General features: G+C 45.6%; 1 protein-coding gene across 2 annotated transcripts; it reads right to left on the minus strand.

Moving 5' to 3' along the window:
* Nucleotides 1-44,022: 44,022 nt before the first annotated feature.
* Nucleotides 44,023-120,785, minus strand: FAXDC2 (fatty acid hydroxylase domain containing 2). Of its 2 annotated transcripts, none has more exons than XM_063928366.1 (9): nt 120,648-120,785; nt 75,656-75,700; nt 75,294-75,385; nt 70,281-70,384; nt 67,787-67,908; nt 49,493-49,698; nt 46,357-46,462; nt 45,722-45,888; nt 44,023-44,412 (listed from the first exon to the last, which is right to left on the minus strand). In XM_063928366.1, the coding sequence occupies exons 2-9, from the start codon at nt 75,698-75,700 to the stop codon at nt 44,256-44,258; spliced, it is 999 nt and encodes a 332-aa protein (XP_063784436.1). In that variant the 5' UTR covers nt 120,648-120,785; the 3' UTR covers nt 44,023-44,255. The 2 variants fall into 2 exon arrangements, with proteins under 2 accessions (XP_063784436.1, XP_063784435.1); XM_063928365.1 differs by having other exon boundaries at nt 120,609-120,785.
* Nucleotides 120,786-144,179: the final 23,394 nt, after the last annotated feature.

Genomic DNA, 144,179 nt, shown 5'->3' on the forward strand with positions numbered 1-144,179 from the left:
ATACATACACAGCACACATGTACACACAGAGCATACATACATGCATGCATACACCAAGAGAGCATAAATACACACAGCATATACACACACACACTATACATATATAGTATACATACACACAACATATACACACACAGCATACATATACACACAGCATATATACATACAAACATAGTGGATATATACACACAGCATATACAGACACATAGGATACCTACATACAGCATATACAGACATAGGATACATATACTGTGCACAGCATACACAGACACATAGGATACATACACATAAGATATATACACATACATATAATACGCACATACAGCATATAAACACATTGCATACTCCTCTCCCTCCCCCTCAAACACCAGGACAGTGGGTGCCTCACATGTGCAGCATAACTAATCCCACCTTGCACTTGCACACGAAATACACAGCTGCCGTGCACTGCACACTCACAGATTTACTGCCTCACCCGGCCAGCCAGACTGGTCACATGGGAGAACTTCCTGGGAGGAGCTGCTGCTTCCTCTGCAGCTAGCTCCCCCTACACTCAGCCAGCCTGCCTCCGAGTCCGTCCCTTTTCAGTCAGTGAAGGCAGCTCAGCTGCCGGCAGCCGTACAGTCTCTCTGCGGCTCTAAAATAAGAAGAAAAAAACGTACTCGGAAACCTCCCCTGCGTTGCCGTATGGGCAGGGGGCCCTTTTGGAAAGGGGGGCCCGGGGGTACGTATCCCCGGGACCCCCCCCTTAATCCAGCTCTGGCTGCAAATATCTGTGCTCGGTGTGCTGCAAATAATCTGTGCTCAGTGTGCTGAAAATATCTATGTTCTCTGCCTGAAAACGCTCCATATCTGTGCTCAGTGTGCTGCAAATATCTGATCAGTGTGCTGCATTGTGGGGACTGGGGACCACCAGTATAAATATATACATGATGTGGCCATTCACTGGTACCTGGTGACAGAATGTATACTGGATTCCCCCACAATGTAACTTTTATATCTGTCACCTATATACATGATGTGGTCATTCACTGGTACCTGGTGACAGAACGTATACTGGATTCCCCCACAATGTAACTTTATATCTGTCACCTATATACATGATGTGGTCATTCACCGGTACCTGGTGATAGAACGTATACTGGATTCCCCCACAATGTAACGTTACATCTGTCACCTATATACATGATGTGGTCATTCACTGGTACCTGGTGACAGAACGTATACTGGATTCCCCCACAATGTAACATTATATCTGTCACCTATATACATGGGGGGTCATTCCGAGTTGTTCGCTCGCAAGTGAATTTTAGCAGATTTGCTCATGCTAAGCCGCCGCCTACTGGGAGTGAATCTTAGCATCTTAAAATTGCGAACGATGTATTCGCAATATTGCGATTACACACCTCGTAGCAGTTTCTGAGTAGCTTCAGACTTACTCGGCATCTGCGATCATTTCACTGCTTGTCGTTCCTGGTTTGACGTCACAAACACACCCAGCGTTCGCCCAGACACTCCCCCGTTTCTCCAGCCACTCCTGCGTTTTTTCCGGAAACTGTAGCGTTTTTCCCACACGCCCATAAAACGTCCTGTTTCCGCCCAGTAACACCCATTTCCTGTCAATCACATTACGATCGCCAGAACGATGAAAATGGCGTGAGTAAAATTCCTAAGTGCATAGCAAATTTACTTGGCGCAGTCGCAGTGCGGACATTGCGCATGCGCATTAAGCGGAAAATCGCTGCGATGCGAAGATTTTTTCCGAGCGAACAACTCGGAATGACCCCCATGATGTGGTCATTCACTGGTACCTGGTGACAGAATGTATACTGGATTCCCCCACAATGTAACTTTACAGTACAGTAGGCCATTGCTGTATCTTGCAGCTCTGTGTCAAGTATCCATTCCATATCTGTGCGGCATTTTTGTGAGCAGTATATATATAGTATTACAGTGCAGCATTTTGATGACTAACAGTATATAGTTGTACAGTAGGCCATTGCTGTATCTTGCAGCTCTGTGTCAATGCAAGTATCCATTCCATATCTGTGCGGCATTTTTGTGAGCAGTATATATATAGTATTACAGTGCAGCATTTTGGTGACTAACAGTATATAGTTGTGTACAGTAGGCCATTGCTGTATATTGCAGCTCTGTGTCACTGCAAGTATCCATCCATTCCATTTTCTTCCAGTGATTTGGACCAATAATACCATTGATTAGAACGAATAATTCCAGTGATTTTGTCATTTTCTTCCAGTGATTTGGACCAATAACACCATTGATTAGAACAAATAATTCCAGTAATTTTGTCATTTTATTCCAGTGATTTGGACCAATAATACCATTGATTAGAACCAGAGCCGGCCATAGGCATAGGCAAACTAGGCAATTGCCTAGGGCATTTGATATGCCTAGGGGCATCAGCAGCTTCTGCTGATTAAAATGATATGTGGCATGCCTATATTCTGTGTGTAGCATTTCATATGCAGATACAGCCACAGTCACACAGTATATAGGCATGCTGCATATCATTGTAATCAGCAGAAGCTGCTTGTGCATCCTAGCCACATACCAATGCATCTAAGATGCATTTTCATAAAAAAGGTGCCCAACGTTAGCATTGAGGCAAGATTTATGAGGACACATCTGTTTCCAAGCAGAGGCAGAGGTCACAGTGTTAGTGGCAGTGTGAGTGATGTGTGCATGTGAGTGGGTTGGTTGTGCAATAGTGTTCGGAATATGGGTAAGGAGCATTATGTGTATCATGTAAAAATGCATTAATAATGTGCAACACATGTGTAAGAGGCACTGTGTGTCATTATGTGTATAAGGGCATTAATAATGTGCAACATATGTGTAACAGGGTACTACTGTATGTGTGTCATTATGTCTATAGGGGCACTAATAAAGTGCAGCAAATGTGTAGGGGGCACTATGCATGTCATGTGTATAAGGGCATTAATAATGTGCGGCATATGTGTAAGGGATATTATGTGTAAAAGGGCATTAATAAAGGCTGTCATAATGTGTAAGGCGCATTATGTTTATAAGGACATTAATAATGTATCTCATATGTGTAAGGGGCAATACTGTGTGGAATTATGTGTATAAATGCATTACTAAAGTGTGGCATTATGTGTATAAGGTGCTCTACTATGTGGCGTTGCGTATAGAAAGGGCACTACTGTGTCGTCTAATGAGAATAAAGAGCAATAGGGTGTGGTGTAATGTGAATAAGGAGCAATTCAGCATGATATAACGTAAATAAGGGGCTCTACTGTGAGGAGTACCGTTTATAAGGTAATGTGATACTACTGTGGGATGTAATATGAATTATGGACACTATTGCATGATCAAATGTGAATAAAGTTGCAGTATTGTGTGGCGTAACTGGAATTGGGGTTACTATTGTGTGGCCATGCCCCTTGCCAGCAAAATCACACTCCTTTTTGGGCTGTGCGCCAAATGTGCGAACTGTTCCTATTTAAAATATAGGGGGTAAAAAGAAACCCCAAAATAAGGACTGCTATGGGTGAGGGGTGATGGTGCTGGGAAAGAGGTGCAAGGTCAGAGGCGGAACCAGCGGTGGTGCTAGGGGGCACCAGCCAAAATCTTGCCTAGGGCATCATATTGGTTAGGGCCGGCTCTGATTAGAACGAATAATTCCAGTGATTTTGTCATTTTCTTCCAGTGATTTGGACCAATAATACCATTGATTAGAACGAATAATTCCAGTGATTTGGACCAATAATACCATTGATTAGAACGAATAATTCCAGTGATTTTGTCATTTTCTTCCAGTGATTTGGACCAATAATACCATTGATTAGAAAGAATAATTCCAGTGATTTTGTCATTTTCTTCCAGTGATTTGGACCAATAATACCATTGATTAGAACGAATAATTCCAGTGATTTTGTCATTTTCTTCCAGTGATTTGGACCAATAATACCATTGATTAGAACGAATAATTCCAGTGATTTGGACCAATAATACCATTGATTAGAACGAATAATTCCAGTGATTTTGTCATTTTCTTCCAGTGATTTGGACCAATAATACCATTGATTAGAAAGAATAATTCCAGTGATTTTGTCATTTTCTTCCAGTGATTTGGACCAATAATACCATTGATTAGAACGAATAATTCCTGTGATATTGAGGTGTTTGTGTCGCTTAGCTTAGCCGTCCAGCGACCACAGTGCACCTCTTTTTCTCTTTTCTTTGCATCATGTGCTGTTTGGGGCCAATTTTTTTAAGTGCCATCCTGTCTGACACTGCAGTGCCACTCCTAGATGGGCCAGGTGTTTGTGCCGCCCTCTTGGGTCCTTTGCTTAGTCATCCAGCGACCTCTGTGCAAATTTTAGGACTAAAAATAGTATTGTGAGGTGTGAGGTGTTCAGAATAGACTGGAAATTAGTGGAAATTGTGGTTATTGAGGTTAATAATACTATAGGATCAAAATTACCCCCAAATTCTATGATTTAAGCTGTGTTTGAGGGGTTTTTGGAAAAAAAAAACACCCGAATCCAAAACACACCTGAATCCGACAAAAAATTTTCAGGGAGGTTTTGCCAAAACGCATCCGAATCCAAAACACGGCCGCGGAACTGAATCCAAAACCAAAACACAAAACCCAATAAATGTCCGGTGCACATCTCTAGTTTGAACCTTTACAGGAAATGGACCTTAAGTTTCTTACATTGAAGACTGTTACACTGTTGGCCTTGGCTTCCGCAAGGCGTGTGTCCGAACTTGGGGCGTTGTCTCACAAAAGCCCGTATTAGATTTTTCACGAAGATAGAGCTGAACTCAGAACTCATCAGCAATTTCTTCCTAAGGTGGTGTCAGCGTTTCATATCAACCAACCTATTGTGGTTCCGAGGTTTCCCGACACCTCTGTTACCTCTAAATCCCTGGATGTGGTGAGGGCGTTGAGGATCTATGTGAAGAGGACAGCTCGTCACAGAAAATCTGACTTGCTGTTTGTTCTCAATGATCCCAAGAAAATTGGGTGTCCTGCTTCAGAGAAGTCTATTGCTCGCTGGATCAGACTTACTATCCAGCAGGCTAATTAATCGGCAGGATTGCTGGTTCCGAAAGTACAGGCCCACACTACTAGGTCAGTGGGTTCTTCCTGGGTGGCTGCCCGGGGTGTCTCGACTTTACAGCTCTGCCGAGCAGCTGCTTGGTCAGGATCGAACACATTTGCTAGGTTCTACAAGTTCGATACTTTGGCCTCTGAGGACCTTCAGTTTGGTCAATCAGTTCTGCAGGAACCTCAGCACTCTCCCACCTGATTTGGGAGCTTTGGTACATCCCCATGGTACTAATGTGGACCCCAGTATCCTCTAGGACGTAAGAGAAAATGGCATTTTAATTACCTACCGGTAAATCCTTTTCTCATAGTCCGTAGAGGATACTGGTGGGCGCCCGCCCGGTGCTTCGTTTTTTCTGCACTGTTACTTGGTTAAGTATTTTTGTTTGTTCAGCCGTTGCTGTTCCTGTTCAAGTTGGTTAGCATGGCTTTCCTCTTATTTGTGTGTGCTGGTTCGAATCTCACCACTGTTCTGTTTAATCCTTCTCTCAAAGTATGTCCGTCTCGGGCACAGTTTCTAGACTGAGTCTGGTAGGAAGAGCATAGAGGGAGGAGCCAGCCTATACTATTGATTTCTTAAAGTACCCATGGCTCCTAGTGTACCCGTCTATACCCCACGGTACTAATGTGACACCAGTATCCTCTACGGACTATGAGAAAAGGTTTTACCAGTAGGTAATTAAAATCCTATTTTCTCTGCATCGACAGGGAGGAACAAACAGAAGGGTCTGCATGTGGGAAGTATCCAAGATTCTCCTTTGGGTCGAATGGAATGCAAGGCGGACTTCCTAAACCCCCACGAACTCCACCCAGGAGAGTGGGGTCTGCATCCACAGGTGTTCCGGATGATAACAGAGCTGTGGGGACGTCCACAGATCAATCTGATGGCCTCTCGGCTCAACAAGAAGCTTCCGTGCTATTGTTCCAGGACAAGGGACCCTCTAGCAGCGGCGGTGGACGCGCTGACTCCACCGTGGGATTACCAGCTAGTATACCTGTTCCCTCTGATTCCCTTACTACCCCGGATCCTAAAAAGAATCCAAAGAGAGGGGGTACAGGCAATTCTCATTGCCCCGGCTGGCCTCGAAGAGTCTGGTACGCGGATCTTCTGGCCATGGCAGTAGAAGAACCCTGGGTCCTCCCACTACGGGGGGATCTTCTTCAACAAGGGCCGTTTTTCAACCCGGACTTAGGTGGCTTCGTTTAACAGCATGGCGGTTGAGCGGAACATTCTAGAGCTAAGAAGGATATTCCATATAAGGTCATTACCACCATGGTTCGGGCCAGGAAGCCTATCATGTCGAAGCATTACCACCATATCTGGAAACGATACGTCTCCTGGTGTGAAGGCCGACGGTGTTCAGCTGCAGAATTCAATCTGGGGTGCTATAGGCACTTCCTACAAGCTGGCATGGATATGGGCCTACAGTTGGGCTCCATAAAGGTTCAGATCTCGTCTTTGTCTATTTTTTTTCCAGAATAAATTGGCTGCTCTGCCTGAGGTACAGACGTTCCTGCAGGGTGTACTGCATATTCAACCTCCCTTTGTGCCGCCCACGGCTTCTTGGGATCTCAACGTGGTTCTGACATTTCTACAGTCTTCTTGGTTTGAGCCTCTGATGTCGGTTGAAGGCAAAATCCTCACTTGGAAGACGGTGATACTCTTGGCCTTGGCTTCCGCTAGGCAGGTTTCAGAACTGCGGGCTTTGTCTTGGTGTTGCAGGTGTCTCATCACATTCCCACCCGTTCTGGGAGCTTTGGGACGTCCCCATCATAATCAGTGTTCCCAGTATCCCTTATGGATGATAGAGAAAAAAGGATTTTAATTACCTACCGGTAAATCCTTTTCTCGTAGTCCCTAAGGGATACTGGGCACCCGCCTCTGTGCTTCACCTTTCCTGCAAGTTATTGTTCTTGTATGAAGTTGTTAATTTCAGCTGTTGCTGTTTTCTGGTTTCACTAGCGGTTGCTAGTTTTGTTGTTGCTGTGTGCTGGTTTGTTACTCTCACCACTCGTGTCTTGTCATGTTTCCTCCTCTCAAGTATGTCCTTCTCCTTCGGGCACAGTTTTCCTAGACTGAGCTGTGAGGGAGGGCATAGAGGGGAGGAGCCAGCAGACCCTGTTGAAGAAATTTAAAGTGCATCGGCTCCTTTGGATTCCATCTATACCCCATTGTAATCAGTGTTCCCAGTATCCCATGTGGACTACGAGAAAAGGATTTACCGGTAGGTAATTAAAATCCTCTTTTAACCACTTCCTAGACATTATCGTGCTCGCAATTACTAACGCATTGCTTGCCACCTTGTGGACAACAGGGACATTATAGTGAATTTTGCCATTTACGGTACAGTGTTACCAGGGACATGCAGTGAGGTAAATGGCTCAAGAGGCACTGGCTGGTACCAGAGCCAGATTATCACACAATTTATGAATCAAGGGGTACATGTGGGTATTGTATACAGGTGCAGCAGTATATACATGTGGGGATTATAGACAGGTGCAGCAGTATATACTGCTGGAAATTTGTTGAGATTTGATCAGAGAAGTGCGGACAAGGTAGGCAGGGAAGATACTGCCTCACCTGCCATAGACTTTTTACTCCAGAGAGTTAACTATCAAAATCATTAGAATAATAATAAAAAGATATTTAGAGTATATTCTTTGCATTTATCATGTACTTTATATAGTCAAAACTCTGGTTTAAACGTTAGTATGACAGGAAAGGCTCTGGCTCACCCCACTGCACGCCACTGGGTGTTACTGCAAATGCTTCATTTGTGCTATTGCAATATCAATTACTAATATTCTTGCATGTTATGCATATGTGATTCCTGGGTTGGGTACGGGTGATCGGCGGTAGGGATCCCAGTGGTCACCATCAGGCCCGGCGACAGGGGGGGGGTCAAAGGGGACAATCGTCCCGGGCCCCAACGTTGTGAGGGGCCCCGAGGTCCGGCTGCGGCAGTGTGGCGGCTGCAAGCTCATCATGGATGGAAGTAATTATATACATCGCAGCAACGAGCCGCCGCACCGGCCGCCCACTGTGTAGTTAATAGCAGCATGATGCTGCTATTAACTATACAGCGGGCGGCTGGCGCGGCATCGCATTGCCGCAATGTATATAATTAGCCAGCACTACAAGAACAGCGGCACCCCTGTGGTAACACCCCCCTGCCCCAAGGTCAGCTGTGCAATGACGTCACTCTCCTCCCGACCCGCCCTGTCTCTGCTGTGGCAACTACCTGAGAGGAGCGGCCGTGCAGTCTGCAGAAGCAGGACTGCAATTAAAATGACTGCCAGGCTGGCGAATTATATACAGAATAAAACAGCCTGAGGCAGGCAGGCTAGCAGCTTGTGGGGAGACTGGTCTGAATAGCGGCGGCTGTGTGCTGGTAAGTGTGCGCTCTTCTGGATTTTGGGGCTTTGGGTTTGGGCACATGTCATAGATGCATGAATGCAGGCCTGGCGAAAGGGGGGTGGTCAAAGGGGACACCCTTACCGTGCCCCGAGGGTCAGAGTACTTTTAGTACTTTTACAACTAACTGCCTGTCTGTCACCAATTTAGTTAACTAAAGCCTAGTACACACTAGGCGATCCCCGCCGACATTGGCGGCGGCGGGGACCCGGCCGGGTGCCGGCATTGGCAAGTGCATACACACTTGCCGATGCCAGTGAGGAAGGGAGCGATGGCGGGGGGAACAATGGAAGCATGGCTGTCGTTAACGAGGACCTTCCTCGTCTGTACAAGTTCAGACGAGGGAGGGGGGGCGTTAACGATGTGCGCATCGATAGCGACATTGAGTGTACACACTAGGCGATATTGTGAAAGATCTTGCTCAAATCAGCCCTTCTGAGCGAGATCTCTCACTTTCTCGTCTAGTGTGTATGGGGCTAAAGTGTCTGGCCGCAGAGTCCTCCCTTCCCCCCTCACTTGGTCCCGTCCCAGTGGTGCATGCAGCCGTCACAACATCATGACTATGACGCTGCATCGCCTTCCATGTCTCTTGCCATTGAGGAGCATGCCTGAACCAGCCAAGCCTCCTGCCAGTGTTGGGCACAGGTGTGTGACAGTGCATTTACAGACTGAGGGGGTGGGGGGCCCCAGAGATATCAGTGTATGGGGCCCCAAGATTGCTGTTGCCAGCCCTGGTCACCATACTGACGCTGGGATCCCGGGCACCAGAATGCCAACAGGGGGCGAATGCAGCGAAGCCCTTGCAGGGTCCCTGCGCTTGCCATGCTGCGGGCTCAGTGGCTTGCTGCATTTACCACAGGTTCTGTTCCCACTCTGAGTATCTCGTGGACACTCATGAGTGGTGATAGTCCTGGGCCCCCTGTCGGTATGCATGATATTCTGCTGCCCTTTTCTTAAACTTAACTGTTTAAAATCTATCAGTAACTCATCATTTCAGAACAATAAATATTTAGTCACTTTCCTCACGTGTGGTGACCTGTTTGGGTGTTCTCTGGGGGTTTCCATCTCTCTGCCTAGCCACAGGGGAGGTCCAGAAGAAGCCTGGCCAGAAAGCTGTTGGAAGGCCAGAACGTATGACGGGTGGTATTCATGTGATGCCAGGATCCCGCCGTCGGTACGCTGACCGGCGGTCAGCCATACCACACCCTGTATGACAGCTGCTGGGAAACAGGTACGACGTACCACCCACCGACACTCGACCACCAGTGGCGTATTACAATAGCTGCTTTTCCCCTGATGTGGCCGGTTTGGTGAACACTTACTGCCCATACCTGTTTTGCATTGAATGTTACGGTATGCATAATTGTATATTACTTTCCTACATAGCCCCACTTACAGAGAGATGTCCTTGTATATCTTTGCTGAAGTCACACTGAACAACCACTCTTGCCCCCCAATAATCATGTGAGAATCTTCTAGCGCCGGGTGTCTTTTTTTTGTTAATTGAAATTGCATCTAATTTGCAACTCAATGCGACCTGGATTCACAAGGAGACTGCAGATTAATTTGCTATATGACATTTGCATATCTTTGTGTGACTAAGGGGTCTATTTACTAAGCCTTGGACGGAGATGAAGTGGATGGAGATAAAGCAGTAGATCATTTCTGCCATGTTACAAGCTGGGTTTGAAAAATGACATTTAGGAGCTGATTTGCTGGTACTATATTTCCGTCCACTTTATCTCTGTTCAAGGCTTAGTAAATAGACCCCTAAGTCTCTGAATCTGTGTACGAAGTGCTACAATGTAGCAGCTACAGCTCTGCAGTTCTTTTCTGCTCCGTATACAGACTCAGTCACACACAATATACAAGTGTACTCAGGGCTGTCTTTTCATATGGACTCAATGGGCTCTTGCCCAATGGCCCCAGGAGTATAAGGGCCCTAGGCTGATAGCTGAGGGTCCCCTCTTTCCAAGGGTACCAGATTTTTGAAAATCGTCCCTGGGGAACCAGAGATATCCGACTTGAAAGCAGTGGTCCCCATCCAAGCCTGTTAATTGCTCTTCCCAGCCAGATATCTTGGGTTCTGTCTGACTTAGAGTTTTTCTGAGGCTATACCCCAAAAGCTGTGACTCTCCCCTTTTGGTGGACACTGGCAGCTTGTCTCTACTATGCTCAGAACCAGAGATATCAGCCTTCAAGCAGCTGGTCCCTGCTCCAGCTCCACACGCCTAATATGCAGTTTTAGATTTTCGTTGGTGAATTGAACTCTGGTCCCCAAGTCCCCAGAACTCTCTGAAAGATGGGACGCTCTAGTTTTTTATCCCATTCAAAGCTAAGAAATATATTTTCAGGAACTTGAGATACTGTATCTGCAGTCTAGCAAGCTGCCCACCCACTGGAAAATGATACATTTTAAGCCCACTCCACTATCCACCCCTCCCCTACGTATTAAACACTCCCTACCACCCTGGAAGTCATGTACCAGGGCTTCTTCATTCAGCCCAATGCCACCTTCTACAGTTTAGCCCCATCTGTGTAGTAAAGGAGTAATTAGCAGAAATTACTGCTCCAGGTCTTACATGCTGAGCGGAAGATAGAACACCCCCTACCGCCCGCGGGACTTCAAAGCTGCCACTGATAGCACCCCTCACCCATACCGCTGGAGGATGGGTAGGGGGCCCAGTGCATTGCTGTGCCCAGGGGCCTACACTGCTGTTAAGAGGGCCCTGAGTGTCCTATACTGTATATCATTAATCATCACAGTCTCATCCCATCTCCTATGCACAGGTCCTGGTGGCTCACTCACGCCAGTCATCTTGTGCTGCATTGACACATCTGTATTAATTTGTGACATTTTTACATTCATTGCACTACCCCTTATTAGCATATCTCTGTTTGTGCGTGAGGACTTCCTTAGATTTCACATCATGTCTTCCAAGGGCAAATCAATGAGGTGGGTGCTCCTGTATTGCGTAACTGTAGGATTTGTACTGCTGTAATTTCTATTCTTGCTCCGGACCAGGATCGTCTCTGTGTCTGGTATTTTGGAGCTACACAGTGGGGGTTCCCTTTTGCCACAGCTTCCATGTGGCAAAAGTCTTTGGCTTCCATGCTTTCACAGGTAATGCAGTTAATCAGCTTTCATCTCCCAGGCCCACTCCCCCTTCTAGTCTACATACAAGTGCGCCTCAGCTTACCAGTGCATTACCGTCTCAGGACGCAGTCTTTTATGCAGTCGGGGCAGGGTTGGCGTGGGTCACAGTATCTTTCCAGCAGCTCCTAGAAAGAGACCGCACATGCAAATGCAGACCTTCCAGGGTCAGATCTATGGCCGGTCTGGTTATGACTCTGAGGTTTCCACACCCATGAGAAAAACGTTTGTCACCTCGGATGTTCAGATCTCATTATCCTTGAGTACTGTTTACCACAATGTAGAGACCCTGATCAGGTGTGTCAAATCAGCTCTTTTGATCAAGGATTCAGAACAGACCACTAAGTCCAACGTCAGTCACAGGTATTAAGTGTCAGAAGAGGGTAATACAGAATTCCCTCTTTCTCCGGCTGGGTCCACAGGTTATCCACAGGATAACAATGGGATATGATGGAGCAATAGCGGATTGGTACCAAACGATCACAAGCTTTCAGTCCTCCCAGGATGCAACGGTCCCGTCCATTTATCCCCGCCCACTGGCTCAGACAAATCAGTTTTTTGTTTGGTGCGGCAGGAGCCGGACGATGGTCACAGGGCTGCTGTTTTTGGCAGCCCTAAGCTTTCTTATTTTATTACTATGTTTTTGAGTGATCTTTCCTAACAGCATCTTATACTCATATTGGAAAGAGTCGCTCCAACAACTCTCCGCTCGGTCGCAACAAAGCTTACCCACGGTACAGTGCTGTCTCGGCGGCGTCTGTGTCGGATATACTAGCAGGTCCAGTAGACGTTACCAGGCTGTGGCCGGAGCACGGGGAGAAGGTAAGGCACCGGTTCCACTTAGAAGGGGAATACGGACACAGCCGCACTGTTTTGGGGGGAGACTACCAAACAGTAGCTGGCGCGCCGCCACCACGGGTGCTCCAGCGCTAGGCCTTAGGGATCATAAGGCACCAGGAATAGTATGAGGCTGTGATCCCTAGGGTTGATGTCAGCGGTGGGGAGTCAGAAGCTCTCCTGGTCGCCCCTCCCCCCAGTTCATTGCCAGTTTCCGTCGGTCTCCCGCCATGAACTGTTGCCTCACTTCCGTCTCAGACACTACCACGAGGGTTCTCGGTCGCAGCATAGGCCGCTGCGTCTGTGTTCACTAAAAAGCTACCGCGAGGAGACCCGGTCGCAGTACAGGCGTCTGTGTGACCAGAGTGTCTGTGTTCACTAATAGTTCCCGGAGCGTCAGTGTACGCTAGTAGCGTCTGGATCCACTCAGCGTTCGCTAACGTATTGATCGATCTTGGAAGTGAGGTGAGTCTCACTGTATCCCACTCTACTGAGTACGGGTTATACAGCACTACATTTCTATCTACTTTTGTTAGTATGAATAGTTAAGTTTAGTGCCCATTGCATATGAGTCTGTGTACATTACTGTGGTTTTCTTCACATTTGCGTCTGAATACGTTAAGATCTGTATAGAACAGAATTCAGTAATATGTACTCCTACATACTTTGAAATGTGTTTGTAGTTGATAATATGCTCATATGACTAATATATAACATGTGACTGACTGCTAGTGTAATTGCTGACTTTATATATGTTTGTCAGTGGTTTCTTCTGAGCCTCAATGCTGGTGCATGGGTGGGGTCAGATTGATATCACTTTGAAAAAGTAAAGTGATTACAGTCACAAATTGTGTAGTACACTGTGGAAGTGCTGATTATTTATCATGTCTAAGAGCGGCAAAAGTGACGAGGTTACACTGACAGTAGCACCAACACTCATATCATCATGTTTGTCCTGCAAAACAGTATTATCCTCTCAGGATCTGGTACAGGATGGTTTATGTGCAAATTGTTTTGCTTTTCAGCAGATTACAAGGCAGATCCATGTTCAACGTCAGGTAGATCCACCTTGTGCAACGTTTGCCCAGACCTTGTCCAGTATAGCTGAACGGGTAATTCCTACTGCTTCAATACCAGGAGTAGGGTACACTATTAACCCATACATGCAGCTCCCTTCCTATGGTATATCCCCAACAGCTTCTCCAATGAAACAAGCTGATAAACCGAGTGTAATAAATCATCAAATTCACACGCTACACAGGATGATACATCAGATGATGATAGCTCTATATACTCTGCTTCAGCATACGAAGAACAGGTAGCTCAGTGGATGTAGCTGAATTAATTAGAGCAATGAAGGCTATTCTGTCCTTAGAGGATTCAGCAGAGCTGGTGTTAAAAACTAAGTCACCTGTGTTTAAACGTCCCAAAACAGTTAGGATAGAGTTTCCAGGATCAGATCAGCTGACGGAAATCATGGTATAAGCAGGGTATAAGAATTTTTCCATACCTCGACGACCTTTTAATCCTGGGACAATCCCAGGAATTGCTCTTGGGCCATCTCCAACAGACAATAACTTGTCTACAGGAGCATGGATGGCTCATAAATTGGGCAAAGTCATCTCTGATTCCGTCACAACAGATGATTCACTTGGGGGCTGTATTGGATTCAAGTCTGCAGAAAATATTTTAATCTCGGAAAAAAATATCCAAGGTACAGTTAAGGATTCAGGAGTTGTTACACAGTCAAACAATATCAATTCATGCAGCAATGCTAATGATGGGTTTGATGGTGTCAACATTCGACATGGTAGAGTATGCACAAATCCACTCAAGACCTCTGCAGCGTCTGATTCTGGCCAGATGGAATGGAGTCCATCAGACAATAAATAAACAGACCATAGTACTTTCAGTAAAGGTAAGAAAGTCATTAGTCTGGTGGCTGCAGATATCCCATCTAGACTGTTAGGAATATCTGTGTGTTTGTCTTGCCTTGCATTGTCTCATTCCTGCCTCTAGGGGTCTCACTTGCTGCCTTAGGTCTGAATGGCAGTTGCACACTCTGTCCCTTCAGGTTGATTACCTGATTGTGAGCAGCTGTGGCCAACACCTTGTGCTGCTATTTAGCTCCAGCTCACCAGCATTCATGTGCAGATCATTGTGGTTCCGTCTGGAGTGTGACTAGGCTCTCTCCAGTTATCCTGTCCTGCTTCTGCCATACCTACATCTTGGAGACATTTCCTGCAGTTTGCCGTTACACATTCCTTGCTACAAGACTTCTAACCCTGCTGGATCAACATCTGCATTCCTGTATTATTATTTGCAGTCTGTTTCCACCCCTGCCTGATTACTACGTTTTGGTATGTTATTTTCCCCCTGCTTGGTTTAAACCCGGATTTCTTCATGTTTATTTCACCTCTGTAATTAACCTGGACTATACCTATATTCAAGCATAATCATCCTCCCTGTTTCTATAACAAGCCATTACAATTATCTGGGAATATTGTGTTCTGTTCCATGTTAATCAAGGATCCAGTTTCTGTATGCTGATATTTTACTGGTTCTTTTCTACAATAAACCTTGTTTTAATTTTCACCTGGCTTTCGCTGACCTCATTTCAGGTATGCACACACAGAGAAACCTAGTAATCCTAACACTAGACAAAGGGAGACCCTCTTAGATATCAGATTGGGAGATCCTGACAACAGATGCCAGTCTTCAGGGCTGGAGAGCAGTGTCCGGAAAATGATGGTTCCAGGGACAATGGACCAAAGAAGAAAGTTGCCTGCCAATAAACCTGTTGGAACTTCGGGCCATATACATGGCACTGATTCAGGCAAAGGACACACTGCAAGGAAAACCAGTCCAGATCCGCTCGGACAATGCAACGACAGTAGCATACCTCAACCATCAGGGAGGAACTCGCAGCCAAAAAGCAATGAAGGAGGTAAGTCACATACTAAAGTGGGCAGAACTCCATCTTCCAGCCTTGTCCGCAGTGTTCATTCCAGGAGTCCTAAACTGGGAAGCGGACTTTCTCAGTCAACACACCGTTCAAGCAAGCAAATGGGCTCTACACCCGGAAGTAATTCAGACTCTGGTAGACAAGTGGGGTTTGCCAGAGATAGATCTCATGGCGTCCCGTCTGAACAACAAAGTGCCAGTATACGGGTCAAGAACAAAGGATCCCGGAACAATCTTTGTGGATGTCTTGTCGGTGAGATGGGACTTTCATCTGGCATATCTGTTTCCTACGATCATCCTGCTACCCAGGGTGGTGAGGAAAATAAGACAAGCAAAGGGTGCCGTGATTCTAATAGCTCCGGCTTGGCCCAGAAGGCATTGGTACATAGATCTGCAGAGGATGTCGATGGATGCTCCAATTCTGCTCCCTCAGCATCCAGATCTACTGGTGCAGGGTCCTTGTTATCACAGGCATCTGGATCGACTGTCTTTGACAGCATGGCTCTTGAAACCTCTATCCTGAAGTCAAGAGGATTCTCATAACAGGTAATTCAATCTATGCTCAGAGCAAGGAAACCCTCCTCAGCTCGCATTTATCACCGAATATGGCAGGCCTATATTCATTGGTGCAGTGAAAGAAATATAGACCCAAAATCTTTTCAAGTTTCCAGGGTCTTAGATTTCCTTCAAGCAGGAATGGATAAGGGTTTGAAGGTGGCTTCCTTGAGAGTGCAAGTATCAGCATTAACTGTATGGTTCCACAAGAAAATTGCCAATTTACAGGATGTGCGTACTTTTTTCCAGGGAATGCTGCGCATTCAATCGCCTTTTGTTCCTCCTACAGTGCCTTGGGACTTAAGTCTAGTTCTCAAAGCCCTTCAAGTTGCTCCGTTTGAACCACTTAATAAAGTGGATCTTTAATGGTTGACAGCTAAAGTTCTCTTTCTACTGACTATGGCATCAGCTAGAAGAGTGTCAGATTTAGGAGCGCTGTCATGTAAATCTCCTTTTCTGATTTTTTTATCCAGATAAATCAGTTCTCAGAACCAGGTCTGGGTATCTTCCTAAGGTGGTATCTAAATTCCACCTTAATGAAGAAATTGTAGTCATGGCTTTTCAGGTATCGGGACTTTCTGCGGGAGAAGCGTCGCTGGACGTAGTCCGGGCATTAAGGATCTACGTAGATCGTACCAGTGCCATCAGAAAGACAGATTCTCTCTTCATTCTCTACGGATTTCACAAGAGAGGATGGCCTGCTACTAAACAGACGCTGGCAAGATGGCTTCAAATGACGATTTCAGAAGCATATTCTCAAGCTGATCTCCCTGTTCCGGCTAATGTCTCTGCTCACTCTACACGTAAGGTAGGTCATTCATGGGCAGCACAACATGGTGCTTCAGCAGAACAGATATGTTAGGCAGCCACATGGTCTTCCATTAACACATTCATTAGACATTATGCCTTGGATACTTTTGCCTCTCATGACGCTGAATTCGGGCGTAAGGTTCTCCTGTCCAATCAGAAGCGTCCCAACCACTAAAAATTGCTTTGGGAAATCCCATTGTTATCCTGTGGATAACCTGTGGACCCAGCCGGAGAAATATATACGTTATGGTAAGAACTTAACGTTGATAAAGGTATTTCTCCTATGTCCACAGGTTACACAGGGTTCCCACCCTGACGCACCTGATTTGAGGATCTTTCTACTCACTAAACATCTTCCTTCTTGTACGGAAGGGCGTGCATGTGTGTTTTTCTCGCCTGAATAGGGCTCTACATGATGCTCCTGCCTAAATGCTTTGGAATCCAACTGATTTGTCTGAGCCAGTGGGCAGGGATATATGGACGGGCTTGTTGAATCCTGGGAGGACTGACAGCTTGTGATCGTTTGGTGCCAATCCGCTATCGCTCCATCATATCCCATTGTTATCCTGTGGAACCTGTGAACATAGGAGAAATACCGTTATCAATGGTAAGTTCTTACCATAACATATTTCTGCAGCAGGGTACATTGGTTTCCACAGGGATACATTGGGGTGTAGAGTGGATCTTGATTCAGAGGCACCAACAGGCTAAAGCTTTAGGCTGTCCTAGGATGCATTGGGGCCTTCTCTATAACCCCGCCTCCAGGCAGTGAGAGCTCAGTTTCGAGTTGGTGCCTGCAGCAACAGGTCACTTAGCAGGAAGGCTGCACTGGGCAGCCCTGAAAAAAAAGCTTCTAAAAGAATTTCCTATTTCTGGCTGGGCTGTCAGCGCTGTATGTCAGGGTGACACTTCAGCGCTGCAGCTCCATCACCTCACAAGCGGCGTTGCATATTCCTGTGGCTCTGTTCCTGGGTACTTGTGGTGGAGACGTCCTGGCTTAGGCACAGAGTCACAGACTGCTCTCCTAGTTCGCGTGGCTGCTACGGGAAGGAGGTAAGACAGTCCCCAAGGCGGGACCCGCCATTAAATCGCATTCCGTCCGCGGCCTGGTGGGATGGGTCGCGGCATTGGTGTGGACACTGTCAATGGGCAGGGACCCCACTAGACCACCGGGGCATCTTGAGTACAGGTCGGGTGTACTAACACCCCATTTAATAAGGCTCACAGTACCCGGAGTGGAAGCCAAGCATAGGGGAGGTGGCGCTTGACCTGTAGCACCTCCCCCGGCCCAGGGCGCCATCTGCTCGCAGATTTCCCGCCCCATGGCTGCATCACACTCTCCCTCATGCTCTGTTGTAGCATGCAGAGTATGCTCCAGGGATTTACCAGAGGGGGGAGTTTTGTATGATGGTCTGTGTACTATGTGTCATACACCTCCTAGTCAGTCCGCAGCTCCTGTGTCTACTCAGGAGCTACACTGGGCTGCGTTCACCAACCTATGGGTACTCTGGTAGAATGCCTTACGCCCCATATGAGACCACCTGTGCCACTACCGACGCAATTTGTCCCTATCCAGCAGCAGCAATTAAATCAGTCCTTGGTTACACAAAAATCCACCCCGAGTCACTCCCGTGTCTCTGGGTCATCTAAGTGGGCTGCTTCCTCCTTACAATCCCCGTGGCTCAGTTCCCGGGTACTTGTGGTGGAGACGTCCTGGCTTAGGCACAGAGTCACAGACTGCTCTCCTGGTTCGAGTGGCTGCTAAGGGAAGGAGGTAAGAGAGTCCCCAAGGCCAATGCCATTACATCGCATTCCGTCCGCGGCCTGGGAAGATGGGTCGCGGCACTGGTGTGGATACTGTCAATAGGCAGGGACCCCACTAGACCACCAGGGCATCTTGAGTACAGGTCAGGTGTACTAACACCCCATTTAATAAGGCTCACAGTACCCGGAGTGGAAGTCAAGCATAGGGGAGGTGGCGCTTGACCCGTAGCCCCTCCCCCGGCCCAGGGCGCCATCTGCTCGCAGATTTCCCGCCCCGGAGCTGCATCACACTCTCCCTCATTCCCTGACTGAGACGCTGGGCGCCATCTTCTGAGATTAGCTGCGGCTGGTCTCCGGGACTGCAGGGCAAGGTCTCCCTTGTAAAGCCGCCTGTATACAGTGCTGAGACCTGAGACTTTACAAACACTAAAGTATCCTACATGTCTTTCTACAGACAGTGTTAGTTGAGAAAGGGTGTACTGTTTCCAGAATATATTGTACGAGTATTCTGATACATTCTCCGGTCACTGACTGCACTGTGATACATATCTATATACTAGTTCAGTGCAGTTTTATTGTGATAATAATTTCTGCATTGACTGTGACTGTGTGCCTGTATCTGCTGTGTGGTTTCACTCTCAGTGTTTCACAGTCATGACAGTCATGTAATACCGGATTTATTTGCAGGTATTGTACTTTGTCTGGCTTTATCGTACTAAGTCGCTCTGTTGTAGCATGTAGAGTATGCTCCAGGGATTTACCAGAGGGGGAAGTTTTGTATGATGGTCTGTGTACTATGGCCCTCATTCCGAGTTGTTCGCTCGGTATTTTTCATCGCATCGCAGTGAAAATCCGCTTAGTACGCATGCGCAATGTTCGCACTGCGACTGCGCCAAGTAACTTTACTATGAAGAAAGTATTTTTACTCACGGCTTTTTCTTCGCTCCGGCGATCGTAATGTGATTGACAGGAAATGGGTGTTACTGGGCGGAAACACGGCGTTTCAGGGGCGTGTGGCTGAAAACGCTACCGTTTCCGGAAAAAACGCAGGAGTGGCCGGAGAAACGGTGGGAGTGCCTGGGCGAACGCTGGGTGTGTTTGTGACGTCAACCAGGAACGACAAGCACTGAAATGATCGCACAGGCAGAGTAAGTCTGGAGCTACTCTGAAACTGCTAAGTAGTTAGTAATCGCAATATTGCGAATACATCGGTCGCAATTTTAAGAAGCTAAGATTCACTCCCAGTAGGCGGCGGCTTAGCGTGTGTAACTCTGCTAAATTCGCCTTGCGACCGATCAACTCGGAATGAGGGCCTATGTGTCATACACCTCCTAGTCAGTCCGCAGCTCCTGTGCCTACTCAGGAGCTACACTGGGCTGCGTTCACCAACCTACTTGGTACTCTGGTAGAATGCCTTATGCCCCCTATGAGACCACCTGTGCCACTACCGACACAATTTGTCCCTATCCAGCAGCAGCAATTAAATCAGTCCTTGGTTACACAAAAATCCACCCTGAGTCTCTCCCGTGTCTCTGGGTCATCTAAGTGGGTTGCTACCACCTTACAATCCACATACCTCTCTGTTTCATCTGAAGAGGAGGGGGAGCATGCGGTCCTGTCAGACACTGAATCAGGTGTTACTGATGAGGATTCTCCCTTGCAGATTGATGTCTCTTCCTTAGTAGTTGCTATTAAGCAAATCCTACAAATCTCTGATGATAAGGATTCCACTACTGTGGCAAAGAAAACTGATAAGTTTAAATGGCAGAAGGTGGTTAAAACTCTGTTACCCCATTCTGACCATTTAGTGGACATCAGGCGGGAACCCTCGTCTACTCCGGGGAAGAAATTCCCTCTGCCTAAATGGGCCTTGGCTCACTAGCCTCTCCCTGCAGAGTTATGTAACAAGTGGGAAAATTCACCACTGTTGGATTCTCATGTCACCTGCCTAGTGGTGTCATCCACTCTGCCTGTCACCACTGTAACTTTACTGAAGGAACCAACAGATAAGTGTGTGGAAGGATGCCTGAAATCTATTTACTCCCTTACAGGAGCTGTGCATAGGCCCACTATTGCTGCCTCTTGGGCTGCAAAAGGTATTGAAGGATGGGTTCAGGCATTAGAGGAAGAGCTGCCCGAGGATATCTCTGACAATGCCAGACATGACCTGTCTCACATTGCCACCGCCGCCTATTACATTTAGCAGGCGTCCCCTGAGGCGGGTGTGTTGGCAGCCAAGGGGCCGAGTACATCTGTCCTGGCTCACCATATTCTGTGGTTGAGGTCATGGAAGGTGGACCTGGACTCCAAAAAGACCTTGGAGGTACTCCCCTTCACTGGGGACATTTTGTTTGGGGAAGACCTGAATAAAATTGTGTCTGAATTAGCAGCTGCTAAGACTGCCTTTCTCCCAAATACTAATCCTTCTGCACAGAAGGCAAAAGGTACCACCATTCGTTTCTTTCGGTATCAAGGGAAAGCAAAAGGTCAGGCATACCCAAGACAATCTCGTGCTCCAAAACCACTAAGCCCAAGGTAAAAACAATCCTGGGTGGCCCGTCAGCCTGCTTCTAAACAAGACAAGCCTGTTGCATGACAGCCGCCCTGGGACCCCAAAGTGGAAGGCCGACTTCTACAGTTTGCCCAGGTCTGGTTAAAGACCACTTCAGAAGCATGGGTGCTGGAAGTTGGTTCTGACAGGTACGCTGTCTCTTTCAAGAGATGTCTCCCTCTCCAGTTTTGCACCACGGTACTCCCTTCGGACCCGTTAAAGGCGCAAGCTTTGCAAACGGTTGTCAGTTCTCTTCTGAGTACAGGAGTGGTTGTGCCAGTACCTCAGTCCCAGAAAGGCAGAGGTTATTACTCAACCCTGTTTCTAGTCCCGAAACCCAGTGGGTCCTTCCAGCATATATACTCAACCTCAAATCTCTGAACAAGTTTCCAGTGTCCAGATTTCGTATGGAAACACTGCGCTCTATTGTACTGGCTATTGAACCCAGAGACTATATGGTATCCATGGATATACAGGATGCATACCTGCATATATCTATTGCCATGTTGCATCGGCTGTTTCTGCGGTTTGCTATTGGCAACCTCCACTATCAAATCCAGGCTCTGCCATTTAGACTGGCTACGGCTCCTCGGATCTTCACCAAGAACATGGCCATGATGACGGCCCATCTCCGTCGTCAGGGTGTCAGAATCCTGCCGTATCTGGACAACCTGCTGATTCTGTCAAATTCCCATGATGTCCTCCTCAGTCAACTGCAACTGATGGTAACCTTCCTGCAAGCCCACGGGTGCCTTATCAATTGGAAGAAGTCCTCGCTGGTTTCCAGCTCAGAGCATGGTGCACTTCGGGGCACTCCTGGACACACGCAGTCAGTGGCTGTTTCTGTCTCCAGAAAAAGTCCTGAAGCTTCAGGACAGGATAAGATGCTTCCTTTGTGTCGATACACTCGGCGATGCAAGTACTTGGCCTGATGATGTTGGCATTCGACATGGTAGAGTATGCTCAATTTCATTCCTGCACTCTACAGAGGTTAATCCTTTCCAAGTGGGACGGCCTACCTCAGCGGATCAGATCTCACATGATCACTTTGACTCCAGAGGTTCGTCTATCACTGACCTGGTGGCTACAGGACCAGCAATTAAGCAAGGGCCATCCCTTCTGGATCCCTGACTGGATCCTGCTGACAATGGATGCCAGTCTGAGGGGATGGGATGTGGTATTGGAGCAACACTCTTTTCGGGGTCGCTGGACCAAGGAGGAATCACTCCTCCCAATAAACATTTTGGAGCTGAGGGCGGTGTTCAATGCGCTATCTCTTACCCTTTCTCTGGTACAGAACAGACCTGTTCAAGTACGGTCAGCCAACGCCACCATGGTGGCATACATAAACCATCAAGGCAGCACTCGAAGCCGCATGGCAATGTTGGTAGTGTCAAAAATACTTCGTTGGGCAGAATGCCATCTGCCAGCAATATCGGCAGTGTTCATTCCGGGTATCCCGAACTGGGAAGCGGTCTACCTCAGTCGCCAGGGCGTGCACGCCGGAGAGTGGAGTCTTCATCGAGAAGTCTTTCAATCCTTGTGGACAGGTGGGGTCTACCAGATGTAGACCTGATGGCGTCTCGACACAATCACAAGGTTCTGGTCTTCGGATCTCTGACCAGGGATCCTCAGGCAGCGTTCGTGGACACATTGGCAATTCCATGGAACTTTCAGCTGCCCTACGTGTTCCCTCCAGTGTCACTTCTGCCCAAGGTCCTACGGAAGTTCAAACATGAAGGAGGATTGCTACTTCTAATCACTCCAATGTAGCCCAGACGGCATTGGTTATCAGACCTGCAGGGTCTGTCGACGGAGTGTCCCCTTCTACTTCCTCAGAGGTTAACCTCCTCGTACAGGGCCCTTGTGTCTATCCAGACCTGGCCAGATTGGCCTTGATTGCGCGGCTCTTGAAGCATCACTCCTGAGGGCTAAAGGTTTTTCTTAGATGGATATCCAGACTATGTTGAAAGCCCACAAACCGGCCTCTGCCCGGATTTATTACAGGGTTTGGAATTCTTACTTCATCTGGTGTGCCGATAAGAATTATGGTACTACAAAAAGAAATAGGGTAGCAGTATGGTGCACTTAGTCGACATTTTATAGACCTTTAAAATATAACCTTTAATCAATATAACTAAAAAAGAAATAAGAAATAAATCCCCCACCTGAGGAGTTAAAAAGTGTAATATTAAAAAGATAGGAAATTGATTAGAAATGAAGAATATTAAAATATCATGCCAGGGTGCCAATTTATACTCATACTAACATATTAAATTGTCTGACTCAAATGTCACTAAAAAGTGCAAATGGATATACTGTGACTAGTACTGTTCTCGTTGATACCAAGTGACTGTCTCACCAATGTGAGTTTCCCATATCTGATCAAGCATATTACAGGTAACTGTTCCAAACATCCCTCATTAGTGGCGAAAGTATGTCGCAGTCGCCCGGTGGCAAGATAAATGTAGGTGCCCCCAACCCCCCCCCCCGCGCGCGCGCGCGCGCGCACACACACACACACACACACACACACACACACACACACACACACACACACACATTATTTAGCAATAAATAGAAAGAAATGAGCCCTAGATTTACATTTTGACAATAGTTTCACAAATATCACATACAGATGGAGCCAAGATCATCTTGGCTTTTCTGCCGCGCCTAGGCACACCATGGTATATTAGCATAAGACCTTTATCTGTTGTTCTCAGCTGCAATAAAATACAGAGAGAACAATACAGCAGGGGATTAAGTCTGACTGCCCTGGCTCAGTTAATCCTATTAAAGGCCAAGATGAAGATGGCTCCATCTGTACTTTTGACTAGCAGGCCCAGTGGTAAGGCTCCTCAGTTCTGCAATCCTCACACACTCAGTGCAACTCATGGCATGGAGCCTCCAGTCACTCCTCACAGACAGTGCAACTCATGGCATGGAGCCTCCAGTCACTCCTCACAGACAGTGCAACTCATGGCATGGAGCCTCTAGTCACTCCTCACAGACAGTGCAACTCATGGCATGGAGCCTCCAGTCACTCCTCACAGACAGTGCAACTCATGGCATGGAGCCTCCAGTCACTCCTCACAGACAGTGCAACTCATGGCATGGAGCCTCCAGTCACTCCTCACAGACAGGTCAACTCATGGCATGGAGCCTCCAGTCACTCCTCACAGACAGTGCAACTCATGGCATGGAGCCTCCAGTCACTCCTCACAGACAGTGCAACTCATGGCATGGAGCCTCCAGTCACTCCTCACAGACAGTGCAACTCATGGCATGGAGCCTCTAGTCACTCCTCACAGACAGTGCAACTCATGGCATGGAGCCTCTAGTCACTCCTCACAGACAGTGCAACTCATGGCATGGAGCCTCCAGTCACTCCTCACAGACAGTGCAACTCATGGCATGGAGCCTCCAGTCACTCCTCACAGACAGTGCAACTCACAGCATGGAGCCTCCAGTCACTCCTCACAGACAGCTCTATGTCCTCCACCTCCAGTCCCTCCTCCCACTTTCCAATCCCGCCATTCAGGGCACAACAAACCAGAGTCTCGTCAGGCAGCTGCTGGCCTCAGCGGCACCGACTTGAAGGGTCATTAGTGATGTCATCCTCACCCTTCTTTGTCCTGATGACGCCGCAGAAGCTCTCCTGCTTGCACAGATCTTAGTTCACTGCCGCTAGTTCCACCCCTGCCGGCAGCTCTAGCACTCCATCTCTGCAGCTGCCTGCAGGGACTCTAGTCCCCAATGGCATTCATGAAGAGTAGTGCCCCTTTCAGGGCAGGAGCCCGGCGGCAGCTGACTCCATTGCCTCCCAGAGTTCCGCCTCTGTCGCTCATCATGGGAGATAATTCATAAACCTGTATATGCAAATATTACATATATCCAGGATGTTATGATACGTGTAAGAAACGTCCGTTATCACTGGGGGATTATTCGCAGGGTGATTATCAGTAGTCACCCGTGGGGATGTAAAGTCAGATTGATTTACTTTGACACAAAAGTTGTTATATATATTTCTGTTAAATCAGAACAATCCCAATTGTCTCCATATACAATCTTAGATGATAACACCCCCTTCTCCCAGGATGTAGGGATATTAATTGGATTGTCACAATTTATTAGATCACCATGTACATGCACTTAATAAAACCATTAGTGTTCTGTTGTCTCAATTGATGGAAATATTACTGTCTGTATATTAGAATGTTATTATATATAGGTATTAATCCTGTGTTCATTATTTGCTACAATGTATTCCAAAGTATTCAAGATAAAATTAGAGACAAAATAACAGTTGTTCTTGTCACAGACACCACATATGCTGCCAGTATAGGCAGTTCACGTGCTGTTTACTCAAAGACATGCATGATCTCTTATACACTTATCGTATGTCCTTACAGAGTAGAGGCTGTATCTGCCAACTACTTGTCTCTAGCACAGTGTGTAAACAATCTAGTCACTCGTTATATGTAAACACACCAGAGGGTAAATACAGTGTGACCGGGCATGCTCCCAGCCCTTATGCAGTTAGGATGGACAGGTCTCTCTATTACACTGTGTGGCGGGGCAACATGCCTATCACAGCCCCCAGATAGCTGATTCACTCTGTCTCAATATACCATAGAGCATCTCACTACTGAAAGCCCTCACACGATCATATGATTGTCTGCTGCCGCTGCCGGCTAAGCTTTATTGTACATATATAATAATAATAATAATAATAATAACAACTGTCACAGATGTTTGCACAATATAGGAGCACACAATAGGCCCCTTGTGCATCACCCCAATGCACATTTCGCCCATAGCTTAATTATGATGTCTCTAGGTTCAGAACTTCCAGAATTTGGGCTTTTCTGCAATGAGGCCTTGACTTAGGTCTTCATCTGGCCTTGCTCAAGGTTCACATATCTGCCTTGTCGGTATGGTTTGGAGTAAGATTGCATCTACAGTATACCTGACGTTCATACTTTCACTCAGGGTGTCCTTCGGATTCAGCCTCCCTATGTCCCACCTGTGGCTCCATGTGATCTGTCTGTTGTACTGAATGCCCTGCAAGAGTCTCCATTTGAACCTCTTGAGTCGGTGGACCTTAAATGGCTCACGGCCAAGGTCCTGTTCTTGCGGGCTATTGCCTCTGCAAGACGGGTGTCGGACTTAGGCGCCTTCTCTTGTCGTCCACCCTTTCTGGTATTTCACCGTGACCAGGCAGTTCTATGAACTCAACTGGGTTACTTACCTAAGGTGGTGTAATCTTTTCACCTTAACCAAGAGATTGTGATTCTGGTCTTTATCTCTTCGGACTTATCTCCCATAAAACGTTCTTTGGATGTGGTTAGGGCTCTCCTTATCTATGTGGAGAGAACTGCCTTTTTTGTCCTGTTTCATTTCCACAAACATGGCTGGCCTGCGAATAAGCAAACTTTGGCCAGGTGGATTAGTATGGTGATTGCACAAGCTTATGCGCAGGCTGGTCTCCCAGCTCTTGCTGCTATTAAAGCCCATTCTACTCGGTCTGTTCGACCTTCTTGGGTGGCCTGCCCTGGCGCGTCCCCAGAACAATTGTGCAAGGCACAAATCACATTTGACAGCACCATCGACTCCCCTTTTCCCAACTCTGCTGCTTGGATGTCACTCTTGACTCCACCCTCTCCTTCGCCCCCCACATTCAATCTCTTGCTCAATCCTGTCCGTTCTAGCTAAGCAACATCGCTCACATTACACCGTTACTCTCCCAGAATGCTACCAAAATGATTATCCATTCACTAATGATTTCTGTGCTCGACTATTGCCACCTTCTCCTCACTGGCCTCCCATGTTCCCATCTCGCTCCCCTCCAACAGTGCAGCTAGACTGATCTTTCTTTCCCGCTGCTCCACACCTGCCACTCCACCAAAACCTGCTCTGACTCCCATTCCCCTACGGAATCCTCTTCAAACTCCTAACCCTCACATACAAGGCCCTCTCTTCTCACCACACCTCCAACCTCATCTTCTTACATACTTCCTCGCACCTTCTCTGGTTGGCCAATGACCATCACCTCTCCTCTACACTGGTTGCTGCATCTCACGCTCAAATACAATATTTTGCCTGTGCGGCCCTCCTTCACTGTAACAAGCTCCCTCACTCTATCAGGATCTCTCTGACCTTGCATAATTTCAAACGTGCACTGAAAGCCTGTCTGTTCATCACAACGTACCCTTCCACCACATAACCTTGGCACAAGGTCACTCACCCCACCCACCTACCCCGGCCATCTTAACATTGCTTAATTCCTGCCCTCAGGTCCCAATCCACATGCTCATGCCTTATGTCCTCTGACTGTTTTCCTTATCCTTAGATTGTAAGCTCCTAGGAGCATGGTCCTCCTCCCTCCTGCCTTCTTCTCTAGCACTTCAATGACAGTCTTCACCTATTCAGTTGCCATTTAGCCTGAAATTCCTCTTGCTCATAGCCCTTTGTCTCTTCCAGCGGCTCCACTCCTGCTAGTCGCGCCGTCAGTATTGGAGACAGGTTCCATAATTTGCTGATTGCTGACTCACTCACCTTGCTTCCCAGCTGTATTGTGTACTGAGAATTGTGGTGCTAACGGTTACTTGTGTTCTGTTTATGTTTTGATTACTGTATTGTTATGTTCTGTGTACCCTATACTGCCCTACTGTTGCGGCGATGCAAATAATTGTAATAATATTTAAAAAAAAACTTACAGATAGAGATGAGCGGGTTCGGTTTCTCTGAATCCGAACCCGCCCGAACTTCATGTTTTTTTACACGGGTCCGAGCGACTCGGATCTTCCCGCCTTGCTCGGTTAACCCGAGCGCGCCCGAACGTCATCATCACGCTGTCGGATTCTCGCGAGGCTCGGATTCTATCGCGAGACTCGGATTCTATATAAGGAGCCGCGCGTCGCGGCCATTTTCACACGTGCATTGAGATTGATAGGGAGAGGACGTGGCTGGCGTCCTCTCCGTTTAGAAATTAAAATAGATAGGAGAGTGAGAGTGAGACACTTCATTTACTTACTGGAGCTTAGGAGGAGTTATACTAGTGACTGATGACCAGTGACCTGACCACCAGTGCAGTTTTATAATTTATTATTATTTAATAATCCGTTCTGTTCTTGTTCTCTGCCTGAAAAAAACGATACACAGTGACTCAGTCACACTCACATACCATATCTGTGCTCAGCCCAGTGTGCTGCATCATCTATGTATAATATCTGACTGTGCTCACACAGCTTAATTGTGGGGGAGACTGGGGAGCAGTTATAGGTTATAGCAGGAGCCAGGAGTACATATTAAACAGTGCACACTTTTGCTGCCAGAGTGCCACTGCCAGTGTGACTGACCACTGACCACTGTGACCAGTGACCTGACCACACTGACCACCAGTATAGTATATTGTGATTGAATGTCTGCCTGAAAAAGTACACTCGTCGTGTGACTTGTGTGGTGTTTTTTTATTCTATAAAAATTAAAAAACTCATCCTGCTGACAGACAGTGTCCACTCCAGCAGGTCCGTCATTATATAATATATACCTGTCCGGCTGCAGTAGTGATATATATATATTTTTATATCATTGTTTATCATCCAGTCTACTAGCAGCAGACACAGTACGGTAGTTCATGGCTGTAGCTACCTCTGTGTCGGCACTCGGCAGTCCATCCATAATTGTATACCACCTACCCGTGGTTTTTTTTTTCTTTCTTCTTTATACATACTACATCTCATTATCATCCAGTCTATATTAGCAGCAGACACAGTACAGTACGGTAGTCCACGGCTGTAGCTACCTCTGTGTCGGCACTCGGCAGTCCATCCATAATTGTATACCACCTACCCGTGTTTTTTTTCTCTTTCTTCTTTATACATACTACATCTCATTATCAACCAGTCTATATTAGCAGCAGACACAGTACGGTAGTTCACGGCTGTAGCTACCTCTGTGTCGGCACTCGGCAGTCCATCCATAATTGTATACCACCTACCCGTGGTTTTTTTTTCTTTCTTCTTTATACATACATACTACATCTCATTATCATCCAGTCTATATTAGCAGCAGACACAGTACAGTACGGTAGTCCACGGCTGTAGCTACCTCTGTGTCGGCACTCGGCAGTCCATCCATAATTGTATACCACCTACCCGTGGTTTTTTTTTTCTTTCTTCTTTATACATACTACATCTCATTATCATCCAGTCTATATTAGCAGCAGACACAGTACAGTACGGTAGTCCACGGCTGTAGCTACCTCTGTGTCGGCACTCGGCAGTCCATCCATAATTGTATACCACCTACCCGTGGTTTTTTTTTTCTTTCTTCTTTATACATACTACATCTCATTATCAACCAGTCTATATTAGCAGCAGACACAGTACAGTACGGTAGTCCACGGCTGTAGCTACCTCTGTGTCGGCACTCGGCAGTCCATCCATAATTGTATACCACCTACCCGTGTTTTTTTTTTTCTTTCTTCTTTATACATACTACATCTCATTATCATCCAGTCTATATTAGCAGCAGACACAGTACAGTACGGTAGTCCATGGCTGTAGCTACCTCTGTGTCGGCACTCGGCAGTCCATCCATAATTGTATACCACCTACCCGTGGTTTTTTTTTTCTTTCTTCTTTATACATACTACATCTCATTATCATCCAGTCTATATTAGCAGCAGACACAGTACAGTACGGTAGTCCACGGCTGTAGCTACCTCTGTGTCGGCACTCGGCAGTCCATCCATAATTGTATACCACCTACCCGTGGTTTTTTTTTTCTTTCTTCTTTATACATACTACATCTCATTATCATCCAGTCTATATTAGCAGCAGACACAGTACAGTACGGTAGTCCATGGCTGTAGCTACCTCTGTGTCGGCACTCGGCAGTCCATCCATAATTGTATACCACCTACCCGTGGTTTTTTTTTTTTTCTTCTTTATACATACTACATCTCATTATCAACCAGTCTATATTAGCAGCAGACACAGTACGGTAGTTCACGGCTGTAGCTACCTCTGTGTCGGCACTCGGCAGTCCATCCATAATTGTATACCACCTACCCGTGGTTTTTTTTTTCTTTCTTCTTTATACATACATACTACATCTCATTATCATCCAGTCTATATTAGCAGCAGACACAGTACAGTACGGTAGTCCACGGCTGTAGCTACCTCTGTGTCGGCACTCGGCAGTCCATCCATAAGTATACTAGTATCCATCCATCTCCATTGTTTACCTGAGGTGCCTTTTAGTTGTGCCTATTAAAATATGGAGAACAAAAATGTTGAGGTTCCAAAATTAGGGAAAGATCAAGATCCACTTCCACCTCGTGCTGAAGCTGCTGCCACTAGTCATGGCCGAGACGATGAAATGCCAGCAACGTCGTCTGCCAAGGCCGATGCCCAATGTCATAGTACAGAGCATGTCAAATCCAAAACACCAAATATCAGTAAAAAAAGGACTCCAAAACCTAAAATAAAATTGTCGGAGGAGAAGCGTAAACTTGCCAATATGCCATTTACCACACGGAGTGGCAAGGAACGGCTGAGGCCCTGGCCTATGTTCATGGCTACTGGTTCAGCTTCACATGAGGATGGAAGCACTCAGCCTCTCGCTAGAAAACTGAAAAGACTCAAGCTGGCAAAAGCACCGCAAAGAACTGTGCGTTCTTCGAAATCCCAAATCCACAAGGAGAGTCCAATTGTGTCGGTTGCGATGCCTGACCTTCCCAACACTGGACGTGAAGAGCATGCGCCTTCCACCATTTGCACGCCCCCTGCAAGTGCTGGAAGGAGCACCCGCAGTCCAGTTCCTGATAGTCAGATTGAAGATGTCAGTGTTGAAGTACACCAGGATGAGGAGGATATGGGTGTTGCTGGCGCTGGGGAGGAAATTGACCAGGAGGATTCTGATGGTGAGGTGGTTTGTTTAAGTCAGGCACCCGGGGAGACACCTGTTGTCCGTGGGAGGAATATGGCCGTTGACATGCCTGGTGAAAATACCAAAAAAATCAGCTCTTCAGTGTGGAGGTATTTCAACAGAAAAGCGGACAACAGGTGTCAAGCCGTGTGTTGCCTTTGTCAAGCTGTAATAAGTAGGGGTAAGGACGTTAACCACCTCGGAACATCCTCCCTTATACGTCACCTGCAGCGCATTCACAATAAGTCAGTGACAAGTTCAAAAACTTTGGGCGACAGCGGAAGCAGTCCACTGACCAGTAAATCCCTTCCTCTTGTAACCAAGCTCACGCAAACCACCCCACCAACTCCCTCAGTGTCAATTTCCTCCTTCCCCAGGAATGCCAATAGTCCTGCAGGCCATGTCACTGGCAATTCTGACGAGTCCTCTCCTGCCTGGGATTCCTCTGATGCATCCTTGCGTGTAACGCCTACTGCTGCTGGCGCTGCTGTTGTTGCTGCTGGGAGTCGATGGTCATCCCAGAGGGGAAGTCGTAAGCCCACTTGTACTACTTCCAGTAAGCAATTGACTGTCCAACAGTCCTTTGCGAGGAAGATGAAATATCACAGCAGTCATCCTGCTGCAAAGCGGATAACTGAGGCCTTGACAACTATGTTGGTGTTAGACGTGCGTCCGGTATCCGCCGTTAGTTCACAGGGAACTAGACAATTTATTGAGGCAGTGTGCCCCCGTTACCAAATACCATCTAGGTTCCACTTCTCTAGGCAGGCGATACCGAGAATGTACACGGACGTCAGAAAAAGACTCACCAGTGTCGTAAAAAATGCAGTTGTACCCAATGTCCACTTAACCACGGACATGTGGACAAGTGGAGCAGGGCAGGGTCAGGACTATATGACTGTGACAGCCCACTGGGTAGATGTATGGACTCCCGCCGCAAGAACAGCAGCGGCGGCACCAGTAGCAGCATCTCGCAAACGCCAACTCTTTCCTAGGCAGGCTACGCTTTGTATCACCGCTTTCCAGAATACGCACACAGCTGAAAACCTCTTACGGCAACTGAGGAAGATCATCGCGGAATGGCTTACCCCAATTGGACTCTCCTGTGGATTTGTGGCATCGGACAACGCCAGCAATATTGTGTGTGCATTAAATATGGGCAAATTCCAGCACGTCCCATGTTTTGCACATACCTTGAATTTGGTGGTGCAGAATTTTTTAAAAAACGACAGGGGCGTGCAAGAGATGCTGTCGGTGGCCAGAAGAATTGCGGGACACTTTCGGCGTACAGGCACCACGTACAGAAGACTGGAGCACCACCAAAAACTACTGAACCTGCCCTGCCATCATCTGAAGCAAGAAGTGGTAACGAGGTGGAATTCAACCCTCTATATGCTTCAGAGGTTGGAGGAGCAGCAAAAGGCCATTCAAGCCTATACAATTGAGCACGATATAGGAGGTGGAATGCACCTGTCTCAAGTGCAGTGGAGAATGATTTCAACGTTGTGCAAGGTTCTGATGCCCTTTGAACTTGCCACACGTGAAGTCAGTTCAGACACTGCCAGCCTGAGTCAGGTCATTCCCCCTCATCAGGCTTTTGCAGAAGAAGCTGGAGACATTGAAGGAGGAGCTAACACGGAGCGATTCCGCTAGGCATGTGGGACTTGTGGATGGAGCCCTTAATTCGCTTAACAAGGATTCACGGGTGGTCAATCTGTTGAAATCAGAGCACTACATTTTGGCCACCGTGCTCGATCCTAGATTTAAAGCCTACCTTGGATCTCTCTTTCCGGCAGACACAAGTCTGCTGGGGTTGAAAGACCTGCTGGTGAGAAAATTGTCAAGTCAAGCGGAACGCGACCTGTCAACATCTCCTCCTTCACATTCTCCCGCAACTGGGGGTGCGAGGAAAAGGCTCAGAATTCCGAGCCCACCCGCTGGCGGTGATGCAGGGCAGTCTGGAGCGACTGCTGATGCTGACATCTGATCCGGACTGAAGGACCTGACAACGATTACGGACATGTCGTCTACTGTCACTGCATATGATTCTCTCAACATTGATAGAATGGTAGGGGATTATATGAGTGACCGCATCCAAGTAGGCACGTCACACAGTCCGTACTTATACTGGCAGGAAAAAGAGGCAATTTGGAGGCCCTTGCACAAACTAGCTTTATTCTACCTAAGTTGCCCTCCCACAAGTGTGTACTCCGAAAGAGTGTTTAGTGCCGCCGCTCACCTTGTCAGCAATCGGCGTACGAGGTTACATCCAGAAAATGTGGAGAAGATGATGTTAATTAAAATGAATTATAATCAATTCCTCCGTGGAGACATTGACCAGCAGCAATTGCCTCCACAAAGTACACAGGGAGCTGAGATGGTGGATTCCAGTGGGGACGAATTGATAATCTGTGAGGAGGGGGATGTACACGGTGATATATCGGAGGATGATGATGAGGTGGACATCTTGCCTCTGTAGAGCCAGTTTGTGCAAGGAGAGATTAATTGCTTCTTTTTTGGTGGGGGTCCAAACCAACCCGTCATTTCAGTCACAGTCGTGTGGCAGACCCTGTCACTGAAATGATGGGTTGGTTAAAGTGTGCATGTCCTGTTTATACAACATAAGGGTGGGTGGGAGGGCCCAAGGACAATTCCATCTTGCACCTCTTTTTTCTTTAATTTTTCTTTGCGTCATGTGCTGTTTGGGGAGGGTTTTTTGGAAGGGACATCCTGCGTGACACTGCAGTGCCACTCCTAGATGAGCCCGGTGTTTGTGTCGGCCACTAGGGTCGCTTATCTTACTCACACAGCTACCTCATTGCGCCTCTTTTTTTCTTTGCGTCATGTGCTGTTTGGGGAGGGTTTTTTGGAAGGGACATCCTGCGTGACACTGCAGTGCCACTCCTAGATGGGCCCGGTGTTTGTGTCGGCCACTAGGGTCGCTTATCTTACTCACACAGCTACCTCATTGCGCCTCTTTTTTTCTTTGCGTCATGTGCTGTTTGGGGAGGGTTTTTTGGAAGGGACATCCTGCGTGACACTGCAGTGACACTCCTAGATGGGCCCGGTGTTTGTGTCGGCCACTAGGGTCGCTTATCTTACTCACACAGCTACCTCATTGCGCCTCTTTTTTTCTTTGCGTCATGTGCTGTTTGGGGAGGGTTTTTTGGAAGGGACATCCTGCGTGACACTGCAGTGCCACTCCTAGATGGGCCCGGTGTTTGTGTCGGCCACTAGGGTCGCTTAGCTTAGTCATCCAGCGACCTAGGTGCAAATTTTAGGACTAAAAATAATATTGTGAGGTGTGAGGTATTCAGAATAGACTGAAAATGAGTGTAAATTATGGTTTTTGAGGTTAATAATACTTTGGGATCAAAATGACCCCCAAATTCTATGATTTAAGCTGTTTTTTAGTGTTTTTAAAAAAAAACACCCGAATCCAAAACACACCCGAATCCGACAAAAAAAATTCGGTGAGGTTTTGCCAAAACGCGGTCGAACCCAAAACACGGCCGCGGAACCGAACCCAAAACCAAAACACAAAACCCGAAAAATTTCCGGCGCTCATCTCTACTTACAGATTGTGGTTAGTGGGAGATATAAAAAAGCATTAAAATTAAGCATTTAAAAAGGACTGGATGACACAGGCTACATTTATTGCACTTCTTAGATCTAGTAATGAGCATATATTACTGACTTTTACAGCATGGGGTGTTTAGTGCAGTGAAGGTTAGGCTTGCCCCATCAAGGTAATATTAGATAGCCCCCAATGTCAGAGGGCACTGCCCTAAATGTGTTCTGTGCTGGGCCAGAATGAAAGGCCAGTCAAGTATATGAAGACAAGGGCAATGATTCGCTTTTCCATCTGCTGCTACTACTGGCTAGTCACGTCTCTTGCAGCCACCCATGGCTTTCTGGTGCCTGGCCATGTCCCTTTAATGCCATGCTTCTGCAAAGAATTGTAAGCAATTACAATTAGGGTTGTGTATCTATTGGTGGTGATAAATGTACAGTCTGGTGTGCCTGGTCTTCTGTGTCCTCTCTGGCTGGAAGACTTGAAGGTGAAGTCCTCTACTGGCTGAGCTGTAGCCTTTTCTGTTGGAAATCTTTAAATGTTTATTACTTAGTAAATGACATGATGACTGTAAATACAGGTTGAGTATCCCATATCCAAATATTCCGAAATACGGACTTTTTTGAGAGAGAGTAAGATAGTGAAACCTTTGTTTTTTGATGGCTCAATGTACACAAACTTTGTTTAATACACAAAGTTATTAAACATATTGTATTAAATGACCTTCAGGCTGTGTGCATAAGGTGTATATGAAACATAAATGAATTGTGTGTATGTACACACACTTTGTTTAATGCACAAAGTTATAAAAAATATTGGCTAAAATGACCTCCAGGCTGTGTGTATAAGGTGTATATGAAACATAAATGCATTCTGTGCTTAGATTTAGGTCCCATCACCATAATATCTCATTATGGTATGCAATTATTCCAAAATACGGAAAAGTCCCATATCCAAAATACCTCTGGTCCCAAGCATTTTGGATAAGGGATACTCAACCTGTAATATCTAACAGAAGGGAGGAAATAAAAAGAAGACTTGGGGAACATTTTATTAGAATCTGGTGCTTGATAACTACAACAAAATATAACCCTGTTGTGATCTATGAAGATGCCTGCTTTCATTTTCTAAGCTGTACTAGAATGACAGAATCTGGTAGCTAGACAAGCAGGGGTGTCTCTCCCACTGTTATGGGCCCTACACACATGCCGATATTACTGTACGATATGAACGATCTCGTTCATTAATGAACGAGATAACGTTCATATCGTGCAGTGTGGAGTCACCAGCGATGAACGATGCGCGGCCCCGAGCTCGTTCATCGCTGGTGACATGTCGGCTGTGCATGCAGGCCAATATTTTATTATCCTTTATTTATATGGCGCCACAAGGGTTCCGCAGCGCCCAATTACAGAGTACATAAACAAATAATCAACCAGGAAAACAGCAACTTACAGTTGACTACAATATAGGACAAGTACAGGGTAAATAAACATAGTTACATCAGCAGATGACACTGGAATAAGTATCAGGTGGCAGAAGACTGCTGGAGTTGGTGCAGCTGAAGATTATTAAAGTAAGAAAAGGGTAAGCACATGAGGGAAGAGGGCCCTGCTCGTGAGAGCTTACATTCTAAAGGGGAGGGGTAGACAGACAGGGGTGAGACAGGGGTGAGACAGATGGGGTACGATCTCGTCCATATTTGCCTGCACATCTATGGAGCCGGGTGACGGGGGGAGTGAAGAAACTTCACTCCCCCCGTCACTGCCCCCCCGTCGGGCACCTCGGCGGCACATCGCCTAATGTGTAGGGCGCATTAGTCTGGTATTGGTATATTGCCGTTCATGGCTAACATCGCTATACCTTCCTATGATACCTATAACCATCTAACTCTACAGCACTGCATTAAGGGGGACATTTACTAAGCAGTGATAAGAGCGGAGAAGTGAGCCAGTGGAGAAGTGCCCATGGCAACCAATCAGCACTGATGTAACAGCTATAATTTGCATACTATAAAATTATACAGAGCTGCTGATTGGTTGATGGAGCAACTTCTCCACTGGCTCACTTCTCCACTCTTATCACTGCTTAGTAAATGTCCCCCTAAGAGTCTTCCCGTGATTGGTAAGTGTATGACTTAATTACTGATCGCTGCATTCCTCAGCATATGAAGGGTGCAGCCATGAGGGTGGAAGTGCTGGACCTGGGAGAAGTAAGTACTACTAGCCTTAAATGCTCACTCCTGGGGGTATATTTACAAAGGTCCCGATTTTGACCGATTTGGTGTTTTTTGATCAAAGTGTCATCTCGGGAATTTACTAAACTAAAATCTCGGCAGTGATGAGGCCATTCGTATTTTTTTGGCAGTCAAAGAAAAAAAATACGAATGAATACACCATCGGTCAAACGCGGCTGTTTAGGTATACAACTCGGTAATTTACTAAAAATTGTATTTCACAAACACTGGCGGCAATAGCCAATCACTAACGTGAAAAAATACAATTCGTTAAAAAAAGCAGTTTTAAAACAGACCTGCTTTTTTTTACCGTGTTCTGATAGTCGTGCACGGATCCATGAGATCCGTCCATGTTTATCAGTGGGAAGGGGTGGGAAACTGTTAAAAAAAATTAAAAAAATGCGTGGGGTCCCCCCTCCTAAGCAAAACCAGCCTCGGGCTCTTTGAGCCGGTCCTGGTTGTAAAAATATGGGGGGGGAAATGACTGGGGTTCCCCCATATTTAAACAACCAGCACCGGGCTCTGCGTCCGGTCCTGGTGCAAAAATATGGGGGACAAAAAACGTAGGGGTCCCCCGTATTTTTTGAACCAGCACCGGGCTCCACTAGTCAGAGAGATAATGCCACAGCCGGGGGACACTTTTATATCGGTCCCTGCAGCCCTGGCATTAAATCACTAACTAGTCATCCCTGGCCGGGGTACCCTGGAGGAGTGGGGACCCCTTAAATCAAGGGGTCCCCCCCTCCAGCCACCCAAGGGCCAGGGGTGAAGCCCGAGGCTGTCACACCCATCCAAGGGCTGCGGATGGGGGGCTGATAGCCATGTGTAAAAATAAGAATATTGTTTTTTGTAGCAGTACTACAAGTCCCAGCAAGCCTCCCCCGCAAGCTGGTACTTGGAGAACCACAAGTACCAGCATGCGGTGGAAAAACGGGCCCGCTGGTACCTGTAGTACTACTACAAAAAAAATACCCAAATAAAAACAGAACTCACACACCTTGAAAGTAAAACTTTATTACATACATGCACACCTACATTCACACATACTTACCTATGTTCACACGTGGCTCGGTCTACTTCTCCAAGCAGAATCCATGGGGTACCTGAAAATAAAATTATACTCACAAAAATCCAGTGTAGATCGGTCCTCTTCTGAGCTTGTAATCCACGTACTTGGCAAAAAAACAAACCGAAAAACCCGAACCATGCACTGAAAGGGGTCCCATGTTTACACATGGGACCCCTTTCCCCGACTGCCGAGACCCCCCGTGACTCCTGTCACAGAGGGTCCCTTCAGCCAATCAGGGAGCGCCACGTCGTGGCACTCTCCTGATTGCCTGTGCGCTCCTGAGATGTCAGTCAGGCTGCGCACGGCAGAGATACAATGTAGCGCACAGGCGCTACATTGTATCCAATGGTGGGAACTTTGCGGTCAGCGGTGAGGTTACTCGCGGTCAACCGCTGACCGCATAGTTCCCACCATTGGATACAAGGTAGCGCCTATGCGCTACATTGTATCTCTGCCGTGCGCAACCTGACTGACAGCTCAGGAGCGCCCAGGCAATCAGGAGAGTGCCACGACGTGGCGCTTCCTGATTGGCTGAAGGGGCCCTCTGTGACAGGAGTCACGGGGGTCTCGGCAGTCGGGGAAAGGGGTCCCATGTGTAAACATGGGACCCCTTTCAGTGCGTGGTTCGGGTTTTTCGGTTTGTTTTTTTGCCAAGTACGTGGATTACAAGCTCAGAAGAGGACCGATCTACACTGGATTTTTGTGAGTATAATTTTATTTTCAGGTACCCCATGGATTCTACTTGGAGAAGTGGACCGAGCCACGTGTGAACATAGGTAAGTATGTGTGAATGTAGGTGTGCATGTATGTAATAAAGTTTTACTTTCAAGGTGTGTGAGTTCTGTTTTTATTTGGGTATTTTTTTTGTAGTAGTACTACAGGTACCAGCGGGCCCATTTTTCCACTGCATGCTGGTACTTGTGGTTCTCCAAGTACCAGCTTGCGGGGGAGGCTTGCTGGGACTTGTAGTACTGCTACAAAAAACAATATTCTTATTTTTACACATGGCTATCAGCCCCCCATCCGCAGCCCTTGGATGGGGGGTCAGCCTCGGGCTTCACCCCTGGCCCTTGGGTGGCTGGAGGGGGGGGACCCCTTGATTTAAGGGGTCCCCACTCCTCCAGGGTACCCCGGCCAGGGGTGACTAGTTAGTGATTTAATGCCAGGGCCGCAGGGACCGATATAAAAGTGTCCCCCGGCTGTGGCATTATCTCTCTGACTAGTGGAGCCCGGTGCTGGTTCAAAAAATACGGGGGACCCCTACGTTTTTTGTGCCCCGTATTTTTTGCACCAGGACCGGACGCAGAGCCCGGTACTGGCTGTTTAAATATGGGGGGACCCCAGTCATTTTTTTTCCATATTTTTACAACCAGGACCGGCTCAAAGAGCCCGAGGCTGGTTTTGCTTAGGAGGGTGGATCCCACGCATTTTTTTTTTTTTTTTAACTCTTTAAACACTTTTTTAAGGTACACAATGAAGCCCTGCACGGATCTCACAGATCCGTCCGAGATTCATTGTGTTAATGTCGGCAGTGTTTTACTAATCACTCACGTAAAACACTGCCCGACATTACGAAAAAACGAAAATGCAGAATACGACAGCATAGTAAATGAGGCATAAAAAAAACAAAAATATGCAAATTCACACATTCGATGTCATTCGTGTTTGAACTTTAACCTCATTCTGAAAAATACGAATTTTAGTAAATATACCCCCTGGTCTGCTTGTAGGAAGAGGAATGTGGTGATTAATTACCATGCTAAATACCTCTTGTTTCACTCTAAGAGGGATATTCAATTACCCCGACTTGCTGTCGGGTGTAATGTATTGCCGTGGGTATCTAATTAGCCCCGATAACCCGGCACGTGCAGCGGCTTATCAGTGATTTTGTTTCATCTGCCTCTGGCAGGTGAAGCACAATCCCCGATAACAGCCCCATTTTCATCCAAAAACGGGGCTATTTCACCCGAAAACACACAGGTTTCACTACACCTGTGTGTTTACGGGTGTAAATGCACTTTTTACCGGCCAAGCTAATCGAATAGCCTGACCGTAACACCCGAAGAAACATCGAGGGTTTTTACTCCCAATGTGTCTTCAGGGTAAATTGAATAACCCCGTAAATGTCCCCATACACTACTGCGACTTCTCTGTGGGGACTAGTCGCATACGATCTCACTTGAACTGCCCGGCATCTTCCCGGGCGGCAGGATCGTATGCAGTCCTTTTGCATACGATGTATCGTATGTGATCCCAGCCAAGGCTGCCGCATCTATAGTGCAGCCCTTGCGATCTCCGGCTTCGATCCAATACACATGGGACCGCACATCGGATCAGAATCGGAGGTAAAACACATGCGATTTGACACTTTTCATCTGATTTCTCGACCAGATGTATCGGAATCGGATGAATAGGTCCAAAATCGCACTAGTCTATGGGCACCTTTAGGCAGTGGTTCGTAAACAAGCTTCTCGAGACATCCCAACAGAGCAGGTTTTAGGGATATCCCTGCTTGTGTGCTTGTGCACAGACACTATAATCAAACAGTATAAAGTATTAAAGGTGCATACACACTGAGCGCTTTTCCCCCCTGACCAGCGATGTCAGCGAGGGTGAACAGCTTTCCGTAGCGGGATGCTATGGAAAGCCGTTCACCCCGCCATTCATCTGCTGGTGATAACAGCAGCTGAATGGCTGCCGCCGGCGATGAAGCGGGAGCGCGCATCAGCGCTTATCGCCGGGCCATACACACTGGGCGGCTTTGAGCTGGAAGCAGCTCAAAACACCAAAAGTGACCTGCTTGCAGCTCAAAATCGCTCAGTTTGTATGGCCCTTAAGTCATCTGTGCCTAAGCATGGATATCCTTAAGATCTGGACTGCTGGGGTGCCTTGAGGACCCTGTTTGGGAACCAGTGCCCTAAGGAGTAAGTTTGAACCCCATACTTGGCTGAGGCTAGCATGTGTAAAGTTTGTTGTGACAGGATGGTTGTGTACAATGAGGGTTATTCAGAGTTTGTTGCAGATCTTGCCTTTTTAACATCCCGTATTCTAATATATGCTCTCCAGTGTTATCTACATTCACCAGGAATATTTAATTGTGCGGACAATGCCAGAAGGTAGGGAGAATGATTTGGGTGGGGTGACCGTACAGTTTGTTCCTTCTGCCCCCTCTTGTTACTGGCGTACACTATTGCATCCCTCGCTGGGCCCGTCGTACCCCAGTCAGACACAGATTTCAGAGCAATAAGTTTGTACTGCTTAATTCTCCTCATTTAAGGGCTTGTTATACACCAACACCCCTTTCACATTGAACAAATAACCCAGTATCGACCTGGCATATTGCTGGGTCGACACGGGTCAGTGTGCATTGTGAAAGCGCCATGTCTGGCTGCGTAAACGGATTCCCGGGTCGATACGACCCAGGACCCGTCTACTTGATAGGGAGAGGCGGAGCTGAGCTCATCTCCCAGCGCCGCCTCCTCCCCCGCCTCTATTGCAAAGCCAGCACATAGTCTCCAATGCCGGATCCCACACGGGAAGGACCCGTTTCCAATTCCCGGGTGGGATCCGGCATTGGAGATGTGAAAGCGATACAAATTAGCTCAAAAGACAAGGGCCCTCATTCGAGTTGTTCGCTCGCTAGCTACTTTTAGCAGCCGTGCAAGCGCTATGCCGCCACCCTCTGGGAGTGTATCTTAGCTTAGCAGAAGTGCGACTGAAAGGATCGCAGCGCTGCTACAAAAAAAAGAATGTGCATTTTCTGAGCAGCTCGAGACTTACTCCTACCTTGCGATCACTTCAGACTGTTTAGTTCCTGTTTTGACGTCACGAACACGCCCTGCGTCCGGCCAGCCACGCCTGCGTTACCCCAGGCACGCCTGCGTTTGTATCTGACACGCCTGCGTTTTTCCACACACTCCCCGAAAACGGTCAGTTACCTCCCTGGGACACCCACTTCCTGTCAATCACTCTGCGGCCAGCAGTGCGATTGAAAAGCGTGGCTAGACCTTGTGTGAAACCGCATCGGCTTTTGTGAAAGAACGTCGCGCGTGCGCATTGTGCCCCATACGCATGCGCAGAAGTGCCATTTTTTTTGCCTGATCGCTGCACTGCGAACGAAAGCAGCTAGCGATCAACTCGGAATGACCACCTAGGTCTTTACAAAACAATAACCTACATCTTCTTCCAGGAGGCATTGTTGCTATTTGTGTTCATGATAAGGTCTCAGTACAATGAAACACATAGAAAAGCAGAACTGTAGCATCATTGAAAATATACAAAGTTATCTTATTCTAAGGGGTCTATTCACGAAGCAGAGAAAAGCCCTGTTTTGCGGTAAACAGGGCTTTTCTCTGCTTACCGCAATTCACAGAGCTGGTTACCGTGGAGAAGTCTCTGACTTCTCCAGCGGTACCCCCGCTCTGTGCCTGAATCGCATCACCATACCTTTGTATGGTGAGTGCGATTCATGAAGGTGCGGAAAGCTCTGCTTTCCGCTTCTCCATGGAGTTCAGGTTCGCCATCTGAGGACGGCGTAACCTGAACTGCGGTGCGAAGACATCAGGGAAGCTCAATGCTTCCCTGATCGCTGCTCGGCACCTCGTGCTGGCTCCGCCCCCCGACCTCCCAGCAACCACTGCGGCCTGCCGGGAGGTCACTGAGCTGCGCATGCGCAAAGGGATCGTCGCTGGACTCCGCGCATCGCAGGGAGGGACCGCCGGAGAAGACGTCACCGCGGGAGCCCCAGACACCGCAGCGCATCGACGGAAGGGTAAGTATACATGAATTGCTACTTATCACGGCTATACATCGCATCGAAGCGATGCGATGTATAGTGATAAGTAGCAATTCTGATTTCATTTTCTACATGAATAGACCCCTAAGAGAGTAAAGTGCAGCATTTATTTATATTTAATATTACACGAGGAATTAAAAATGTTATGAAAGATTGTATAACACTGGTTATAAAATTATTAACAAACATAATTAAAATATAAACCATGAGGTCAAAGAATGGAACTAGGATGTTATGTTAATATGCAAGGAAAACAAAAAATGATGTTTAACTACAGATTCCCAATCTGATGATTTAATCAAAGTTATTTCTTCATAAGTGTATCTTACTGTTAGGACATAATCTGCCTGGAGAGACAAAGAGACGGACATGCCAGGACCCTTATTTTACAAAGAATTGCCAGCTCTCTGCCCCAAAGCTTCCTTTGAACATTTTTTACTGGTCTCTGTAATGTGCCTTATCAGGCACTAAGGGGGTCTATTCATGTAGCAGAGAAATGCCCTGTTTTGCATTAAACAGGGCTTTTCTCTGCCTAGCGCAATTCACAGAGCGGGTTACCCGGTGGAGAAGTCACTGACTTACCCATCGACACCCCCACTCTGTGCCTGAATCGCATCAACATACTTTTGTATGGTGAGTGCGATTCATGAAGGAGCAGAAAGCTCTGCTTTCCGCTTCTCCACCGAGTTCAGGTTTGCCATCTCAAGATGGCGTAACCTAAACTGCGGTGCGGAGATGGCAGGTAAGCTCATTGCTTCTCTGCTCGGCACCCGGTGCTGGCTCCGCCCCCCGACCTCACAGCAGCCACTGCAGTCTGCTGGGAGATCAACAGACGGCGCATACACAAAGGGACCCGCCATCTGATTCCGCGCATCGCAGAGGGGGACCGCCAGAGAAGATATCACTGCTGGTGGCCCGGATACCTCAGTGCATCGTCGGAAGGATGAGTATATATGAATTAATACTTATTACAGCTATACATCGCATTGAAGCGATGTGATGTATAGTGATAAGTAGCAATTCCGTTGTCATTTTCTTAATGAATAGACCCCTAATTTCATTAGGTACATTTATTTCATATGTAAACATTTGCATTAGGTCATAAAGCAAGGGTGGAGCCATCTTTTTTTCTCAGTCTGCTTTGTATTACTAGGGCTCAGTGGAATGAGGGTACAGTGGAAAGGAACCATACAAATAGGTACTATATATTACACAAGATCACAATGTGATGATAATGACACCATTTAAAGGGACTACATCGTTAATGCCTAATATTCTTGGCGGAGCATCTGCTCTTTTATTGGTTCACACATTGACTAAAATAAAAAAAATTGTACATCTCTCATTGAGCAGCTGGTTGATTTCCCTATGTCATTCAACCCCCTCCAATTAAAATGAATTAAAAACTTTTCCATAATAAGCGGACACTGGGTCGAGTGTCTTTTGAGGGTTAATACCCTTCTCATCTTGGTGCAAGGTTCTCCACGCCGTTTGTTACTCTGATTTTTTGGTAGACTCAGGAATGCTTTGCGTCAGAGGCGTAAAATTTAGCAGCAATATATGTCGCTCAGAAGCTTTGGATTGCTTGAACACCAGATCTGTGCCATGCAGCCGATCAAATACTCCCAGTACTCCATAACACTGGTTAAACCTGAAAGAGGATGGACACATCAGTACAGCATAGTGATACTATATGGTTATCCTACATTGTGTACTTATTCCAGCTGCTGAATTAGGTATGAGAAATGGAGAAGCTCTCCCTACAGAACAATGCAGCTGATTCCTTGTTGAGGAATATCACTTAAGGCGGCTATACATTGTGCAATCATCACCCCAGTCAGCAGATAGGCTGTCTATTGCCGGGATCAATTATCCCTGTCGGCATGAGAACTCTTTCAGCATGTCTTGATGGATGCGATAAGTGCTGCTTAGATCTGACAGAAAATATACTTCCCATCAGACACATAGACCAATTATCTGACAGTGTATGTCAATGCCTGATGACGAGTTTTATCTCATGGTGTATGGCCGCCATTACTACAGGACTTTTCCTGTTGGAATTCCTCACTGTGATACATAGACTGGAAGAAGGACGTGATTTAAGGTAATGGTGGGAAGGGGAAGACGTCTCTGTGGAAGAACCCAACTGTAGCTATATGGGGGGGGGGGTGTCTATATTATACCTCTTTTACACTGCCGCAATAACCTGGGTCGACACGGGACAGTGTGCGGTGTGAAAGGGGCATAAAGCAGTGTTATTCCCAGGTTGAATACCGGGTCAATGGCAGCGTAAACGGGATCCCGGGTTGATGCGACCCGGGACCCGTTCACTACAACAGGGAGAGGCGGCACGGAGATGATCTCATCTCCCAGCGCTGCCTCCGCCTCCACCCCCGCTGCCGGCTCCGCCCCTCGGCACTATGGCAACCCACCCGCATATTGCCGGGTCAGGGAAGCCAGTGGCAGCGGCCAATGCCGGATCCCACCCGGGAACGTCCCGTTTCCAATTCCCAGATGGGATCCGGCATTGGCAGTGTGAAAGGGGTATTAGTGGAAAACGGTCCTTGAAAAATAACCCAGGTCGAGTGACCTGGGAATCTGATCCTGGTAGCTACCAGGGTAGGACCCAGGGTAACAGTGCAGTGTATACAGCTCGACCTGGGTTATACAACCAAGGTTATGCTTAAAGGCTGCTGATTGGCTGTGTATGCAGAGGTCCGCCTCAAGTGAGTGTATGTGAGTGACATGCAGGGCAGATCCAGGTTCAGTGTAAAGAGGGGTGACCTGGGAAGAACCCTGATCCAAGGTGCAGTATAAACGATCTGACCTGGGTTGGAACCGTGTCCTGAAACCTGGGTCAGACCTGGGTTTTTGGTGTAAAAGTGGTATTAGTGAACATTCACTTTAATCAACCTTTATAAGAATCAATGATCAGCTCCTTCCGTCCCCCTTTTCCTTACTTAAGGTGATGAAAGTCATGGAACTCTGATGATGGCAGGAAGGGCAGGTGGTATCCACAGTGGGAGATGGTGGTGATGAACAGAGCTAGAGAAAACCACAACATTACGGTGGCCACATGGGAGCCCATCAGCATTGGCCCAACCATAGATGGCAACATATTGGAGAACTGAAATGAGAAACAGATTGAACAGACCATGGAACAGCAGCACACTGTTTATGTTGCAATGACAAGCCTGTATGCGGGGTGATGTGGAGTGGAATCTACGCCCATTTGCGGGGGGTCTCTTGTGTGGATTTGCGCAGTGCATATTCTGAAAAAGCAAAAGCACTGTCTGCTAGCAGCGGCCAGTTTAGGGCTAAGCAGTTTCTTTACCAGTTCATGTTAGCTTTCTTTTACGGTAGAGCAAGATGTGACGTGCATAAGCAGGTGTGTGGACTTAGGCAAACTGGCTTATTTATGGCTATTTCCATTATCATGTGGTGATACTACAGTAAATGTTAGCTCATATAGGAGGAGATCCTATGTAGGAGACATAGTAAACTTTTTTTCCCCATTGAGCATTGTTACCCACGGTATGGATACTACAGCCCTTATTCCCAGGTGTAATATGCAGGCATTGTAGCTGTTACTTACTATGTGCTCTAGTGGATGAGCGTACAGTGACACCACTCCCACAGGGGCGGTCCACTCATGGTGCTGTTTATGGATGTGCTTGTACAATGTTGGGTGATGAAACAATCTGCATGAGACAAAAATGGAGTAATTACAATGCACTGACCTGTCTGGCTTCCCCCAATAAGGAACTATCGCTATATTGTCGGCACTGGTGCAATTACATATATCCTTAGCAAAACTAGCCTGCATAATAATACTAATGCATTAGGCCTTTCATAGCCTACAATGAACAATTGGTTGCAGTCTGTGCTGACTTTTTTTTTTGTAAGTCTATTTGTACATGCCAGGTAATGCCAGGTAAGTGATGTGGCTGTAGGGGGACAGGCGTCAGCCAAGAAATGCGTATGTCCAGCCTTCTATGTATAAAAGTCCACAAATGCACATAAAAGGCCTGATTCAGGGTCGCATGCAAAGCAGATGCATTGTGTACGTGAATATAGCTGCGGATTTCTGCCTGTATTCTGTGTGACTGCCCCGCCCCATCCAGCCGCTGGTGAAAGTAGCCACCATACCTATAGCATGCATACGTGCCAGCCCTATCCTGGGTGCAAGAGATCTGTCTGAAGTCAAAGGATCTTTGCATGTACTCGCCTCTGAAAAGGCCTCAATTCTATCTACACACCTTACAGCAAACTTGTGCTGCAAGTGGAAAAGTTTTCCTCATTCAGCTTATACCTCTTTTGAATGGACTTCAAAATCCCGGGCAAAACCTGTGAATTTGGTCATTGTAAATGCAAACGACTCGAGACTAAAGGTCCATACACACTTAACGATAAAATGAGCGACGTCGCTCATTTTCCCCCTCCTTGAGCGACGTCGCTCATTTTATGGTTAAGTGTGTATGCCGCCAGCGACGACCGATGCGCGGCCCCGCGGGTCGGCAACGATCGTCGCTGTCGGTAGGGCATGCATGAAGGATCTGGACTGTCGTCCACGACCTTCATGCAGGGCTGCCGGGGGCGTGACGTCTCTGAGCGATATGAGCGGTCATATCGCTCAGTGCGTACAGGCGGCCGCCGACCGGCCGGCCCGGGAGGGGGAAACGTTAGACGATGTCGCTCACAGAGCGACATCGTCTAATGTGTATGGGCCTTAAGGGCCTAATTCAGACCTGGGGGTAAATTTACTAAGATGGGAGTTCTATTTAAGATGGGATGTTGCCCATGGCAACCAATCAGATTCTACTTCTCATTTATCTAGCACCTTCTAGAAGATAATACCTGAAATCTGATTGGTTGCTATTGGCAACATCCCATCTTAAACAGAACTCCCATTTTAGTCAATTTACCCCCTGATCGCAGCAGCAACTTCGTTAGCAGATGGGCAAAACAATGTGCACTGCAGGGGGCAGATATAACATGTGCAGAGAAAGTTAGATTTGGGTGGGATGTGTCCAAACTGAAATCTAAATTGCAGTGTAAAAATAAAGCAGCCCGTATTTACCCTGCATAGAAACAATATAACCCACCCAAATCTAACTCTCTCTGCAAATATTATATCTTCCCCCCCTGCAGTGCACATGGTTTTGCCCAACTGCTAACAAATTTGCAGCTGCGATCAACTCTGAATTACCCAGGTTCCTGACCCTACTCCCAACCAGTGTCATGGAGCAGAGACCCAGGAATATAGGGGTTGATAGTACCGGCAATTTCCCCGGTCAAAAGAAAAATCCTGACAGCTTGAAGTGCGATGCTTTCACCTTTATTTCTGAGAAGAGGCAAACTGACTTTACTGGTTTCATTTTATTCAATACAATTGCATAGCAGAACACACTCGTAACACCTGCCGCCACCTAAACACATTGAAGCAGTGTTTCCCAACTCCAGTCCTCAGGGATACACTAATAGAGCATGTTTTTAAGATCTCCTAGTTGGTGTACTCATTACTGGCTGACACATTTTAAAAGATCCACAGGAGGAGCTAATTATTTCAATTGTGATATTGAGCAGATCTGTAAAACATGCACTGTTAGTGGGCCCAGCAGGGCCGTAACTAGGGGTGCAGACCCTCCAACATGACCCGCCCCACTAGGTACAAAATGCTCTGTTTCTGGACTTCCCTCTTAATTTATGATTTCCGTCACCTGTGTTGAACTAATTAAATGATAAAAAAGCTGTTTCTTCACAGGTGATGGCAATAATAAATTAAGAGGGAAGTCCAGAAACAGAGCATTTTGTACCTAGTGGGGCGGGTCATGTTGGAGGGTATGGGGGTGTGTGAGAGGTGCTGTTGCGCATGGCCCTGGGTGTGGCACCACTGCTGTCCCGCACTACCCTGCAGCTAGTACCGCTACTGCAGAGCCACCCAGAGTGTCCATGGAACGCTACGTGCTGAACTCTACTTCCCAAAGCCATCCAGTGGTCCCATCCCTCAGTCCCGACATCCTGATGTCATTGGTTTAGAGGTCGTAGCTGGCACTGCCGCCCTGCTAGAGTGTTGGGTCCCGGAAGTCTGGAGTTGGGAAACACTGCTTAAAAGTCAAAAAGAATTCTAGACAGAAATATTAATGAAATAGCGACCTATTTCTTAAGAATGAGGAACTTCATGAGGCACACTATGGAGGCGGCCTTGTAAAAGGCCGAAACACCATTTTATTTCACCGTAACAATTTACTGGTTAATGCCCTCATTCAGCTTCAGTTGCATTTTTGCTAATTTAGCAAAACTGCAACTGCTATCAGTCACATGCTGGGGGCCGCCTGGCACAGGACAAGGCCGCCCAGAATGCTAATGGCCGCCAGCTGTGCAATCGCAATTCAATGGTTGGCTGTGAAAGCAGTCAAGCCACCACCATTTTTCCCTTTCGTAGTGGCCCTGAAAACAGCCCGCACTCGCCCATTTCCGACACCACAACCCTGCAATGCCACGACACCGCCCAGTGAATGCCTCTATCTATCAATCAGGGAGAGGCATAGCGCAGAACGGGCATGTGCGTGTGTGCTGACAGGGTAGGAAATCGGCAGTATGTGATCACGCATACTGGATGAGGCCCTATATCACTTCTTGCTAGTACATTTACATGCTGTACTATCATGAATGTTGGTGGAGCCCCCGCTGTGTGACAAATTCACCTGCTGTGCTATTCATCGTATTACCTGTGTGAATAGTAGAAAAGGATTTCTTCAATGAGCCCAAAGATGGAGAGTTCGAGGAGAACCCAGTGGAAGGTGGGCAACTCTGTGCCACAGGGATTGCCCCTCCATTGCATGAACAGGTACATGAGCAAAACCATGGGAAATGACAGGAAGAGCTGGTTAAACATCACAACTTTGACTGCATGCTTGAGCTTTCCGGGGTCCACCTGGGTACATGCAATATAAAATAGTGACAACTGTCAGGTTATACCATGGGCATGTAATTAGTCATTGGTGCTACATGGTTCATCCATAATGCACAGTTGTAATCTTAGTCTTCTGATTATTGATCTGGAAGGTCTGTGTCTTTGGCAATTTATCTTCTCTAGCTAGATCCCAGTAGTACTAGTTACCCATAGGTTACCCATAGGAAGCAGTCTGCATTGTGACTGGTTGACCGTGCACAAGGAGAAACTAATTAATCCCCTGCACTCAACACAAGACAGTTTTTATGCTATATACAGTAAGTACAGTAGAATGCACTCTGTGTTCAATGCAGGGAATGTTTATATCATAGACTGTAATCTGCCTGACTTGTGTCACATACTCTGCATCATGCCAGTCCCTACAATCAACTAAACAAAATTTCAATTACAGTTTCATCACAATTATTGTTACAGTTTGTACAAAAGGGAAAAGTCTGATCCAGACACAACTTTCATTGGGCACCTGAAATCATCTGGCAATAGCTGACAGAGATGTATAGTAATATGGAGAACTAACAGAGTAATAATTACCCTGCTGATCTTCTTGTTGGGGGTCATACTCTTCTTGCATCCTGCATTTAATGGTTGTGGTGAGAAGATTATATACTTTTGTTTGGTTACTATGACAGCAGCCATGGGTGCTAAACACAATCCGCAGTCACAGCTTTCTACTGGTTGAGTAGGCCACAGAAATAAGCCCATTGCCCATGTACCTCCAACAGGCCCAAACCTGTGCAAAGAGTACCCGCCACATAATACACTGGGAGTAGGTAATACTGTATACTGCAATGGGCCACATAATACACTGGGAGTAGGTAATACTGTATACTGCAATGGGCCACATAATACACTGGGAGTAGGTAATACTGTATACTGCAATGGGCCACATAATACACTGGGAGTAGGTAATACTGTATACTGCAATGAGACACATAATACACAGGGAGTAGATAATACTGTATACTGCAATGGGCCACATAATACACCAGTAGTAGGTAATACTGTATACTGCAATGAGACACATAATACACTGGGAGTAGATAATACTGTATACTGCAATGGGCCACATAATACACTGGGAGTAGGTAATGCTGTATACTGCAATGGGCCACATAATACACTGGGAGTAGGTAATGCTGTATACTGCAATGGGCCACATAATACACTGGGAGTAGGTAATACTGTATACTGCAATGAGACACATAATACACTGGGAGTAGATAATACTGTATACTGCAATGGGCCACATAATACACCAGTAGTAGGTAATACTGTATACTGCAATGAGACACATAATACACTGGGAGTAGATAATACTGTATACTGCAATGGGCCACATAATACACTGGGAGTAGGTAATACTGTATACTGCAATGGGCCACAATACACCAGTAGTAGGTAATACTGTATACTGCAATGAGACACATAATACACTGGGAGTAGGTATAGGTAATACTGTATACTGCAATGGGCCACATAATACACCAGTAGTAGGTAATACTGTATACTGCAATGAGACACATAATACACTGGGAGTAGATAATACTGTATACTGCAATGGGCCACATAATACACCAGTAGTAGGTAATACTGTATACTGCAATGAGACACATAATACACTGGGAGTAGATAATACTGTATACTGCAATGGGCCACATAATACACTGGGAGTAGGTAATGCTGTATACTGCAATGGGCCACATAATACACTGGGAGTAGGTAATGCTGTATACTGCAATGGGCCACATAATACACTGGGAGTAGGTAATACTGTATACTGCAATGAGACACATAATACACTGGGAGTAGATAATACTGTATACTGCAATGGGCCACATAATACACCAGTAGTAGGTAATACTGTATACTGCAATGAGACACATAATACAATGGGAGTAGATAATACTGTATACTGCAATGGGCCACATAATACACTGGGAGTAGGTAATGCTGTATACTGCAATGGGCCACATAATACACTGGGAGTAGGTAATGCTGTATACTGCAATGGGCCACATAATACACTGGGAGTAGGTAATACTGTATACTGCAATGAGACACATAATACACTGGGAGTAGATAATACTGTATACTGCAATGGGCCACATAATACACCAGTAGTAGGTAATACTGTATACTGCAATGAGACACATAATACACTGGGAGTAGATAATACTGTATACTGCAATGGGCCACATAATACAATGGGAGTAGGTAATACTGTATACTGCAGTGGGCCACATAATACACATGGAGTAGGTAATACGGTATACTGCAATGGACCACATAATGCAACGGGAGTAGGTAATACTTTATACTGCAATGAGACACATAATACACTGGGAGTAGGTAATACTGTATACTGCAATGGACCACATAATACACTGGGAGTAGGTAATGCTGTATACTGCAATGGACCACATAATACACTGGGAGTAGGTAATGCTGTATACTGCAATGGACCACATAATACACTGGGAGTAGGTAATGCTGTATACTGCAATGGACCACATAATACACTGGGAGTAGGTAATACTGTATACTGCAATGGGCCACATAATACACCAGGAGTAGGTAATAGTGTATACTGCAATGAGACACATAATACACTGGGAGTAGATAATACTGTATACTGCAATGGGCCACATAATACAATGGGAGTAGGTAATACTGTATACTGCAGTGGCCACATAATACACATGGAGTAGGTAATACTGTATATTGCAATGGACCACATAATGCACTGGGAGTAGGTAATGCTGTATACTGCAATGGGCCACATAATACACCAGTAGTAGGTAATACTGTATACTGCAATGAGACACATAATACACTGGGAGTAGATAATACTGTATACTGCAATGGGCCACATAATACAATGGGAGTAGGTAATACTGTATACTGCAGTGGGCCACATAATACACATGGAGTAGGTAATACGGTATACTGCAATGGACCACATAATGCAACGGGAGTAGATAATACTGTATACTGCAATGGGCCACATAATACAATGGGAGTAGGTAATACTGTATACTGCAGTGGACCACATAATACACTGGGAGTAGGTAATGCTGTATACTGCAATGGACCACATAATACACTGGGAGTAGGTAATGCTGTATACTGCAATGGACCACATAATACACTGGGAGTAGGTAATACTGTATACTGCAATGGACCACATAATACACTGGGAGTAGGTAATACTGTATACTGCAATGGGCCACATAATACACCAGGAGTAGGTAATACTGTATACTGCAATGAGACACATAATACACTGGGAGTAGATAATACTGTATACTGCAATGGGCCACATAATACAATGGGAGTAGGTAATACTGTATACTGCAGTGGCCACATAATACACATGGAGTAGGTAATACTGTATATTGCAATGGACCACATAATGCACTGGGAGTAGGTAATGCTGTATACTGCAATGGACCACATAATACACTGGGAGTAGGTAATACTGTATACTGCAATGGGCCACATACAGTGGCGTAACTACTGCCCCCGCAGTCCTCGCGGTGGCTTGGGGGCGAGGGGCTGCGGGGGCGCCACTGATTACAGCAGACGGACATGCGGACGAGCGCCCGCATGTCAGTCTGCTTTCTCCTTCCCGCCGCCGCTTGTTGGAGGGACACGGACGGCACAGCGTGTGCCTCTCCTGTGTCCCTCCTGCATCATCTCCGGCGGCCGCGGGTCTAATAGGGGGAAGTGCCGTCCGTGAGCTCTAATTGGCTCACGGACGGCACTTCCCCCTATTAGACCCGCGGCCGCCGGAGATGATGCAGCAGGAGGGACACAGGAGAGGCGATCTGTGCCCTCCGTGTCCCTCCAATAAGCGGCGGCGGCGGCACTGGGGGGAATATCTGGCACTGGGGGGAATATCTGGCACTGGGGGGGGGGATGTCTGGCACTGGGGCATATATGGCACTGGGGGGGAGATGTCTGGCACTAGGGGGGATATCTGGCACTGGGGCATATATGGCACTGGGGGGGGGGATGTCTGGCACTGGGGGGGATATCTGGCACTGGGGGGGGGGATGTCTGGCACTGGGGGGGATATCTGGCACTGGGGGGGGATGTCTGGCACTGGGGCATATATGGCACTGGGGGGGAGATGTCTGGCACTAGGGGGGATATCTGGCACTGGGGCATATATGGCACTGAGGGGGGGGGTATCTGGCACTGGGGGGGGGATGTCTGGCACTGGGGCATATATGGCACTGGGGGGGGATGTCTGGCACTGGGGCATATATGGCACTTGGGGGGGGATGTCTGGCACTGGGGGGGGGATGTCTGGCACTGGGGGGGGGATGTCTGGCACTGGGGCATATATGGCACTGGGGGGGGGGATGTCTGACACTGGGGGGGGGATGTCTGGCACTAGGGCGGATATCTGGCACTGGGGGAATATCTGGCACTGGGGGAATATCTGGCACTGGGGGCATATGTGGCACTGGGGGCATATGTGGCACTGGGGGGGAATATATGGCACTGGCGGCATATCTGGCACGGGGGGAATATCTGGCACTGGGGGCATATGTGGCACTGGGGGGGGGGTATATGTGTACCTGGCACATGGGGGGGGCTATATTTGGCACCGGGGGCATGTGAGTACCTGGCACCGTGGGGGAATATCTGGCACTGGGGTCATATGTGGCACTGGGAGCACAGCCCTAGCAACAAGGACTACCTCCTAGCAACGAGCATGACACCCAGTGCATGAAACACCTGACAACGAGCATGACACCCAGTGCATGAAACACCTGGCAACGAGCATGACACCCAGTGCATGAAACCCCTGACAACGAGAAGGTAATTGAAAAGTAATTAGAAGCCTTACTGTAGGACTTAATGTGTAATGGGCATTACGGTGTGTGGCATAATGTATCACGGACATTGCGGTGTGTGTCATAATGTGTCACAGGCATTACGGTGTATGGTATACTATATCGCGGGCATTGTGATATGTGGTATAATGTCTCAGGGTCATTGCAGTGTGTGGCATAATGTATCACGGACATTGCGGTGTGTGTCATAATGTGTCAGGCATTACGGTGTGTGGTATACTATATCACGGGCATTGTGGTATGTGGTATAATGTCTCAGGGTCATTGCAGTGTGGCATAATACATAACGGGCATTGCGGTGTGTGGCATAGGGTATAACGGGCAGGGCATTGCGGTATGTGTCACAGGCATTACGGTGTATGGTATACTATATCACGGGCATTGTGGTATAATGTCTCAAGGTCATTGCGGTGTGTGTCATAATGTGTCACAGGCATTGTATGTGCTATAATGTATCAGGGGCATTGCAGTGTATAGCATAATGTATAACGGGCATTGCGATTCCTGTCATAATGTGTCGGGGGCATTACGGTGTGTGGCATAATGTGTCACAGGTATTACGGTGTGTGGCATAATGTGTCACAGGCATTACGGTGTGTGGCATAATGTGTCGGGGGCATTATGGTGTGTGGCATAATGTGTCATGTGCATTATTGTGTGTGGAATAATGTCTAAGGGCCATTGCAGTATGTGGCATAATGTATACTGGGCATTACTATAAGGAGGAAAAATGACAAATAATGCAAGGGGCATGAATCAGGATTATTTTTCTTTCCTGTGGTGGCTAACGTCTGGGCGTGCAGGTTGCAAAACTGGGGTATAAGGTAGTCTTTTCCTGCAATACCACGCCCCTTTATGAGAAACCACGCCCATTCCAACAAAACCACGCCCCTTTTTTTGCAGCGCGCGCCGAAGGCGCGCGCATATTTATCCCTTTCTTGCTCCCAATTATGCGGCGGGTGGGGATGGGGGGGGGCGCCAAAGAATTTTTTGGCTTGGGGGAGAAAAATTTCTAGTTACGCCACTGGCCACATAATACACCAGGAGTAGGTAATACTGTATACTGCAATGAGACACATAATACACTGGGAGTAGATAATACTGTATACTGCAATGGGCCACATAATACAATGGGAGTAGGTAATACTGTATACTGCAGTGGGCCACATAATACACCAGTAGTAGGTAATACTGTATACTGCAATGAGACACATAATACACTGGGAGTAGATAATACTGTATACTGCAATGAGACACATAATACACTGGGAGTAGGTACTACTGTACACTGCAATGGACCACATAATACACTGGGAGTAGGTAATACTGTATACTGCAATGAGACACATAATACAATGGGAGTAGGTAATACTGTATACTGCAGTGGACCACATAATACACTGGGAGTAGGTAATACTGTATACTGCAATGGACCACATAATACACTGGGAGTAGGTAATACTGTATACTGCAATGGGCCACATAATACACCAGGAGTAGGTAATACTGTATACTGCAATGAGACACCTAATACACTGGGAGTAGATAATACTGTATACTGCAATGGGCCACATAATACAATGGGAGTAGGTAATACTGTATACTGCAGTGGGCCACATAATACACATGGAGTAGGTAATACGGTATACTGCAATGGACCACATAATGCAACGGGAGTAGATAATACTGTATACTGCAATGGGCCACATAATACACTGGGAGTAGGTAATACTGTATACTGCAGTGGGCCACATAATACACTGGGAGTAGGTAATACTGTATACTGCAATGGGCCACATAATACACTGGGAGTAGGTAATACTGTATACTGCAATGGGCCACATAATACACTGGGAGTAGGTAATACTGTGTACTGCAATGGGCCACATAATACAATGGGAGTAGGTAATACTGTATACTGCAATGGGCCACATAATACAATGGGAGTAGGTAATACTGTATACTGCAATGGGCCACATAATACAATGGGAGTAGGTAATACTGTATACTGCAATGGGCCACATAATACAATGGGAGTAGGTAATACTGTATACTGCAGTGGGCCACATAATACACTGGGAGTAGGTAATACTGTATACTGCAATGGGCCACATAATACACTGGGAGTAGGTAATACTGTATACTGCAGTGGGCCACATAATACACTGGGAGTAGGTAATGCTGTATACTGCAATGGGCCACATAATACATGGGAGTAGGTAATACTGTATACTGCAATGGGCCACATAATACAATGGGAGTAGGTAATACTGTATACTGCAATGGGCCACATAATACACTGGGAGTAGGTAATACTGTATACTGCAATGGGCCACATAATACAATGGGAGTAGGTAATACTGTATACTGCAGTGGGCCACATAATACACTGGGAGTAGGTAATGCTGTATACTGCAATGGACCACATAATACACCGGGACTAGGTAATACTGTATACTGCAATGGACCACATAATACACTGGGAGTAGGTAATACTGTATACTGCAATGAGACATAATACACTGGGAGTAGGTAATACTGTATACTGCAGTGGGTCACATAATACACTGGGAGTAGGTAATACTGTATACTGCAATGAGACATAATACACTGGGAGTAGGTAATACTGTATACTGCAGTGGGTCACATAATACACTGGGAGTAGGTAATACTGTATACTGCAATGAGGCACATAATACACTGGGAGTAGGTAAAACTGTATACTGCAGTGGGTCACATAATACACTGGGAGTAAGTAATACTGTGTACTGCAGTGGGTCACATAATACACTGGGAGCAGGTAATACTGTATACTGCAATGAGACACATAATACACTGGGAGTAGGTAATACTGTATACTGCAGTGGGTCACATAATACACTGGGAGTAGGTAATACTGTGTACTGCAGTGGGTCACATAATACACTGGGAGTAGGTAATACTGTGTACTGCAGTGGGTCACATAATACACTGGGAGTAGGTAATACTGTATACTGCAATGAGACACATAATACACTGGGAGTAGGTAATACGGTATACTGCAGTGGGTCACATAATACACCGGGAGTAGGTAATACTGTATACTGCAGTGGGCCACATAATACACTGGGAGTAGGTAATACTGTGTATTCCAGTGGGCCACATAATACACCGGGTGTAGGTAGTGCTGTATAATGCGATAGGCCACATGGGATACGGTCGTTAGGACGACACAGCCTAGGTCGACCACTGAATGTCGACATGCATTAGGTCGACCTGGTCATTAGGTTGACAGGGCAAAAGGCTGACATGAGTTTAAAAAAATAATAATAATCTTTTGGATTTTTTCATACTTAACGATCCACGTGGACTGTCTATGATTGGAACGGTAATCTGCCTGAAGCATGGCGAGAAAAGCGAGCCATGTGAGGGGACACAGTGCACTAATTGGGGTTCCCCGTCACTTTATGATGAAAACGACGCCAAAAACAGTCAAAAACCCATGTCGACCTTTTTACCTGTCGTATAATCCTATCTTATACTTTTAAGAAAAACATTAATAACAGCAAAAGCACTCCTCTCCAGCAAAATGCTTCTTTCTATATAGCAAATTTTGCACATTTATATACATCTCATTATTAATATTACTGTTATCTTTCCCTTTCTTATGTGATACTTATCTCTTATAAATGTAGAATTGTGGTAGTGAACATTATCCTCAATACTCAAATTGCGTGAAACTCTATTCAGCTGGGATAAACTAAAGATATAAATGCCTTATGTAGGTTAGAAGTAATTAAAGCTTAAGGTTGGGAGACCTTTTTTATTATATTGGTTTTTCTTTATTATATTGTTTTTATATGTATTTATTTATTATTTATGTTTTTTATTATTATTATTATTCTTATAAGTAGCATGACATTTATAAGCATCAGGAATCAGATAAATATTGACTCATATAAATACCCAGAGAATCTGTATGGCTTTAAACCAATTTGTTGCAGACAGCTACAATTAATTAACTAATTAGGGATCATTGCTGGCTATATAAAAAAGGAACACCACAACTAAATGGCAGTCTTGAGGAAGTCCCAGTGCATTGTGGGACGAAACGCGTTGATGCTTATTGGATATCCAGCAGTGTCTTGATCCACCGGGAGAAACGGAATTGGCTCCTGATTTATACAGAGCCACCACAGCCGCTTATTACCAGCAAGCACCTTCCAGATTACCCTCCGCCCTGCTTGCTAATTTGTCCGCCGAACACCTTTACGCTGCAACACACTGACAGCGGGAGACCTGTGGGCTGCATTTGCGAGCACTTTGGAGCAGCATACCCGGAGCGGTGACGGCCTCACCACCGGGAGAGGGAAGACGGCACGCAGCTTCGGCAGGAACCACCTGTGAGTACTCTCATTCTCTTATTCCTTCACGGACACCCGATACAACACGCCCGGGGCGGTGATAGCCTCACCACCGGGAAAGGAAGGACGCTCTCAGGTACAACTCTGACAGCCACAGGCGGTAATTATCTAACCTTCAGTTTATCCTGAACTAATCATTACAGCCGGGACGCCGGCATATAAAGCCATTTATTAAACCCGTGTGGATCTTGCAAAGGAATACAATCTGACACATACTGTCTTTTAAAGGACACGTGATATCTATTTTATAACACACTCGTTTGAGCTGTTATTATAGTTACAATTATTTACAGGTTTTGAATTATGCTATGACTATTAAATATCTGATGCTTGTATAGAAAAGAATCTTTTATATATATATGTTTTATCTTTATGGTGTAGTATTTGGTTTAAAATAAAAAGTATATTTTTTATTATTATCTTTATACAGTCTCCCGACCTCATTTCTGACAACTTTACAGCCCGATAACTAATATCACAAAAATTACTATTATTATATTTTATTTTATTAACAGCGCGATGTTTTCTAAATCTATATCTTTTTACCTGTCGCCCTAGCACTTGTCGACCTATTGTCCATGTCGACCTTCCATGGTCGACCTAACTTGTGTCTATCCAACAACCCATACCCGGCCACATAATACACTGATGCTTTGGCATAATATATACTCTTGTACAGTTGGGCACATAGTGGTACATAGACTGAGCTGTATACCAGCTACTGCAGATCTATAAGACCAGGCATATTGACGGTAATGCATTATCTTCTACTTTCTGTGTGGGCTGACCAGTCACCACACACATGTAGCAAGTAATAATATTGCCAAAGTGGTTGTAATGAAAGGGGACACAGCAAGGGAAGTTAATGGAGGCGTTACATTGACAAGCGCTGTGCATGAAATAAGAGTGTAAAACGAGCGGCGTTGGATCCAGCAGATGACGAAGTGAGGAGAAAATCATTTTTGTTTTCATTTCTATTCATTGTTAGTTAACAAGTAAAAATATTTTCACAAACCACAAGGGGGCACCCTCGCTTTATTCAGCAAGTGCCGCTCTACACACCATTATTGTTCTCACAATGGGGGTAATTCCAAGTTGATCGCAGCAGGAATTTTTTTAGCAGTCGGGCAAAACCATGTGCACTGCAGGGGAGGCAGATATAACATGTGCAGAGAGAGTTAGATTTGGGTGGGTTATTTTATTTCTGTGCAGGGTAAATGCTGGCTGCTTTATTTTTACACTGCAAATTAGATTGCAGATTGAACACACCACACCCAAATCTAACTCTCTCTGCACATGTTATATCTGCCTCCCCTGCAGTGCACATGGGTGGTCATTACGAGTTGTTCGCTCGTTATTTTTTTTCGCAACGGAGCAATTAGTCGCTAATGCGCATGCGCAATGTCCGCAGTGCGACTGCGCCAAGTAAATTTGCTATGCAGTTAGGTATTTTACTCACGGCATTACGAGGTTTTTTCTTCGTTCTGGTGATCGTAATGTGATTGACAGGAAGTGGGTGTTTGTGGGCGGAAACTGGCCGTTTTATGGGAGTGTGTGAAAAAACGCTACCGTTTCTGGGAAAAACGCGGGAGTGGCTGGAGAAACGGGGGAGTGTCTGGGCGAACGCTGGGTGTGTTTGTGACGTCAAACCAGGAACGAAACTGACTGAACTGATCGCAGATGCCGAGTAAGTCTGGAGCTACTCAGAAACTGCTAAGAAGTGTCTATTCGCAATTCTGCTAATCTTTCGTTCGCAATTTTGATAAGCTAAGATACACTCCCAGAGGGCGGCGGCTTAGCGTGTGCAAAGCTGCTAAAAGCAGCTTGCGAGCGAACAACTCGGAATGAGGGCCATGGTTTTGCCCAACTGCTAAAAAAATTCCTGCTGCGATCAACTTGGAATTACCCCCAATGAGTAATACTTTACTGTAATTATCCTTTTGTTAACGTAACTATACATTTACCTGTATTGGTAGGTAAAAAAACATTTTTTTAGTTTTTTTATTTAATGATGATTTCCAAATATTTTTAAAATTGGATATATAATCCACATTATTAGGAGCTGCTCACTTCAAATTAATATACTGTATACAGCGTTTTAGTGTAAATTTGAATTCATTTAAATGCAAATGTATGCTAATGAGGCAAATCGGTATGGCTTTGATAAACACAAATTGATTTACAGTATTTACTAAGCGTCGGGGATTTAAAACCTACCGTTTCCAATAGTGTTTATGCCCAAAATTTAAAAGGGCAATGTTTTTTACTAGGCGGTTTTACTGGTAAATTTCCCAAGAAAGCCAGTTTGAACCACGCATTGCCATCCTGTCAGAAGTCACCATATGTAAGAAGCGCAGAGTTCACAATCACTGAAGTCATACTCGAAAGACAAGCCAGAAAATATAGGTCTCCCTGGTAGGTGATAAAGCTACACTAGCAGCTATCTGGCCTGTACTTGGGGGGTGGAGGGCAGTTATCTGGCCTGTACATAGGGGGTAATTCAGGCCTGATCGCTCCTCTGCGTATTTGCAGAGGTTTGTGATCAGATAGTCGCCGCCAAGAGAGAGTGAAAACCCGCCTCGTGCAAGTCTGTGTACACCTTGTGAAAAATCTATGCGAACGCCGGTCAGCTGCAAATACGTTCGCAACTCACTCACTATCAAATGATTTTTCCAGTCTGTGCATAGCCCAGGACATACTCCTGATCGGGGCCGGAGCTGACGTCACACACCCTCCCTGAAAATGCTTGGGCACGTCTGTGTTTTTACTGACACTCCCAGAAAATGGGCAGTTACCACCACCAAAATGCCTGCTTCCTGTCAATCAACTTGCATACTCCTAGAGATCAAAAAAGTCGCTGTTTATTTTCGCAGTTTGGCCCCGTACGCATGCGCAGTCGATTGATAATCGTCCGCCTTGCGAATTTGCACAACAGCGATCAGGTATGAATTGGGCCCATAGTCATAGTCTGTTTTGCAGCAAGGTCCAATCCTCTAGCGACCCCTGCAAATAAAATAACGTCAATTGTTTTCCCCTAAAAAAAAAAAAAAACAATCATTGCACCCTCTTAAATAATGCAAATGTGGTCATTTTACGTGACAAATAATCAGTCTCCAAATAATATATGTTTAATGATTACCTCCTTTTAAAAAATAAATGAATATTACCACCAATTTTTTTTAAATTAATAACAATAAAAATATTATTAATAACTAGCGCTTACCCATGGCTTCGCTTACGTAGATGTCTGTTAGCAGAACTAATTTTACAAAAACAGTAGTACCATCTAATATTGTTATGTATATATTATATTGTACACATTGATCACAAAGTTCTTTGAAAACAATATTTGCAGTTTTTCCTTCAGGGATTAAAGGGGTGAGATCCGTGTTTAAAATCTAAGCAATCTGACTAGATTGCTTAGATTTTTGAGCACGGATCTGCCGTGTGTATGCCCCTCAGCGATAGCGATGCGTGGCCCCGCGCATCGCTATCGTCGGTGCTAGATTGAGCCTGCATGCAGGCTCAATCTAGCGGGTCACTCACTTCACCGTTGTGTGAAGTGAGCGGCCCCCCCGTCCATCCGTCCCCCTCGCTCAGCACATCGCGCTGTGTTGAGCGGGGGGAGAGATGTGTGCTCAGCGGTCTGTGTTAAGATCGCTCAGCACACATCTCTCCCGTCAGTACCCCCCTTAACACAAAAAGATGCTTGGGGCTACTAACTTGTGAGCAAGCCACGTAAAGCAGCCCATGGGAGAAGCAGCTGGTCCTGAGATCTACATCTGCAGTCCTGACCATTTGCCCCTGCAACTTGTTAATCACCATAGCGAAGCAGACGCTTACAGGAAACTGCAGCTGTTTTTTAATGAAAAATGGGACAGCCAATGAAAATATATAATCTATATTTATTTTTTATTATTTATTTTTTATTAACAGTATCTTATATAGCGCAGCATATTCCGTTGCGCTTTACAATTAGAACAACAGTAATAGAACAAAACTGGGTAAAAACAGACAGACATAGAGGTAGGAAGGCCCTGCTCGCAAGCTTACAATCTATAGGGAAATAGGCATAGATACACAAGGATAGATGCTACCTATTGCATAAAGGTCCACCAGATTGCTAGGTTCTTAATGGGTTGTATGATGATACCCCACAAAGTTGGGCAAGTGTCAGGAGGGTGTGAGACTAAAGAAAGACAAGATATGTGATGTTATGAATACTCTACAGAGGATGTAATTAGATAGGGAAGCACTGAAGGTTATGTGGGTGGGTCTGGAATTTGATAGGCTTGTCTGAAGAGGTGAGTTTTCAGGGAACATTTAAAGGTTTGGAGACTAGAGGCGAGTCTTACTGTGTGTGGGAGGGCATTCCACAGAGTGGGTGAAGCCCGGATAAAGTCCTGTAATTTTGAGTGTGAACAAGTAATGCGTGTGGATGAGAGACGTAGATCTTGTGCAGAGCGGAGAGGTCGGGTAGGGAGATATTTTGAGATGAGTGAAGATATGTATGTTGGTGCAGTTTGGTTAATAGCCTTGTATGTGAGTAAAAGTATTTTATATTTAATACGGTAGAATACAGGTAACCAATGGAGGGACTGACAGAGCGGATCTGCAGACGATGAACGTCTGGCAAGGAAGATTAGCCTCGCAGCTGCATTCAAAATGGATTGTAGTGGTGAGAGCCTATGTTTGGGAAGACCGGTCAGGAGACTATTACAATAATCAATGCGGGAGATAATGAGAGCATGGATTAGAGTTTTTGCTGTGTCTTGTGCAAGATATGGTCGTATTTTGGATATGTTTCTTAGATGTATGTAACATGATCTTGAGACAGATTGAATGTGGGTAACAAAGGACAGTTCAGAGTCAAGAATGACACCTAGGCAGCGAGCTTGTGGGGTAGGGGTGATTGCCGAGTTCTCAACAGTGATAGCGATATCAGGTTGGAAACTACTATTGGTCGGTGGAAATATAATTAATTCTGTTTTGGAAATATTAAGTTTGAGGTGGCGAGATGTCATCCAAGATGAAATGGCAGAAAGGCATTCAGTGACACGGCCCAATACAGATGGTGACAAATCAGGGGAGGATAGGTAGATTTGAGTATCATCCGCATACAGATCGTACTGAAATCCGAAAGAGTTGATTAGTTTGCCAAGAGATGTGGTATAGATAGAGAAAAGCAGAGGACCTAGGACTGAGCCTTGCGGTACTCCAACTGAGAGAGGTAGCGAAGGAGAGGTGGAATCAGAGAAACGAACACTGAAGGAGCGATTAGATAGGTAGGATGAGAACCAAGAAAGGGCTGTGTCCTGAATACCTAGGGATTGTAGTGTTTGTATGAGAAGAGAGTGGTCAACAGTGTCAAAAGCAGCAGAGAGATCAAGGAGAATAAGTAGAGAGTAATGTCCTTTAGATTTAGCAGTGACCAAATCATTCACTACCTTAGTCAGTGCTGTCTCTGTGGAGTGTTGGGCACGAAATCCTGACTAAAGTGGGTCCAGTAGGCTGTGTGAGTTAAGAAAGTGTGTGAGGCGAGTGTAGGCAAGTCTCTCCGGTAGTTTGGAGGGGCATGAGAGCTGAGAGTTGGGACGGAAGTTAGAGAGAGAGTTCGGGTCAGAGTTTTGTTTTTTCAGAATGGGAGTAATCACTGCATGCTTGTATAGAGAAGGAAAGATACCAGTAGACAGGGAGAGATTACAGATTTTCGTTAAGGTTGGGATGAGCACAGTAGACAGAGCTTTACTAATTTGTGAGGGTATAGAGTCAAGGGGAGAGGTATTAGAGTAGGCAGATGAAAAGAGTGCAGATACTTCATCTTCATTTGTAGGATCAAAGGAAGAGAAGGTGTTAGAGGGTTCAGGCAGGGAATTGAGCAGGTCACTTGCTGTGGAAGAGCATACCATTTCATTTCGGATCTTGTCAATCTTGTCCTTGAAATAGGAAGCAAGATCTTGCGCACTGACAGTGGCTGGTGGGTTAGGTGAGGGAGGGACAAGAAGTGATTTAAATGTATTAAAAAGTCGCTTGGGGTTAGAGGCTTGAGCAGAGATGAGAGATTGAAAATATGTTTGTTTGGCAGTGTCCAGAGCATTACGATAAGAGTGGTAGGTGGTCTTATATGTGAGAAAATCACTTGAACTACGAGATTTACGCCACTGGCGTTCAACTTTACGTGAGAGTTTTTGTAAGTGTCTAGTGTATTTAGAGTGCCACGGTTGACATCCAAGTCTACGTGGAGTGTGATGGGTAGCTGGAGCCACTTCATCAAGTGCTGTTTCTAGAGTTTGGTTAAGGTGTGACACAGCAGTCTCTGGAGAGGTGAATGTAGAAATTGGTGAGAGCAGTGGTTGCAGAGAGGTAGATAGTTGTTGAAAATTAATAGCATTAATATTTCTGCGGGTAAGAGGTGTCCTTGTAGACTTTAGGGACATTGAGTTTGAAGTAATGGAGGAGAGCATGCAGGTGATAAGGTTGTGATCTGAGAGAGGGAAAGGAGTGTTAGTGAGTTCAGAAACAGAGCATAGTCTGGTGAATACAAGATCAAGGCAGTGGCCCTCCTGATGAGTAGGGGAGTCAGTCAATTGGGAGAGGCCAAGAGAGGAGGTTAGAGAGAGTAGTTTAGAGGCACGGGGAGATTGTGGACTGTCAATAGAGAGATTGAAATCGCCCATAATGATGGTGGAGATGTCAGAGGATAGAAAGTGAGGGAGCCAAGCAGAAAAATCTTCCAGAAACTTTTTGGGTTGCCCAGGTGGGCGATAGATAGCTGCAACACGCAGAGAGAAAGGGGTGAAAATCCTAATAGAGTGTACTTCAAAGGATGTAAATGTGAGTGAGGGAACAGGTGGTAAAACGATGTGCGTGTAAGATTTGGACAGTAATATTCCAACACCACCTCCTTTAATGTTACCAGGCCTGGGGGTATGTGTGAAGTGGAGGCCACCATGTGACAGTGCTGCAGGGGAGGCAGTGTCTGATTGTGTGAGCCATGTTTCTGTTATGGCTAGCATATTGAATTTTTTTGCTATGAAAAGGTCATGAATAGCTGTTAATTTGTTGCAAACAGAGCGTGCATTCCATAAAGCACATTTTAGTGACTTGGAGGTAGATGGGAGACATGTGATGTTGATAAGGTTTGTTGGTTTTATATTCCATTGTGAATCAGCTGAATGTGAGCGTGGTATGTGGATGGGACCTGTCTATATGGTCACACTTTGATTTATATACCAACATAAGCTGTACGAGAAGGCGCCAGGTGTATGAGAGGTTGGCTCCAGGAAGGTGGGGGATGCATGGCAAACCACACCTTTAAAAAAAAATAATTTATAACTTCTTTACATTTTCTTACTACGGAACACTCGCCTTGATGCCAAATGTGTCGGTTTTAAACCTGTCATACATTACTGTAGCTTGGTTTCTCACCCTGCAAATAGCTGATACATCTGGCGATTGTGGCAAAAATCCTGAGTCTACTTAATTTTGGCCCAATTCCTTTGGGGACATATTGATATAACTGACCTGAATGAAGGCATAAATTAAATTAACTAGGATATGGTAGACTTCATATGGCACTGGTTCTCTTCTTCTGTAAATACATTTAAGTATGCATCTGGTTGCAAATATGGGAATGACACCTATGCAGAATATGGGCGGTTCATGTGTTTAAACAGCCTCGACTGAGACCTACAATAGAGTGACATGGCTGCTGTATTCAATTTCTTCTCAGCGTTTTCCCAAACAACTATCAGAAGTGTAAATCAAGAAAGAGAAATGGCAGAAAGAACTACCAGTAATAAGGAACAACACTCTGAGTGCAGAACTTCACAATTATATTTAGGATGAAGGGGCCGATCTATCACCATCCGCATCTGAGGATGTGGATGTGAGGTGATAAGATCGGCCAAACACACAATGCGATTATTGATGACTTTGCATGGATGTTTCAATAATCGAATGCAGGGACAGAGCTTGCAAGAAAGTTCTATCATTGCGATGCCTCTCCGCAGCACTATCGGGGTATTTTTGGTAAAAAAATACCTTGAGTGTGTGCTGCGCAAACACCACCGCCTGACCTCACCGACACTACCGCTGACGCCAGCACCCCCTTCCCATCGCGATGACCCCCCTCAGAGCCGTGACCCCTCCCTACCATTGATCATACTCACCAGTGGTGATCGGTGATCTGGTGCGCGCTGCCAGTCCTCGGAGCTCCCTGCTGCTGTGACCTCCAGCGCAGTAAAGTGAGCTGCCGCTTTGCAGCATGACTTGACTGAACCAGGGGTCACAGCGGCAGCAGGAAGCCCCAATAACCGGACTTGACGCCTGCACCGGAGCACCGATCACCGGACCCTGGGGAGGTGAGTATGATTTTACTTACTCTCTTACTTTTTTATTTGTTTGTTTATCGGACACACATAGCTGGTGAAACTGACGGCTCCCTGCACAGCTTTGTCTGCTATGTGCAGAGAAAGCTGTACTGAAGTACACGATCCACAGTGAGCCTTGTGATGAGCCCAGCTGAAGCTGGCGTAAATATCACAGAGCTCACTGCAGTATTTGTTTACTTTTTTTTTTTAGTAAATTCAGGCAGATCGCAGTTCACAATAAAAGCCCTTTAATACATTCAGATGAAACTAAAATAATGTTAAAAGGGTGTGAAAACACCCTTTTTCACATTATTTTAGTAAAAAAAAAAAAGGTTAATAAATATGCCCTTAAGTCTTTTTTAGCTAAGCATTAAAATCGTCAGCACGGCAATCTGCAATACATCCATACCGGGTCATTCTTTCCAAGCTGAATTCGGTACCGGGTGATACACTTTGGTTTTCCTGTAAGGTCGATGAGCATCAGGACTGCATTATACAGCCAAAAGGAAGCACTGGGGACCACCATCGCACCTGCAGAACATGGTGACATCACATATCAAACCGCAGATGAAAGTTTACGAAGCAAAAAGAGTATATATAGTAAGGGTTATAAAATTTAAGGGGATGATCTATCAAAGATCGGGGAAAGATAAAGTGGAAAGAGATAAAGTATCACTTAATCCACTCCTGTCAATTTTAAAACACAGGCTGAATAATGACAGTTATAAGCTGATTGGCTGGTACTTTATCTCACACCACTTTATCTCTCCCCAAGCATTGATAACTAATACCCCTGTATCATGATGCAGAAAAGTGCCATACCCTCTGGGTGCATCTGGCTGATTGACTGTAACTATAATGTCCAGTGGTTGTGTTTGATGATCTAATCCCTGGATTCCTTTTTGGCATCTCCTTTGGGATTGTCCTGTTATCGGTTTGCTCTGAGGAGATGTCACATGGTGGATAACCAGAATTGGGGGTAGGATTCCTCTTTTGCCTCCTAAAATGTGTATGTTTGGCTTAGGTATGAGAGATACAGGATGGTGAGCCAAACGAGTTACCATTGTTAATGTTCTGCATGTTATGTCCATTGCATCTGATTACCTGTTGTCTATATTATGTTCTATCTTCCTATAGGTGGCCATACACTTTAAGATTATCTGGCCAACCATTTAACTAGTTGGCTGGTTAGAACAAAACCTGGTCATGAACGTGAGCAACCATTTGCTCTCAAACACTAAAAAACAGACAAAACCAATCATTTAGACAAAATGGTTAAACCCATTTTTGGCTATTTTCCGGCATTTGGAAGCAAATGGTTGATTATCATTTGCTCCCATACATGACCAGATTTTCATTCCAACCAGCCAACTAGTTGCATGACTGGACTAATTATCTTATTAGCATATTCAATTAACCCCGCTGCTAATCACAGGGGCAGCGCAATTCAGTTAGCGGGGATTCTCCCACAGGTGAATCCCAGAGGGTGTATTTATATTTTGCAGCTTGAGGAGCTGCGAGGAAATGTCTGTGAGAAATAGGTGCAATCAGAGTGTTCACACACGGGGAAAATCAGTTACGCAGCTTACCCGGAATCAGTTTCCACTTGGTAATCCCCAATTTAGGCATAGGGAAAAGACAATTTAATGAAATAGCCTTTCCCTTGCACTGCGCGGTAATTAGCCAATTCTGCGGCTAAATGAATGTGCCTATTAAAGTGTATGGCCAGTTTACAGTAGAGGCTTCATCAATATTTGTAAGTGTTGGCTTAATGAGGGTTGAGTGTGGGAAATATTGATTTTCTTTTTCTGTATGTATTGTTAAAATTAATATAAATACACTTGTAATTAAATTCTCTTCCACCCCTCAGCACTGTAGTACCTCACAACTGTCCACTAGTGGGTGTGTCTGGGCATATTTTGTCCTGATTTGACATGTCTAAATGGTGGGAAGTATGATGTAGACCAGGCCCGGCGACAGGGGGGGGGTCAAAGGGGACAGCCGTCCCGGGCCCCGACGTTGTGAGGGGCCCCAAGGTCCAGCGGCGGCAGCATGTAACAGATCTAAATAATTATATATATTGCGGCATCGCGCCAGCTGCGGGCCGCCCGCTGTGCAGTTAAAAGTAATCAATAACTGACCTTTTTTTTCAGCTCCCCCACCCCCATGATCTGTGGTCACCACTTAGCATCCCCAAGCCCAGCCCCAGGTCAGCTGTCACACAACGCTACCTCCGGACCTCCCCTCCTCTCCCAGTCATCCCCGCCCACCCTGTCTCTGCTGTGAGGAGCGTGAGCAGGCAGGCAGGAGCAGGATTGCGGGACTGCTGGCAGCTTGTTGCGGCGGGGTGCATCAAGCTGGTCACTCGGAGGCTGAGCCTCGTTGATTCACGGCGCCGGCGGCTGTGTCTGTTAAGTCAAGTGTCTGCACTGCAGGTGCACTTGGCTCTCCAGCAGGAGTTTGGGGCTTTGGGTTTGGGATGGGCTGCGTGCAGGCACATATCATGGATGCATGTGCATGCATTACATCTGCCCTGTAATCCTGGTATTACTGTAGGTAAGAGCGAAGATTGCAGGGCGAGAAAAGGTAGGGATGGCCATTATGGTGGGGCATGCTGGATCGTTACAGGTGAGTATAACTCTCTCTCCCCCTCCAATAATGTGTAAAAATGGGGACTGCCTGCCATAATGTGTAAAAATGGGGGACTCTGCCTGCCTACTGTGTAAAAAAGGGGACTCTGCTGCTGTAATGTGTAAAAAGGGAGACTCTGCCTGACGTAATGTGTAAAAGGAGCTCTGTGGTCACGCCCCTATATTTGTATATCGGGGGGCCCACAGGGATATCAGTGTACCGGGCCCCAAGATTTCTGTTGCCGGCCCTGATGTAGACAGAGGGTTACTCACCTAAACAGTATAAAGCCAGTTCATTGCCACCATAGTAACTGTGTAGTTTGCCCCATTGCGTCTGCCAGAAGTCCCCTGATGCCCCCCAAAAACACTGCATATGCCTGGATCAAAGACAAGGCCAGAAGAAAAGAAAATATAATTAGCTGAGCATATTCCTGTAGTAACATACAAGAGGTTTTCCTTTCTAAGACTCCATGGCAGCCTTGGGGTTAATCCTTGACAGCTGAGATAGACGGGTCCCCAGGATCTGGTGATCCTGTGGCCGGAGACCTAGACACGAGCATTTCTGTGGCTTCCCACGGTTCAGGGAGACTGCAGCAGCATGCAGTCTGCCTGTTGAAGCCTTGACAGAAGTCAAGTAAAATGAGAATTAAAAAATAAAAAGTAAAAAGGCTGGAGACAGCCTTAAAAGCACCCGACTCCCTCTGGCACTAATCTAAATCTGAGTTCCTGTAGAGCATAGACAGGGAGGAGCCAACTAGTAAATTCTAAAGAATTAGTGCCAGCTCCACTCGTCCACCATCTATACCCCAATGTATTCACTCCAGTGTCCCCTAGTGGATGAAAGATAAAACAGTTTACACCACCTGGAATTTAGGTATGTGTGACCCGTTCCTACAGAGCCGTAACTAGACTTTGGTGCCCTGTGCACACTCTATTTTTCCAATAGGGACATAAGGCACATGCCCTCAATGTGAAAGGGGCTTGACAAAACTGATCCCAGGGAAAGCCCCTGCGATGATGCCCCTCCTTACATTTTCTAAATATAAAAATATAAATATTTTTATTATACACACACATTTATAGAACACTGCAATGGATTTGGACATAAATCCTCTTCATACCACATTCATGGACTTAACTTGAGAACTCGTTGTTATTCAGTTACAATCCTCTTTATTAAAGAACACATTTCAATATACTGCCATACCCAGGATTCAAACCTATAACTTGATTAATTCTACTCAAACACCCTACTCACTGAGCTATTTGATCCTGCATATAAATTATGAGATTTCTAACTATATGAAGCTACTGGTACTTTGTTAAAAAAATAATAATCAGCACTGTAATTGAGCAGAAGTTTGTAGTGTGCAGCCACACAGCCAATCCTTTACATAGATCTACTCAGCCGCAATGCTGATCATTTTTTCACAAAGTACAAGGTAAGCTTTACATAGTTATAATTCTCTAGATTAGAATTATCTACCTTTCTATGCAAGGGGAGATAGCTCAATGAATAGATTGTCTGACTGCAATTCCACAGAGAGTGGGTTCAATTCCCGGGTATATTAACATCTTGAAATGTAATAAAGGACAATGTGACTGAATAATATTAGCGATGGAAGGGGTGAAGGAAGGAGACAGGGGCGGTCAGGAGATGAGGGGCTTCAGAAAGGGGGAAATCTGCAAGTGAAAGTAATTAATACAGATAATTGACAAGTGTTGCCAACAGTGCCCCCTACCCTGCAGTGCTATGTGCAGTGCCCCCTCCACACACACTAAGGGGGACATGTACTAAGCAGTGATAAAAGTGGAGAAGTGAGCCAGTGGAGAAGTTGCCCATGGCAACCAATCAGCTGCTCTGTATACTTTTATAGTATGCAAATTATAAATGTTAAATAAATGCTGATTGGATGCCATGGGCAACTTCTCCACTGGCTCACTTCTCCACTTTTATCACTGCTTAGTACATGTCCCCCTTATACCCCTTTTACACTCGCAGAAAAATCCCGGGATACTGCACGTGAACGCGCATCATCCCGGGATTGTTCTCAGTGTGAATGGGTACAGGGACAATTTCCCGGGACGAGCATCCCGGGATTTCATCCCAGGTCTCGACCAGGGTTGAACCCGGGACCGTCCCGGGAAGCTGGCAGTGTAAACGGGTATACCGGGTCAAGACGACCCGGCACCCGTTCTCTTCATAGGAGGAGGCGGTGCTTGGAGAAGATTATCTCCAAGCACCGCCTCTGGGAGACTCAGCGGTGACGTCACTGACCCGGCAATATGCCGGGTCAGCCCGCTAATGTGAAAGGGTCATTCCCGGGAATGTGTCCCGGCAAATATACCTGGACACATTCCCGGGAATGAACTTTCCTGCGAGTGTAAGGGGTATAAGTTACGGCCCTGCTTTCCTGCCTTTTTTTGTTTTTCATCTTCACCCAGGCAAGACAGAGGTCAGCCAGGGAAAGCTTTGTTTCATATGGTACCTGTGGGACTGCCCAAAGGGCTAAGCAATGATATAGGTAGTACTAGCAATGGTCTCCACTGCATAGGTAGCTCTAGCAATGTTCCTCGAAGCATATGTAGTATCATCGCGGTTTTCCGCTGCCTAGGTAGTGCTAGCACTGTTGTTCGCTGCATAGGTAGTAATAACAGTGTTCTCTGCTGCATAGGTAGTACTAGCAATGTTCTCCGCTGCATAGTTAGCACTAGCACTGTTCTCAGCTGCATACATAGCACTAGCACTGTTCTCAGCTGCATACGTAGCACTAGCACTGTTCTCCGCTGCATACGTAGCACTAGCACTGTTCTCCGCTGCATACATAGCACTAGCACTGTTCTCCGTTACATATGTAGCAGCAGCACAGTTTTCCACTGCATAGGTAGTGCTAGCACTGTTCTTCACTGCAAAGGTAGTTCTAGCACTGTTCTTCGCTGCAAAGGTAGTTCTAGCACTGTTCTTCACTGCATAGGTAGTGCTAGCACTGTTTTCCACTGCATAGCTAGTGCTAGCACTGTTCTCTGCTGCATCAGTAGTATTAGCACTGTTCTTAGCTGCAAAGTCAGCACTAGCACTGTTCTCCGCTGCATACGTAGCACTAGCACTGTTCTCTGTTGCATATGTAGCAGTAGCACAGTTTTCCACTGCAATGGTAGTGCTAGCACTGTTCTCTGTTGCATATGTAGCAGTAGCACAGTTTTCCACTGCAATGGTAGTGCTAGCACTGTTCTCTGCTGCATCGGTAGTATTAGCACTGTTCTTAGCTGCAAAGTCAGCACTAGCACTGTTCTCTGCTGCATATGTAGCACTAGCACTGTTCTCTGTTGCATATGTAGCAGTAGCACAGTTTTCCACTGCATACATAGTTCTAGCACTGTTCTTTGCTGCATAGATAGTACTAGCACTGTTCTTCACTGCATTGGTAGTGCTAGCATATAGGGGGTTGTTCAGAGTTGTTAGCAAACCAAAAAAAGCACATTAATAGGCAAAACCATGTTGCACTGCAACATGGGGCAGATGTAACATGTGCAGAGAGAGTTAGTTAGGTGGAGTGTAAAAATAAAACAGCCAGTATTTACCATGTACAGAAACAATTTAACCCACCCAAATCTAAATCTCTCTGCACATGTTACATATGCCCCACCTGCAGTGTAACAGGATTTTGCTCAATTACTTACTTTTTTTGTTTGCTAACAACTCTGAATAACCCCCTTAGGTAATACTAGCAAAGTTCTTCACTTCACAGGTAGTACTAGAAATGGTCTCCACTGCATTGATAGCGCTAGCAATGTTCCCCGCATATGTGGTATCAGCACTGTTTTCCGATGCTTAGGTAGTACCAGCACTGTTGTTCTGCACTGCCTAGGTAATTCCAGCACTGTTCACCGCTGCATAGGTAGTACCAGCACTGTTCTCCGCTGCATAGGTAGCACTAGTACTGTTCTCCGCTGCCTAGGTAGCACTAGTACTGTTCTCCGCTGCCTAGGTAGCATTAGTACTGTTCTCCGCTGCCTAGGTAGCATTAGTACTGTTCTCCGCTGCCTAGGTAGCATTAGTACTGTTCTCCGCTGCCTAGGTAGCATTAGTACTATTCTCCACTGCATAGGTAGTGCTAACACTGTTATCAGCTGCATAGGTAGCACTAGCAGTGACCAGTGCTGCCACCAGGGGGTGGTATGGCACAGCTCCTTCCCTTCACCAGCCTATCCCTCTGACATTTTCATCAGGGGAAAACTGCATAATCCCCAGAAAACTATATTTATTACAGATGTTCAGCAGCAAATCAACATAGGTCATAAATTAGATAACTTAGGGGGTAATTCCAAGTTGATCGCAGCAGGATTTTTTATAGCAATTGGGCAAAACCATGTGCACTGCAGGGGAGGCAGATATAACATGTGCAGAAAGAGTTAGATTTGGGTGGGTTATTTTATTTCTGTGCAGGGTAAATACTGGCTGCTTTATTTTTACACTGCAAATTAGATTGCAGATTGAACACACCCCACCCAAATCTATCTCTCTCTGCACATGTTATATCTGCCTCCCCTGCAGTGCACATGGTTTTGCCCAATTGCTAACAAAAATCCTGCTGCGATCAACTTGGAATTACCCCCTTAGATCAGTGCTGTCTGGCACTAATCTAAGAGAAAAAGAAAAAAATCATTTGGAAATATGCTAATCAATTGAGGAATGGGAAGTTATCATCAATAATTTTAAATGTAATAATTCTCAAACTTGGGCGGTGGGGGGCGGTACAGAAAGGGGCAGAAGTACAAATACATGTGGCTCCTGCAGGCAGATAAACATAACCACAAAATATTGAATAAAAGAAAATGCTTTAAGTCCCTATATTTAGTAGTATTCAGCTTTAGTGGTGACCGGGTCATTGTTCTGTAGTAACAGATTGCAATAGGCTAGAGTCACAAGACCTGGTCACCAGACAAAAGGGAAACCAAAGACTTGTGCTGAAATGATTTGCTGCAATACTGAGAAAAACACAACACTGCCAACATGCGCACAGTATGGGTTACAGGGTGGCCTGCATTCCGTAATATCAATCAGCATATTAAATTATTATTTCTATGGAAATGCAATAATCTGGCATGTTGTGACTTGTCACACTAAGCAGGTTGGGTAATTCTAGAGGGGCAACATCTTCTCTCTGTAAATGTTAGTAGCATGATTTGTGAATGCATGCTTGCCATTTAGTGGCTGTACAATGTGCTTATTGTAGCAGAACATATTGCTACCTAGTGCCTTGCTCCAATATCACATTTCCTTACCATGTGACCGTGTTCCTGAACGCAGCGAAAGTCAGAAGCCCTGTGCCCAACACAAAGGCTGTTTTCTTCACGGAATCCCACACCTGACCGTCCTATGTAGAGAGGCAGATACACGGTGATTTGGCACAGTAGCAGGAACATTATGTAATATACAAAATTATATCATTGTCCTGACAACAGAAATAACATACTCCAATATATTTAATGCTGAGCAACACTTATATTTTTGTGATTGCTTTCAGTAGACAGTAGAATATACTGTCATTTCTAGTACTTTTGAATGTATATTTAGCAATTTATTGACCTGTTATAAAGGTAAGTTCTACGTTAGTAATCTCTGTACTATAATCATGCAATGTTACCTGATTTCTGCGTTCAGAGAGGACGGCGGTCTCACTTTTGCCCATCTGTAAAATCCAATCAAATTGCCAGAAGAGTGAGAATTTATAGAGAGACAAAGGTACAAAAAAAATGTCTGCAATTAGAATCCATTGTTCGTGTTCTTAGAAGTCAGAAAATCTCTATTTACTGGCAAAGCTTAACAGATGCTACTATATAATTATACCATTTTGTTTTATGAAAGCTTGCCTACATGGGAAGAAATAGATGAAAGCCAGGAGTACAGGGGCACTTGTCCTGGGTCTCCCACAATATACAGTAAATGACACCTTTACATAACTATCTGCAGGAACATGTAAGGCTGCCGGTCTGCAAGCTCAGTATCGCTCAGTGATGTCACTCCTCGTTGTCGCCGGCATACACGCTTGCCGAGAAAGTGAACAACGTCGCTCAGGAAGGGTGAAAATGTGCAAGTGTGTATGCACCATAGGTAAATAATAATAATAATAATAATAATAAGCTACAGTGTAAGAAACTCACAAAACTGAGACATTTATATGATAGTAGCTCTCATTCCTCCATTGCCAGATGTCTGTGGAGCAGTCACATGGTGTGTGTGCATGCTTGCCAACTGTCCTGGTTTACAATTGTACAGCGCTGTATAAATAAATGATAATAACAGTAATAACAGTTTCCTGGGACAGTCCAGAGTTCTTGTGCTGTCCTTGGCCTGGAGATGCATGTATCATCTATCAACACGTCTGATTTCTGCTGGCACAATATCACACCCGTCTTAGTTATCATTAGCTGAGAGTGCCCAGTGTCACGTCTGTCAAAGTCGAAAAATATTGCAGTACACACATCACATACAAACTACGCACAGATGGCCTCCGTGCGCGTACTTGCTCTGCTCTGCGTGCGCATATTCGCAATTTGCGTATGGTCGCTCCCGCGGACCTGCGTATTAGCGCGTGGTATTAGTATTTACGGTAGAGTTTGTGAACGCATGGAAAAGCCATCAAAACACATTAAATATTTAATCCAAATAGTGCACAATGTACACATAGTCTCCCTGCACCACATCAGAAAGTAACAGCAGTTTAAATGGTAACAGAACAAAGGGATTCACCTTTACAGGATAGGAGGGGACAGAACAAGGTTATAAGGTGGTATTTGGTATCCAGCTGAAGGGTATTTTAAGGGTACCATTCCGGTGTTAGTTTGAGAAAGATCGCATGTTCCTGCAGATAGTTATGTGCAGGAGCAGAATATAGATATAAACTGTATTTACTGTACATTATGTATGCGGCGGGAATCCAGAGGAGACCACCCACAAGAGCAGTTGGAACAGACATCGCCCACCTATTCAAACCGACCTATGACCTCTCCTGTACTGTTAATGACCATCCCTGTGTCCAATGGACAAAGAGATTACAGTATCCATTGTGTTATGTTTTGAATGAATTGTATAAAGAGAGCCTGCAGCAGGCCTGGTCAGACACAAGACTCACAAAGTTATCTAATAGATGACCGAGGACCGGACCGGGTAGTGCGGCGAATCCAATCACATATGTACCATTGAATGTAGCCATTATTCTGTTGTATTGTATTGTTTATATTGTAACTAGAGATGAGCGCCTGACATTTTTCGGGTTTTGTGTTTTGGTTTTGGGTTCGGTTCCGCGGCCGTGTTTTGGGTTCGAACGCGTTTTGGCAAAACCTCACCGAATTTTTTTTGTCGGATTCGGGTGTGTTTTGGATTCGGGTGTTTTTTTCAAAAAACACTAAAAAACAGCTTAAATCATAGAATTTGGGGGTCATTTTGATCCCAAAGTATTATTAACCTCAAAAACCATAATTTACACTCATTTTCAGTCTATTCTGAATACCTCACACCTCACAATATTATTTTTAGTCCTAAAATTTGCACCGAGGTCGCTGTGTGAGTAAGATAAGCGACCCTAGTGGCCGACACAAACACCGGGCCCATCTAGGAGTGGCACTGCAGTGTCACGCAGGATGTCCCTTCCAAAAAACCCTCCCCAAACAGCACATGACGCAAAGAAAAAAAGAGGCGCAATGAGGTAGCTGTGTGAGTAAGATTAGCGACCCTAGTGGCCGACACAAACACCGGGCCCATCTAGGAGTGGCACTGCAGTGTCACGCAGGATGTCCCTTCCAAAAAACCCTCCCCAAACAGCACATGACGCAAAGAAAAAAAGAGGCGCAATGAGGTAGCTGACTGTGTGAGTAAGATTAGCGACCCTAGTGGCCGACACAAACACCGGGCCCATCTAGGAGTGGCACTGCAGTGTCACGCAGGATGTCCCTTCCAAAAAACCCTCCCCAATCAGCACATGATGCAAAGAAAAAGAAAAGAAAAAAGAGGTGCAAGATGGAATTGTCCTTGGGCCCTCCCACCCACCCTTATGTTGTATAAACAAAACAGGACATGCACACTTTAACCAACCCATCATTTCAGTGACAGGGTCTGCCACACGACTGTGACTGATATGACGGGTTGGTTTGGACCCCCCCCAAAAAAGAAGCAATTAATCTCTCCTTGCACAAACTGGCTCTACAGAGGCAAGATGTCCACCTCATCTTCACCCTCCGATATATCACCGTGTACATCCCCCTCCTCACAGATTATCAATTCGTCCCCACTGGAATCCACCATCTCAGCTCCCTGTGTACTTTGTGGAGGCAATTGCTGCTGGTCAATGTCTCCGCGGAGGAATTGATTATAATTCATTTTAATGAACATCATCTTCTCCACATTTTCTGGATGTAACCTCGTACGCCGATTGCTGACAAGGTGAGCGGCGGCACTAAACACTCTTTCGGAGTACACACTTGTGGGAGGGCAACTTAGGTAGAATAAAGCCAGTTTGTGCAAGGGCCTCCAAATTGCCTCTTTTTCCTGCCAGTATAAGTACGGACTGTGTGACGTGCCTACTTGGATGCGGTCACTCATATAATCCTCCACCATTCTATCAATGTTGAGAGAATCATATGCAGTGACAGTAGACGACATGTCCGTAATCGTTGTCAGGTCCTTCAGTCCGGACCAGATGTCAGCATCAGCAGTCGCTCCAGACTGCCCTGCATCACCGCCAGCGGGTGGGCTCGGAATTCTGAGCCTTTTCCTCGCACCCCCAGTTGCGGGAGAATGTGAAGGAGGAGATGTTGACAGGTCGCGTTCCGCTTGACTTGACAATTTTGTCACCAGCAGGTCTTTCAACCCCAGCAGACCTGTGTCTGCCGGAAAGAGAGATCCAAGGTAGGCTTTAAATCTAGGATCGAGCACGGTGGCCAAAATGTAGTGCTCTGATTTCAACAGATTGACCACCCGTGAATCCTTGTTAAGCGAATTAAGGGCTGCATCTACAAGTCCCACATGCCTAGCGGAATCGCTCCCTTTTAGCTCCTTCTTCAATGCCTCCAGCTTCTTCTGCAAAAGCCTGATGAGGGGAATGACCTGACTCAGGCTGGCAGTGTCTGAACTGACTTCACGTGTGGCAAGTTCAAAGGGCATCAGAACCTTGCACAACGTTGAAATCATTCTCCACTGCACTTGAGACAGGTGCATTCCACCTACTATATCGTGCTCAATTGTATAGGCTTGAATGGCCTTTTGCTGCTCCTCCAACCTCTGAAGCATATAGAGGGTTGAATTCCACCTCGTTACCACTTCTTGCTTCAGATGATGGCAGGGCAGGTTCAGTAGTTTTTGGTGGTGCTCCAGTCTTCTGTACGTGGTGCCTGTACGCCGAAAGTGTCCCGCAATTTTTCTGGCCACCGACAGCATCTCTTGCACGCCCCTGTCGTTTTTTAAAAAATTCTGCACCACCAAATTCAAGGTATGTGCAAAACATGGGACGTGCTGGAATTTGCCCATATTTAATGCACACACAATATTGCTGGCGTTGTCCGATGCCACAAATCCACAGGAGAGTCCAATTGGGGTAAGCCATTCCGCGATGATCTTCCTCAGTTGCCGTAAGAGGTTTTCAGCTGTGTGCGTATTCTGGAAAGCGGTGATACAAAGCGTAGCCTGCCTAGGAAAGAGTTGGCGTTTGCGAGATGCTGCTACTGGTGCCGCCGCTGCTGTTCTTGCGGCGGGAGTCCATACATCTACCCAGTGGGCTGTCACAGTCATATAGTCCTGACCCTGCCCTGCTCCACTTGTCCACATGTCCGTGGTTAAGTGGACATTGGGTACAACTGCATTTTTTAGGACACTGGTGAGTCTTTTTCTGACGTCCGTGTACATTCTCGGTATCGCCTGCCTAGAGAAGTGGAACCTAGATGGTATTTGGTAACGGGGGCACACTGCCTCAATAAATTGTCTAGTTCCCTGTGAACTAACGGCGGATACCGGACGCACGTCTAACACCAACATAGTTGTCAAGGACTCAGTTATCCGCTTTGCAGTAGGATGACTGCTGTGATATTTCATCTTCCTCGCAAAGGACTGTTGAACAGTCAATTGCTTACTGGAAGTAGTACAAGTGGGCTTACGACTTCCCCTCTGGGATGACCATCGACTCCCAGCGGCAACAACAGCAGCGCCAGCAGCAGTAGGCGTTACACGCAAGGATGCATCGGAGGAATCCCAGGCAGGAGAGGACTCGTCAGAATTGCCAGTGACATGGCCTGCAGGACTATTGGCATTCCTGGGGAAGGAGGAAATTGACACTGAGGGAATTGGTGGGGTGGTTTGCGTGAGCTTGGTTACAAGAGGAAGGGATTTACTGGTCAGTGGACTGCTTCCGCTGTCACCCAAAGTTTTTGAACTTGTCACTGACTTATTATGAATGCGCTGCAGGTGACGTATAAGGGAGGATGTTCCGAGGTGGTTAACGTCCTTACCCCTACTTATTACAGCTTGACAAAGGGAACACACGGCTTGACACCTGTTGTCCGCATTTCTGGTGAAATACCTCCACACCGAAGAGCTGATTTTTTTGGTATTTTCACCTGGCATGTCAACGGCCATATTCCTCCCACGGACAACAGGTGTCTCCCCGGGTGCCTGACTTAAACAAACCACCTCACCATCAGAATCCTCCTGGTCAATTTCCTCCCCAGCGCCAGCAACACCCATATCCTCCTCATCCTGGTGTACTTCAACACTGACATCTTCAATCTGACTATCAGGAACTGGACTGCGGGTGCTCCTTCCAGCACTTGCAGGGGGCGTGCAAATGGTGGAAGGCGCATGCTCTTCACGTCCAGTGTTGGGAAGGTCAGGCATCGCAACCGACACAATTGGACTCTCCTTGTGGATTTGGGATTTCGAAGAATGCACAGTTCTTTGCTGTGCTGCTTTTGCCAGCTTGAGTCTTTTCATTTTTCTAGCGAGAGGCTGAGTGCTTCCATCCTCATGTGAAGCTGAACCACTAGCCATGAACATAGGCCAGGGCCTCAGCCGTTCCTTGCCACTCCGTGTGGTAAATGGCATATTGGCAAGTTTACGCTTCTCCTCCGACAATTTTATTTTAGGTTTTGGAGTCCTTTTTTTACTGATATTTGGTGTTTTGGATTTGACATGCTCTGTACTATGACATTGGGCATCGGCCTTGGCAGACGACGTTGCTGGCATTTCATCGTCTCGGCCATGACTAGTGGCAGCAGCTTCAGCACGAGGTGGAAGTGGATCTTGATCTTTCCCTAATTTTGGAACCTCAACATTTTTGTTCTCCATATTTTAATAGGCACAACTAAAAGGCACCTCAGGTAAACAATGGAGATGGATGGATTGGATACTAGTATACAATTATGGACGGGCTGCCGAGTGCCGACACAGAGGTAGCCACAGCCGTGAACTACCGCACTGTACTGTGTCTGCTGCTAATATATAGACTGGTTGATAAAGAGATAGTATACTCGTAACTAGTATGTATGTATAAAGAAAGAAAAAAAAACCACGGTTAGGTGGTATATACAATTATGGACGGGCTGCCGAGTGCCGACACAGAGGTAGCCACAGCCGTGAACTACCGCACTGTACTGTGTCTGCTGCTAATATATAGACTGGTTGATAAAGAGATAGTATACTCGTAACTAGTATGTATGTATAAAGAAAGAAAAAAAAACCACGGTTAGGTGGTATATACAATTATGGACGGGCTGCCGAGTGCCGACACAGAGGTAGCCACAGCCGTGAACTACCGCACTGTACTGTGTCTGCTGCTAATATATAGACTGGTTGATAAAGAGATAGTATACTCGTAACTAGTATGTATGTATAAAGAAAGAAAAAAAAACCACGGTTAGGTGGTATATACAATTATGGACGGGCTGCCGAGTGCCGACACAGAGGTAGCCACAGCCGTGAACTACCGCACTGTACTGTGTCTGCTGCTAATATATAGACTGGTTGATAAAGAGATAGTATACTCGTAACTAGTATGTATGTATAAAGAAAGAAAAAAAAACCACGGTTAGGTGGTATATACAATTATGGACGGGCTGCCGAGTGCCGACACAGAGGTAGCCACAGCCGTGAACTACCGCACTGTACTGTGTCTGCTGCTAATATATAGACTGGTTGATAAAGAGATAGTATACTCGTAACTAGTATGTATGTATAAAGAAAGAAAAAAAAACCACGGTTAGGTGGTATATACAATTATGGACGGGCTGCCGAGTGCCGACACAGAGGTAGCCACAGCCGTGAACTACCGCACTGTACTGTGTCTGCTGCTAATATATAGACTGGTTGATAAAGAGATAGTATACTCGTAACTAGTATGTATGTATAAAGAAAGAAAAAAAAACCACGGTTAGGTGGTATATACAATTATGGACGGGCTGCCGAGTGCCGACACAGAGGTAGCCACAGCCGTGAACTACCGCACTGTACTGTGTCTGCTGCTAATATATAGACTGGTTGATAAAGAGATAGTATACTCGTAACTAGTATGTATGTATAAAGAAAGAAAAAAAAAACACGGTTAGGTGGTATATACAATTATGGACGGGCTGCCGAGTGCCGACACAGAGGTAGCCACAGCCGTGAACTACCGCACTGTACTGTGTCTGCTGCTAATATATAGACTGGTTGATAAAGAGATAGTATACTCGTAACTAGTATGTATGTATAAAGAAAGAAAAAAAAACCACGGTTAGGTGGTATATACAATTATGGACGGGCTGCCGAGTGCCGACACAGAGGTAGCCACAGCCGTGAACTACCGCACTGTACTGTGTCTGCTGCTAATATAGACTGGTTGATAAAGAGATAGTATACTCGTAACTAGTATGTATGTATAAAGAAAGAAAAAAAAACCACGGTTAGGTGGTATATACAATTATGGACGGGCTGCCGAGTGCCGACACAGAGGTAGCCACAGCCGTGAACTACCGCACTGTACTGTGTCTGCTGCTAATATAGACTGGTTGATAAAGAGATAGTATACTACTAATATTATATATACTGGTGGTCAGGTCACTGGTCACTAGTCACACTGGCAGTGGCACTCCTGCAGCAAAAGTGTGCACTGTTTAATTTTAATATAATATTATGTACTCCTGGCTCCTGCTATAACCTATAACTGGCACTGCAGTAGTGCTCCCCAGTCTCCCCCACAATTATAAGCTGTGTGAGCTGAGCAGTCAGACAGATATATAATATATATAGATGATGCAGCACACTGGCCTGAGCCTGAGCAGTGCACACAGATATGGTATGTGACTGACTGAGTCACTGTGTGTATCGCTTTTTTCAGGCAGAGAACGGATATATTAAATAAACTGCACTGTGTGTCTGGTGGTCACTCACTATATAATATATTATGTACTCCTGGCTCCTGCTATAACCTATAACTGGCACTGCAGTAGTGCTCCCCAGTCTCCCCCACAATTATAAGCTGTGTGAGCTGAGCAGTCAGACAGATATATATAATATTATATATAGATAATAGATGATGCAGCACACTGGCCTGAGCCTGAGCAGTGCACACAGATATGGTATGTGACTGAGTCACTGTGTGCTGTGTATCGCTTTTTTCAGGCAGAGAACGGATTATAAATAAAACTGGTGGTCACTATCAGCAAAACTCTGCACTGTACTGAGTACTCCTAATGCTCCCCAAAATTAGTAAATCAAGTGTCTCTCTAATCTATTCTAAACGGAGAGGACGCCAGCCACGTCCTCTCCCTATCAATCTCAATGCACGTGTGAAAATGGCGGCGACGCGCGGCTCCTTATATAGAATCCGAGTCTCGCGATAGAATCCGAGCCTCGCGAGAATCCGACAGCGTCATGATGACGTTCGGGCGCGCTCGGGTTAACCGAGCAAGGCGGGAAGATCCGAGTCGCTCGGACCCGTGAAAAAAAACATGAAGTTCTGGCGGGTTCGGATTCAGAGAAACCGAACCCGCTCATCTCTAATTGTAACCCCCTTTCAGCAATAATACGCTGTGGTGTCGGAACCCAGTGGTTTAACTACAGACTGGTGTCGTGTCTTTCTTTCCCTGCTAAGGTTTAAAGTGTAATAGCATCGCACTGCATTGCTGCATAAGGTTTAAAGTGTATTCATTGGGTGTGTACGCGTTGTGTGTACTTTGTACCATCAGTGCGGCGTTTGTACGCAAAGTCCGTACACGGTACGGGACTCTGTACGCTAACAGCGTAAAAGGTGCGTAGAGTGTGTATTAAGTTTAGCGGCCGCAGCGGCTCCATGGAAAAGTGTATTTAAAGTGTGTATAAGGTATAGCTTTTCATTCCTGTATATAAATCAGCATTATCAACTGGGGGCTCCGTCCGGTTTTCCACATACTCACAGCCTAACAGGTCACAGCAGACTTAATCTATCAGCAAAAGGGTGGACAGAAAGTATCCTACGTATCCTTTTCCTGGTCGATGGATGCACTGAAAACCTTATTTATTTGCTGATTAGATGGCGTCTGCTCTGTATGATTTGTAGAGATGCTGGTAGAACCCGTAAGGTAAACAGAAAAAAAGCTATTTAAAAATCTGTGAAAAAATTTTTTGGTGCCAAAAGCGTACACAGCACCCATACTCTTTGTATACCCTCACATTGTTGCCATAACACAGATTGCTAGACTCATTTAGATCTGTGTGAAACCGGAGATATTTGTTGCTATATAGTTAAAACTAAAATAAATATTTAAGGAAGTAAGAGTAAAGCACAAACACAGTCTGGCCTAGTTGTAAAGGTTTATACAGAAAGAAACTGTGTTGTGTTTAGTGGGCAATAGTAGTTTTATTGCTCACATTTAGAGTTGTATGATTTGTGCTATTGCGGATGTACGGTTTTGTACACGTGTCTCGGACAAAGTACGGAACTGCACACGCGGCGTAAGAGACACGCACGGTTGCGTGTTTACGCAAATTGCGTAAGAGTACGGGCGCTAAGTAGTGATGTGCACCGGACATTTTTCGGGTTTTGTGTTTTGGTTTTGGATTCGGTTCCGCGGCCGTGTTTTGGATTCGGACGCGTTTTGGCAAAACCTCCCTGAAAATTTTTTGTCGGATTCGGGTGTGTTTTGGATTTGGTTTTTTTTTTACAAAAAAACCTCAAAAACAGCTTAAATCATAGAATTTGGGGGTCATTTTGATCCCATAGTATTATTAACCTCAATAACCATAATTTTCACTCATTTTCAGTCTATTCTGAACACCTCACACTTCACAATATTATTTTTAGTCCTAAAATTTGCACCGAGGTCGCTGGATGGCTAAGCTAAGCGACCCAAGTGGCCGACACAAACACCTGGCCCATCTAGGAGTGGCACTGCAGTGTCAGGCAGGATGGCACTTCAAAAAAATTGTCCCCAAACAGCACATGATGCAAAGAAAAAAAAGAGGCGCACCAAGGTCGCTGTGTGACTAAGCTAAGCGACACAAGTGGCCGACACAAACACCTGGCCCATCTAGAAGTGGCACTGCAGTGTCAGGCAGGATGGCACTTCCAAAAAAATTGTCCCCAAACAGCACATGATGCAAAGAAAAATGAAAGAAAAAAGAGGTGCAAGATGGAATTGTCCTTGGGCCCTCCCACCCACCCTTATGTTGTATAAACAGGACATGCACACTTTAACGAACCCATCATTTCAGCGACAGGGTCTGCCACACGACTGTGACTGAAATGACTGGTTGGTTTGGGCCCCCACCAAAAAAAAGAAGCAATCAATCTCTCCTTGCACAAACTGGCTCTACAGAGGCAAGATGTCCACCTCATCATCATCCTCCGATTCCTCACCCCTTTCACTGTGTACATCCCCCTCCATACAGATTATTAATTCGTCCCCACTGGAATCCACCATCTCAGGTCCCTGTGTACTTTCTGGAGGCAATTGCTGCTGGTGAATGTCTCCACGGAGGAATTGATTATAATTCATTTTGATGAACATCATCTTCTCCACATTTTCTGGAAGTAACCTTGTACGCCGATTGCTGACAAGGTGAGCGGCTGCACTAAACACTCTTTCGGAGTACACACTGGAGGGAGGGCAACTTAGGTAGAATAAAGCCAGTTTGTGCAAGGACCTCCAAACCTCCAGGACCTCCAAACCTCCAGACCTCCAAACCTTTCCTGCCAGTATACGTACGGACTGTCTGACGTGCCTACTTGGATGCGGTCACTCATATAATCCTCCACCATTCTTTCAATGGTGAGAGAATCATATGCAGTGACAGTAGACGACATGTCAGTAATCGTTGGCAGGTCCTTCAGTCCGGACCAGATGTCAGCACTCGCTCCAGACTGCCCTGCATCACCGCCAGCGGGTGGGCTCGGAATTCTTAGCCTTTTCCTCGCACCCCCAGTTGCGGGAGAATGTGAAGGAGGAGATGTTGACGGGTCACGTTCCGCTTGACTTGACAATTTTCTCACCAGCAGGTCTTTGAACCTCTGCAGACTTGTGTCTGCCGGAAAGAGAGATACAACGTAGGTTTTAAATCTGCTCCACTTGTCCACATGTCCGTGGTTAAGTGGACATTGGGTACAACTGCATTTTTTAGGACACTGGTGAGTCTTTTTCTGAGGTCTGTGTACATTTTCGGTATCGCCTGCCTAGAGAAATGGAACCTAGATGGTATTTGGTACCGGGGACACAGTACCTCAATCAAGTCTCTAGTTGCCTCTGAATTAACGGTGGATACCGGAACCACGTTTCTCACCGCCCAGGCTGCCAAGGCCTGAGTTATCTGCTTTGCAGCAGGATGACTGCTGTGATATTTCATCTTCCTCGCAAAGGACTGTTGGACAGTCAATTGCTTACTGGAAGTAGTACAAGTGGTCTTCCGACTTCCCCTCTGGGATGACGATCGACTCCCAGCAGCAACAACAGCAGCGCCAGCAGCAGTAGGCGTTACACTCAAGGATGCATCGGAGGAATCCCAGGCAGGAGAGGACTCGTCAGACTTGACAGCGACATGGCCTGCAGGACTATTGGCTTTCCTGGGTAAGGAGGAAATTGACACTGAGGGAGTTGGTGGTGTGGTTTGCAGGAGCTTGGTTACAAGAGGAAGGGATTTAGTGGTCAGTGGACTCCTTCCGCTGTCACCCAAAGTTTTTGAACTTGTCACTGACTTATGATGAATGCGGTCCAGGTGACGTATAAGGGAGGATGTTCCGAGGGGGTTAACGTCCTTACCCCTACTTATTACAGCTTGACAAAGGCAACACCCGGCTTGACACCTGTTGTCCGCATTTGTGTTGAAATAATTCCACACCGAAGAGCTGATTTTTTTTGTATTTTGACCAGGCATGTCAATGGCCATATTCGTCCAACGGACAACAGGTGTCTCCCCGGGTGCCTGACTTAAACAAACCACCTCACCATCAGAATCCTCCTTGTCAATTTCCTCCCCAGCGCCAGCAACACCCATATCCTCATCCTGGTGTACTTCAACAGTGACATCTTCAATTTGACTATCAGGAACTGGACTGCGGGTGCTCCTTCCAGCACTTGCAAGGGGCGTGCAAATGGTGGAAGGCGCAAGCTCTTCCCGTCCAGTGTTGGGAAGGTCAGGCATCGCAACTGACACAATTGGACTCTCCTTGGGGATTTGTGATTTAGAAGAACGCACAGTTCTTTGCTGTGCTTTTGCCAGCTTAAGTCTTTTCATTTTTCTAGCGAGAGGATGAGTGCTTCCATCCTCATGTGAATCTGAACCACTAGCCATGAACATAGGCCAGGGCCTCAGCCGTTCCTTGCCACTCTGTGTCGTAAATGGCATATTGGCAAGTTTACGCTTCTCATTAGACGCTTTCAATTTTGATTTTTGGATCATTTTACTGAATTTTTGTTTTTTGGATTTTACATGCTCTCTACTATGACATTGGGCATCGGCCTTGGCAGACGACGTTGATGGCATTTCATCGTCTCGGCCATGACTAGTGGCAGCAGCTTCAGCACGAGGTGGAAGTGGATCTTGATCTTTCCCTATTTTAACCTCCACATTTTTGTTCTCCATTTTTTAATGTGTGGAATTATATGCCAGTATCAATAGCACTGGCCTACTACTATATATACTGCGCACAACTGAAATGCACCACAGGTATGGATGGATAGTATACTTGACGACACAGAGGTAGGTAGAGCAGTGGCCTACTGTACCGTACTGCTATATATATTATATACTGGTGGTCAGCAAACTGTGCAAAACTGAAATGCACCACAGGTATGGATGGATAGTATACTTGACAACACAGAGGTAGGTACAGCAGTGGCCTACTGTACCGTACTGCTATATATATTATATACTGGTGGTCAGCAAACTGTGCAAAACTGAAATGCACCACAGGTATGGATGGATAGTATACTTGACGACACAGAGGTAGGTACAGCAGTGGCCTACTGTACCGTACTGCTATATATATTATATACTGGTGGTCAGCAAACTGTGCAAAACTGAAATGCACCACAGGTATGGATGGATAGTATACTTGACGACACAGAGGTAGGTACAGCAGTGGCCTACTGTACCGTACTGCTATATATATTATATACTGGTGGTCAGCAAACTGTGCAAAACTGAAATGCACCACAGGTATGGATGGATAGTATACTTGACGACACAGAGGTAGGTACAGCAGTGGCCTACTGTACCGTACTGCTATATATATTATATACTGGTGGTCAGCAAACTGTGCAAAACTGAAATGCACCACAGGTATGGATGGATAGTATACTTGACGACACAGAGGCAGGTACAGCAGTGGCCTTCTGTACCGTACTCCTATATATTATATACTGGTGGTCAGCAAAATTATGTACTGAGGAACCGAACCCGCTCATCACTAGCGCTAAGTACAAATTACACAATAGTTCATTTAGTTTAAAGGTGGGACAGTAGCCACGCTACAATAGCACAAAACTACCCGGTTTCTAAAACAAATTTAGTATAAAAACAAAATTTAGTATAAATAATTTTTATTTAAATTGCCTCTGGGGGTAAAGCTGCCAACCTGAATGAATCCAAATTTTCTGTACAGAAAAACAAAGTATATTTGAGTGAGCGAACGTAAGAGTGAACGTATTGAACTCCGGAAGTCGGGTCCCGTGGTACATCAAGTAAGAGGAGGCTTGGTGGCGTGAAGTGGCTGACTCACGTTAATATAGATTGAAATACGCAAATCGTGAGGTGATTTGCAGAGGAGCGTGATAGTGCATAAAAAGGTTTTTGTATTACGCTCCGGGCTGAGGGTCGCAGTTTGTACAACGACCCGTGGTTGTATGGCAAATAGGTAACAAGTACCTATATGCTGTGCGATTGGACCGCGCATTTGTGGGTGCGATATATATAGCGCAACTGGATACCCCTTTACGAGATTTTGCGTAAAATCGCGGTACCATTAGCGCTGTATAGAGCATACGCAAGTGTGATTTGTGTATAAGGTTATAGGGAGTTTTCGCTGGTCTCTCTCAGGAAAATCTCCAGCGGTGTATATTTACTGGAATAGGTAAGTCACTCCTAAACACTTCCAGTAAATAGAAACTAGATAGGGCCTTGCTGGGTACGCGGTGTTCACTATTGGAGTGAGTCGTGGTACTCAGTGGAGAAGAAGCGAGTGAAAGCGCTAGGTGTCTTTCACCGTTTATCTGCGGTGTGCATTGGGGATTGCGTTTATTGGCAAAAAGTCCGCGATGGGATCCAATTGCACAAGCAGTGGGCGTTCAGTAGCCAGGGTTCAGGCTGAAGAAGTGGGACCGAAAAGGTCAGATTTGCGACCGAGAGGGTCAGCAAGGTTTATTATGTGTGAAAAGTACTGTTCACACACGGAGGCTTTTTGCAATGAATGGGTATGTATGACTAACAAAGATAGGGAACCATTCCCTAGGGTGGGCAGCTTTCAACCAGAGGTATTACAGAACTTAAGGATAAGGATATGTCTGATAAAAATCCAAGAAACAAAGGATTAGACATACAGATTGTTTAAATTTATGGCAACAGGAGGGGGATATGCAAAGGGAATTAGCTCGCGCAGCAGGTTCCAAACCTAGCGGGAAAACAATGGCAACCGAACCACCACCACCATATATTGTGGGGGAGAAAGTGGCTACAGACAATGGTACATTGGTACAGGATAGGAGAGTAATTGATAAATGTACTAACGCTAACCCTTTCCAGTTGTATCCCATTTTAAGTTTTCCCCAGGACTGCGAGCAGGAAGATGAGCCCAGCACGATATCGGCACTCTCTCTAGCAGCCACCATACAAGACACTCAGGTGGGCATGGCCCAACCAACAAGAGCAGTAGTCAGGCCCCCTAGCGGAGGGATAAGTGAGGTCGTGTCCACAGGTAAGTACGGTACCGTACATTATGCAGAAACAATAGCACCTCACATTGTAGAATCAAACCAGAATGATGTAATTGAATTAAATCCTGTCAGGGTGATTGCAGTCCCCAATGGGAAGACTGACGCTCAGGGAGTCACTCCCATCAGGAACATTGCCATGCATTGTCCTTGGTCTCGGGCAGAGTTAAGGTCAATTATGTCAGCATTTCCCGATCCCAGAAAAGATCTAATCGCATGCCAGAGGTTCATTAAAGAGTTAGGTAATGCCAACGAACCCACGAACAAAGATTGACGAATAGTGCTACGGGTATGTTTACCCTCAAATATTGACCCCGCAAAATTCATAACCGATTGTAAGTTAGACGCAGAAGTACCTCTCACTGATGAATACAATCAGGAGAATGTACGGCAAATTAATCTGCAATTAGGAGTATATTTCCCTACTGTTGTCAAATGGAATAAAATCTTTTCCATAAGACAAAAGGAAGGTGAAACAGCATCCGAATATTTCCATCGAACACTGCAGGAAATGTCTGGATACACTGGGATCGAGGACATAAAAGATAATGTGCATCACAGGGAGGTAGCTGTTATTGTATTAATGGACGGGTTAAAGGAGGCATTAAGAACAAGGGTACAGACCTCTCTACCAAACTGGAGAGGTATCTCGGTGGCTGCATTGAGAGAGTCCGCTGTCGAGCATGATAGGAACATCATTAAGCACAGGGAGTTACAGGGGGAAAGGCTGATGACAGTAAGTATAGACGCACTTACAAAAAAGCCATATCAGCCGAAACCCCAGACCCCTGATGGTAAGTCACGTGTAGTGTAACATGCTATACTTGTCACAAGGTAGGACATTTTGCAAGGGACTGTAGGAATAAAGGTACACATAATGTATACCGACCCCCTAGACCAGGATATGAACCACACTACAATGCACATAATTGGGATCAGGGACCACCTAGGAGAAATTATGAGCCTTTGGAGTGGTGCATGATTTCGGGGCCCTATAGCGCCTCAGAAATTTCATGACGGCAGCTGGCACACCTGTAGTGCATGCGTCCCACATAAAAAGGCTTCTAACAGCGATACAGGAACCAGACAGAGTGGCTGTTATCAAGTGCAAAGCACATACTTACAACCAAGACCCAATTTCACTTGGTAACAGCCGGGCAGACGAAGCTGCTAAATCAGCAGCCAGCACCCCCATACAAACGAACATCACACCACTGATGACATTTAACACGATCAACACACAACAATTAATTGAAATGCAAGATTTGTGTTCTTTACAGGAAAGGCAGTCTGGAGGTCAAAGGGGTAAGACCAGGAGTCCTTAGGACTGTGGACAGGTGGACAGGGTAAGCCAGTAGCCCCCAGTTCATATCTTCCAAGCTTAGCTGAGGCGGCACACGGTCTGACTCATCTGGGTAAAGAGGGTATGTGTAAGCTGGTGAGAGCCTACTGGTGTGCGCCAGGATTCTCTTCTCATGCAGGTAAGAGAGCAATGACATGTTTTACTTGCTTGAGGAAGAATATTGGAAAGTCAATACCAACAGAGCCATCCCATATCCCTCTGACAGACAGACCTTTTCAGGTAATACAAATCGATTTCATACAGTTACCACCCTGTAGGAATTTAAAATATGTGTTAGTTTGTATTGATGTATTTTCCAACTGGGTAGAAGCGTTCCCTGCTGCCACAAATACTGCTACGTTCACTGCAAAGAAAATTGTGCAGGAATTTGTGTGTAGATATGGTATCCCTAGAATAAATGAAAGTGATAGGGGTACCCATTTTACAGGTGAAGTATTTCAGGTCATGTGCAAGCTGATGGGAATTAATAGCAAGCTGCATACTCCGTACCGTCCACAGGCGAGTGCAAAGGTGAGAGAGTGAATAGCACTATAAAGAACAAGCTGAGCAAAGTAATGGCTGAAACTGGATTGTCGTGGCCAGAAGCTTTGCGTAGTGTTGTACAGCATCAGAACAACTCACAGGTCTCCCCTTAACCTATCACCCTTTGAAATTCTTTTTAGTTGACAACCTCATGTAATGATAGACCCCCAGGATGATTTTAAATGTAATAATGAAGTGACTGTGAAATATTTGGTTGGGATGAGCCAGCAGCTGAGAAATCAACAAAGAAATTTAAAGCTGGTGATTCCTGACTTACCGAACAGTAATTGTCATGACATTGAACCTGGGGATTATGTGATGATTCGAAATTTCTTACGCTCAGTTTGCCTCATAGACAGGTGGGAAGGACCGTATCAAGTCTTGTTAACCAGCACAACAGCATTGAAGGTCGCCGAAAGAGAGACTTGGATCCACTCGTCCCACTGCAAGAAGGTCGCTGACCCGGAGAGAACTCGTGACAAAGAGCAGAGTGTAGAGAATCTCGTATCACTGGAGTGTCTGTTCCGGGAAAGTTGAGAGGCAGGACTGTTGAAAGGCATCTGAGCACAGAGAGTAACAAGAGCTAGAACGGTTGTCGTACCACTTTCTTTTTTTTTCACCTCCCCCTGCATTTTTCCTTTCTTTTCTCCTTCTTATTTTTCCCCCTTTCCCCTAACGAAATGGATCGATCAAAAGAGACTGCGTTTCGGGTTCTGTTAGTAATTCTGGTTTTGATAAGGACAGTTTGTTTTGGTGAGGGTCCCAGAGAGGTCGAGCAGGGATCTGGAATGGGTTCTGATGGCAAGTATGAATTTGTAGGATCTCAGGATCAGCGCATCACTTTAGTAAAGGCTGGCATCAGTAAGCGCTCTGGTAGTCAAGGAGCTCGGAGGCACTGTGAGGGGTTATTGTCTGATGAATATTGTATTTGTAGGTATTGTGAGAATATAGTTGAGGATGGGTGCATCCAGAGATGTCAGTCCAACCTTAATATCGACATGGACCGTCATCCGTTGAGTGATTACCACTCACTAGTGGGTAAGGTCTTAAACCAGACAGAATGCTGGGTGTGCTCACAGGTACCTCAAGGTCAGAGCAAGTCAGGATTAGTACCGTACCCTTTAGCAGTAGATGAGGTACTCGAATTATGGGGTGGGAGACCGGTGGACAAGAAATTCAATATTTCTAGGCCCCCTAGTTTGAAGCTCCACCAGTATCATGTAGACAGGTCCTTATTGTGTTTTAATATTTCCAATTACCGAAAACCGGGAAATTGGGAAGTGACGTGGAATAACCAGACAATTACCTTTTCACACAAAGCTGATAGGATACCCATAGACTCTGAACTTGTACGCCAAATAGCCAACAGTAGGAGGTATTTTCGGTATAGGTATACTCGTGGAAGCAAGACCATGTGGGTTGGGAAAGTATCGCCAGGGTATTGTGCTCATATCATCCAGCCCGATACTTGTACTGAGCAGATGGGAGAACTAGGGATTGGTTTCTTCACTTGGTAAGTTTGTAATATGGTGATGTTATATTTTGTCCCCTATGTTCTCCCAGATGATGCCTATTTCATATGTGGGAGGAAGGCGTACAAGTGGCTTGCCCCGAGCTCAGAGGGATTGTGTTATATTGGGAGAGTACTACCAGAGGTCATGACCATAACCCATGATAAGATGAAAGACGTTCACCGCAGTGCTCAGGCTCCTTATACTCATACTCACTATGAACACATCATCAAGAGACACCTCATAGATAGGACAGAGCACGCAGCCTCTGATTTGATCCACAAATCCACCGGGATTCAATTCCTTCTCGCATTAGACATCACCCGTACTGCCAGAGGAATTATAAATTATAGGTATATCCATGCGCTAGCGAACTTGATAGATAATATCACCGAGATGTATGACGGCACCTTCAGGTATACGGGAAGGGAGTTACAAGCTTACAAGCAGGAACTGATTCAGCACAGGATGGTCCTTGATTATATCACAGCCGTGACAGGTGGGTACTGTGTTACTCTGGCAACTCAATATGGTGTGAAGTGCTGTACGTATATTACGAACAGCACTGACGACCCCACGGAGATCATCTATCAAAAGATGGACGATATCTTGCAGTTGAAGTGGGAGTTCAGGAGGAAGCACAACCTTACCTTAGCGACTGTGAGTAATGAACTGACCGGCTGGGTCTCATGGTTGAACCCACGAAATTGGTTCTCAGGTTTAGGAGAATGGGCTCAAAATGTTATTATGTGTAGGGAAGCTTCTCCTTTGTATCCTGGGAGTCGTCATAATTATTGGTTCGATATTTAGGTGTGTTCGAATTCTGACGCGGCGCAAGCACGGCACAAAGTTGATGAGTCTAAGGAGCGAGGGCGCTGTTATAGCAGCAGATTTAATTTATGACCCATCCATAGAGACAGTGTTATGATAAGGATTGCAAATGAATTTCATGGCCTGTTTCTTTAACCCGTTTTTCTTTTGTTTCCCCCTCTGCCCAGATACATCCATACGGAAAAGACATCAGACCTACCCAAAATGTTTATGTGAATGTATTTTAGATATGTGTCTTATCTTCATCTCTGCAACCTACAGTTAACAGCACACATAGTTAGGTGATATCCACATATACTAGCACTCACATATGTTCCCCCTCCATGTATCATCAACTAAATGTGCACCCCATTTGTTTTAACAAGAAGCCGAAAAAGAGCTCGGTAGTGTTTGTTGGCCCATTTACAGACCCTTAATATGGGATGAGAAGGATTTAATGTATACTTCGGAATACCTCGAAGCTTATTTAGAACATATACGGCACGATGATACATGCCCCTCAGACATGGATTCATACATACATGCTTTTTACTATCCCACTAGGTCATACATTTCCCACCTACAACTCTCCCCCGACCATCCAAAACTTCTGTAGATATTGTATAGATATTTTTCTGTTTAGTGATTAGATAGTGGCAGTTATTGGTGACTGCCAAAGGGTGGACTGTCAAAGTCAAAAATGATTGCAGTACACACATCACGTACAAACTACGCACAGATGGCCTCCGTGCGCGTACTTGCTCTGCTCTGCGTGCGCATATTCGCAATTTGCATATGGTCGCTCCCGCGGACCTGCGTACTAGCGTGTGGTATGAGTATTTACGGAAGAGTTTGTGAACGCATGGAAAAGCCATCAAAACACATTACATATTTAATCCAAATAGTGCACAATGTACACATAGTCTCCCTGCACCACATCAGAAAGTAACAGCAGTTTAAATGGTAACAGAACAAAGGGATTCACCTTTACAGGATAGGAGGGGACAGAACAAGGTTATAAGGTGGTGTTTGGTATCCAGCTGAAGGGTATTTTAAGGGTAACATTCCGGTGTTGGTTTGAGAAAGATTGCATGTTCCTGCGGATAGTTATGTGCAGGAGCAGAATATAGATATAAACTGTATTTACTGTACATTATGTATGCGGCGGGAATCCAGAGGAGACCACCCACAAGAACAGTTGGAACAGACATCGCCCACCTATTCAAACCGACCTATGACCTCTCCTGTACTGTTAATGACCATCCCTGTGTCCAATGGACAAAGAGATTACAGTATCCATTGTGTTATGTTTTGGATGAATTGTATAAAGAGAGCCTGCAGCAGGCCTGGTCAGACACAAGACTCACAAAGTTATCTATTAGATGACCGAGGACCGGACCGGGTAGCGCGGCGAAGCCAATCACGTATGTACCATTGAATGTAGCCATTATTCTGTTGTATTGTATGGTTTATATTGTAACCCCCTTTCAGCAATAATACGCTGTGGTGTCGGAACCCAGTGGTTTAACTACAGACTGGTGTCGTGTCTTTCTTTCCCTGCTAAGGTTTAAAGTGTAATAGCATCGCACTGCATTGCTGCATAAGGTTTAAAGTGTATTCATTGGGTGTGTACGCGTTGTGTGTACTTTGTACCGTCAGCGCGGCATTTGTACGCAAAGTCCGTACACGGTACGGGACTCTGTACGCTAACAGCGTAAAAGATGCGTAGAGTGTGTATTAAGTTTAGCGGCCGCAGCGGCTCCATGGTAAAGTGTATTTAAAGTGTGTATAAGGTATAGCTTTTCATTCCTGTATATCAGGCATGTCCAAACTGCGGCCCTCCAGCTGTTGTGAAACTACACATCCCAGCATGCCCTGACACAGGCTTTAGCATTCTCTGACAGCAAAACTGTGTCAGTGCATGCTGGGATATGTAGTTTCACAACAGCTGGAGGGCCGCAGTTTGGACATGCCTGCTGTATATAAATCAGCATTATCACGTCCTACAGTAAACTCTAAGGGGGATATTCAATTGTTTGAAAAGTCAGTTGGGTGTCTGTTTTTTCCTGTCTATTAGATAGGAAAAAAAACAGACACCCAACTGACTTTTCAAACAATTGAATTTCCGCCTAAGGGTTAGATTCAATTAGCTATGAGACTTACTGCATGGCTGCAGGTCTGCCCTGCGCTATTCAACTACTGCCACTACACAGCGAGGTAAACCCCTGAGGGTCCACTTAAGGCAGATTCTTCCTCACAGCATCAGGGGCTGCAAGAGAAAAATCTGCATTAAGTGCATCCTCTAGGGCTTTCTGCGCAGGGTACTTCACATAGAAGCTATGGGTTAATACACATTGGCCGTGGGCTTACCATGTGTGGAAATTGTCAGGTTATCGAATAGCTCTGGGTAGTAACCGGAACTGAAGTTTATCCGTAGTTGCTGGCAATGGAGTTCTCACAGCCAGCTATCACTATGCGGGAGGATAGTGGCGGAAATCCCGGAGTCAATGGAGTCATTGGCCGCCGGGCTCCAGCTGTCCGGGGGGCACAGAGGAGCAAGCCCAGTAACACAGCCATGTGTGGGCTGTTCCAGGAGGCACGTGGGAATATGGCCCCAAGGCTGGCATCTGGACTGAGCAGAGCTGGACCGCAGGCTCAGTAGAGAGAGTCAGTGACAGGCTGCCAAGATCCACAATACAGCCTTTGCCGGGTACAGCCAACCAGAGGAGGAGAGCTGATTATCTGCACATTCTATCTGCCCTTCTATAGCCTTCTATCTGCCCCTCACACTGTCAGCGCCCACCTACCCAAAGAGCAGCACATTGGGTTACGTAGAGGACCACCTGGTGAGTCTGCATTATCCAACCCCCTGCTCACTAGCAGGGGCAGCGGGTGTGAGCACAGTTAAGTGCACTGTCGATTTGCTTTTGAGTTGGCAGTGCTATTTGGTTTGCTAACACCACAGCATTGGGCCTCGGCATATAGGCTTGTTTGGGAGTACTCATTTCAATTACATAAAATTGACGTGCTTTATAATAGATCCTGCCACATGCCAACTATTATTCCTATAACAGCAATCTGGTTGGTCTCTGCACCTTGCTGTGTACACACTGCATTTTGGGCGTCATTCCGAGTTGATCACTCGCTAGCAGTTTTTAGCAGCCGTGCAAACGCATAGTCGCTGCCCACTGGGGAGTGTATTTTCGCTTTGCAGAAGTGCAAATGCTTGTGCAGCAGAGCGCCTGCAAAATCTTTTTGTGCAAAACAAGACCAGCCCTGTAGCCAATCCACTGCTGCTTAGTCCTGTTCCTGAGCCACACTCCTGAGCGAAATCCAATGCTTAGACAACCATTGGAACAGACCCAAAAGCGCAGTCAGTCAATGAATTATAAAGTATTTGAGGTGAGACACGAAATGTATCAAAAGTCCACTATAGGTAAGTAGATGATCTTCCTACTAGTCTTCCAAGTGTCCACTCCCATTTCTAGGGTGAATATACAAAGGAAAGACAACCGGTGAGCATTCACAATACCATAAACATCACAGATAAACAGGTATCCCAAGGACACTGACCTTAACGGTGTGCCCTATTTGCACCATAAGGTTTCTTTATGTGTAAAAGGGGGCCTCCACTGTGTACCAGACAGCTGTCTTCAGTACAGTACACGCACAAGGCAGGGATCTATTTTGTATATTATATAACATGGTGTCAGAATTGGTCTACTATCCACCATATAGGGTTTAGACTGGCATAATGACATCAGGAAAGAGGTCTATAATGGGTTCTGCTGCGTACCACCAGCATGGGCTTTGCCTAGTGTCCGATTCAGACCTTATTGCTCTGCTGCTAATTTTGCTGTCCTGTGATCAGATAGTCGCCACCCAAGGGGAGTGTAAATTCGCCCGTGCAAGTGTGCGATCGCATGTGTACGCCGTGTGAAAATGTCCCTCAGTCAGCGGACAGCTGCAAATCCGTTTGCACCTCACTCACCATCTAATGTTTTTACCAGTGTGTGCAGTCTGTGTGCAGCCCAGGACTTAGGGGGACATGTACTAAGCAGTGGTAAAAGTGGAGAATTGAGCCAGTGGAGAAGTTCCCATGGCAACCAATCAGCTGCTCTGTACATTTTTATAGTATGCAAATTATAAATGTTACATTGATGCTGATTGGTTGCCATGAGCAACTTCTCCACTGGCTCACTTCTCCAGATTTATCACTGCTTAGTACATGTCCACCTAACTCCTACAGTGCGATGAGAACAGGCTGATCGGGGCCGACGCTGACTTCACACACCCTCCCAGGAAACGCTTGGGAACACCTGCGTTTTCCCTGACACTCCCAGAAAATGGTCAGTTACCACCCACAAACCACAAAGAAAGGAAGTACCAAGGTGTATTCGTGTGCTGGAAGTGTGGGGTGTTTTGCTAAGCTGTAGCCTGGTATGAGGGGAAGTCACTCCCACAAAAGGAAAGAAAAAACAGAAAGTGAGCTGTGCTCTGTTTGAAGTTACACAAATGCATCCATAAAACAGTCAATAGCATGAATTCATATACAATGGTAAAAAGGTATATATTATCCTGATTACATCCAAAACAGCAAGAGTCTGTTATAATAGTGTAGAGTCCGGTAGTGGATTGTTATCCCATGCACCGTTAGAGTAACAAATGGCTGAGAAGTGTCCCATATTAGTGATGGGGTCCTCATGCAATACGGTGTCTGTAATGTACCGAAATCCTCTCTGAGGCTCCTCTGATGGATGAATTGATGCCAAAGGCTGGTTCGGTTCCAAGTAAATCAAGAATCCTGACCCATGCAAGAACACCTGACACGTTTCGCTGCATGTAGCTTGCAGCTTTTTCAAAGGTAGCACCACTGTATTATAACAGACTCTTGCTGTTTTGGATGGACATTACTTCTCACAAGGGCCAATTGGAATGGATTCCTCCACCTATTTATTCACACACTTCCTGACCCAAATAATCAGGATAATATATACCTTTTTACCATTGTACATGAATTCATGCTATTGAATGTTTTATGGATGCATTTGTGTTTTTTATTTAAATTAAATTGTTCTTTTAGCTTAACCTATCTTAAATTCGCTTTCATTGTGTAACTTCAAATAGAGCGCAGCCCACTTTCTGTTTTTACCACCCACAAACGGCCTCTTCATGTCAATCAGCATGTGAATGGCTGTGCGATCGAAATTTTCGCACCAGCTTGCGCAGAAAATCGATAATCGCCCGCTGTGCGAAAACGCACACTAGTAATCAGGTCTGAATCGGGCCCCTTGTTTACTGATCAGTAAAACGGGCTTTGATTCCTATACTGATGAGCAGAACGGACCCTCTGTATACTCATCCGCAGAAAATACCCTATTTTGAAGAATGAATTCTGTGTTTTTGTATGCTGGTCACTGCAATGGGCAACGCTTGGATTGCAGGCCACCAGAATACCATGTATTGAACACTAGCCACCAGAGTGAGCTTTGCACTGCTCTTTTGATTTGGCTCAGCAATGATTTATGGTCAACAAATTTGCATATAACGCTGCATTAGGCCCAAAGTGACTAATACATAATTTTTATTTATCTTTTAGTCTAGAATAGGAATGTTGCCTAATTTAGTGACACACTAATAATATCGTTATATAATATTTAATTTGGCCGCAATGAAAGGATAAAAAAAAAGCATTTTATGGCATAAAGTTACATAGTTACTTGACAAATATATTTGATAGACTATTCAGAGAAAAAATATCTTGGATACATGTTTATATCAATATTTGCTTATTCCTGCTGACATGTAAAAAAATAAAAGATGTATCTTAAACTTGCTGTTAATGAACAGCAGGGACATTGAGAGCTATACATGGTCTGGGTACTGCGGGCGTGGCCAAATACAGGAGGCGTGGCATCACCACCTTCTATAAAAAAGGAGAAAAATACTATTTTTGTCCCCCTCAACAGCACTGCAAAGGGAGAAATTTGTCCCACTCAGCAGCTGACCGGGACCCTGACGTTCCCCACCAATAAGCCCGGGTATGAATAACCACTACCCACCCCATCTTGGCGCCCCTGATGGACAGTATATGTTTCTCAATTCATCAATTGTATCCCTATAATGCGTATATGCTGTATTTGTATCTGTCTAATACATCAATGATTCATTACTACAGTACTGCTTACTGTTATCAGTGAAAGGCCCACGCTGCTACACCTCAGTCAATACTGACACAGGTGAAAGGTGAGCAAAATCTGCTAAGTAAACAGTATGTTTACATTGGGTTACAGGTACAGGATGATCCGCCTCACATGCACGGCAACACCAGACTGCAGCTATCTCTGTAGGGTCATCACCTACTGCTTATTAATTACCTAGCATTACACCATCTGTCGCAATTTGTGTTCAGTTTGTAATTTCAGTTTTTACAGATAAAAGTCAAAGGATTTGCTCTAGTGTAGTATGGTATGCCGGCGGGCCGGGCTCCCGGCGACCAGCATACCGGCGCCGGCATACCGACAGCGTGGCGAGCGCAAATGAGCCCCTTGCGGGCTTGCTGCGCTCGCCACGCACACTATTTATTCTCCCTCCAGGGGGGTCGTGGACCCCCAAGAGGGAGAAAAAGTGTCAGTATGCCGGCTGTCCGGATTCCGGCGCCAGTATACTGTGCGCCGGGATCCCGACAGCCAGCAAACTGAAGACCACCCAGCAAAACCAGATTGATTTTGCCAAGTAAATGATTGCCACTTAAAAAAAAAAAACAGAACATTCACAAAAACTCTCACTTTTCTTAATCTCACACCCTATTACACTCCCCTCTATGGTGCATGTGAAATCTACGGGTGCAACACACATGAACGTGGGCGGGTGAGCTGCTGTGCATTGTGTCCTCTGCCGGTCTCTGGCATTTATTGTTTTTCTTGCAGACAAGAAACTCATGCAGACTCATTTACATCATATTGTACCTGCCTACTTTTGAAAAGGCATTTCAGGTTGATTGTGAAAACAACAACAACAACAACAACTATGAGGAGGCATTACCGTAGCCATACACTGCATTAGATTAGAGGAATGTCATAAAACTTATATCAAAATGTAAACGAGCCCCTAGAATACTTGCTGACTATCTGGCTGCTCCCTCCAGGAGGGAGGGTGTAGGATGGCTCACCAGGGCATGGGCTCGGAAAAGGGGGCGGTCAGGGGGCGTGGCAACATGAATGCACCATCGCAGCCCCGTCCTCCGCTATGCAATGTCCACATTATCAGCACTACAAGGGGGGAGGGGGGGGGGGGGGCTACGATGTAATTGCCCCACCCACTTCCTATCACTGTGGGTGCAGACTAGGGAGGCCAATCCCGGGCCGTTTTTTTTATAATCCCGGGATTCGGGATTGAAAAACGGTCAATCCCGGGATTCCCGGGATCCCGGGATTGCAGTAGGATTAGAGAAAGTTGTAGGGAGCAGCGCTGGAGGGAGGGTGGAGGTAGGGAGTGTGTAGGTAGCGGTGCGGGAGGTAGGGAGTGTGTAGGTAGTGGTGCGGGAGGTAGGGAGGGTGTAGGTAGCGGTGCGGGAGGTAGGGAGGGTGTAGGTAGCGGTGCGGGACTCAGGACAGAGGGTGTAGGTTGCGGCAGGGAGGGAGGAAGGCTGCACGGAGGGAGAGAGGATCATGTGTGTAAGTAATAGTACTTACTATTAGACGGGCGGCAACCATTAACACACTGAACGCGGCAGCATTTCAAATGAAGCGCCGGCCGCCAGCCAACCAGAGCTGGCGGACCGGCAGCCAATCAGGGAAGCGGCCGCAGCAGTCGCTCCTGATTGGCTGCCGCTGCAGCTTCCCTGATTGGCTGCCGGTCCGCCAGCTCTGATTGGCTGGCGGCCGGCGCTACATTTGTTCATGGCTGCTGCCCGCCTAAATGAGTAAGTACTATTACTTACACACCCACCCTCCCGCTGCCGCGCATGCGCAGTATAATCCCGTGAATCCCGGGATTGGATGCTCCAATCCCGGGATTCAAATCCCGGCATTTTTGGGCCCAAATCCCGGGATCCCGCCGATCCCGGGATTGGCCTCCCTAGTGCAGACGGTGTGGGCAGCTGCGGCAGTAAGCAGGGGGTGCTACCAAGTTGCAGGAGACTTGCCCCCTTTTGCGTGGGTGCCACCCAATTTTCGGGAGCCTCCCAGCCATTTCGGGACAGTAGGCAAGTATGGCCCCTAAGCAGTTATACTGTAGTTAGGCACTATATATAGTCTCAAGTGACCATGAGAAAACTCATTAAAACTGCATGTAACCAAAGGGATCATTGGGCAGATGTATTAACCTGGAGAAGGCATAAGGAAGTGATAAACCAGTGATATGTGCAAGGTAATAAAGGCACCAGCCAATCAGCTCCAATATGTAAATTAACAGTTAGGATCTGATTGGCTGGTGCCTTTATCACCTTGCACATATCACTGATTTATCCCTTCTCCAGGTTAATACATCTGCCCCATTGTGCCTTATAAGCAATGCAGGGAATTGATTCATACTTGCCTACTGTCCAGGAATGGCCGGGAGGCTCCCGAAAACAGGGTGAAGCGCCCGGCTCTCTACACCCCACCACCCATGACAAGTGTCCTGAAGCTGTTGGCAACCTACACGCAGCCGTTCACTTACAGAGAGAAGTTGGCAGACTGGGTGGCAGGTGGCACATTGCGCTGAATCACGTCATTAATAGCCAAGCCCCCCACTGTACAATGCTGGTAATCCACCCATAGTATTTACCGTTGCATAACCCTCCCCCCCTATACGAAACCACATCCTCTCCTGCTGCTGTGGCCCACACTCCCGGAGGGGGCAGCCAGAAAGTCTCCAAATATGAAGTGATTCCATTTTAATGTTTATCGGAGGGATGTAATGGCACAGGGCTGTCGGCTGGTCTAGGGAGGGATGTAATGGCGCAGGGTTGTCGAGCCGGTCTATGACATTTTTTTGTTTGGCAAAACCATGCCTTCTAAGTGATAGTGCCTTTAAAAGAAGATCCGAGATTGGCAGGCAACCCGCGTCTCCGATGAGTTTTTTTTTTCAAAGTGTATAACAAACATAGAAATATAGAATTTGACTACAGATAAGAACCACTGGGCCCATCTAGTCTGCCCATGTACATACACACATTTGCACACTAGGGTTAATTTTTGTTGGGAGACAATTAATCTACCAGTATATTTTTGTTGTGAGACGAAACCCCACGCAAGAACGGGGAGAATATACAAAGTCCCCAGAGTTAGGGACATGGTGGGAATCGAACCCATGACCTCAGTGCTGTGAGGCAGTAGTGCTAACCATTACACCATCCACACTACTGTACATTCGGCCTAATTCAGAGTTGATCGCAGCAACACATTTGTTAGCAGTTGGGCAAAACCATGTGCACTGCAGGGGGGGCAGATATAACGTGCAGAGAGAGTTAAGGGCCCCATACACTACTGTGGCATGTCTACCTGACATGTCGCAGGCGATCGCTGCGATCACCGCGGCAGCCTCCCGGGCGGCAGGATCGCCCAAGATACATCGTATGCTGTCCTTTTGCATACAATGTATCTTGGGTGATCCCAGCCACGCCTGCGGGGTCGGACCAGATTGAATGTGCAGCACATTCAATCTGGAGGATCGGATCCGATGCTCACGGGGCCGCGCATCGGATCGGATTGGACACACAGGCAAAATGCCCGATTTCCCCCAATATATCGGGCCGAATGCCTGAATTGGGCTGAAATCGAGCATAATCGTTTTAGTGTATGGGGCCCTTTAGATTTAGGTGGGGTGTGTTCAAACTGAAATCTAAATTGCAGTGGGGTCATTCCATGGTAACAAACGTTATGTTTTGAACTATATTTCATGTGAAATATATTTTTTGAGCTTGTGTTTTGAATATTTTGTGCAAAGTAAATGTTGTTTGTGTGTATATGATATGCTTTATTTTTGATGCAAAGCTTGTCATGAAAACTGGTAACAAACGTTACATAAAAAGACCATTTTCATGGAATGACCCAGTGTATAAATAAAGCAGCCACTATTTACCCTGCACAGAAACAAAATAACCCACCCAAATCTAACTCTCTCTGCACAAGTGCACGTTATATCTGCCCCACCTGCAGTGCACATGGGCGGTCATTCCGAGTTGATCGCTCCCTTACGATTTTCGCAGCGCAGCGATCAGGTAAAAAAATTGAATAACTGCGCATGCGTATGCGCCGCAATGCGCACGCGCATCGCACGGGCACAAAGAGCATCGCTGCTGTGCACTGGATCTGGAGAAGATTTCATTCGCACAGCCGATCGCAAGGAGATTGACAGGAAGAGGGCGCTTATGTGTGTCAACTGACCGTTTTCTGGGAGTGCTTGGGAAACGCAAGCATGTCCAGGCGTTTGCAAGGCAGGTATCTGTCGTCAATTCCGGGACCAGACAGGCTGAAGTGATCGCAAGGGCTGAATAAGTCCAGAGCTACTCAGAAACTGCAAAAAACTTTTTCGGCCTGCTCAGCTGCACAGGCGTTCACACAGTTGCAAAGCAAAAATACACTCCCCCGTGGGCAGCGACCATGCGTTTGCACGGCTGCTAAAAGTAGCTAGCGAGCGATCAACTCGGAATGACCCCCATGGTTTTGCCCAACTGCTAACAAATTTGCTGCTGCGATCAACTCTGAATTACCCCCATAATGGGGGTAAGGTGCAATCAGGGCGATTGCTACACTCTTTAGGGAGTTAGAGATTACTGCTATTTCAGGGAGAGTTGGCAAGTATGATTTATACTACTTTATTTTATTTTTTCCATTCATAGATTTTTGCGTGAAGTTGACTTGATGTATGAAAGCTACAGTACAAGGGGTAAACGACTAATGTGGAGGTAAATGTATTTCACTACATTTTACCTTGAAAATTGGACATTAAGAACTTCTATTTTCTTGTGTATATGACACATCATTACATTATTATATTGTTTACAAATAGGGTACTACGGCATTAGAATTTACTACTAACACTGTCAAGCCATATCTCTACACATTGGGGGTTATTCCGAGTTGATCGCTAGCTGGCGATTTTCGCAGCGCAGCGATCAGGTGAAAAAATGGCATTTATGCGCATGCGTATGCCCCGAAATGCGCACGCGTGGCGTACGGATACAAAGCTTTTTGTGGTTGTGCTCAGGTTCTAGCGAAGTTTTTCTTTGCACTGACGGCCGCAAGAAGATTGACAGGAAGGGGGCGTTTCTGGGTGTCACCTGACCGTTTTCAGGGAGTGTTTGCAAAAACGCAGGCGTGTCTGAAAAAACGCAGGCGTGGCTGGGCGGGTGTATGATGTCAAATCCGGACACGGATAGGTTGAAGTGATCGCAAGCGCTGAGTAGGTTCAGAGCTACTCTGAAACTGAACAAACTGTTTTTGCAGAGCTCAGCTGCACAAGCGTTCGCACTTCTGCTAAACTAAAATACACTCCCCAGTAGGCGGCGGTATAGCGTTTGCACGGCTGCTAAAACTAGCTAGCGAGCGATCAACTCGGAATGACCCCCTTTATGTACACAATACACAGGATCATCTGATTAAGGGTTCTGGTTGTCCTTAACTACACAATGCATAAAGCATTTCAGATAATAATATACAATACAGACAGCATTCCAAAGACTGCTATACAGTACTGAGAACATTCCAGAGACTGATATACAGTAGAGAGCATTCTAAAAACCACCATACAACACAGAAAGCACTCCATATACTGCCATACAATACACAGATCATTTCAGAGACCAATGTAAAATACAGGAAGCATCATATTTGCTGCTATGCAATACAGACAGCATCCTAGTGACCACCATACAACACAGAGAGCATCTCAGTTACAGCCCTAATACATAGAACATTCTAGTGACTTATATACAATATAGAGATAATTCTGGTGAACAATACATAACACATACTTCCAAACTTCCTAACATGGGGAGTCAGGACGCTTGCGTGGCTAAAATGCGCTTGACCCAAAAAATGGTTTGACCTTGGGTGGAGTGGGTGTGACCTCACCCGAGTGGGCGTGGCCTTGTTGAACTGACCTATGTTGTGGCATTTGGGGGCGTGTCCATTGCTCCCGGAGCAGCTGGGCAGCCCCCAGCTCATCTCCCAGCAGTGAATACATGCAGTACGCGTGCGCACAGCATGTATTCAGCGATCACTCGCTGCTTTGCAGAGCAGAGTAGTGGGTGATCAAAGCCTCTCCAACTCCCCCCCCCCACACACACACACCCCCACTGGAGGGACAGTGGGACATTGTATGATAACACACAGAGCATCCTAGCGACTAATGTACAATACAGAGAACATCTGTAACACAGATAGCATTCTAGTGAACAATATGCAATAAACCATATGGGGAGATGTATAAAGCAGTGAAAAGAGTGGAGAAGTGAGCCAGTGGAGAAGTTGTCCATGGCCAGGGCCGGTGCTACGGTGTACGGCGCCCCCCTGCAAACTATAAATTTGCGCCCTCCCATATTCAACAAAGGGTCAGCGCGCGCCTTTGGTGTGCGCCGGGAAAAGGGATGTGGTCTCACAAGTAAGGGGCATGGCCACACAATAGTACCCCCATTTAAAATTACGCCACACAGTAGCACAATCTTATTAATCTTATACGTAATGTCCCACCCGTAGTAGTAGCGTCCTAATATGTAATGCACCACAGTAATAGTAGCATCCTTATACATAATGCACTCACAGTAGTAGTAGCATCCTTATACGTAGTGCACCCCCAGTAGTAGAAGCGTCCTTATACTTAATGCCCCCCCCAGTAGTAGTAGCTGCAGCAGCAGCGTCCTAACACGTAGTGCACCCCCAGTAGCAGAAGCGTCCTTATAAGTAATTCCCCCCTAGTAGTAGTAGCGTCCTTATACAGAATGCCCCCAGTAGTAGTAGCGTCCTTATACATAATGCCCCAAAGTAGTAGTAGCTTCCTTATACGTAATGCCCCCCCAGTAATAGTAGCGTCCTTATACGTAATGCCCCCCCAGTAGTAGTAGCGTCCTTATACGTAATGCCCCCCCAGTAGTAGCGTCCTTATACGTAGTGCACCCCCAGTAACAGAAGCGTCCTTATAAGTAATTCCCCCCTTGTAGTAGTAGCGTCCTTATACGTAATGCCCCCCCAGTAGTAGTAGTGTCCTTATACGTAATGCCCCCAAGTAGTAGTAGCTTCCTTATACGTAATGCCCCCCCAGTAATAGTAGCGTCCTTATACGTAATGCCCACCAGTAGTAGTAGCTTCTTTATACGTAATGCCCCCTCCCAGTAGTAGTAGCATCGTTATACGTAATGCCACCCCAGCGGTAGTAGCGTCCTTAAACGTAATGCCCCCCCCCCAGTAGTAGTAGCGTACTTACATGTAATGCCCCCCCCCCCCAGTAGTAGCGTTGTTATACGTAATGTCCCCCCCCCCTGTAGTAGTAGTGTCCTTACATGTAATGGCCCTCCCCAGTAGTAGTAGCGTCCTTACATGTAATGGCCCCCCTGTAGTAGCGTCCATAATGCATGCGCACACAGACATGCCTCACACACACAATTCACACATATATACACACACATACACCCCCCACCACACACACACATACACTTCTCTCTCACCCTCCACTTTACCTAAGTCTGGCTGTCCCTCTCTCTACAGCAGCCTGATCCGTTTAGCTCCCCCCCCCCTTCCGTCCCATGTAGCTCCGCACCTTCCGTCCCGTGTAGCTCCGCCCCCTCCTCTGATCCTACACAGCCGCTGTCACAGGTGATTGGGGGTGGGGGTGGAGGGGGTGGAGGAGGCTTTTCATGCTGCCAGCGCTGCTACCTGTCATACAGTGACAGGCACAGCAGCAGGGGGGGGGGCAGGACAGCGCCGCAGGGAAGGGATGCAGAACAGGGAGAGCGCCTCTCCGTCCCAGCGCCTCCCTGCACTGCATCCCTTCACTGAGCGGGTAGCGCCGGGCCTGTCCATGGCAACTAATCAGCTGCACTTATATATACAATCAGCTGCTACTTATAATTTTATAGAATGCATTAGATAAATGTTACCTCAATGCTGATTTGTTGCCATGCGTAACGTCTCCACTCTTTTCATTGCTTCATACATCTCACCCTCAATTCCACCGAGTGCTATACAGTAGAGAGCATTCATACCATAATGAAACATATTGGGCAGAGGCGTCACTCACCTCTTTTGTACCCGGTGCGGCAGGGGGCGTGGCTTTGTAAGGTGACCCACGGGAGGGGCGTGGCTTTACAGGAGGGGGCATGGCTAAGTGGCCCGACCCGCAGGGGTCTGGGAGTTGCGGCCTGCCCCCGGAGACTGGCATGTCTGCAGTGCCAGCTCCTACATGGTGACAGGAGCAGGGTTGCAGCACGTAATGCTGCAGTGCAGCACCCAGCTCTTGTTACTGAGCAGGAGCTGGCACTTTGGGGTCACCCCTCGGCGGATGACACCCGGGTGCGGGCCGCACCCCCTGCACCCACCTTGTGATGCCACTGATCTTGGGGATATGACCCATGTCTAAACATGAAATGCATTTAGGTTTCATATACACCCTATACATATAGCCTGAAGGTAATTTTATACAATATATTTTGTGCATGAAACAACGTTTGTATACATTGAACCATCTCAGTCGGTTCCCAAAAAATCTCAGATATTGAATTTTTTCGGATTTCTGAATTTTGGTTAAGGGAGACTCAACCCGTAGTTCAAACGTAAATTCGAAAATTAGGAGTTATTGACAACTACTGCTTTTAATTCCATATTGTATCGGAAACCCCGCCCCTATATTGTACTTGAGAATTAAGGGGTCTATTTACCAAGCCTAGGATAGAGATAAAGTGGAGTGGACGGAGATAAAGTTCCAACCAATCAGCTCCTAACTACCATTTCTCAAACCCGGGCTGTGACCTGGCAGTTAAGAGATGATTGGCTGGTTCTTTTTTTCTTTCCACTTTATCTCCATTTAAGACTGATACCCCTTTTCCACTTACGATCACGGGTCGCAGCCGGGAGCCTGACACGGGAGCTGCCCCCTGCTGCGACCCGTGCTCGTCCCCTTTCCCATCAGCAGTCACAACCCGGCATATGCCGGGTTGGTGACGCTTCTAGTGACGCGGCAGGGGCGGCGCAGGGAGATCACATGATCTCCCAGCGCCGCCCTTCCATACAGTGTAAACGGGAGCCGTGTCGCATCGACACGGCTCCCGTTTACACTAGAACCCTACCCGGATCATTCCCGTGTCCTACCCAGGTAAATAGCCGGGTAGGATTCACGGGTCACTTGATCCGGGTTGACCCTTTTCCACTTGCCAAAAACACGGGTAAATGCGCGCCCCCGTGCATTTACCCGTGTTTTTTGAGCTAGTGGAAAAGGGGTATTAGTAAATAGACCCCTAAGTATCTGTGAGTTGGAGAACATTTGTCCCGGAATTCCAAACTATTGTAAATTGGATCTGTGAACTAGGAGTGGCTGTGAATTAATTAAACTGAAATTTAAACCAGTGGATGATGAATAATAGAAATTGTGACATGTCAAAAATGAAACAACATGTAAATAAACATACAGATGTAGCCACCTTTATCTTGACTGGCTGAGGCGTTTGTCCCGATCGAGCATACGCAGCGTAGGGAGGCGCGCCTAGTCACAGAGAGGCGTACCTAATCGCACGGAGGCAGACAGAGCGTTTGGCGTTACCTTTACGTGTAATACCTGCGATCATCCACCAGATGTCGCCTTTTACAATCACCACTGCGCATGCGTGTGGTCTCCCGTAAAATACAATACTGAAATATATAATAAGGACTACTTTACTAAGCGTCTCATTACGCTGCATACAGTAAATACTCATTACGCTGCATTATTTAATACAGTAAATACTCATTATGCTGCATTATTTAATACAGTATATACGGTACAGACGCAAATAGTACAGCATACAGTATATGATCCATCTACAGTACTTTATGAATATGTGAGCGTCCAAGTCCCGCAGACAAAACAACATAAAACCAGTAGTTTACACTGTCGCAAATGGACGTGTTAGAAGTTCACTATTGCCTCTTGAGATTAGGAATTTTGCACAGTATGTTAGCGTCCTAATCCCATAGCCATTACAGCATAATCAAAACCAATGGATTTATTTATCTGTCTGCGGCGAAGTGGTGAAGTGTTCCGCTTCCTATACTCAGAGTCCCGAGTTAGATTTCTAAAATACGAATGCATGTTAGTTTTTTCCAGACACTTTATTATTTTTTTATTCACATAAACCAGGGCAAAGCTGCAGGAGCGGTTCTGTTAAGGTTCTATGCACCGTACAGTACACATACAATTCTGTAGCAGGGCAGACTCAATTGAAATGGCTACCACCTATGACTCCTTGCTCCACGGAGGCCCTAGGCTACGGAGCAAGTAACAGTCCAGATTGTGCAGGCTATGGGGCAATGCTGAAGGAGCGTCACAATCCCCTAGCTAAAATACACAGGGGCGATAGGACTAAGCGAGGTATATGCACATAACGATACACTGCAAAGTTCCCCATGGTTTTAATTATGCCTTTTCTTTGAACACAGTATTTTCGACTGCCTCGCCCTACACCCATCCCACTTTCCCCTTCCCCCCTGGGAGCCTGCAATGTACATGCAGTAGACAGGGAGGGAGTTCCGATCAGGTTACAAGACGTGCAACAGTATACTACTGTATGTAGGAAAATCCCCCGCCCACTCTGATTTATGTGAAACCTGTGTGCACCCTTCCATTGAATGTATAACAAAGAAAAAAAATAATAATAAAGTGAATGTTACAGGAACACATTAAAAAAAGGTTGGCACTTCCTTCCCATTGGTGTTGGTTTATGCCTTAGGGGTCTCGGACGCAAATACTTGTATTTGAAAACACGTATTTTCCACTGCCTCTCCCTACCCCCATTGCCCTTCCCCCCTGGGAGCCTGCACAGGTCATGCAGTGGACAGGGAGGGAGTTCAGGTCAGGTACAATACACAAATGCCGACAATCTACAGTACTGTGTTGCTCAGTTAGTTGCGTCGGAATACACTAGTTTATACTCATTACCGCTGTGTATTTGTATATAGCGGAATGAATCGCTGCTGCAGATTTACCTTGATTTATGTGAAACCTGTGTGCACCCTTTCATTGAATGTATAACAAAGAAAAACAATAATAAAGTGAATGTCACGGGAACATATAAAAAAAAAAAGTTGGCACTTTGGGACTCAAAGCTGGGACTCTCAGTGTGGGATGTAAGAGCCTTCCTCGCTAGGTTGGTATGGAAGAGGAGACAATTAGCTACCAGAGGGTACCAACTCCAAGTTTCTGTGACCCCCACAAGGCTCATGGCAAGCGTCGGAACCCATGGTGGGTCTGAATTAACGGGCCCATTATAGTCTATGGGAAAATGAGTCCACTTTGCGTACTGATATCTCTGGTTCTGGGTGTCCCAGAGACTCTGGACTGGTACCATTTAAAAGAGGAGACTCTTGGCTTTCAGGGCAGACCAACGACTAGTTTATATGACACTGGAAAGGGAAACAGTAAGCAACCGTATATCGGGTCCCCTCCAGTTGTCCGCCTAGCTTGCACAGGATGCAGGGTTTCTGGCTAGCTAGGAAATACTGTACAGAAATACTAAGCATGGTAATTTGACATCCAGGAACATAGGGAGGAGTTTATCTCTCTCCATTATACTTAGAAAAATTACACTTGCCACTGTACGTTACAAGCTGTTCGTGCTAATTAGTACAATAGTAGAACATACTGTACAGAGATACTAAGTACAGTGATTTGGCATCCACAAACTTAGGGAGGAGCTTTAATCTCTCTCCATTGTAATCTTTCTAAGCATAATGGAGAGAGATAAAAGCTCCCCCCTAAATTCCTGGATGTTAAATTGCCATCCAGAGTATCGCTGCACTCTATGTTCTACTAGTGTACTAATTAGCACGAACAGCTTGTAACATACAGTGGCAAGTTTAATATTTCTATGTATAATGGAGAGAGATAAAAGCTCCCCAGTAAGTTCCTGGATGCCACATCACTGTACTTAGTATCTCTGTACAGTATTTTCTGTTAGGGTACTAATTAGCTGTCCGTGCTAATTAGTACCCTAATAGAACATACTGTACAGAGATACTAAGGACGGTGATTTGGTATCCAGGAACTTACTGAGGAGCTTTTATCTCTCTCCATTATACATAGAAAGATTAAACTTGCCGCTGTATGTTACAAGCTGTTCGTGCTAATTAGTACCCTAATAGAACATACTGTACAGAGATACTACAGACAGTGATTTGGCATCCAGGAACTTAGGGAGGAGCTTTTATCTCTCTCCAATATACTTAGAAAGATTACAGCGGAGAGAGATAAAAGCTCCTCCTAAGGTTCCTGGATGCCAAATCACTGTCTGTAGTATATCTATACAGTATGTTCTACTAGTGTACTAATTAGCACGAGCAGCTTGTAACGTACAGTGGCAGTTCTGATCTTTCTATGTATAATGTAGAGAGATAAAAGCTCCTCCCTCAGTTCCTGGTTGCCAAATCACCATCCTTAGTCTCTCTGTATAGTATTTTCTATTAGGGTACTAATTAGCACGAACAGCTATTTAGTACCCTAATAGAAAATACTGTACAGAGATACTAAGTACAGTGATGTGGCATCCAGGAACTTACTGAGGAGCTTTGATCTCTCTCCATTATACATAGAAAGATTAATCTTGCCACTGTACGTTACAAGCTGTTCGTGCTAATTAGTACACTAGTAGAACATACTGTACAGAGATACTACATACAGTGATTTGGCATCCAGGAACCTTAGGGAGGAGCTTTTATCTCTCTCCATTATGCTTAGAAAGATTACAATGGAGAGAGAATAAAGCTCCTCCCTAAGTTCGTGGATGCCAAATCACTGTACTTAGTATCTCTGTACAGTATGTTATACTAGTGTACTAATTAGCACGAACAGCTTGTAACGTACAGTGGCAAGTTTAATCTTTCTATGTATAATATAGAGAGATAAAAGCTCCTCCCTAGGTTCCTGGTTGCCAAATCACCGTCCTTAGTATCTCTGTATAGTATTTTCTATCAGGGTACTAATTAGCACGAACAGCTAATTAGTACCCTAATAGAAAATACTGTACATAGATACTAAGTATAGTGATGTGGCATCCAGGAACTTACTGAGGAGCTATTATCTCTCTCCATTATACATAGAAAGATTAATCTTGCCACTGTAGGTTACAAGCTGTTCGTGCTATTTAGTACACTAGTAGAACATAGAGTACAGCGATACTCTGGACAGCAATTTGGTATCCAGGAATTTAGGGAGGAGCTTTTATCTCTCTCCATTATACTTAGATAGATTACAATGGAGAGATTAAAGCTCCTCCCTAACTTCGTGGATGCCAAATCACTGTACTTAGTATCTCTGTACAGTATGTTCTACTAGTGTACTAATTAGCACGAACAGCTTGTAACGTACAGTGGCAAGTTTAAGCTTTCTATGTATAATATAGAGAGATAAAAGCTCCTCCCTAGGTTCCTGGTTGCCAAATCACCGTCCTTAGTATCTCTGTATAGTATTTTCTATTAGGGTACTAATTAGCACGAACAGCTAATTAGTACCATAATAGAAAATACTGTAGAGATACTAAGTATAGTGATGTGGCATCCAGGAACTTACTGAGGAGCTATTATCTCTCTCCATTATACATAGAAAGATTAATCTTGCCACTGTAGGTTACAAGCTGTTCGTGCTATTTAGTACACTAGTAGAACATAGAGTACAGCGATACTCTGGACAGCAATTTGGCATCCAGGAATTTAGGGAGGAGCTTTTATCTCTCTCCATTATACTTAGATAGATTACAATGGAGAGATTAAAGCTCCTCCCTAAGTTCATGGATGCCAAATCACTGTACTTAGTATCTCTGTACAGTATGTTCTACTAGTGTACTAATTAGCACGAACAGCTTGTAACGTACAGTGGCAGTTTTGATCTTTCTATGTATAATGTAGAGAGATAAAAGCTCCTCCCTCAGTTCCTGGTTGCCAAATCACCATCCTTAGTTTCTCTGTATAGTATTTTCTATTAGGGTACTAATTAGCACGAACAGCTAATTAGTACCCTAATAGAAAATACTTTACAGAGATACTAAGTACAGTGATGTGGCATCCAGGAACTTACTGAGGAGCTTGTATCTCTCTCCATTATACATAGAAAGATTAATCTTGCCACTGTACGTTACAAGCTGTTCGTGCTAATTAGTACACTAGTAGAACATACTGTACAGAGATACTACATACAGTGATTTGGCATCCAGGAACCTTAGGGAGGAGCTTTTATCTCTCTCCATTATGCTTAGAAAGATTACAATGGAGAGAGAATAAAGCTCCTCCCTAAGTTCGTGGATGCCAAATCACTGTACTTAGTATCTCTGTACAGTATGTTCTACTAGTGTACTAATTAGCACGAACAGCTTGTAACGTACAGTGGCAAGTTTAATCTTTCTATGTATAATATAGAGAGATAAAAGCTCCTCCCTAGGTTCCTGGTTGCCAAATCACCGTCCTTAGTATCTCTGTATAGTATTTTCTATTAGGGTACTAATTAGCACGAACAGCTAATTAGTACCCTAATAGAAAATACTGTACAGAGATACTAAGTATAGTGCTGTGGCATCCAGGAACTTACTGAGGAGCTTTTATCTCTCTCCATTATACATAGAAAGATTAATCTTGCAACTGTACGTTACAAGCTGTTCGTGCTATTTAGTACACTAGTAGAACATAGAGTACAGCGATACTCTGGACAGCAATTTGGCATCCAGGAATTTAGGGAGGAGCTTTTATCTCTCTCCATTATACTTAGAAAGATTACAATGGAGAGAGATAAAAGCTCCTCCCTAAGTTCGTGGATGCCAAATCACTGTCCTTAGTATCTCTGTACAGTATGTTCTACTAGTGTACTAATTAGCACAAACAGCTTGTAACGTACAGTGGCAAGTGTAATTTTTCTAAGTATAATGGAGTGAGATAAAAACTCCTCCCTATGTTCCTGGATGTCAAATTACCATGCTTAGCATTTCTGTACAGTATTTCCTATCTAGCCAGAAACCCTGTATCCTGTGCAAGCTAGGCGGACAACTGGAGGGGACCCGAAACACGGTTGCTTCCCGTTTCCTTTTCCAGTGTCACATAAACTAGTGGTTGGACTGCCCCGAAAGCCAAGAGTCTCCTCTTTTGTATGGTACCAGTCCTGAGTCTCTGGGACACCCAGAACCAGAGATATCAGTACGCAAAGTGGACCCATTTTCCCATAGACTATAATGGGACCGTTAATTCAGACCCACCATAGGTTCCGACGCTTGCCATGAGCCTTGTGGGGGTCACAGAAACTTGGGGTTGGTACCCTCCGGTAGCTAATTGTCTCCCCTTCCATACCAACCTAGTGATGAAGGCTCCCACCTCCCATGCTGAGAGTCACAAAGTGCCAACCTTTTTTTTTCTATGTTCCCGTGACATTCACTTTATTATTGTTTTTCTTTGTTGTACATTCAATGAAAGGGTGCACACAGGTTTCACATAAATCAAAGTAAATCTGCAGCAGCGATTCATTCCGCTATATACAAATACACAGCGGTAATGAGTATAAATTAGTGTATTCCAACGCAACTAACTGAGCAACACAGTACTGTAGATCGTCAGCATTTGTGTATTGTACCTGATCTGAACTCCCTCCCTGTCCACTGCATGACCTGTGCAGGCTCCCAGGGGGGAAGGGCGATGGGGGTAGGGAGAGGTGGTGGAAAACACTGTGCTTTTGAAATACAAGTATTAACGTCCGAGTCCCCTAAGGCATAAACCAACACCAATGGGAAGGAAGTGCCAACCTTTTTTTAATGTGTTCCTGTAACATTCACTTTATTATTATTATTTTTCTTTGTTATACATTCAATGGAAGGGTGCACACAGGTTTCACATAAATCAGAGTGGGCGGTGGATTTTCCTACATACAGTAGTATACTGTTGCACATGTCTTGTAACCTGATCGGAACTCCCTCCCTGTCTACTGCATGTACTTTGCAGGCTCCCAGGGGGGGAAGGGGAAAGTGGGATGGGGGTAGGGTGAGGCAGTGGAAAATACCGTGTTCAAAGAAAAGGCATAATCAAAACCATGGGGAACTTTGTGGTGTATCGTTATGCGCAAAGACCTCACTTATCCCTATCACCCCTGTGTATTTTAGCTAGGGGATTCTGACGCTCCTTCAGCATTGCCCCGTGACCTACCAAATCTGTGCTGTTACTTGCTCCATAGCCGAGGGCCTCCATTGGGCGAGGAGACACAGGCGGTAGCCATTTCAATTGAGTCTGCCCTGCTATAGAATTGTATGTATACCATATGGTGCATAGACCCTAAACAGTACAACTGCTCCTGCAGCTTTGCCCTAGTTTACGTGAATAACTCCCTCTCTGTCTACTGCATGACCTGTGCAGGATCCCAGGGGGGAAGGGCGATGGGCAAGCGGGAGGCGGTGGAAAATACTGTGCTTTTGAAATGCAAGTACTGTATGAGTCTGAGTCCCCAGTAGCCTCCTGCTAGCCTATTGCCCTTCCCCCCTGGGAGCCTGCACAGATCATGCAGTAGACAGGGAGGGAATTCAGGTCATGTGCAATACACAAACGCCGAATATCTACTGTATAGTACTGTTTTGCTCACTTAGTAGCGTCAGAATACACTCATTTCTACTCATTGCCGTTGTGCAGTTGCATTTAGCGTAAAGAATCGCTCCTGCAGATGTACTTTGATTTATGTGAAACCTGTGTGCATCCTTCCATTGGATGTATTAGAGAGAGAAAAATTTTTTTTAAATGAATGTCACGGGAACACATAAAAAAATGGTTGGCATTTCCTTCCCATTGGTGTTGGTTTACAGTATGCCGTAGTGGACTCGGACGCTCATGTAATTGCATTTCAAAGGCACAGTACAGTATTTCCCATCGTCTCCCCCTACCCCCATCGCCCTTCCCCCCTGGGAGCCTGCACAGGGAGGGAATTCAGGTCATGTGCAATACACAAACGCTGAAGATCTACAGTACTGTTTTGTTCAGTTAGTAGCGTCAGAATACCCTCATTTCATTCCCGCTATTTAGTTGCATTTAGCGTAAAGAATCGCTCCTGCAGATGTACTCTGATTTATATGTAACTTGTGTGCACCTTTCCATTGACTGTCTTACAATGTAGATAAAATAATACAGTGTATTATTACAATAACAAAAAAACAAAAAAAAAGAAGGCACATCACGTCTCGAACCCAGGACCCCCAGCGTGGGAGGTGGGAGCCTTCACCCCTAGCCCACGACGCCTCATGAGAGACTCCCAATTTCATGTGTGAAAGTACTGCAAACAGCGCCCGGCCCCCACCCCATTGGTGTTGGTTTATGCCTTAGAGGACTCGGACGCTCGCATTTGTAAAGCACGGTATTTTCCACCGCCTCCTGCTAGCTACTGTAGCCCTCCATTCCCAGACGCTCATGTATTTTAAAAGCACGGTGTTTATACATTGTCCTGTACATTCTTCCTTTTACACAATTACTGTAGTTGCGTCTCCATACACATACAGTACTCCATACTTTTTCCACCGCCTCCCGTTACGCCTACAGTATTGCCAGAGCTGTAGATCAATCCGCCGCTATACTGTACGATCGAAAGTACTGGATTAGTGGAGCATTAGCCACACAGTGGTGGAGATGTGTAATGCATGATGAGTATCTAGATCGCCTCAACGCGCCTACCTGTGATTAAACTCAGCTATCGCCTTAGCGTGACTAAACGCCCGTCTCGGCGGAGAAACAGTCAAGATAAAGGTGGCTACATCTGTATATGATGTTTTTGAGCCAGCAGTGTTTCACACGCTGACATTTTAACACAGCAACGTAAAGTTTGATGAAACAGGTAATTCATGAGTCAATCCATTTAGTGCAGATAATAATTTTCACTTTTTATACATTATCTATTCCAGGGGTGGGGAACCTTTTTTCTACAAAGGGCCATTTCTATATTTATAAAATCCTTCGGGGGGCCATACAAAAATGATCAACTTAAAAATTAGCGTGCCCCCTGTAGTTATGCCCCAGTAGATATGCCCCCAGTAGAAATGCCCCAGTAGATATGCCCCTCTGTAGTACTGTGTGCGCGTGTGCCAAAAAATGGGTGTGGCCACATGCCACACAGAGCGTGGCCAATTAAAATGGGACGTGATACAAATATGCCCTCAGTAGTGCAGTGCCAGATACACATATGCCCCCAGTAGTGCAGTGCCAGATACACATATGCCACCACAGTGCCAGATACACAAATGCCCCACAGTGCCAGATACACATTGCCCCACCAAGTGCCAGATACACATTGCCCCACAGTGCCAGATACACATTGCCCCACAGTGCCAGATACACATTGCCCCACAGTGCCAGATACACATTGCCCCACAGTGCCAGATACACATTGCCCCACACATGTCCCCCACCCCACTGAGCTACTCACCGCTGCTGCTGCTGCTGTGTGTGTGTGTCAGGGGAGGAGAGCGCAGCGTGCGCCTCTCCTGCCCCTTAGTGCTGAGTTCGGCGGCAGTGTGTCTCAGCTGTCAGGGGCCAGACAGTGAGGAGAGCGCAGCTATGTTGGGCGGCGGCGTGTAGGACCTCAAACCAGCCGCCGGTTCGTGAGCCAAACAGAGCTCGTGGACCGGCAGCGGCAGTTCCTGATTGGCTGCCGGTCTGCGACCTCTGATTGGCTCACGAACCAGCGGTTGGTTTGAGATCCTACTTGCCACTGCCGCTGGACATAGCTGCGCTCTCCTCCCTGCCCTGACAGCTGAGACACGCCGCCGCCGGACTGAGCACAAAGGAGCAGGAGAGGCGCACGCTGCACTTTCCTCCCCTGACACACAGCAGCGGGCCAGAACAAGTGGCTATGCAGACCTTATACAGCCTGCAGGCCGGAGGTTCCCCACCCCTGATCTATTCTCTAATACAGTACACAATCTATTATGTGGGGTCGATTCAATTGATTGCAAAGTTAATAGTGTCGGGAAGGATGTCCCGGCGCTATTCAATTCAGCAAGATGCTTTGTCCGAGAATGCCCGTACTCGCGCCTTAAACAGGGTGTTTAGGCGTGAGAATGGACACTCTCCGACATACAGTAAGTGCCCCGCTACAATGCTGTTTGCGCCACGCAAGGTTACAAAACAGCATTCGTTTTGTTGAAATCCACTAGTCGGCCAAAGCAGTACGCTGAATTGTATAGCGCCAAGACCCCCTTCCTGGCGCTAGTCACTTCGCACTTCGCTATTCACTTCGCAATCAATTGAATCGACCCCTATGACAACTAAATCTTCGTTATAGAACCAGTACTAAATCCAACTTTACAGACAAACTATTCACCTTGACTTGGGCTCATCAGTGTAGGTTAGGCAACTTCTGTGCAGCAAATAGTGCTCAAAGTACATAAAAAGTGTTCAAAGTACTGTCTGTATTATTATTATTATTATTATTATTATTATTCTGCACTTATTTATTTTCTTATCCTAGTGCCTTATAAATAAATGAATAAATAAATAATAATAATAATAATAATAATAATAATAAAAAAGAAAAATATCCGAGAGAACTACTGCACACACACCAATCCTTGCCAGGCTAAACCAAGACAGATCCTTCCTATCTACAAGCAAATCAGTTTTCCTCAGCTACAAATAAAACATTATGCAAACAGTACATTGAGCTACAGGTCTACTAAAGTCACTGTCAAAGCCAAACTATTGCTTTAGCACTGACTAAGGAGAAGTGCACAACACCAGCAGTAAGGAAATGATCCTTTGTCAGCAGCCTGACATACAAAGTGATCTGTTCTGATTTGCTTACAGTTCAGGAGATATTTTGGAGCCTGCCTCGACTCCTTACCCCTGCTGCCTCTGCTGTCTCCTCCGCCGAGTACAGACTGATCAGCTATCCCTGGGATAGGAAGCCTGGCTTCTCCCCAGATCTTTATTGTTAGATGTTCTGACAGCCTGCCAGGCCTTGTCAGAGTCCCCGCCTGTTGTGATGCTGTGCACTGAGTTAGGATGGAGCTAGGTGACACCTCTTAAAGGTGCAGTGTCACCTACACCATCGATGTTATGTTACCATTGTGGTTTTTATTTATCCTGCTACAAAAGGTGCCGGCACTCACCTAAAGTTGATGCCATATATATATATATATACACTGCTCAAAAAATTAAAGGGAACACTAAAATAACACATCCTAGATCTGAATGAATGAAATATTCTTATTAAATACTTTGTTCTTTACATAGTTGAATGTGCTGACAACAAAATCACACAAAAATTATCAATGGAAATCAAATTTATTAACCCATGGAGGTCTGGATTTGGAGTCACACTCAAAATTAAAGTGGAAAAACATACTACAGGCTGATCCAACTTTGATGTAATGTCCTTAAAACAAATCAAAATGAGGCTCAGTAGTGTGTGGCCTCCACATGCCTGTATGACCTCCCTACAACGCCTGGGCATGCTCCTGATGAGGTGGCGGATGGTCTCCTGAGGGATCTCCTCCCAGACCTGGACTAAAGCATCCGCCAACTCCTGGACAGTCTATGGTGCAACGTGGCGTTGGTGGATGGAGCGAGACATGATGTCCCAGATGTGCTCAATTGGATTCAGGTCTGGGGAACGGGCGGGCCAGTCCATAGCATCAATGCCTTCGTCTTGCAGGAACTGCTGACACGCACCAGCCACATGAGGTCTAGCATTGTCTTGCATTAGGAGGAACCCAGGGCCAACCGCACCAGCATATGGTCTTACAAGGGGTCTGAGGATCTCATCTCGGTACCTAATGGCAGTCAGGCTACCGCTGGCGAGCACATGGAGGGCTGTGCGGCCCCCCAAAGAAATGCCACCCCACACCATCACTGACCCACTGCCAAACCGGTCATGCTGGAGGATGTTGCAGGCAGCAGAACGTTCTCCTTGGCGTCTCCATACTCTGTCACATCTGTCACATGTGCTCAGTGAAAAACTGCTTTCATCTGTGAAGAGCACAGGGCGCCAGTGGCGAATTTGCCAATCTTGGTGTTCTCTGGCAAATGCCAAACGTCCTGCACGGTGTTTTGCTGTAAACACAACCCCCACCTGTGGACGTCGGGCCCTCATACCACCCTCATGGAGTCTGTTTATGATCGTTTGAGTAGACACATGCACATTTGTGGCTTGCTGGAGGTCATTTTGCAGGGCTCTGGCAGTGCTCCTCCTGTTACTCCTTGCACAAAGGTGGAGGTAGCGGTCCTGCTGCTGGGTTGTTGCCCTCCTACGGCCTCCTCCACGTCTCTTGATGTACTGGCCTGTCTCCTGGTAGCGCCTCCATGCTCTGGACACTACGCTGACAGACACAGCAGACCTTCTTGCCACAGCTCGCATTGATGTGCCATCCTGGATGAGCTGCACTACCTGAGCCACTTGTGTGGGTTGTAGACTCCGTCTCATGCTACCACTAGAGTGAAAGCACCGCCAGCTTTCAAAAGTGAACAAAACATCAGCCAGAAAGCATAGGAGCTGAGAAGTGGTCTGTGGTCACCACCTGCAGAACAACTCCTTTATTGGGTATGTCTTGCTAATTGCCTATAATTTCCACCTGTTGTCTATTCCATTTCCACAACAGCATGTGAAATTGATTGTCAATCAGTGTTGCTTCCTAAGTGGACAGTTTGATTTCACAGAAGTGTGATTGACTTGGAGTTACATTGTGTTGTTTAAGTGATCCCTTTATTTTTTTGAGCAGTGTATATAGTAGCATCCACACTGACTCTCCATGTGCAGAGGATTATTTTATTCATTATTGAAAAAAATGTCACTGATTTCTTCCTTTTCTAGAATAAGGGCCGAATTCAGACCTGATCGCTGTTGTGCGAAATAGCACAGCGGACGATTATCGAATGACTGCTCAATGCACAGGCGCGTCGCCAAACAGCACGCTGCAAAAATTTCGATCGCACAGGCGTTCGCAAGGTGATTGACAGGAAGAGGACGTTTGTGATTGGTAACTGCTCATTTTCAGGGAGTGTCAGGAAAAACGCAGACGTCCCCAAGCGTTTTCAGGGCTGATGTGTGACGTCAGCTATGGCCCCGATCAGCCTGTATGTATCGCACGGTAGGATTAAGTCCTGGGCTACGCACAGACTGCACAGTATGGAAAAATCTTTGGATGGTGAGTGAGTTGCGAACGGATTTGCAACTGTCCGCTGTCTGGCGGAATTTTCGCACGCCGTACACATGCATTCGCACACTTTCACTCTCTATGCAACTATCTGATCGCAGACCTCTGTAAATTTGCAGCACAGCGATCTGGTCTGAATCGGGCCCTAAATTCTACGAATTTAAGATTGCAACAACTAAAAGGTGCTGGTCAGAGGCGGAACTTGTGAGTGGTGGGCCCATGTGCAAATGTATGCTTTGGGCCCCTATACTCATCGGTATCCAGATGATAGGTCGATGGTAATAAGTTAGACAGTCAATAGGTCGATCACTATTGGTCGACATACATTAGTTCAACCTTGTCAAAAGGTTAACATGCCAATAGTCGAAACAGCATATAGTCGACATGAGTTGTTGGGGGGTTTTTTAAATCCATTTTCAACTTTTTCATATTTTATCTTTCCGTGGACTACGATTGGGAAAAGTAACCTTTGCCGTATGAAAGGGGGCGTGGTGTATGATGCGGCTTTGGGGCTTAACCACACATTTGCGCAAATATGTGTAACGAAGATCTCTGAATTCTATTATCATGTGGGATTTATATCTGGTTACTGTTATCATTCAGGGTGCTGGGGAAACCAATTGCTTTTTTTCTTGCTCAGAAATACCCCTTCCTTTCGAGCACCTGAATGATATCACTAAGCTAATTGAGCATTTACCAATCTATATGTCTGTTGTGAGAGGCAGAGAGGTTCCTGCATTAGGAGGAGGTGCAGGCCCTGACACAGGGCCGGCTCTACCATTAGGCAGCTTTAGGCGGCTGCCTAGGGGCGCCAGCCACTGGAGGGCACCACTGAATTAATCTAGCAAAAAACTGAAGGATGTCTCTGTATGCGGGTTAGTAATGAACTTACCGATGGGTGGATGGAACACAATAAGGAGCATACAAATATGTCTGTGCATATATATGTATGTATACACATACAGTTAAAGGGATGTAGTTGGCATCCTGGTGGATGGGATGTTGGCATTCAGAATACCAGTGCCGGAATCCCGACACCTGTCAGAATGCCCACACCTGAATCCTGAATGTTAGTATGCCGTGGAGGGTTAGGGATAGGCTGGGGGAGGGAAGGTAAGGGGTAAGGTTAATTAATTTCATTCAAAATGCCGGTATTATGGTGGTCGGGACGCCGCTGTTGGTATTCTGACCGGCAGCATCCCATACCCAACCCCAATAAAATATCCCCACCAGACCATATACAGTATATAAAGAATAGATGGCACTCAAGGACTTTTAAAGTGAAGGTATATTGTGAACAAACTCGCAAAAGTTTTGGACTTGTTTACCATATACTTTTTCACTTTAAAATTCCTTGTGTTGTCCCTTTTCTCTGTATATGTATAATGATACAATTCACCCCAGCTCACCTAGTGGCCACCTGCATCTCCCCTCCGGGAGGTGGTGGTGGTGGGTTTTGAAGGTTAGGGGCGCTATGCTGAAGCTTTGCCTAGGGTGCTGGGAGACCTTGCACCGGCCCTGCCCTGACATGCCACATGGAGCATTATGGGGTTGCTCCAAGGTAGGTAGCTCTTAGCTTAGACATATTTTAGTAAGGAGCCATTATCATGTGGCTCCTTGCTGGTTAATATTAGACCCAGATTGGGGTAATGGAGGTGTGAGGTGTGGTGCCTCTGGACTGGCTGAGCTGGATGGCTTTAGTGTGGCATACCTTTACATTCTATTAACACTTTTCACTTATTAATTTTCTAACACTATTTCTCTATTTTAATTACATTTCATGTTTGTATCACCCTCTCTATAGCTTCGGCTTCCTAAATACTAATTTATAAACACTATAGTTTTTTACACTGGTATGGCACGCTGGGCTTTCTGGCTCATTCTGGTGTTTTGGGGTGCCACAGCCTGCACCTAGATATAGCGCTAGGGACCCCAAATATACAGAGAGGCCTTGATGCGGCTTTGGGGCTTAACCACACATTTGCGCAAATATGTGTAACGAAGATCTCTGAATTCTATTATCATGTGGGATTTATATCTGGTTACTGTTATCATTCAGGGTGCTGGGGAAACCAATTGCTTTTTTTCTTGCTCAGAAATACCCCTTCCTTTCGAGCACCTGAATGATATCACTAAGCTAATTGAGCATTTACCAATCTATATGTCTGTTGTGAGAGGCAGAGAGGTTCCTGCATTAGGAGGAGGTGCAGGCCCTGACATGCCACATGGAGCATTATGGGGTTGCTCCAAGGTAGGTAGCTCTTAGCTTAGACATAATTTAGTAAGGAGCCATTATCATGTGGCTCCTTGCTGGTTAATATTAGACCCAGATTGGGGTAATGGAGGTGTGAGGTGTGGTGCCTCTGGACTGGCTGAGCTGGATGGCTTTAGTGTGGCATACCTTTACATTCTATTAACACTTTTCACTTATTAATTTTCTAACACTATTTCTCTATTTTAATTACATTTCATGTTTGTATCACCCTCTCTATAGCTTCGGCTTCCTAAATACTAATTTATTAACACTATAGTTTTTTACACTGGTATGCCACGCTGGGCTTTCTGGCTCATTCTGGTGTTTTGGGGTGCCACAGCCTGCACCTAGATATAGCGCTAGGGACCCCAAATATACAGAGAGGCCTTGATGCGGCTTTGGGGCTTAACCACACATTTGCGCAAATATGTGTAACGAAGATCTCTGAATTCTATTATCATGTGGGATTTATATCTGGTTACTGTTATCATTCAGGGTGCTGGGGAAACCAATTGCTTTTTTTCTTGCTCAGAAATACCCCTTCCTTTTGAGCACCTGAATGATATCACTAAGCTAATTGAGCATTTACCAATCTATATGTCTGTTGTGAGAGGCAGAGAGGTTCCTGCATTAGGAGGAGGTGCAGGCCCTGACATGCCACATGGAGCATTATGGGGTTGCTCCAAGGTAGGTAGCTCTTAGCTTAGACATATTTTAGTAAGGAGCCATTATCATGTGGCTCCTTGCTGGTTAATATTAGACCCAGATTGGGGTAATGGAGGTGTGAGGTGTGGTGCCTCTGGACTGGCTGAGCTGGATGGCTTTAGTGTGGCATACCTTTACATTCTATTAACACTTTTCACTTATTAATTTTCTAACACTATTTCTCTATTTTAATTACATTTCATGTTTGTATCACCCTCTCTATAGCTTCGGCTTCCTAAATACTAATTTATTAACACTATAGTTTTTTACACTGGTATGCCACGCTGGGCTTTCTGGCTCATTCTGGTGTTTTGGGGTGCCACACCCTGCACCTAGATATAGCGCTAGGGACCCCAAATATACAGAGAGGCCTTGATGCGGCTTTGGGGCTTAACCACACATTTGCGCAAATATGTGTAACGAAGATCTCTGAATTCTATTATCATGTGGGATTTATATCTGGTTACTGTTATCATTCAGGGTGCTGGGGAAACCAATTGCTTTTTTTCTTGCTCAGAAATACCCCTTCCTTTCGAGCACCTGAATGATATCACTAAGCTAATTGAGCATTTACCAATCTATATGTCTGTTGTGAAAGGCAGAGAGGTTCCTGCATTAGGAGGAGGTGCAGGCCCTGACATGCCACATGGAGCATTATGGGGTTGCTCCAAGGTAGGTAGCTCTTAGCTAAGACATATTTTAGTAAGGAGCCATTATCATGTGGCTCCTTGCTGGTTAATATTAGACCCAGATTGGGGTAATGGAGGTGTGAGGTGTGGTGCCTCTGGACTGGCTGAGCTGGATGGCTTTAGTGTGGCATACCTTTACAATCTATTAACACTTTTCACTTATTAATTTTCTAACACTATTTCTCTATTTTAATTACATTTCATGTTTTTATCACCCTCTCTATAGCTTTGGCTTCCTAAATACTAATTTATTAACACTATAGTTTTTTACACTGGTATGCCATGCTGGGCTTTCTGGCTCATTCTGGTGTTTTGGGGTGCCACACCCTGCACCTAGATATAGCGCTAGGGACCCCAAATATACAGAGAGGCCTTGATGCGGCTTTGGGGCTTAACCACACATTTGCGCAAATATGTGTAACGAAGATCTCTGAATTCTATTATCATGTGGGATTTATATCTGGTTACTGTTATCATTCAGGGTGCTGGGGAAACCAATTGCTTTTTTTCTTGCTCAGAAATACCCCTTCCTTTCGAGCACCTGAATGATATCACTAAGCTAATTGAGCATTTACCAATCTATATGTCTGTTGTGAGAGGCAGAGAGGTTCCTGCATTAGGAGGAGGTGCAGGCCCTGACATGCCACATGGAGCATTATGGGGTTGCTCCAAGGTAGGTAGCTCTTAGCTTAGACATATTTTAGTAAGGAGCCATTATCATGTGGCTCCTTGCTGGTTAATATTAGACCCAGATTGGGGTAATGGAGGTGTGAGGTGTGGTGCCTCTGGACTGGCTGAGCTGGATGGCTTTAGTGTGGCATACCTTTACATTCTATTAACACTTTTCACTTATTAATTTTCTAACACTATTTCTCTATTTTAATTACATTTCATGTTTTTATCACCCTCTCTATAGCTTCGGCTTCCTAAATACTAATTTATTAACACTATAGTTTTTTACACTGGTATGCCATGCTGGGCTTTCTGGCTCATTCTGGTGTTTTGGGGTGCCACACCCTGCACCTAGATATAGCGCTAGGGACCCCAAATATACAGAGAGGCCTTGATGCGGCTTTGGGGCTTAACCACACATTTGCGCAAATATGTGTAACGAAGATCTCTGAATTCTATTATCATGTGGGATTTATATCTGGTTACTGTTATCATTCAGGGTGCTGGGGAAACCAATTGCTTTTTTTCTTGCTCAGAAATACCCCTTCCTTTCGAGCACCTGAATGATATCACTAAGCTAATTGAGCATTTACCAATCTATATATAGGCGTGGTGTACTAATAGGGATTCCTGGTCATTTTACGGAGTAAACGGCACCAAAAAAAAAAAAAACGTCATCTCAAGTTTTTCCTGTGTAGACCTTTTCCATGTCAAGCTTTCCCCCATGTTGACATTGTGAATGTCGACCTTTTGGGGTCAACCTAGACACTATTGACCATTTTTAGGTTGACCCAAGGAACCACACCTCTCCTTCTCTGGATCCTAAGTTCATAATATTCCACACGGCAGTGGGTGACAGGGAGAAGGACAGGGTGACGGAGTGGCAGAGGGTATGTGAGGTCTATGTAGGAGGGAGTAACAGGGGTAAATTGGATTGAAAGGGAGAGAGAAAGGGAGGAGAGGGGAAAGAGAAAGAGGAAGAGGGGAGAGAGAGAGGGAGGAGAATGAAGAAAGGGGGAGGAAGATAGAGGAGAGAGAGAGAGAGGGGAAGATAGAGGAGAGGGAAGAGAGATATGATGCACCAGTAATTCCTGGTGTGAGGGTAGAAGGCTGTCCCAGAGGAGGAATGAAGGGGAAAACCTGTACTGGCATACCTGACTGTATTGGAAGATCCTCCTCATTTTCACTGTCCACATCAACATCTATTCCCTTTAGTAACCTGGTGGTGAGCGAAGCAGAGCTAGCCACCGAGCCTGAAGCATGGAGAGCGTAGCAGGCCTGCAGGGGCTCCTTCCTCTATTGTTGTGGGTCACATGGAGGTTGTGATGTCAGAGGTCTTTTTACCTTGTAGAATTTAGCCTCAACCCTTATGCGGGGGCACAGCACAGCAGTGTCATAGAGGAGGAGATGGTAGGGGCACACTTTCTCTCCTTCAGCCCTATTACCTACTCCATCTTGGTAACGGCCCATGGCCGGCTGCAGTGTGCTGTAATGAGTCAGACTGACTTATTAGTACAGCTGTCAATGCCATTGAGGGCACCAGACGCACCACCGGTAGTTCCGCCATTGGTGCTGGTACCGGGTACCACTGAGCACTGCCATGAAAGAAGGCACTGTATAGCTGTGTCGTTAGACACTTATCCTTTTTATGGCTTATGGCCATACTTACCAACTTTCAGAAGTCCCTCTGCGGGAAAGGACAGCCAGGTCAGCACAGTGGCGGGAAGATTGGGGTGGACGCGGTGTTGCATGGGGGAGGGGGACAGAGCCGGCCTTAGGCATAGGCAAACTATGCAATTGCCTAGGGCATCTGGTATGACTAGGGGCACAAGCAGCTTCTGCTGATTAAAATGATATGCGGCATGTCTATATTCTGTGTGCAGCATTTCGTATGCAGATACAGCCACAGTCGCCCACAGTATATAGACATGCTGCATATCATTTTAATCAGCAGAAGCTGCTTGTGCATCCTAGCCACATAGCAATGCAAATAAGATGCATTTTCATAAAAAATAGGCACCCGACGTTAGCAGAGCTGCCAGTTGACTCACGCCAGGAACTACTGTATATGTGTCATTATTTGTATAAGGGACTTAATAATGTGTAACATATGTGTAAGGGGCACTATGTGTGTCATTATGTGTATAAGGGCACTAATAATGTGCGGCATATGTGTAAGGGACATTATGTGTGTCATTATGTGTATAAGGGCATTAACAATGTGCGGCATATGTGTAAGGGAAATTATGTGTATAAGGGCATTAATAAGGGTTGGCATAATGTGTAACGCGCACTATGTTTATAAGGAAATTAATAATGTGTGTCATATGTGTAAGGGGCATTACTATGTGGTATTATGAGTATAAATGCATTACCATTGTGTGGCATTATGTGTATAAGGTGCTCTACTGTGTGGCGTAACGTATAGAAAGGGCACTACTGTGTGGTCTAATGTGAATAAAGAGCAATATGGTGTGGTGTAATGAGAATAAAGAGCAATATGGTGTGGTGTAAGGTGAATAAGGAGCAATTCAGTATGATGTTATGTGAATGAGGGACACTACTGTGAGAAGTAACGTATATAAGGTAAACTGGTACTACTGTGTGATGTAATGTGAATAAGGGACACTATAGTATGATAAATTGTGAATAAAGTTGCACTACTGTGAGGCATAATTTCAATTGGGGGTACTATTTTGTGGCCATGCCCCTTGCCATTAAAAACACATACCTTTTTGGGCTGTGCGCCGAATGTGCACACTGTTCTTATTTAAATGACAGGGAGTAGGAAAACAAAAAAAGGACTGCTATGGGTGGAGGGCGATGGTGCTGGGAAAGGGGTGCAGGGTCAGAGGCGGAACTAGCGGTCGTGCTAGGGGGCACCACCCAAAATCTTGCCTAGGGCATAATATTGGTTAGGGCCGGCTCTGGAGGGGGAGGTTGGGGTAGTGGGGTGGTATAGGAGTCTGTGCGGGGGGCATGGTAGCCTGTTTGCGCCATGTTTGCCCCCTGCTATATAATGCAGAGATTACCAGCATGGAGGCATGACTACTATGATGAAAATCAGCACGAATCATGTCATCTGGCGGATAGAGGTAATCTGGTGGCTGGGGACAGTCTGGAAGATTGGGGCAGATAGTGTCAGGGTCTGGGAGATTTACCCTCTATTCCAGGTGGCCGGGAGCACCACCAAATTTTTGGGAGCCTCCCGGACGTTACGGAAGAGTAGGCAAGTATGCCTATGGCGCAAAACACATGGCGCGACTTAGATAGTCCTCCATGGCTAGCATGATTCGGAATTAAGGTTATCGTCTTATTCTCATCGTAGCCACATACAGAGTCACTTATAAAGTATTAGACGTGACGCACAGCGTTGCTCACTCATATCAGAGCTTCGGCTTTGCCTTCATACGCAGGTTAGCGTTGCTGTCGCACACAGCTGATATGTGCAAAGCAAACATCAGTGTCCAGGGTTCCCATGCAGTGTAATTCTGTCACATTAGTTATGCGACTAAGACACATATATTGTGGCAAAATGTATGGTGCGGCTTATGCTGGGTACACACTGGTCGACATATCGGACGTTCTATTGAACGCCGATATATCACAGCCCCGTCGGCCTGTGTGTACTAACGATATGTCTGTGAGCGCCGTCGTTCACAGACATATCGCATTGACCCTGCAGCACAAACGATGACCAATATATCTACAGATACATCGTTGTGTGTGTACGGGCGGTCAGCCAACCGCCTGTACACATGCTGCAGCAACCGTCCGTATATTGATGGCTGAACTGGGCACACACATGTAAATGAACGCCCAGTTCATGACGTCATTCACGACGGATCGGGCGGTGTGTATGCATGACACACTGTCCGATCCGGCTATAGATATATCTGCAGATCCATTGATCTGCAGATATATCTACAAGTGTGTACCCAGCATTATTCACAAAGTCCATGGCCGTGGTCCAGTTCACCACAAAATACGTGTCTTAGTCGCATCACTAATGTGACAGTATGACAATTCCCAGGACATTGGTGCTGACCTTTCATGCAGCTGGTCTGTGCAACTCATACACACATAGCAGGACAGGTCTATGTGGACACATCTGTATGTTATCAACACACTACAGATCCCATGCTATAATGTCTGTCTATACTGCATGAGACAAGTTCATGTTCCGCACAGGAGTAGGAAGTGTAACGGTGGTCCATTTAAATGACTGACAAGCAGTTTCTCATTCATGGGATTAAGGCGCTCATTCAGGTTCAATCATGAAATTGCAAAAATTGCAGATGTAAGCTTTTCAGCCATCTGCACATGCACGAACTTCCACATTGCAATCACATCCCTGAAGGATGCAATCACAATTTGACAGCTGCGGACATCGAGGGGACGGCAATAAGGTGTTACAGGGGCATAGTCCAGACAACGGAGGGGTGTCTGGCCGCTGCGACAAAGAAAATTGCAGCATCTGCATATGCATCCTGGCTGTGTGTGCAGGGGTCAACCTTAATTTCTGATCATGCAATGTGCTTGCAAATGATTTGCAATCGCATTGCAGGGCGGAGATTAGCATGCTGGGCAGCCTCTAGAATGTGATTGTCAGCAGTAGCAGATTCTGCTTTTTAGCAGAATCTGCTACTGATACTGAATAGGGTCCTAAGTCACAAATACAATATATTTCTTTGTTGTTAAGGAACTAAATATCATCAATCATTGCTTTGTGCGTGAGTGCACTTGTTTTAGTTATTGCATATAAACAAGATGCAGCTTTTTCTCGAAATGACTTTTTACCTTGAATCCAGTAGAATATGGTAGGTTTGTCTTGAACTTGTACCAAGGCATCTGACTGATCGCAACGACCATCATATAGTGTGTACTCCCAAATCCACCCAATTACTGATTTTGTAACTATTGACAGGAGTACCTTCCAGGACATGCAGGACCTCTACAAAGCTTTGGGCCTTACACCAGGGCCGTCTTTTTGTATGGGCACAATGGGCAGTTGCCAAAGGGCCCCAGGAGTATAAGGGCCCTAGGCTGATAGCTGAGGGTCCCCTTTTTGAAAGAATTTTTGAAAATCATCCATGGGGAACCGGAGATATCTGACTTCAGAGAAGTGGCCCCATTTGAGCCTGTTAATTGCTCTTCCCAGCCAGATATCTCAGGTACTGTCTGACTTAGAGTTTTTATGAGAGTACAATCCAAAAGCTGGGACTCTCCTCTTTCAGTGGGCACTGGCACTTGTCTCTACTATGCCCAGAACCAGAGATATCAACCTTCCAGCAGCTGGTCCCTGCTTCAGCTCCACGCACCTGGTATGCAGTTTTATATTTTTGTTGGTGGATTGCTCTGACGCCTGAACTCTAATCCCCAAGTCCCCAGTACCTCCTAAAAGGAGGGACTCTAGTTTTTATCCCATTGAAAGCTGAGAAATCTATTTCCAGGAACTGGAGATATCTGCAGTTAAGCAAGCTGCCCTCCCACTGGGAAATAATGAATATTAAGCCCACTCCACTATCCACCCCTCCTCTGCGGATTAAACACCACCCTGGAAGTCATGTACCGGGGCACCTTCATTCAGCCCAATGCCCCTTTCTACAGTTTTTGTGGTCTCTCTCCTGCCCCATCTCCCACAATCTGTTCAGTAAATGAGTAATTAGCACAAATTACTGCTTCAGGTCTTACATTCTGAGCGGAAGATAGAACACCCCCTACCGCCTGCGGAACATCAAAGCTGCCGCTGATAGCACCTCCCACCCCTACTTGCTTGATTTCCCAAAAGCTGGTCCTTGTTAATCTGTTTTAATGTTCGTATGGATACATTTTAACTTAGTAGCCCGGTAACCATATCTATGCCTGAATTAGAATGCAGCCGTCTTTCTATTTTGCAGTACCCTGCTAGGACATCAGCAGTGCCAACTGGCAAGCTTAATTCTGATTATAATTCTTTCTGCCATCATAAGACCCCAGAACACAGAGAATGTAGGCAAAAGGTCATGAATTAGACTTGTAACTAAAGAATTTGTCAACACAACTACAGTGGAATCTATGTGAAACTGCAGTGTTAAGTAACACAGTGACATCGGTGACATAACCTCACAGCCCCATTCTATGCTTTGGCATTGAAGTGGATTTTAATAAAGCCATTCATTGTAGATTATTCTCTACTATACAGAAAACTATAAAACAAAAAATAATAGGAGCCACGTTCATGGGAGAAAGTAAGAAACCAGATTTAGTACTAACTAATAATGTGGAGATAATATCAAATACTAAAGTAGGGGAGACCTTGGGAAATAGCGATCATAATATGATCACATTCGATATCAGCTTCCAAAAACAACACTATAAGGGTCTAACTAAGACTTTTAACTTTAGAAAAGCTAATTTCAACTTGCTGAAACAAGCAATGAAGGACATCAATTGGGAAATTATATTTCATGGTAAGAATACGGCTCAAACGTGTGATGTTTTTACAATTGTGCTCAATAAGCACACTCATTTGTTCATTCCCAAGGTCAACAAAAACAGGAGTAGTAAATTCAAAACGATGTGGCTTAATAAGTAGGTCAAGGAACAAATAGATAAAAAGAGGCGTGCTTTCAAAGCATTGAAGTCTGACGGGATGGCGGAATCATTCCAGTACTACAAGGAATATAACAAAAAAATGCAAAAAAGAAATCAGAGCAGCTAAACTAGAAAACGAAAAACAAATCACCAAGGACAGTAAAACAAACCCTAAAAAGTTCTTTAAGTATATAAACGGTAAAAGGTTAAAAAGGAACTGCACACATTTTGGCCTTCCTGCTCACCACTCTGTTGGAGAAATTGCGGAGAAATAGGGCATTTGTATCATATTTTCTGGTCATGTCCCCTTCTCCAAACTTTCTGGGCAGAAGTATTTACACTGATAAAGTTTTAAGTCTATCTTTAAGCCCATCCCCGGCTTTGGCTCTTCTACATATGTATCCTCTGGAGGTCTCAGCCTCCCAAAGGTACTTATTAGGACACATTTGTATAGCAGCAAGGGCAACTTTGGCCCAAGCCTGGAAACAAGCGGTAGTCCCTCCTGCTCTAAAAGTTTTTCATAAAGTTCATTTCCATTATACCATGGAAACTGAATATGTGCCTTGTTCCCCCTCTGCTTCCTCTCCCATTATGCAATGGTTCCATTGGCATGAATACGTCACGGAGGGGGAAGGTTCTGCTCTCATATCACACCCAGGGAAGACATCCCCTTTACAATTTAACCTGAATGAGGAATCTACTACTTCTTAAGTGTTCCATCTCCCACACTTTTCCTTTTGGTTTATACTGGCTGTTATGTCTATAATGCTATCAATTTCTTCCCCCCTGATACTAGGGTCGGAGTTGGTAAATCCTATTGACCTAGCTCTGTACACTTTTATTTGTTATTATGACTATGATACCTGAATACCTGCTTAGTAGCTATGTTACCTGTCTCATATGTATGTTTTATTTCATTGACGTGTACATCCCTCCCCACCCTGTTTTTTTTTTCTGTACCCCCCCCCCCTTTTTCTTTGTGCATTCGATATAAAATCCAATAAAAATTATTGATGTTAAAAAAAGGTTAAAAAAGGAGAATATTGGACCATTAAAGGGCGAGTTGTATGTCTTGATTAATGATGATTGGGAAAAAGTAGATTTATTGAATAAATTATTTTCATCAGTATTCATGAGAGAGAACTGGTTGACGGGAATACTGCACAACATTAGCTATGATAGCGACCCGTTGCTAAGTGCTTGGTTAAATAAGGAAGTAGTCCGGGATAGACTAAGTAAAATTAAGATAAATAAATCTCCTGGGCTGGATGGAGTTCACCCCAGGGTTCTTATGGAACTTAACTCAGAGCTATCGAGGCCCCTATATTTGATTTTCAGTGAGTCAATTACATCAGGAATTATACCGAAGGACTGGCGTATAGCAGAGGTAGTCCCAATATTTAAAAAGGGAATTAAACTCATCCTGGTAACTATAGACGGGTAAGTTTGACATCTATAGTTGGGAAAATTCTGGAAAGTAAAATAAGGGATAGTATACTAGAGTACTTGGATACCTCCAAGGTTATTAATAGGAATCAGCATGGTTTTGTGAAGGACAGGTCATGTCAAACTAACTTAATAAGCTTCTACGAGAAAGTGATCAGGTTAAGTGGATATGGTCGTTTTGGACTTTGCTAAGGCCTTTGACAAAGTCCAAAATAAGAGACTAATTTTCAAATTAAGAGAGCTTGGGGTAGGAAACACTATTTGTACTTGGGTGAGTAATTTACTGTACAACAGGGAACAGCGAGTGGTGATTAATTGGATGTTCTCTAAACGGGCCTCGGTGCTTAGTGGAATACCACGGGGTTCAGTACTCGGGCCATTGCTGTTTAACATATTAATTAATGACCTTGGAGTGGGTCTGGAAAGCACAGTGTCAATTTTCACAGAAGATACTAAACTGTGTAGAGTACTTAATTTAGACAAGGATGTTGAGTCTCTACGGAATGACTTATCTAGACTGGAGGCCTGGGCAGACAAATGGAGAAGGAGGTTCAATATAGGAAAATGTAAAGTTATGCACTTTGGGACTAAGAACAATCGGGCAGCCTATAAATTAAATGGGGAAAATGTAGGGATAACGGTAGTTGAAAAAGATTTGGGTGTGCTCATCGATAATAGACTTAGTAGCAGTACTCAATGTCAAAAAGCAGCAACAAAAGCAAATAAGATGTTAGCATGCATAAAATGGGGAATGGAGACAAGGGATGAGAGTGTAATCATGCCACTGTATAAATCATTGTTACGGCCATATGGAATATTGTGTACAGTTCTGGGCACCTCACTATAAAAAGGATATCTTGGGTCTCGATAGGGTTCAGAGGCAAGCCACCAAACTGGTTAAGGGGTTAGAGGCACTGAATTATGAGGAAAGACATACAAGGTTAGATACAGTATGTTTACACTGGAAAAGAGGCGGATGAGGGGGACATTATTAATATGTATAAATACATAAAGGGACAATACAAGGATTTATCAGATGATCTGTTTATCACCAAAAACGCTCACAGAATACGTGGACACCCCCTGAGGTTAGAAGAGAAAAAATTTCATACACCGCGGAGGAAAGGGTTATTCACAGTAAGAGCAGAAAGGAATTGGAATTCTCTGCTAGAGAAGGTAGTAACTGTGGACTCAGTCAATAAGTTTAAAAAATGGATTATATAAATTCCTAACTGAAAGAAATATCCAAGGATACAGCATTTAAATGAAATAACATTTTATAATACAGGCTGAACTCAATGGACTATTTGTCTTTTTTCAACCTCATCAACTATGTTACTATGTTACTATATAGATTCTAGTCATTTTTTTACCATGGTTTCTGAAAGCAATTGCTTACTGGCTGCTAGTTAAGCAGAATTTTCCTTCATAATAATAAGTGACTTCTACCCAGTGTCGGACTGGGGCATGATGGGCTCACCAGGGGAATGCAGTGATAGGGGCCCATACTTAGGGATGTGGCCATCCCACAAAGGGGGTGTGGCCAGCCTCCACTGAGGCTTGAAATACACAATAGTTGAGTGCAGTGTAATGCAACAAAACTACCATGTATAATACAAGTGCACAGTCTTGAACCTGATCCCTAGAGGAAGGATTTATTTATTTATTTATTTATTAGCAGTTTCTTATATAGCGCAGCATATTCCGTTGCGCTTTACAATTAGAACAATTATAGAACAAAACTGGGCAAAGACAGACACACAGAGGTAGGAAGGCCCTGCTCGCAAGCTTACAATCTATAGGGAAATAGGCATTGATACACAAGGATAGATGCTACCTGTCACATAATGGTTCCCCATGTTTGCTAGGTTCTTAATGGTTTGTATAGGATATGATCACCCAGCAATGTTGGAAGACAAAATGTGAGTTTATGTGGACTGTACAGAGGGGATGAAACTTGATAGGGAAGCTGTGAAGGTTATGTGTGTGGATCTGAAATTTGGTAGGCTTGCCTGAAGAGATGAGTTTTCAGAGAACGTTTAAAGGTTTGGAGACTAGAGGAGAGTCTTATTGTGCGTGGGAGTGCATTCCACAGAGTGGGTGAAGCCCGGGTAAAGTCCTGTAATTTTGAGTGGGAACAGGTAATACATGTGGATGAGAGACGCAGATCTTGTGCAGAGCGGAGAGGTCGGGTAGGGAGATATTTTGAGATGAGTGAAGAGATGTATGTTGGTGCAGTTTGGTTAATAGCCTTGTATGTAAGTAAAAGTATTTTATATTTGACACGGTAGAATACCGGTAACCAATGGAGGGACTGACAGAGCGGATCAGCAGACGAAGAACGTCTGGCGAGGAAGATTAGCCTCGCAGCTGCATTTAAAATGGATTGAAGTGGTGATAGCCTATGTTTGGGAAGACCAGTAAGGAGACTATTACAATAATCAATGCGGGAGATGATGAGTGCATGGATTAGAGTTTTTGCAGTGTCTTGTGTAAGATAAGGGCGTATTTTGGATATGTTTTTAAGGTGCATGTAACATGATTTAGAGACAGATTGAATGTGTGGAACAAAGGACAGTTCAGAGTCGAGGGTGACACCTAGGCAACGAGCTTGTGGGGTGGGGTGGATAGTTGCATTGTCAACAGTTATAGAGATATCAGGTTGGTAACTACTCTTTGCTGGTGGGAAAATAATTAATTCAGTTTTGGAAATGTTGAGTTTGAGATGGCGAGATGACATCCAAGATGAAATGGCAGACAGGCATCCAGTGACACGAGCCAATACTGGTGGTGACAAATCTGGGGAGGATAGGTAGATTTGAGTATCATCAGCATACAAATGATACTGAAATCCAAAGGAGCTGATTAGTTTACCAAGAGAGGAGGTATAGATTGAGAAAAGCAGAGGACCTAAGACTGAGCCTTGCGGTACTCCAACTGATAGAGGTAGAGAAGAGGAGGTAGAATCAGAGAAGTGAACACTGAAAGAGCGATTAGATAGGTAGGATGAGAACCAAGAAAGGGCTGTGTCCTGAAGACCTAGGGATTGTAGTGTTTGTATGAGAAGAGAGTGGTCAACAGTGTCAAAAGCAGCAGAGAGATCTAGAAGAATGAGTAGTGTGTAATGGCCTTTTGATCTAGCAGTGACCAGATCATTCACTACTTTGGTCAGTGCTGTCTCTGTGGAGTGTTGGGCACGAAAGCCTGATTGAAGTGGATCCAATAAGTTGTGCGAGTTAAGAAAGTGTGTGAGGCGAGTGTAGGCAAGCCTCTCAAGTAGTTTGGAGGGACTGGGTAGCTGAGAAATGGGACGGTAGTTAGAAAGTGTGTTTGGGTCAGAGTTGTGTTTTTTTAGAATGGGAGTAATGACTGCATGTTTAAACAGAGAGGGAAAGATGCCAGTAGAGAGAGAGAGATTACAGATTTTAGTTAAGGTTGGGATAAGCACAGGAGACAAAGTTTTACTGACCTGTGAGGGTATAGGATCAAGAGGAGAGGTAGTGGAGTAGGAGGATGAAAAGAGTGATGATACTTCATCTTCACTTGTGGGATCAAATGAAGAGAAAGTGCCAGAGGGTTCAGGTAGGGAATTGAGCAGGTCACTGGCTGAGTTAGAGCATACCATTTCATCTCGGATTTTATCAATCTTATCCTTGAAGTAGGAAGCAAGTTCTTCTGCACTGATAGTAGCTAGTGGGGGAGGTGAGGGAGGGTAAAGAAGTGATTTAAACGTATTAAAAAGTCGCTTGGGGTTGTTGGCATGATAAGAGATGAGAGATTGGAAATATGTTTGTTTGGCAGTGTCCAGGGCCTGACGATAGGAGTGGTAGGTAGTCTTATATGTGAGAAAGTCACTTGGATTCTGAGATTTCCGCCACTGACGTTCTACCTTACGTGACAGTTTTTGTAGGTGTCTTGTTGATTTAGAGTGCCATGGTTGGCATCTAAGCCTACGTGGAGTGTGATGGGTAGCTGGAGCCACTTCATCAAGGGCACTCTCTAGGGTCTGGTGCAGGTGTGATACAGCAGTGTCAGGTGTGGTGAATGTAGAGATTGGTGAGAGACGTTGTTGCAGGGAAGTGGAAAGTTGTTGAAAATGTATACTGTTAGTATTTCTGCGGGTTAGAGGAGGCTTGCTTGGTTTTAATGTCCTAGAATTTAAAGTAATAGAAGAGATTGTGAAGGTGATCAAGTTGTGGTCAGATAGAGGGAAAGGAGTGTTAGTGAATTCAGAAACTGAGCAGAGCCTGATGAACACAAGATCAAGGCAGTGGCCCTCCTGGTGAGTAGAGGAGTCGGACCATTGGGTGAGGCCAAGAGAGGAGGTTAGAGAGAGGAGTTTCGAGGCATGAACAGATTGTGGACTGTCAAGAGCTATATTGAAATCACCCATAATGATGGTGGAGATGTCAGAGGATAAGAAGTGTGGGAGCCAGGCAGAGAAATCTTCTAGAAATTGTTGTTTAGGTTGCCCAGGAGGGCGATAGATAGCTGCAACACGCAGAGAGAAGGGGGTGAAAATCCTGATAGAGTGAACTTCAAATGAGGTGAATGCGAGTGATGGAACCTGAGGTAAAACAGTGTATGTGAAAAACTGTGACAGTAAGATTCCGACCCCACCACCTTTACTATTAGGCCTAGATGTGTGTGAGAAGTGGAAACCACCGTGTGACAGTGCTGCAGGGGAGGCTGTGTCAGATTGTGTGAGCCATGTTTCTGTTATAGCCAGCAGATTAAAGTTGTGAGATATGAAGAGGTCATGGATGGATGTTAATTTGTTACAAACAGAGCGTGCATTCAATAAGGCACATTTTAGTGACTTGGAGGGGGATGGGAGACACGTGATATTTATGAGGTTAGATGGATTTCTATGTTTTGAGACAGCAGAGTGTGAGGGGGAAAGGTGGTTGGGGCCTGGATTTGGTGATATGTCACCAGCTAATAAAAGCAGAAGAGTGAGATACATTTTGGTGGATGTTTGCGAGTGTTTGTACTGGTGGCCAGTTGCGGTTGTCAAAGTACTTGCAGAGAGGAAAGTATAAATCTCATGAGTATTTAGAAGAGGTGAGTGGAGAATAGAAGCTGTAATGTGTACAGAGGGGTGAGTTTCTGGGTGTGTGCAGAATGTGTTAAATTTGGTGAGAATTCCATGAATTGAAATTAGACACAGTAGTTTGATGAACATGCTGTGGTTGTTTGTATTTTATGGGTTAAGTGGAGTTAGAGTAAGTTGTTTTTGAAAATTACCTTTTCTTGAAGTTTTTCAACTGTTTTTTTAACTGTTCGGATAACACACTTATTAATTCCACACTTAATAAATTCCAGCAAGCTACCCCCAGCAAGCTGACCCCTTAACTGACTCTAAGGAAATACTGTCTCTAATTAGGAACAGGTCTACCTCTGAACATTTGGCCACCTGATTGAAATGCAAATTGATCATAGAACAAATTGCACAGGGAGGGTCAGCAGACTTAAACTACTCTAGCTATTCACAATAAATTCAAGCACATACATAGAAAATTACAAGAAACACATAACATACATTCAAATATAAGTTGTGGTTTGCACATAGCATGTGTGTCAGTCTGAGCCTGGTAGCAATGTAGCAATGAATTCACATACATTCAAATATAAGTTGTGGTTTGCACATAGCATGTGTGTCAGTCTGAGCCTGGTAGCAATGTAGCAATGAATTCACATACATTCAAATATAAGTATAAGTATAAGTATAAGTATAAGTATAAGTATAAGGATTGGGCCCTCAGGCAGTGGGGCCTACCGGTGGTTTCCCTGGTACCCCTGTGGGCCAGTCCGACCCTACTTCTACCAGATTGCTGTACAAAATTATCATTACTTACAAGGGATAAGGTACAGAAATGGCATGTAGAGCCATAGCAGGGAGTATGGGCACCAGTGGTGGTTTTTACCTATGGATTGCAGGACTGCAGCCCCCCAGGTAAAATCTGCCACTTCCGCTCACTGTCAGTGAAGAAAGATACAGGGGCTAATTCAGGTTGGATTGCAAATCGCGATCCAACCGGAATTTTTGCGGTGGGCCCGCGGGTGCATGTGCAGTGCCCGTACTGAACATGCACCCGCACTTTCTGAAGGGGCCGCAGAAAATGCGATTGCCTCTGCCTGTCAATCAGGCAGAGGTGGTCACGGGGCGGGCAATGCTCCATTTCCAGGGAGGAGACGGAGCATTGTGGGGGTGGGGCGACCTGAATGGTGGGTGGTGTGGCACAAACGGGGGCATGTCATGGGCAAGGCAGCTACATGACATCACAAGCAGCCACCGCGACAGGTAAGATGGCGCCGGGACTCCTGCGGCCGCAGCTAAGCTGTGTCGGCCGGAGTCATCTTTAGTTGCTGCTGACAAGTAGAAATTGCGAAATGATCGCAGTGTCTGCTTGTTGAAGGGGGAGGCACCGGTCAGTATGCTGGGCGGCCTTGCCCAGCGCTGGGCGGCCCCCAGGGTGGTCTTCAGTTTGTCGGCTGTTGGGATCCCGACGCACAGTATACCTGCGCCGGAGTCCCAACACCCGGCATACCAACACTTTTTCTCCCTCTTGGGGGTCCACGACCCCCTGGAGGGCGAATAGATAGCGTGGCGCGCACAAGAGGCTCATTTTCGCTCACCCAGCTGTCAATATGTCAGCAGTCGGGATTCTGGCGCCGGTATCCTGGCCGCCAGGAGTCCGGCGAGTGGTGATTAATTGGATGTTCTCTAAACGGGCCTCGGTGCTTAGTGGAATACCACGGGGTTCAGTACTCGGGCCATTGCTGTTTAACATATTAATTAATGACCTTGGAGTGGGTCTGGAAAGCACAGTGTCAATTTTCACAGAAGATACTAAACTGTGTAGAGTACTTAATTTAGACAAGGATGTTGAGTCTCTACGGAATGACTTATCTAGACTGGAGGCCTGGGCAGACAAATGGAGAAGGAGGTTCAATATAGGAAAATGTAAAGTTATGCACTTTGGGACTAAGAACAATCGGGCAGCCTATAAATTAAATGGGGAAAATGTAGGGATAACGGTAGTTGAAAAAGATTTGGGTGTGCTCATCGATAATAGACTTAGTAGCAGTACTCAATGTCAAAAAGCAGCAACAAAAGCAAATAAGGTGTTAGCATGCATAAAATGGGGAATGGAGACAAGGGATGAGAGTGTAATCATGCCACTGTATAAATCATTGTTACGGCCATATGGAATATTGTGTACAGTTCTGGGCACCTCACTATAAAAAGGATATCTTGGGTCTCGATAGGGTTCAGAGGCAAGCCACCAAACTGGTTAAGGGGTTAGAGGCACTGAATTATGAGGAAAGACATACAAGGTTAGATACAGTATGTTTACACTGGAAAAGAGGCGGATGAGGGGGACATTATTAATATGTATAAATACATAAAGGGACAATACAAGGATTTATCAGATGATCTGTTTATCACCAAAAACGCTCACAGAATACGTGGACACCCCCTGAGGTTAGAAGAGAAAAAATTTCATACACCGCGGAGGAAAGGGTTATTCACAGTAAGAGCAGAAAGGAATTGGAATTCTCTGCTAGAGAAGGTAGTAACTGTGGACTCAGTCAATAAGTTTAAAAAATGGATTATATAAATTCCTAACTGAAAGAAATATCCAAGGATACAGCATTTAAATGAAATAACATTTTATAATACAGGCTGAACTCAATGGACTATTTGTCTTTTTTCAACCTCATCAACTATGTTACTATGTTACTATATAGATTCTAGTCATTTTTTTACCATGGTTTCTGAAAGCAATTGCTTACTGGCTACTAGTTAAGCAGAATTTTCCTTCATAATAATAAGTGACTTCTACCCAGTGTCGGACTGGGGCATGATGGGCTCACCAGGGGAATGCAGTGATAGGGGCCCATACTTAGGGATGTGGCCATCCCACAAAGGGGGTGTGGCCAGCCTCCACTGAGGCTTGAAATACACAATAGTTGAGTGCAGTGTAATGCAACAAAACTACCATGTATATTACAAGTGCACAGTCTTGAACCTGATCCCTAGAGGAAGGATTGGGCCCTCAGGCAGTGGGGCCTACCGGTGGTTTCCCTGGTACCCCTGTGGGCCAGTCCGACCCTACTTCTACCAGATTGCTGTACAAAATTATCATTACTTACAAGGGATAAGGTACAGAAATGGCATGTAGAGCCATAGCAGGGAGTATGGGCACCAGTGGTGGTTTTTACCTATGGATTGCAGGACTGCAGCCCCCCAGGTAAAATCTGCCACTTCCGCTCACTGTCAGTGAAGCCAGATACAGGGGCTAATTCAGGTTGGATTGCAAATCGCGATCCAACCGGAATTTTTGCGGTGGGTCCGCGGGTGCATGTGCAGTGCCCGTACTGAACATGCACCCGCATTCTCTGAAGGGGCCGCAGAAAATGCGATTGCCTCTGCCTGTCAATCAGGCAGAGGTGGTCACGGGGCGGGCAATGCTCCATTTCCAGGGAGGAGACGGAGCATTGTGGGGGTGGGGCACAAACGGGGGCATGTCATGGGCAAGGCAGCTACATGACATCACAAGCAGCCGCCGCGACAGGTAAGATGGCGCCGGGACTCCTGCGGCCGCAGCTAAGCTGTGTCGGCAGGAGTCATCTTTAGTTGCTGCTGACAAGTAGAAATTGCGAAATGATCGCAATGTCTGCTTGTTGAAGGGGGAGGCACCGGTCAGTATGCTGGGCGGCCTTGCCCAGCGCTGGGCGGCCCCCAGGGTGGTCTTCAGTTTGTCGGCTGTTGGGATCCCGACGCACAGTATACCTGCGCCGGAGTCCCAACACCCGGCATACCAACACTTTTTCTCCCTCTTGGGGGTCCACGACCCCCTGGAGGGCGAATA

This window comes from Pseudophryne corroboree, chromosome 6, assembly GCF_028390025.1.
Source record: "Pseudophryne corroboree isolate aPseCor3 chromosome 6, aPseCor3.hap2, whole genome shotgun sequence".
Classification (NCBI taxonomy): Eukaryota; Metazoa; Chordata; class Amphibia; order Anura; family Myobatrachidae; genus Pseudophryne; species Pseudophryne corroboree.

What these genes read in the sequence shown, in the direction of transcription:
- FAXDC2 (XM_063928366.1), bottom strand. Translation starts at nt 75,700, where the DNA reads ATGGGCAAAAGTGAGACCGCCGTCCTCTCTGAACGCAGAAATCAG. An exon ending in ACTGGCTTTATACTGTTTAG is followed by an intron (nt 67,909 to 70,280) that starts GTGAGTAACCCT and finishes CATGTTCTGCAG; the next exon opens with GTGCGATGGTGGTCCCCAGT. An exon ending in CTCATCCACTAGAGCACATA is followed by an intron (nt 45,889 to 46,356) that starts GTAAGTAACAGC and finishes TTCTCATTTCAG; the next exon opens with TTCTCCAATATGTTGCCATC.